Consider the following 138271-nt stretch of genomic DNA (forward strand, 5'->3'; position numbering starts at 1 on the left):
ATGTTCTGCCTTGATAATACCCCCTGAATAATAAAGTTGAAGTCAATAGAATCAAATGTGTAATGGGACATACAGTGCTGCTTGTGTCAATGCACTGTAGATATTTTTAGGACTATTTTTGCATCCATGCAGAATAATGAGGGAGGCAGAATCTAGGTGGCTTAATTTTCTTATGATTCTTTTATTTTTTCATGTTTGTTTTGTAATTGTGCATGTTTAATGCTCTCTTTTCCTGTTGTTGTGTTTCTATGTGTTGCCTGCTCAAATAAAGAAATGCCATTATTATGTGGGTTGGTGGGATGTGTGTGCGCACTTACTGTACGCTAAAACATTTACAAAACAACCAAGAAGAAAAACTGTTGAAGTAAATAGAATAAGTTACTGGACAAACAGTGTTGCGTGTGTCAGTACACAGTATATATATGATATTCATGTGTGTTTATGTTATTCATGTATGTACATTTCTCTTATTCGTTTGTTAAAAACGTTTTGCTTCAAATCTGAAAGATGCAGTAAAAATAAATTATTTATTTGCACCAAGAGCCAATTACAGAACTTTACTACAGCAACTACATTTAACAAGTGTGAGATATAATACCATAACATTATCAATAACACTTGAGCGTAACATAACAAGAGTTGAGTGTGAACTCATTTTCTCTTGTAAAGCATGTGAAGCTTCAAACAGCAGACAAAAGAGACCAGAATCCACCTGTTGTGTAGAAACACTGTTTCATAAGGATCAGAAGGAAGTTGGGCAATGACGTTTGAAATCCTTTGAATTACATTTCAGAGTCTGTGCTGCCATCTACTGGAAATGTGTAACTTATCATCCAAACTGAACTCGGATGGCTTGAATAAAGACGAAATTCCCACATTTTACTGCATCTAGTGGAAGCACAGCGGTACTGTGCGCGTGCACGCTAATGGGGGTAGACTTCAGCTGAGCAGTCGGAATTAGGCACAACACCGGAAGTAAATGCGCCCCCTGAGACAAAAGACGGAAGTGACTGTGCATAGTGTCCATTTCATTCAGTGTTTTGAAAGGTTTTGTCCAGTCTTGTGCAAAACATGCTGGGAAATGGAAATCTTCTGCCCAGTTTTATCAGTGCTACAAAAGTATTCATGTAGTCCCAACTCAGATGGATTAAGTAAACGTCCTTTTTACAAATTTAATTGGACAGAATGCAATGAAATCAAGTTATGACAAAATGTTCCAGAATTGTGTTGCTTTAGTTCATAATGAAGTAAACTGAACAGCCTGCAAAAATCCTTTTTTTCTGAGTGTGGGTCACTTACGGTGATGAAACACACTTTAAGAAAAGAGAGGTGCCGAGGGGTCTGTTAAAGGAATAGTTCACCCACAAATGAACATTTGCTGATAATTTATTCCCCCTCAGGCCATCCAAGATGCATCTTATTTCTTTCTTCATCAAAACAGAATTGAAGATTTTTAGGATTTAATTTCAGGCCTCCTCCTTTAAACAATGCAGGTGAATGTACTCCATTATTTGACGGTCCAACATGCATGTGGAGCAGGAGACAGGAAGCTAGAAACCAGCACAGAACACAGGCCAAGCGCCGTTCACAATCCAAAACAATCTAAAATAAAATAAAATATTTCCAAATAATAATAAAAAATATTACTGCAGTAAATAACCATCCTTTTTTTCGGAGCAATGCCTTTGAATTATCTACTTGTGCTTTTACTTCAGTAGAAATGTATAAGCTATATGATGTCAGGAATTCAAGCCACACAAGTTATATTCAGAGAAACCAAGTGTGAGAGTGTTTACTGAGATTCACAGATTTACAGGTTTACAGATCAACGGTACAGGTGATGTCACACAGAAGAGAAGCTTCACAAACTGAAGAAGAGGTAACGGGTGAAACAGAAGGGTAATCACTAAACACATATCAATGAAGATCAAGAGCAAATACAGACAGATAAAAACACTGCGAGTCCTTTGTGTGAGACTTCACGGTGAAGTGGTGTGAAGGTCAGTTATTTGTGCAGGCAGTGATGAGCGGGTGGATTGAGTGCAGGGGAATTAGAGATTGGGGACGAGGAGCGGAGCGGAGGGACACGTGACCCTTTGATTCTTTAGATGGTCTGAAATCCTCAGGGGTAAAATGTTCACGGCACACCCTCCAATATTTGTGAGACTGTAGGGGTGTACTGATATCCAGATCAAACTTCTTAAGCATGTTTTTCAATGTACCATTGAACCGTTCTACCAAACCATCTGTTTGAGGGTGAAATGGTGTAGTTCTGATTCCCTTAACGCCTAGTTGTTTGTACAGTAGCTTCATCAATTTAGCCATAAAATTTGTTCCCTGATCAGTGATGATTTCAGAAGGGACTCCAACCCTTGAGATCAAATCAACTAAACATCTCACAATGTGTTTAACTTGGATTGAACGCAAGGGGTACACCTCCGGATATCTAGTAGCATAATCACAGATCACCAATGCAAATTGGTGACCCGCACTACTCTTTACCAAGGGACCTATTATATTCATCCCTATACGATCAAATGGAATTCCAATAATAGGCAGAGGTTGCAGATAACTTCTATCAGCTTTTCGAACCGGTGCTACCCTTTGACATTCATGACAAGTTTTACAGTATTCTTGCAGATCTTGATACATCCTTGGCCAATAAAACTGTTGACTAACCCGTTCGTATGTTTTCTGTTGGCCTAGATGCCCTGACCAAGGGATGGTATGCCCCAGATGTAAAATCATCTGATGCAGGTCTTTGGGTAGTACCAGTCTAGGGATCTCCATGTCGTCCAGGTACAAAAGGTTGTTCTTTAAAATGTACCGGTTCCCCCCCACCGAGGTTACACCCACAGGGTTGCCATCTACCTCACATACTTTTTGAAACAGAGGTTGTAGACCAACGTCTGCTTTTTGTAATTCCCTAAAATTATCAGGGACCTGCCAACGGTCATTAATCATTTCAGATACAGGGTGGTCAATAAAACTTAAGTTCCCTTGTATCTTATCCTTCCCCCTATGCTTTTCTTGCCGTCTCTGTCCTCTACTTTTTTTTTCTTTCCTACAGCAGAAAACAAATCAGCATCAGCATTAGGAAGGGGTTGTAAACCTTTGGTCTGGGACCGTGTAACCACTGCACACATTTTGGATGCTAAACCAACCAAATCAGTTAAACAAGGAAAATCTTCCCCGATCACCACATCATATGCTAGTTTCTCAAACACCCCCACCCTTAACAGGTATGCCTGTTCTTCTATCACTACAGAGACATCAGCAGTAGGATAGATTTTTTCATCCCCATGTACACATCCCAAACATACTGTATCTTCATAGTTCAACATCTCACCATTCAACAAGTCAGATTTCACCAAAGTTTGTGTACTACCTGTATCAACCAAGGCCTGTACAGGTTGACCATTAATGGTTACAGTTATAAGGTGGCTATGTTTCTCTGTAGATTTTACTGCTTCACCAAAACACTCATTCCTGGGAACATAGCACATGTTAGTCATTTTAGGCTTTCTTAAGGGACAAAGAGAAGCCTTATGTCCCGGTTGTTGACAATAGAAACAAATAAACGTTGCATTAGAATGTTTCCCCGCCAGTCCCACAGTTTTATCAATAGGTTCCTCCACTTTTCCCTTCCCCATTGTCACAGTACCTTTGGTGGTTCGTGGTAGCTCTCGATGAGCAGCCATGTATCTTTCAGCCAGCCTTGCAGCTTCCTCACCAGTCTGTGGTTGGTTTTCTTTGACCCATACTCTCACGTCGGGACGCAACACTCGCAAATACTGTTCCAAGATGATGGTTTCTCCCACCTGTTCCTTGCGCTTCGTTTCGGGTCGCATCCACCTCTTATACAAGCCCTTGATGCGATTGTAAGTTTCCCTCACACTCTCTCCAGTTGGTATCATAAGGCTCCGGAAACGCAGGCGATATGTCTCCTCAGTCACGTTGTATTTGGACAGGATTGCAGCCTTGATGTCATCATAGGAACCAGAGCGTAGTTCGTCCATGCTTGTATAGGCATCCAAAGCTTTACCTGTCAATAAAGTTACCACCCGTATTGCCCACTCATCGGTTCGCCATCCCCACGTTCTAGCAATGCGTTCGAACCGCACAAAAAAACTCTCCACATCCTCACCCTCTACGAAATCAGGAATTCGAGGTTCATGATGGTGTCTAAAAGATGGTACCGGTGGTGGTGACACAGCTGGCACATGATCTTCAGATTGAGCTTGAGGAGGTTCTGGAAACAATGCCCTTCCTCCTGATGCCTGCGGAAGTGTTCTGGGTGTAGGTAAGGGGTAATGAGTATGTTGACTTAATTGTGCAATTGATTCCCAGCTTGTCTTAGGTTTCTGAAAAATAGCAGCCTTCAACCCAGTCAATTCATCAAACAGTATTTTTTCATTCATTTGTTGTTGCTGCATAAAGTTCCTCATTTCAAAAAAAAAATCTTGACCCACCACTATACGGTCTGCATCATCTCGGGGTGTACTGACTTTACTGGTCTTGGGTTTCACCACAGGTTCAGTCTCAGGATATTGAACATTCCCCACATGAAACAAGTCCGTCACAGCTTCCTCAGGTGCCCCAGCTACAAACTCCAAATCAGCCAGCTGAGCTTCAACAGTGTCCTCTTCCCCTTCAGAGAACATGATTGGGTGGGCTCGGGTAATCCTTTGGGGACCTCCATGTTCTCTAGTCGTCATCTTGGGGTTTTGGCACTTCCCTCTCCTACTGCCAGTTACTCCACAAAGACTTCAATCCCACTTCTGACACCATTTGTTGTAGGATGGTCAGTGTGTTGGCTAAACAAGCAGCAAATAAAAATGAAAAACTTCAAAAATGTCCATGGAAAAATTCTCATTTAATTTAGAGTGCCACAAATTCCAAAAAGTGCAACACAGTCCAAAGCAAAGTGCCCTTTGTAAATCCAAGTTTAACTCAGAAATTCAGCAGGAAAACAAACTAACAAAATAATTTGTTCAGAGTACAACTCATTACAAAAAAACAACAAAAAAAAACCAAAACAAAACAAAACACAAACTCCTGGGAAAAATTAGTTACACAGTTGGCTACTGATCCAACCAAACAGCCACACTTTTTCACCACACATTTCATCTGTTCTTTTATAGTTTTAATCTCCTCATTAATTTTCAAACTGACCAATCATAACTCTTCATCAGTTATTAACTACCCATTTCATAGCTCACAGAGTATTGTCAAGCTTACCAACTATACATTGATAATGTCTATCTTTAACAAGTTACATTACCATTTATTAAAACTTCAAACACATACACATTCATGAGTTTTAAGTATAAATACTCTTAATAGACCAACTCCTCCCCTTCAGGATGACATATAGTTGGTTTCCTGTTCGCGGCCCCTCCCATTAGGCATTTCCAGGAACCGGTAAGACAAAGAGACATACCCATTAACATTAAAATATTGTTTGTTCAACTTCACCTTGTATGTTCCACTTTGTTAACAGTCACCATGGAATGTGCACCTTTCATGTGACTGTTACTAGAGTAAAACAAACACAAAAATCTCACAAAATAGTTTAATGTGGTTCTTTAAGTTTGGCACATGTGTGCCTCATCACATTTTCTCCCCTTCACCCCCTCTGAATGGTCTAAATTAGGCAAACGTGATAAATAGTCAGCGATAAGGTTTTTCTTACCCGGACAGTGCTCAATTGAAAAGACATAAGGCTGCAGAGTCAGACACCAGCGCAGTATCCTTGAGTTACTGTTCTGCATGGTTTGCATCCATTTCAATGCTCGATGATCAGTTCTTAATGTGAATTCACGTCCAAGCAAGTAGTACCGCAGGGAGTCCACCGCCCACTTAATAGCCAGACCTTCCTTCTCAATAGTTGAGTATTTCCGCTCTCTTTCAAAGAGTTTTCTGCTCAGAAATAACACTGGTCTCTCATTACGAGTCTCTCCTTGCACTAGTACTGCTCCCAAGCCCACATCAGAAGCATCCACCTGTATAATAAATCTCTTGGAAAAATTAGGACTCTGCAAGACGGGTTCATGACATATCAAGTCTTTCAGTGATTTGAAGGCTTCTTCACACTCATTCGTCCAACAAAATTTTGCTGGACTCTTCTTGGTCAAATCAGTCAGAGGTGTAGCCAATGAGGCAAAGTGAGGAATAAATCTGCGGTACCAGCCAATTAACCCGAGAAAAGACCTCACCTGTTTTTTAGTTTGGGGCCAAGTAATGTTTTGGATAGCCTGAATCTTTTCCACTTGTGGTCTGATCTGTCCATGTCCCAGTAAATAGCCCAAATACTTCACTTCCGTCTGAGCCCATGAACATTTTGTGGTGTTAATCGTGAGACCAGCTCCCTACCTCACATCCCGCAAGTACCCGGTCCATCAATCTTTGGAACGTGGCCGGTGCTCCATGTAACCCAAAGGGCATAACCGTATATTGATATAACCCTATGGGAGATCGAAAGGCAGTATAGGGCTTGCAAGACTGACCAAGGGGCACTTGCCAATATCCTTTACACAGATCTAATGTAGTCATATAGGATGCTTTACCCAGTCTCTCGATCAACTCGTCAATACGAGGCATAGGATAGGAATCGAAACATGATACACTGTTTAGTTTTCTGAAGTCAGTGCAGAACCGGATTCCTCCATCCTTTTTAGGGACAAGTAGTATGGGACTTGACCACTCACTGTTGAATGGTTCTATAATCCCCATTTCCAACATGGCCTCGATCTCACTCTTTAACCGTTCTACCATCTTCTCCGGGACTCGATAGGGTTTTTGTCGAACAGGAGTAGTGTCTTTCAAGATGATATTGTGTGTGAGGATATCAGTACGGCCTGGCCTTTCCTGGAAAAGAGAGGGAAAATTTTGAAGTACCTCAGTTAATTGCTGTTGTTGAGGGTTGTTCAAATGAGCAGACCATCCTGGAGCCTTTTGCGGTGATCGAACTGGTTCCATATCGGTTTCATCCTCTTCTTCCACTATGGTCCTCACCATCATCGCCTGTTCTTTAACATCTGTAGGACCATGGAGATCGGACACCCTCTCCTTGAATTCCCTCAGAAGATTAACATGTAGGATCTGCTTAGGCTTCTGCCTTTCGGGACACAAGATCTCATAGGTTACTGGGCCCAGTTTTCGTGTCACGACATACGGACCCTGCCACTTGGCTAACAACTTACTGGTACCTGATGGAAGCAGTACCATAACTTTCTGTCCCGGTTCCAACTCCCTTTCCCTGGCATGTGCGTCGAACCATACCTTTTGCCTTTTCTGGGCAGCAGATAAATTCTCTTTAGCCAGAGTCCTAAAGTTCTCCAACTTGTCCCTCATCTGTAATATATATGAGGCGATACTGCACTGGGCTGGTTCCTCTGAGGTCCATCCCGCTTTGAGGACATCCAGGGGACCACGAACTTGCCTGCCAAACAGAAGTTCAAAAGGGGAGAAACCAGTTGAGCATTGAGGAACCTCTCTATAGGCAAAGAGTAGAAAAGGAAGCCATTTATCCCAATCCCTCCCCGACTCATCAACAAACTTCTTAAGCATGTTTTTCAATGTACCATTGAACCGTTCTACCAAACCATCTGTTTGAGCTATGAAATGGGTAGTTAATAACTGATGAAGAGGTATGATTGGTCAGTTTGAAAATTAATGAGGAGATTAAAACTATAAAAGAACAGAAGAAATGTCCAGACATCCAAATTCACAAACAAACAACCGGGCTTAAGTACAGAGGGATAGTGAAGATCAAGCGACAAACAGGTGAGAACAATGATTGAATGCTGGCAGTGATTAGGGCCAGGAATTGTGGGAATTGTAGTTCGTGACAACTGACTAGAGAAACATAGGGCAAACAACAAGGGATCATGATATAACCCCCCCTAAGGAGCGTATTCCAGACGCTCCTTAAAAAAAGAAAAGAAGAAATACCCAAAAAACATCGTCCAAGGTGTGAGGGGGGTGCAGGCAGACCAAGGAGGGCACAAGGGGCAAACAGGCAGTCCAAGGGGCACAGAGGGCAAGAAGGCAGTCCACGAGGGCACAAGGGGCAGACAGGCAGTCCAAGGGGGCACAGAGGGCAAGCAGGCAGTCCACGGGGACACAAGGGGCAGACAGGCAGTCCAGGGGGGCACAGAGGGCAAGGAGGCAGTCCAGGAAGGCCACAGGACAGGGACTGGGTCAGGTGGCCTGGGAGGTAGCCACAGGACAGGAACAAGTTCAGGAGGCCTGGGAGGTGGCCACAGGACAGGGACTGGGTCAGGAGGCCTGGGAAGTGGCCACAGGACAGGGACTGGGTCAGGAGGCCTGGGGAGGTGGCCACAGGACAGGGACTGGGTCAGGAGGCCTGGGAGGCGGCCACAGGACAGGGACTGGGTCAGGAGGCCTGGGAGGTGGCCACAGGACAGAGTCTGGGTCAGGAGGCCTGGGAGGTGGCCACAGGGCCACAGCCATGGAGAACTCCGAGGGCGGAGCCGTGGAAGGCAGAGCCATGGAAGTTTCAGGTGGTGGAGCAATGGAGGGCGGCGCCGTGGAAGACTCAGGTGGCAGAGCCATGGAAGGCTCAGGAGGCGGAAACATAGAAGGCTCTGGAGACGGAGCCGTGGTAGGCGGAGCCGTGGGAGACTCAGGAGGCGGAGCCGAGGACGTCTCAGGAGGCGGAGCCTTGGGAGGCTCAGGAGGCGGAGCTCTGGAAGGCTCAGGAGGTGGAGCCGTGGAAGGCTCAGGAGGCGGAGCCGTGGGAGGCTCAGGAGGTGGAGCCGTGGAAGGCAGAGCCGTGGAAGGCTCAGGAGGTGGAGCCGTGGAAGGCAGAGTCGTGGAAGGCTCAGGAGGCGGAGCCGAGGACGGCTCAGGAGGCGGAGCCATGGGAGGCTCAGGAGACGGAAACGTGCTAGGCAGAGCAGTGGAAGGCTCAGGAGGCGGAGCCGAGGGAGGCTTAGGAGGCGACATCGTAGAAGGCTCAGGAGGCGGAGCCGTGGAAGGCTCAGGAGGCGGTGCCGTGGAAGGCTGTGGAGGCGGAGCCCTGGAAGGCTCTGGAGGCAGAGCCGAGGAAGGCTCGAGAGGCGGAGCCCTGGGAGGGTCGATGTTACAGGTGCTGGCTCTGGGACGATCGAGGCTACAGGCGCTGGCTCTGGGACAGTCAAGGCTACAGGCGCTGGCTCTGGAACGGTCGAGGCTACAGGCGCTGGCTCACTGATGTTCAAGGCTACAGGCACTGACTCACTGACGTTCAAGGCTACAGGCACTGGCTCACTGACGGTCGGGGCTGCAGGCATCGGCTCACTGACGGTCGGGGCTACTGGTGCTGATTTGTTGACGTGGCATACATGAGCTCTGGTTCGCTGAACATTGAAGGCAGAGCCATGGGAGGTTCTGTGGACGGAGCCATGGAAGGGGGAGGCTGGAGAGCAGAAGCCTTCCTCTTCTCCTCCTCTGGGCAGACGAGGCTGACAACGCTGGCTCGCTGACCGTGGCAGGCGTGGAAAGCCCAGAGGCGGGAGCCGGGATCGAGAGAGGTGGTTCCCCGGCAGCAAGTTCCTTCAAGACAAGACTTGCATACTCCTGCCAGGTGTAGTCTCCGGTCTCCGGCAAATCCCACCATCGATGTTTGGGTAAACCAATCCGATACGCATCCTTCAGGGTCTTGTCATCCCAGCCGGTGTAACTGGCCACGCTGGAGAAGAAGTGGGTGAACTCACGAATTGATAAGTCCGCCTGAGTTAGCTCCTTGAAGAACACCGCTAGATCCATTTTCGGGTAGATCGTTCTGTTACGAAAGCAGGAGGAGGCAGACGAGGGGTTTTTATTGACAATGGTGAAAACAAACAAGACTGAAACAAATGAAACGTCCACAATGGGAAAAACAAAACCAAAACACGAAACACAACCATGAGTACACGGGCTGGAGAAACATCCACGGTGGGCAAAGGCAACATGGGCAAACTGGGCAAACACATCAAAACATCTACATCCAGACATCCACATTAACAAACAATCGACAGAGACTGAACAAACAACCGGGCTTAAGTACAGAGGGATAGTGAAGATAAAATGACCAACAGGTGAGAACAATGATTGAATGCTGGCAGTGATGAGGGTCGGGAATTGTGGGAATTGTAGTTCGTGACAACTGACTAGAGAAACATGGGGCAGACAACAAGGGATCGTGACAGGTAGACTGAAATATCGGTTTTACTGAGCCGATAGTTGCCGATATATTTTTCATTCCTCCGTGTTCGTCTGTGGAATACTCCGGCACTGGAGTATTCTACAGTTTAACATCGGCCTCTAGAGGTGAAATAAAAGCAATGTACTGAACATAAATCTGCCATCATTGACAATATTTATCCTCACTTCAATGCACATTTCGTTATTTTGATTATATAACCTTTTTCTAGTGAATATTTTGGCTATTTAAAATCTGCAGCTAAACAGACCCAGAGAAATGAATGACTCATAACTTACTGCAGTCATTTTGTCCAATCACATACTTTCTAGAAAGTGGATGTCCCCTCCCCCCCTTCAAGTCTTGCTTTGATTACTTGTGCCGGGTGGTGTTCAATATAATCAATGAATCGCTGTGCACAGGTGTCATTCCAGCTGCATTAAACATTGCTGCTGTTACTCCGGTTGCAAAAAAGTAAAACGTTGCCTTGGATAATCTAAATAACTTCCATCCCATCTCTAATCTCCCATTTTTGGCAAAACTTTTACAATGTGTTGTTGCCACTCAGTTGTACAATCTTCTCACTGCCAATAATCTATTTGATGCACTTCAGTCTGGTTTTCAGAAATTCCACAGAACAGAAACGGCTCTGATTAAGGTCACCAATGACATATTAATGGAAACTGATGCAGGATCTCCTTCAATCCTTATCTTTCTTGACCTTAGTGCTGCATTTGACACCATTATAATCTTTTACTCACCTGCCTTGGAACTGTCTTTGATGTTTCTGGGACAGTTTTGAATTGGTTCAAGTCTTACTTATTTTAGCATAGACACTTTGTTACTTTGGGTGAGCACAGGTCTGAGACTGGTCTAGTATACCCTGGTGTCCCTCAGGGTTCCAATCTGGGTCCCCTACATTTCAGCCTCTATTTATACCCATTAGGCCAGTTCCTAAGATCTCTTGGTCTTACCTATCAATTTTATGTGGATGATACACAAATTTATATACATTCCATGCATGGTCAAAACAAAGTTGAAACAAATATATTTCTGAGATAAAAATCTGGATGTCCAATCATTTTCTCTGTTTAAACAGTGACAAGACCAAGGTGATGTTGCTTGACACCCATCATCAGCTTCATAATGCTAGTCCGACACCATTGGTCATTGACTACTTGAGTTTCAGGGAAAACTGAATAATCTTGGTGTGATCTTTGATTCTTCTTTGACGTTTGAACCTCATGTGCAAAATACAGTCAGGGCATCATTCTTTTATATCAGAAACATTGCTTTCATGTGACGAGGGTTTGTAGATGTTGGTGAAGCATCAGGACTAAAGCTGAGAGAGGGGATTTGTTTCTTTGCTCAACTCTTGGCATTGCAGGGCTTTATAATGGTATATTTGATTGCACATTTTTTTGTGGTGATAGTCTGCACTTATATAGCGCTTTTTTGCAGCGATATAAAAAATTTTGGCCGATATGATATACATTATTTTGGACACCTACCTTAATTTGTTATAAATTTAGCTTTAAAAATTTACAAGAGGTACAAAATCTTTTTTAACTGTTCTAACAATAAAGAATTTACATTGAAAATTGGATCTGTTGAACACGACAGGGCAAAATTTTAAAGAGAGCCACAATGAAAGATAAATTGTGACAAGGTACAAAAAAAACTAAATATGATAACAGGATGACTGATATGAACAAAAAGGTTATTTTGTACTTCTAAAAAATTTTTGCACTTCTGTTTAATACAATAGAACATTATTAGTTAATAAAAAATGCATTATGTTGGGCAATTCCACAGAAATGTCATCTACATCATGGAAAAATAAAACGTTTTAGCCAAAGGAGCAATCTGTATTATAGTAGTATAATGGATAATGCCCTCCAGACCACTAGGGGGTGCCGCTTGCTCACACAGTACTGACTGGAACACTAAATGCAGAAAAGGGTGTGAAGTCATATTGCGATCTTATTTAAGTCAATCATGCAGCATTAATTAATATATTCTGATAGCTCAGAAGTCAAAGTCTTTTACATATTGTGGCTATTATTATTTCTGGATTGTGCATTTAAAATGAGTTTTAACAGCGTGTTACAAATTACTTATAAATAAACCAACAGTTCCCTGTCTGTCGCTCACTTCGACGTTGTGTCGAAGAAGCGACACTAGGGGTCTCTCTTGAGCATCGAATATGCCTCTGAACTATGAAAAAAAGCCAATGAGAAGTTGGCAGACAGTATTTGCATACCCCGCCCCCGGACATACGGGTATTTAAGCGGGCAAATACGATGAGTTCATTCAGAAATTTTATTCTGAGCCGATGGTAGTGCATGCAGTCTGCTGCGAGTTACACACCTGCTTCTTTCCTCTGATGCTTTGCATGATGTTGGATTGACGGCGCATAACAGCGGCTTTCTCCTTCCTGCACGGCTGTGCATTCTGCCCCTGGGCGCTTCGACAGCACAGAGAAAAAACTTGAAAGAGTTATGAAAAGAGTGAATTTCTTTAGAAAACAGTATTTTCCTCTAAAAGAGCAAAACACACTTTTCAAAACCACTTTTCTGGACGCGTCTTTTTAAAGATGACTTTCCGCCCGTGTTGTTCCTGGATGCGGGACTGCGAGAAAATTACCATGACAATGTTGCACTCCAGCCGCCCCCCGCATTGCTCCTTCTTCCCACGGGATTGAGGACGATGCGGCTGGCACTGGAGGCGATCTGGGGATGGCAGCGGGTGCGGCTCCACCGGGTATGCCCCCACGGAACACTCACCCCCTGACACGCTCGTTGACTCCCGTCCCTGCTCGAGGTAACAGCGGTCTGCCTATCCTCTCGAGCTCGAAGGGGATGAGCTCGCCGCTGCATTGGAGAGAGCGGCATCTGACGCTGAGGACTCCCCTGGGCTGCCGCCTTCAGGCCAGCACGCCCAGGCTGAGGCTGATGCGCAGATGACCGACATGCTTTCCCGGGCTGCCGCTAGCATGGGGTTGGATTGGAAGCTGACAGATTCACTAAAGAAGAGAGAGAAACGGTGGAGAAGATTGAGGAGCTGTTGGGACAAAACCATCTGCTGAACACCTGGATTCTCTTCACCAGAGGAGATGAACTGGAAGAAGACAAAGTGGTGATAGATGATTTCATTAAACAGACCGAACCCTTGAAGAAACAAATTCAGAAATATGAGGGGAGATACCACGTGTTCAACAACAAGAGAAAAGGACACATTGAACAAGTTAAAATGCTGCTGAATAAGGTTTATAAACCAAATAAAGACCATCAAAATATTGGTAAGTCTGCTTTTTGAAACAGTTGTTTAAAGAATATGAAATTAATGAAAGTGAAACATCACAATAGTTAAACTCAGTCCTGTTTGAATACTGATTGTGGTCTGAGTTTCATACAGTTGCATGGCTTTTAAAGAGGTTAATAACTTAAAATGAAGGCAAACTAATATTGTTTAAACTCATTGGTGAGCATTATATGTAGTGTACTTTAAAGCCTCATGCTGTATGGTTGCACAAAATCCCTTTAATGGTGTATGTATATGTATACCCAGATAGCACACGTGCATCTCGAAGATGTCAGTTTGAGAGACTTTCATCTAATGAACATCTGCTGAATGTCTTATTGACATCTGAGAGAAAATACAGATGTATTGCAGATGAGCAAACAATCTAAAAATACATCTTCGAGATATAATCGTGCATCAAATAGACGTCTGGGTGATGTTTGTGTGCTGTCTGTGAGTCGTCCATGTATTCTGTGTGATTTATATTTTCACATGTGCTCCTAAATGAGTATTTAAAGAGTTTTCTTTTTATACAGGATCAACAGGGCTTGAAAAACTGAAACCAACTCCTAGAAACGACAGAAATAATCCTGTCGAGAGTCTCCCGGACAGAAGAATTGTTCTCCTGGGGAAGAGTGGTGTTGGAAAGAGTGCAACAGAAGTGTTTAAATCTCAGATGAGCAGTAGTTCAGTGACCCGTGAATGTTCAGAGAATCAAGTCAATATTTCAGGCAGAAATGTGTCTGTAGTTGATACACCTGGATTCTTTGATACAGACATGAATCCTGAAGAGTTAATGACTGAGATCGGGAGAAGTGTTTATTTATCCAGTCCTGGACCGCACGCTTTTATCATCGTGTTTCCTGTGAATATGAGATTCACTGAACATGAACAACAGATTCTTCAGATGATTGAAACACTGTTTGGAGAGGAAGTGTTGAAATACTCCATCATTCTCTTCACTCATGGAGATCAGTTTTAAGAGTCCGTAGATAAAATCATTGAGGAGAACAGTAAATTTAGATCTGTAGTTGATCAGTGTGGAGGCGGATATCATGTGTTTAATAATAAAGAGCTGAATAACAGAGATCAGGTGACTGAACTACTGCAGAAGATTGACACAATGATACAGCAGAATGGAGGAGGACATTACACTCATCAGCATACATGCAATAAGTACATTTAAAATATTTTACAAAACTTTAATAAACAGCATGTAGAACAATAAAGTGAAATGTATAATTAATGTTAAATACACTAGGCATTAAAAACAATAATATATTCATGTTTATACCCATTGTATTATTAAAAGGATAGTTCACCCAAAAATGAAACATCTCTCATTTACTCGCCCTCATACCAGTTGTGTTTCAGCTCTGTTGGTCCAATCTGTTCAAGTAAATAGTGGCCAGAACCTTAAAAAAGCACATAAAGGCAGCTTAAAAGTAATGCATAAGATTCCAGTGGTTTAATTCATGTCTTTTATTGTTATTTAAAAAATGGGGTCATATGGATGACTTTATTGCTGCGTTTATTTGCTGTTTGGAGCTTCAAAGGTCTGGTCACCATTCACTTGCATTGTATGTATGAACCCACAGATCTGAAATATTCTTCTAAAAATCTTCATTTGTTTTCTACAGAAGAAAGAAAGTCAAACACATCTGGGATAACCCGAGGGTGAGTAAATTATGAGAGAAATTTAGTTTTTGGGTGAACTATCCCTTTAAATCTTATAATTAATCTATTACAATATATATATATATATATATATATATATATATATATATATATATATATATATGTATATATATATATATATATATATAATTAATAATGAATTAATTAAATCCATAAGGCAAATTAAATTAAAATAAGAATTAAAAATGGTTTTGCCGAGTATAGGATGTGGGGAATGAAGCCGTGACATCTCAGCCTGGAGATACACCACCATATTTGTTCCTACAAAAAGACAAAACAAAAAGCATAAATGTTAAAGACCATAATGTTAGCAATCTAACAGTCATCAGAATTCTGTAAGCGTGGTTAATAAATGTAAATGTTTCTGTGCACCAGTTTGTGATTTTTCACACAAGTGTTTGATTCACTGGTGATGATGTTTTTAAAGTACAAAGAAAAACTCAGACTTGGACGGAGCTGTGCATGACGCTTGCGTAGATCGGTGTTTTTAAGCCTGTGTTGTGAGTGATGTGAAATGGCCTTCATATCAGTGATGCAAGTATAGACAGGGTGACACAGGTTATGAACTAAATGGATCAGGTAGGTGTTATTTTGTGGATTCAAAATGGCTTTTTAGCATTACAAAAACAATCTGAAAAAGTAAATAAATCTATTCAGCGTCCAGTGCGCATTGCTGGCTAGAAAATCTCATGAAGCTAGCATATCTAATAAAAGTTGATGTCATATGAGCTGTGTAGTTCTGATTATGGAACGGTAACTTTGCATTGTCTGGGGTACAGTAATGATATTATAGATCAAATATACTGACACAAACCTTATTTCACTGAATAAATCACCCAGTGTGTCTGTACTGAGAACCGCTCACTCCTAAAGGCAATCCAAAAAGTCACCGTGTCAGGTAACTCAACTGATGGGCTGTTCTGACGTCACCACTGGGTTGCATCAGGGTGGGGACTTGAGGATGGGTGTATATTTTCAATTGTCAGTGAAAATGACAACCACTATGGTTGGGTTTCACAAAAACTACCCAACAGCGAGAAAATGACCCAGTAAAATGACCCAACAGGCTCAACCCAGCGTTTGGGAGGAAAAAATAACCCAGCATTTTTAAACTGCCCCTAGAAACTCTTGGTTATTAAGGCACATTACAAAAACATTTTCAGGCACCAAAGGTATGATTGAAAGGCTCTGGTAAAGACTAAATCTAGAACACGAGCAATTAGCAAACTTTGCTTGCTGATGGAGGCTTCTGCTTTAAAAGGGCCAACAGTAAATGTTTCGCTCTTACAGTGGGCCTAGTAACCTCTGACCCCAAAGAATTCAAAGAAAACAAATTGAGAATGAAAATGACAGAGTCACGAATGCCGGTGAAGATTCCTCAATCTCCCTCACCTGAATATTAATGGCCTACAATTCCCAGCGCCCACATTCCTGGTCTAATTACCATCGACCTGTTCCTATTTAAGCCGTGCATGTCCATTCACTCCTTGCAGTCTTGTTTGCCCTGGCTACATTTCTTAGCATTTACCATTTCCCTGTCTTGATTACCTGCGTTAACTCTGCTTTAGATTACTGTTTTATGTTTGTTTGCTGCCTGCCCTGAACCTCTGCCTGTCTGACTACGATTCTGCTCTGCCTCTGATGTTACTGTTTGCCTGGATTATCGACCTATGCCGGTCTGTACTTGAGTTTGTCATTGAATAAACCGCACATGGATCCCACTCAACCTGAGTCTGTTACAGACAGTTTATGTGAACATTGATTTATATCATGATCTATATTGTTAATAAAAATTGGATAATTATGTACTATATATGTATCAATCTAAATCTATACATAATTTGATTTGAATGTATTGAATTATATTTAGATTCAGAATTTATTAATTGGATCTATAGGACCCTTGTTTTATATACAATAATTGTGGTCCACAATTAGGGGCGGGGTATTGGAGCCATTGGGAAATATTTTCCTTTATCACATACCAATAAGAGCAAAATGCATTGATTATAGTTTATCTATCAATTTATTTTGATCATCTTGGAAAGTAACACCGCCCTCGCGGAGAGAGCACTCGCGGCTGACGCTACAGAGGTTGGTTCACTCTCCGTCTCTGTTGTGGATGTAACCTGATCCTTCCAACGGGTGAACATCCTTTGAGAGGTTAGAGATCACAAAAGATCAGAGACTCCAGTCACCCGAGTCATGGTCTGTTCTCACTGCTACCATCAGGCAGGCGGTATCGCAGCATCAGGACCCGCACCAGCCGACTACATGACAGCTTCTTCCCCCAAGCAGTCAGACTGTTGAACACTTGATCTATCAGGATCAATAATTAGCACTGCACTTTATTCAGCTATAATCTCACACTGGACTGTCAACATATTCTCCTCAATACAACTACTGTATATATATATATATATATATTTCAGATACTCTTTACTTATTGTATGTGTATTCTATATTGTGTGTATTGTTTACTGTACATTGTATATAATTATTGTGTTGTGTAAGTATGTGTATATTAGATATGTAAATTGTGTTGTGTAAGTATGTTGTTTATTGTAATTGGTATATGTCTCATCACTGTCATGACTGATATGTTTCTCAGAACTGCACACAAGAATTTCACCTACTGTTGCACTTGTGTACATGGTAGTGTGACAATAAAGTGATTTGATTTGATTTGAAAATGTATGTACTAGACTTTCATTTTCGTTTTTGTCATTGTTTAAGTTGCTGTGTTGTTGTTTTTTGTACTCCATGTTCTTTTATCATAATTAATTGTGTCTTCCAGAGAACAACTTGTGTTTGTTACTTTATTTTCTTATTAACCTACAATTTTACTCATAAGTGTTAAAAATGAGTTGTTGGTTCAGCAGAACATTTTGAGTAACGTGGTAGCCTTAAAATTTTGAATCCATTTAAACTCAAAATTGGAGTTAACACAAAGAAAGAGACTTTGTTGATCTAACTGTAAAAAACAGTTTGTTGAGAAAGAGTAGGTTGACTTTTTCTGCCTCATAAAATGGTATACAATGACGAAATCCTAAACACTGCCCCCAGTGGCCAAAGCAGTAAGTGGTTTAGGACTTGTGGGCACATGTGAGCTCCATGTATGTCAGGGAGAGGGTTGTGAAGCAAGTTGTTTTCAGCTGTACAGGATATTAATATACAGTGAAGAGGAGTGCATCTTTTATGGATTCTAACCAAAACATTAACCTAACCGTTAATGGAGTAAAAATGTCATATTAGAGGCAAAAGTGCATCCTCCACATCACACTCGTCGTTGATTATGCAAATGTGGTCACCTCATGGTTTCACTGTGGATTCAAACCATTGTCTCTCACGCTGCTGATTTAACGTGCTGTCAGTCGAAGGTAACCATAGTGAAACCGATGTAAACATGTCTGATCAGAAATGGGACAGCGTTATAGATATTGTTGGTCTAACATGTTAGGCTTATGTTGGTTAAAGTAATTCACACTTTTTTTGTATTGATGGTCTTATGACAAATGAGTTATCTGACACAGAATGTAGTTGATTCAAGTGAAAGATCATCACACACACACACAATGATGAATGCACGCTGGAATCAAAGCTAAAGGTCTAAGAAATATTAGAGTATGTGACATCATTTTTCACCAGCCAGTGTGTTGTATATTCATATCTGCTAATTAAACAGCACTATATTCTTTATATCTATTTTTACTCTAATTACTTTCCATTACATTGTTTTGAAATATGTTTTGCTATTGCAGTATAAACTTATATTGTGCAAATATTAAACAATATTGTTCAAGCACCAGAGTGAGTTAATGTCTTTGTTTGGTACAGAAACTATCGTTGAATGTACATATTCAATAAAATCTTACTGTCACTTTGTCTCTTCCATGTGCCTCATGCAAGACAGAGATGTTTGATTTTGAAAATAACACACAAATGTTTTTACTGATGGACAGGCAGATCTAATCAAATAAGATTTTGTATTATTCAGAGAATTCATACCTGGGCAACAGAAAACAATAATACAGAAATATTTACACAAGGGAAATATGTGCACATTTCCAGAAGAATTCAATTTCACAAGATGTGTCATTGTAAGAACAAGTTGAGTTTTGCAGTGAATGTTTAAGACTTCTCTTATTATCTAGAAAAGCTTGTCTTTGTGGTACATACATTATAATCATCATGAGCTGTGAACCATTAGCAGCTTCAGTGTGTTGATGTTAAAGCTCCAGCAGCTCCAGCTAATTCTGCTAACACTGTAACAGGAAACAGATCTCTCCCTACATAATAACCGATCGCTCCTCCAGTGACTGAACCACACAACACACCTGCTGTCTTCAGCATTAACTGTTTAACAGTGCTGGTATGCTCGTGAGAAGATGAACAAATAAAGCTACTCTTCAACACTGATCTCCAGAGTTTCCCTGTGAAAACTCCCACAGCTGTTGCTGAACCTCCAGTTAGAAAACCTTCAAAAATATTCCATCCATGTAAAGAACCTTTCTTCCACACAGAAACTCCTCCAATAGCTATTGAAAAAAAGAGAACTATATAGATATATTTCATGTTGAGTTGCAAAACTCCTGGACAATTCACCCTTTTCCCAGTCTGCCCTTCCTCTTCCATTTCTCTCCTCACACAAATCTCTGTCTCGCTTCTGACTCTCTCTAATTCCCCTTCACGCTCTCTCTCTTTCCTCTCCTCCTCTCTTCTCTTCTGATCTTCAGCTCTTCTCTTCTGATCTTCAGCTCTTCTCTTCTGATCTTCTTCTCTTCTCTTCTTCAGCTCTTCTCTTCTGATCTTCAGCTCTTCTCTGAGTCTTCAGCAGCATCTCTAGACTGTAACATGTGTTTGTGTTATTAGACATCATACTGTCGATCTTCTCCAGGAGTTCAGTCACCTGCCTTCTGTTAGATGGATCATTATTGTTCATTGTACAATATCCTCCACCACAACGATTAACAAGATTAGACACTTCATTATTTCCTCTGATCAGTTCTCTTACTGCTCTGTGTGTTTTATCTGCATGAGTAAAGAGGACTATAGTATATCTGAGAGCTTCAACACCAAACATCTGTTCAAACCACTCCACAAACTCCTTCTCCTGTTTAGTGAAAGTGTTTAAAGACAGAATGAGGAGGATCACATGAACACCTGGAGAAGATGATTCAAGAGCTCTCTTCAGTTCAGAGTCTGAATCAAAGTCTCTATCAGTGGAGAACTTAAAGTCTGGAGTATCAATAACTGTCAGTCTTCTGTTATTAACAGTATCAGTGTGTGTTTGACATCGTCTGGTCACTGATGAAGAACTCATTTTTGACTGAAACAAATGATTATTAAAGATGGTGTTTCCTGTTGAGCTTTTACCGATCAACAGCAGTCAACGTTCATCATCTTCATCTTCCTCTCTCATCACCTCTGTGTTCTGAAATCTCTAAAACACACAAAACAGCACAACATGTTCTCAATGGAGTACTCCTACAAATAAACATGAACCTTTTCATGAGTATGGTCTAAATTCTCCTGCAGTTCTCCTAGAGTGAGTTATTTTTGCACATGACACTGCACAGCCAGGAGGGGACAGTGTAGAGGAGTATTTTCTATTTCATTTGTGCACGTGCGCATATGCATGTGTGTGTGTGCATGTGTGTGTGCACGCGTATGTATGTGTGTGCATTACATTTACATTTATGCATTTGGCAGACGCTTTTATCCAAAGGGACTTACAGTGCACTTATTACAGGGACAATCCCCATGGAGCAACCTGGAGTTAAGTGTCTTACTCAAGGACACAATGGTGGTGACTGTGGGGTAAAACCAGCAACCTTCTGATTACCAATGTATTATACAGAGCACTTATTACAGGGACAATCCCCCCGGAGCAACCTGGAGTTAAGTGTCTTACTCAAGGACACAATGGTGGTGACTGTGGGGATCGAACCAGCAACCTTCTGATTACCAATGTATTATACAGAGCACTTATTACAGGGACAATCCCCCCGGAGCAACCTGGAGTTAAGTGTCTTACTCAAGGACACAATGGTGGTGACTGTGGGGATCGAACCAGCAACCTTCTGATTACCAATGTATTATACAGAGCACTTATTACAGGGACAATCCCCCCGGAGCAACCTGGAGTTAAGTGTCTTACTCAAGGACACAATGGTGGTGGCCGTGGGGTTAGAACCTGTGACCTTCTGATTAACAGCCCTGTGCTTTAGCCACTACGCCACCACCACTCACTTTTAAACTGTTACCGTGATGCACGGCCACCACCATTGTGTATTATATGCTTGAAAAGACTGTTTGAGTTGCTGTTTGTGTGAATGGAAACAGAATCTGCACCTAAGCAGATGAACTTGCGTGCATGGGAAGTTCATGTTTAGATGTGATGGCTGTGCAAATACAAGATGTGAACTGATATTGTGATATTTTGGAGACAATTTGTCTGTTTGTTACATAAAATAAAATATTATAAAGACTCTTTGAGTAGTTGTTGACGAATGACAACCGCTGCTAATGTAAACAAATGGCAGCACGCATCGGAGGAAGATCGTGTTTGATGTATAGACTGTGCATATCAGAGCTGTAAACTTTTTATCATGGTACTTTGGTGACGAGTTGGGTGTATGTATATAAAATAAACGTATTCTGTGGTTTAAAAGACTGTATTAGTAACTGCTTGAGTGAATATAAATAACAGATGCTTGACCAGCGCAGCCTGTTTTGAATCTGGCAGCTTGTAACATAACTGGCTGTTGCAGAAACACATATGTGTGACGGTACTTTGTGAGGCACAGTTATTGACCATCACATATGTGTGACGGTACTCTGCGAGGCACAGTTATTGACCGGTACTCTGTGAGGCACAGTTATTGACCATCACATATGTGTGACGGTACTCTGTGAGGCACAGTTATTGACCATCACATATGTGTGACGGTACTCTGCGAGGCACAGTTATTGACCGGTACTCTGTGAGGCACAGTTATTGACCGTCACATATGTGTGACACTATTCTGTGAGGCACAGTTATTGACCATCACATATGTGTGACGGTACTCTGTGAGGCACAGTTATTGACCATCACATATGTGTGACACTATTCTGTGAGGCACAGTTATTGACCATCACATATGTGTGACGGTACTCTGTGAGGCACAGTTATTGACCATCACATATGTGTGACGGTACTCTGTGAGGCACAGTTATTGACCATCACATATGTGTGACGGTACTCTGCGAGGCACAGTTATTGACCGGTACTCTGTGAGGCACAGTTATTGACCGTCACATATGTGTGACACTATTCTGTGAGGCACAGTTATTGACCATCACATATGTGTGACGGTACTCTGCGAGGCACAGTTATTGACCGGTACTCTGTGAGGCACAGTTATTGACCGTCACATATGTGTGACACTATTCTGCGAGGCACAGTTATTGACCGGTACTCTGTGAGGCACAGTTATTGACCGTCACATATGTACAACACTATTCTGTGAGGCACAGTTATTGATTATGTATGAAATGGTTTATTTTAATTACAAATGAAATCAGAGGAAATAATGAAAATCACTCACCTGATACATAATTTCAGGATCCTAATCTCTTTACTCAAACACACTTCCTCCAGGAAAATCAATGAAGCAGTCCAATCTGAAAAAGTGCAGATATACAGGGTTCAAATATGTATACTTAAATGAATCAGTGGTGGGTAGAGTAGCCAAAAACTGTATTCAAGTAAAAGTACAATTACTTCAAAAACATAATTACTCAAGTAGAAGTAAAAGTACTAACATAAATAATTACTTGAGTAAGAAAGTAATTAAAAGAGTACTCAAGTAGTGAGTAACTCGTTACTCTCACAAATGACACATTAGACGTTTACTCCCCATTACATGATATACAATTAACATGAGTTACAGAATTATTATTATTATTAATGGAAATTCAGTCATCATTCACCATCATATTGTACCAAACCCGTATGACTTTCTTTCTTCCATGCAACACAATAAGGAGATATTAGGCAGAATGTTTGCCTGAGTCACCATTTACTTTCAGTGAATGTTTTATATATATATACATTGTATGGACCTACAGATCAGAGAAATTCTTCTAAAAATCTTAATTTGTGTTCAGTAGATGAAAGAAAGTCATTCACATATGGGATTACATGAGGGTGAGTAAATAATGAGAATTGTCATTTTTGGGTGAACTATCCCTTTAAGAGCTCTTGTCAGATCTGGATGAATTTGTCAATAAGAAGAGAGATTTGGAAACACTTCTAGTAATTATTACAGTGAAAACACTCGCTGTGTCTGAAACAGCCCCTATCCACTATATAGTGCACTATTTCCAGTTTTCACTATTTTGTAGGAGTGTCTGAATTCTGAGTGAGCCACTCATTCCCTACTTTTATTCACTCATTCTTACCCACAATGCACTTCAATTTCAAGTGTACATTTCAAGTACACTCGATGATGGTTAATTTCCCACAATCCACCATGGAGAAGACGTACGAGCTGGGAGTTTACTACTGCTTTCACTCCTGCAAAGTTTTATTTCATGCTGAATGTAGTAAATTACTTTTTGACAAATCATAACTGGATTAAATTAACATAATAACTTATAGAGAGACCAAACATACAGATACACTTTAAAATGTCCTCTTTATTTGATCAAATGTGTTTACTCTTAATATTAACACACAGTATATATTAAAAATGACAAACAGAATAAAGATTTATTGTATTCATATATGATTTAATAAGAATAACAAATAACGCCCAAGTATTTTAAAATGTCATATGTGACGTTGTTTCTGCACCAGCACCAGAGCTCCGACACTCACGTCCGAATTCACTAATATCATTCACTTACTGCAGAGATATAGTGCACTAACTGCCATTCACTATATAGGAAATAGTGAATGATAGCGGACACAGACACTCTCGTCGCCACAATCGCCTCATGCCCGCGCATCTCACACACGCACGCGCCCCGAGTAACTCGCTGTGCACGCGCAGAAATGCTGTCTGTTCGCGCTCCAGTTGTTGATCACACGAATGGCAGTAATTTACACTCAACTTGAATGTTTACATGGATTTATACAGTTAATCCGCCTGAAGTATCTGCGATAGTTTCAGTACCCCCGCGAGGGCACGGAGTAAATGTATAAATACTGATCATGACTGTAGTGATAGTACAATTGTAGATGTGAGTACACAAACTAACCACTAGGTGTCAGTAGCATTACACTTACCGGGAGAGTATGCAGACCGAGAGTGAGAGATTGAAGTTGTTGTGGATGTTCCTGCTCGTGACCTGAAAGAGAATAAAAATAAGTTCTGATACAAACCTGTTTCTTCAATTAAATAAGAAACATTACATGGTACCAGGAGTGGTAATGATCACTAACGCTGATAGTCGTCATGGAAAGTGTTAAACCGCCTGACATTGTGAACTGGACTGGAAATATTGATCACGAATGGCGTACATTTAAGCAGAGATTTGCGCTGTACTTGCAGGCAGTGGGCCTGGATGAAGCGTCGGATGCACGCAAGATTGCATTGCTTCTCACCGTCGCGGGACCTCAGTCGATAGAGGTGTTTAACACACTCGTGTTTGAACAAGCTGAGGACAAAGGCAAATACGACGTGGTACTGGAGAAGTTTGATTCGCACTGCACACCGAAAAAAAATGAGACTTTTGAAAGGTATGTTTTTCGTTCTCGTCTACAACAACAAGGAGAGACTTTTGACTGTTTCTTAATGGATTTAAAGTTGAAAGCTAAAACATGCAATTTCGGTCAGGTGCAAGATTCAATGATCCGTGACCAAATTGTGTTCGGCATCAATGATAAAAAAGTGAGGGAGGGGCTCTTGAGAGACACAGAGCTAACCTTGAATGAAGCGGTGCGGATATGTCATGCCAGTGAGATAGCTCTTCAGCATGCTAAAACCTTTGGTGACACCACAAAGATGAGCGGGAGTGACAGTTCAGCTGTAGCTGCAGTAACAGAGAAGATGCAGAAAAGCAGAATGAGAAAACTGAAACAGCAAAAGGAGAAAGAACTGTTTAACTGTAAGAGATGTGGCAAAAGACACCCGCCAAAACAGTGCCCAGCCTATGGCAAAGTCTGTGCCAAGTGTAAAGGGCAGAATCATTTTGCCAAGCAATGCTTTTCAAAGGGCGGACAAAGTCAAAAGGAACGTGTGCATGCAGTGGAAGAAGCAGCCCTCAGTGACACATTCTTCGTTGGAATGGTGCAGCAGGCCGATATCAGTCAAGAAAAAACAGAAGAGACTGATGTGAATATTGTTGCACGAGATAAGTGGATGACTGCTCTGGAAATAAATGGAGTAACAGTATCGCTCAAGCTAGACACAGGAGCAAAAGTCAATCTGATTTCGGAGTATGATGTCAGAGCAATGAAAATCAAGCCACGTATAAGTCAGAAAATGGTGCAACTCAAAGCCTATAATGGGCAGAACATTCCAACAAGAGGAACATGAACTGTCAGGGTAAAAGTTAAAAACAGAGAACATCACCTCATGTTTGTGGTTGTTCCAGATGGCCATGATTCTGTGTTGGGAGACAAGGCATGTGAAGACCTGGGTCTGGTAAGAAGAATATACACCATAAATAATGGAGAAACACAGAACAGTGTGGAACATATAGTGAGATAGTTTCCAGACATATTTGAAGGGTTTGGAGAATTACCATTCACCTACAAAATACAGTTGAAAAAAGACGCGCAGCCAGTAGTCCACGCACCAAGGCGGGTTCCAGCACCACTTCGTGATAAGCTGAGGCAAGAGCTGGAAAGAATGACATCAATGAGAGTCATAGAAAAAGTGGAAGAGCCTACAGAGTGGGTTAACTCAATGGTGTGTGTGAAGAAAGCCAATGGTGATCTACGTGTGTGTATAGATCCAAAGGACTTAAACGCAAACATTCAGAGAGAACATTATCAAATTCCGACACGTGAGGAAATTATAAGTGAGATGGCAGGTGCAAAGTTCTTTACAAAGTTGGATGCATCTCAGGGCTTTTGGCAGCTGAAACTACATGATGACAGCACAAAGTATTGTACATTCAACACACCCTTTGGCCGATACTCCTTCTTGAGGATGCCGTTCGGAATTTCCTCAGCTCCTGAAGTATTCCACAGGGCTATGGAACACATCATTGAAAGCATTGAGGGTGTGCGTGTGTATGTGGATGACATTGTGTTGTGGGGATCCACAATAGAACAGCACAACAAGAGGCTCATGGACGTCCTACAGCGAGTAAGAAAGTATGGGCTGAAGTTGAATAAGGACAAATGTCAGTTTGGAGCAACTGAAATCACATTCCTAGGAGATAAGCTGTCAGAAGGGGGTGTGGAACCAGACAAGAGTAAAATTCAAGCAACTCAAAATGCCCAGACCCACAGACAGAATGGCTGTATTGAGAGTGATGGGGATGATACATTTCGTCTGAAAGTTCATACCAAACCTGTCTTCAAAAACAGTTTATATGAGAGAACTGTTACGTGATAAAGGTGAGTTCAAATGGACAGCTGATCATGAACTAGAATGGGGACGACTGAAGACTCTCCTCACTACAGAACCTGTGCTGACAAACAAAGAGGACAAAGATCTCGACAGATGCATCCAAAGATGGACTGGGTGCAGTTCTACTGCAGGCGGAGGGAGAGAATTGGAGGCCAGTCGCATATGCCTCGAGAACGATGACTCCGTCTGAATGTCGATACGCACAGATAGAGAAAGAGTGCCTGGGTTTAGTGTATGGAGTGGAGAGATTTCACAGCTATGTGTACGGCTTACCGACCTTTGTGGCAGAGACAGATCACAAGCCATTAATAGCCATAATTAAAAAGAACTTGAATCAAATGTCTCCAAGAATCCAACGACTGATGATGCGACTGCAGAGGTATGACATGGAGCTAATTTACACTCAAGGAAAGTATCTAGTTCTGGCAGATGCTCTGTCCAGAGCTGCGGAACAGAGTGGAAAATGTGAAAGTTCCACGGAGGCTGATGTGACTCAGCATGTGAACATGGTAGCTGAAGCTCTTCCAGTCACAGATGCAAAACTCAAACAAATTACACATCTGAAGGAAGGTTGGCCTAGGGGAGAATGTGCCCAGTACTACAACATCAGAACAGAGTTGAGTGTTGTCAAGGGACTTCTGCTGAGGCAGAACAGGATCATTATCCCTCAGTCACTGCGACAGGAGATGTTGAAAAAACTGCATGCGGGACACCTTGGTGCAGAAAAATGTAAAAGGAGGGCCAGGACTGCAATCTATTGGCCCGGAATAAACGCAGACATCGACAGGATGGTGTCAACCTGTGATACTTGCTTGAAGTATCATGCTAAGCAACAGAAGGAGCCAATGGTCATCACTGATGCACCAGATGAACCATGGCAGAAAGTTGGGACTGACTTATTCTTCCTGAATGGACGAAACTATTTGCTGGTGATAGACTATCTGTCAAACTATCCAGAGATTGCGTTGCTTTCCAATACATCTGCTGCTTGTGTGATAACACACATAAAATCCATCTTTGCGAGACACGGTATCCCGCAGGTGGTTTGCAGTGATAATGGACCATGCTACAGTGGCAAAGACTTCCAGAAGTTTTCTGAGGAATATGGGTTTCAACATGTGACATCAAGCCCGTTATATCCGCAGTCGAATGGAAAGGCGGAGAAAGGGGTACACATAGTGAAGCTACTACTCACGAAAGCAGTGGACAGCCAATCAGATCCTTATTTAGCCCTGCTGAATTACCGTGCTTCTCCATTAGAACACGGTGTGTCTCCTGCAGAAATCATGATGGGGCGCAAATTAAGGACAACACTTCCTTGCTTAGCGACACCAAACAAGAACAAGTACCTGAAAAGAAAACAAAGGCACCTGAAACAGAGACAGAAAGCTAATTATGACAAGGCATCAAAAAGCCTAGAACCACTCTCGAATAATGACACAGTAAGACTTGAGGATTGCAATACCTGGACTAAAAGAGCCACAGTCCTGGAGGAGGTGAACCCAAGATCTTACACAGTCAGGACAGAGGATGGTCAAATCCTGAGGAGAAATCGGAGAAGTCTGTTGAAAACAAAAGAGACAGTACCAGTGGATACATATACAGGTGACACAGACTGTGCTGAGTCAACAACAACATCTGAAACACTTCCAGTGCTGGATGACAATGAACCAGCTGAAGAAATACGTTCAGATTTGCATTCACCTGTACTGAGAAGATCGAAACGCACAGTAAAGCCTCCTAATAGACTTGACCTTTGAATATTGCTTAAACATAACATAAGCATTAAAAAAAAAAAGGGAGACAAAAGGAAATGTAATTGGTTTATTATTATTACTGTGATTGCAATGTAAATAATTCTTGAGATTGTTGTTTGATGCATTACATCTTGTATAATGTGTACAGTGCTTGCTTATTGGTTAGCTATTATATATAAGTAGTTACTTGTAATAACTTGTTCTTTACCTCTAATGGAAAGGGGATGTAGTGATAGTACAATTGTAGATGTGAGTACAGAAACTAACCACTAGGTGTCAGTAGCATTACACTTACCGGGAGAGTATTCAGACCGAGAGTGAGAGATTGAAGTTGTTGTGGATGTTCTTGCTCGTGACCTGAAAGGGAATAAAATATAAGTTCTGTTACAAACCTGTTTCTTCAATTAAATAAGAAACATTACAATGACATGCGGGACAAAACACTGATATATGGCTGCACTAATTTTAAAATGTACACTTAAAAACTGACGTAATAAGAGCCCAGTTACAGACTCACCCTGATACATTGATGTGTTTAATGAACCAGAGACAAGAACTTCTTACGCAAAAATAATAATGAACCTGAATCAAAACTTTACCATGTTATCAAACTCTGCAGTCTTTGTGAACATATCAATCTCAGCTCACAACATTGTCTTTAAGATGAAACTACTAGAATTCAACTGAAGAACTGAGGTTAAATGCAAATATTTACAGTCGCAATATGAATATAAATGATGTAATACTTACTGAAAACACACTGCAGTCGATGTAAAATGTCCTCCAATGTTGAGCTTCAACAAAATGTCTGAGAGAATTTGACTTTCGGTTTGATGAGAAGTGTTTGATGAGTTCTTCTCCAGAACTGAAGGGGCGCTGCTGCTGCTGCTGATGATGATGATGATGATGATGATGAAGAAGAAGACAAACAGCGACGAGTACATCTTATTTGAACAAATGAGATTTGTGTCAAATATGAGAATATAAAATATCCCGGCATCACTTCCCATGAGAGGATATGTTTTGTAATTTACTGTTTCAGACTTTTCTGAGAATGATGTGGAAAAGAAATACATTATTACATAGAGATGGGATGAGACATAATTCAGATTTAGATAGAAAGATCGTATGGACATTTTTATTTTATACTGAAAAATAAAAATCATGTCAAGTGCCTTTAATTACAAAAGCACCGATTGATCTGAAATTAAAAGTATTTATAAAAGTGAAATTAAACAGTTGTTCATTTCTACAGTAATGTAAATCTGTTTTCTTGTTAAAGTTCCTGCAATATTGATAATTAAGGTGAATTGATGGGAATAGTACTTTGTTAAAATTATAGTAATTAAAGATAATAATGTTGGAATAATCCTTTTTAATTCACAGTTGACAATGTGTTCTCACTTTTCTGTAAACTAATAAATATAAAAACTTCAATTATTTCTTACCATATTCCTAGAAACAGAGAAATATTTGAGTCCTTTTTCTACCGTAAATCTACACGTTCACTTTCACTTTAGTGGAAAAAGCACTTAAAGGGCACCTATTATGGCATTTAAAATGTTCCTAATATTGTTTTGGGAGTCCCCAACAACAGTTTTACATGCATGCAATGACAAAAAACACTTTTGTGTCCTTGAGTAAGGCACTTAACTCCAGGTTGCTCCGGGGGGATTGTCCCTGTAATAAGTGCACTGTAAGTCGCTTTGGATAAAAGCGTCTGCCAAATGCATAAATGTAAATGTAGTCACATTCACTTGCATTTTATGAACCTACAGAGCTCAAAAATAATCATATATTAATTTGTGTTCTGCAGATTACAGAAAGTAACACATCTGGGATGCCCGAGGGTGAGTAAATGATGAGAGAATTTACATTTAGGGTGAACTGTCCCTTTGATCTAATTATTAATTTGAAATATTGTTTTTAATTAACATGATATATTAACATGATAAAAATGAATAATTTACATAACATTTAATGTCTCCATATTATGTTTGCTACACAAACACACATCTTGATAATTTTAAGTTAAAACTCAACATAGTTAAAAGTTCTAAATTATTAAAATCTAATTGTTTAATTTATAAATCTAATTGTTCAATTTAATTGATAATTTCTAAAATAATGCAAATCAGCGCCATTGATAGTTGCGTCAATCTTTGATCTCGCCGCTACACGGTAACGTGGTTCATGAACAAGCAGCACAAAACCTCAACGGCCCTCTTCTAAGAACCCCTCTACAACCGCAGTGAAAGGGTAAACATCTCAACAAAACCCCAAGCAGCACATGGAATGGATTTTAAAGACCTCGACAAGTTGGCAAACAACATTGAAAAGTTCACACCAGATCCTGTTGAGGGTCACAAGTTCCACATTTACCTGCATGGCATAGCAGAAAACTCACCAGAACTGCTGAAGCTACTCACAGCATACTTCAAGTAGAATCCACCTAAGGCCGACCACAAAGACATTTCATACTCATCCAGTCACACTCAACGACAGGAATACAGGTGCCAGGTACAGCAGTGACTGACACGGCACCGGCTTATGGACCGAAAACTCAGCCATTAGCCTTAACCACCTCTTAATTCAAAATGGCAGAAACTCAGTCATACAACAGCTCATGACGAGTTATATACAGACATCAAGAACTGTGTGAAAGACTTCTATGAACTGTGGCTTCATCAGCACCCACAGTCACCTAGAGGACCCAGATCAGCCAAGATACAAAGTGGCAATCTTCAGATGGGTCCACCGAAACCAAGTCGACAGAAAAAAGCTCAAAGACCAGAAAAGGGGGAGCTTGAAACCATCTGACACAGGTTTAAACAGTCTGGCACAGTTTACAACAGTCTCACATTCAGCTAAAACAGTCCGACACAGTTCGAACTGTTCTTACAACACACCTTTAAAGCACCCAAATAAAATAGGCAAAATGCTACAGCTAATCCAGTTAGCCTGCTTGACTTTCTAGCTAGCAAGAAAGTCAAGGGCATTATATCAGGATTGACTCCTTATGCTTTTCGTTCACGAGCCACCATGAATTCATAGAGCATTCAGAAAGCCAAGTGCAAATAAGACATTTATCTGTGATATTCCATGATATTGTGGACAAAGAAACCATCCCAACTAAATTGAAGGAGATTACCGCATTACGCTACACAATTGAACCATGCAGATCAATTTCCAAAATAATGCAATCCTTCATGGTTATGACTTAGCCTTCGGTACATTCCAAGTGAAAAATGTTAAACGAAACTCAATCCTTCTGGTTATAAATGGGTACTCCTTCACCCATGGTTCTGAATCGCAACAGAAACAGAACGGAACTGACTCTAATCGGTTCAATTTCACAAACGATTGCTCGTATTCACGACAACTCACCCCAATCAAAATCAAATTACCGTTTAAAGGTTTCTGAACCATTAAAGATAGTTAAAGAACACAAACATTCAAAGAAGAGTCCAATAAATACCAGAACATCCCAAGAATCCACAATGCTAGAACACTTACTGAATAATTAATTATTCTGCACCAGTGCTTTAGCTTTGATGTTGTCTTGTTGTTGTGTTTGTCTTCTGCTTGTTTTCCAGCGATTACAGATGTTTGCTTCCACTCCAAACTTCTGCAATCGAAGGGGGGTATGTAGGATTATCCATGTAGAAGAATTGCAGAAATATGATTTGAATCTAGGAAAAAACCCAACCTTAATCCTGGAATTCCTCAACGTCATAAATTAAAAGACTAAGGCGTCACTAAGTCTCACATCTGGCCAATAAAACTAACAAAGAGACTTGCCTAGATGGCACATGACTTCAGAACTTATCTGCGAGAAGGCCCTAAGTGCAAGGGTCAGAAGCCATAAAAGACAGGAAAAAAACTCCCTGAAATATCCCAAGAGAGACTCGGAACAAACAAGATTCTGTCCTCCAATATAAACCAATTTGCTACACTTAGACTCATCTGATCACAAGACATCATGATTATTATTCTGCAAACAGCAGCTAAAAAGGACATTTCATCATCCAGGAACATTTTGGAGTGGTGGTGGTGTAGTGGTCTAAGCACATAACTGGTAATCTGGTAATCAGAAGGACCCTGGTTCAAACCCCACAGCCACCACCATTGTGTCCTTGAGCAAGGCACTTAACTCCAGCTCCGGGGGGATTGTCCCTGTAAGAAGGGCTCTGTAAGTCGCTTTGGATAAAAGCGTCTGCCAAATGCATAAATATAAATATAAATATAAATATTTTACACAGTCACAGTACTTTGCTGAGACAACCCTATAAAATATACAAGAATGCATTTAAACCCCCCAATGTACACCATACCTAGCCTTGCTACAAAATTCAGAAAATTGCTTTGAACTGTGGTAACTTTTATTACTGACAAATGAATGATTATAGCCTGATGTACCTTTTTAAAATATGTGTAGTGATTTGTAATCACTTGTAACAGACAAATTGATGATTATAATCTTTAACCTTGCATGGTTCATCTCATTTTACTTAGAATGGTTACTATAAGGCTTAACTTGATAATATACCCCGACAATCAGGTTTTTCATAACGTGTCATGTATTATCCATGTTATAAAACTAATGAATTAACCAGAATGATTTGTAACCAGGGATTTTCATGTTTTGTTATCTACACGTATAATATTCATGAAAGAATGTCATATTTAGTTTGCAAATGTTTGCTTGTGTACGTCCAGAATGTTTTATTACAACGAACATCATGTCTCTTGCACCGTTTTCAAGATATAAATGTTCATGCACTATGTCCAAGAATCCTTCCAACAAAGGACCATCAATCAACTTCTGAAAAGCACAGCTCAGTTGACCATGTGACTCCGGAAAGTCACTTCTGATTGGCTCAGGGCACCTTTGGGGTGCGGCCAATCTCAGTTCAAATGTTTAAAAACAGCAAGAGCTCTTCTCTCTTTGCTCTCTTGACCTCTCGATCTTCCATCTGCCTCATCTCTTCGGAACCGCATCTTGCTGCTTCCAGATTCTCCGAGCCATGCAGAATCCTAGGAAAACTCGGGACACACAAAGTCTCGAGGCAGCCTTGCACTCTCTGCTCTACGGTTCACACACCCAACGGGAGTCACGAGTCCTCCTTGCAGAAGGCCTTGCTTCATCCAGACAATAACTTTCCGCAATCATCAGAGTCCAAAACAACAACGGAATTAACTTTCGACAAAAAAAGCCAAAGAACACAAAGAATGCAAGGAAACACGCAAGTAGCACCTCTACACTTTTGCTCAAAGTTATTTGGGTAATCTGATTGCAAATCGATGTAGACTCAAAAAAGGATAAATGGTCCTTAAGGCATTGTCAACAGACTCCATAAAATTCATTTTCACTGTATTGATAATTTACATCACATTTTGTCACTGTACTCACTGTTGGTACCTGTTTAATGTTGTATGTGTTAGATTAGATTTATATATATATATATATATATACAGTATATATAAATAAAGTTTGTCTGTATTCAAGGATAATTTGACTGTGGTATATTTTGATAAATAATCCCTTTATGGGCTCCGTAAAATGGAAATTAGCTAGTAGCTAAATCTGGTGCAAAGCATCTCTTCTTTTGTGAGATTGATGTTTTTGTGCATGGTCCCTGACAAATAAATGAATAAAATAAAATAAAATAAAATAATACATATACATACATACATAATGTGAGATTGCTGGCACTTTAACTGATCCCGTCTACAATGAACAGTCTAGTCTTAATAAAGGTCATTGGAAAGTGAGGAGCAGACACAGAAATCACAGATCATACTGTTAGGTATACATAACAAATAATCAGTGTAATAACAATTACTAAAACAATCACTCCAGCAAAAGCTGCAACTGCTACAAAACACCTATTTGGTGAAAACAGTGGCCATCTACTACCTGACCTTCTTGAATTCTCATATTCTGTCCTCACACAAATCTCTGTCTCTCTTCTGACTCTCTCTAATTCCTCTTCACGCTCTCTCTCTTTCCTCTCCTCCTCTCCTCTCTTCTGATTTTCAGCTCTTCTCTGAGTCTTCAGCTCTTCTCTGAGTCTTCAGCAGCATCTCTAGACTGTAACATGTGTTTGTGTTGTCAGATATAATTCTGTCGATCTTCTCCAGGAGTTCAGTCACCTGCCTTCTGTTTGATGGATCTTTATTGTTCATTGTACAATATCCTCCACCACAACGATTAACAAGATTCGACACTTCATTATTTCCTCTGATCAGTTCTCTTACTGCTCTGTGTGTTTTATCTGCATGAGTAAAGAGGACTATAGTATATCTGAACACTTCTACACCAAACATCTGTTCAAACCACTCCACAAACTCCTTCTCCTGTTTAGTGAAAGTGTTTAAAGGAAGGAAAAGCAAGATTGCATGAACACCTGGAGAAGATGATTCAAGAGCTCTCTTCAGTTCAGAGTCTGAATCAAAGTCTCTATCAGTGGAGAACTTAAAGTCTGGAGTATCAATAACTGTCAGTCTTCTGTTATTAACAGTATCAGTGTGTGTTTGACATCGTCTGGTCACTGATGAAGAACTCATTTCTGACTGAAACAAATGATCATTAAAGATGGTGTTTCCTGTTGAGCTTTTACCAACTCCAGTTTTACCGATCAGCAGCAGTCGACGTTCATCATCTTCATCTTCCTCTCTAATGATCACTGTGTTCTGCAGACTCTACACAAGATAGTACACATACAAATGGACATTTAAACATATCTAAAATAGTCACTAGAACAGTCACAGAAAAACTAATTGTCACTCACCTGATACATGATTTCAGGATGCTTTTCTTTGTGCTCAAAGACACTTCCTCCAAGATAACTGAGGCTATTTAATCATGTAAGAGTCCAAATAGAATAAAAAAGTTCAGATACACATGATACTTACAAATGAAATGTCTATTTAATGTACATATTCATTACTTATTTATATATACATGTACTCTTACACACAATTCTTCATTTGTTACATGTTTACTTTCTATTCTTTACTGTATACCATTGTTGAAATTTAATCTAATACTTTATTTCTTTGGTTTAGGTTAGTTTTATCACAGTTCCTCCTGACACTCCCAGCACTTACACTCCACGTTCTCTCTCTCCCGAATACTAATCACCTGCTCCTGAAACCTGTTCCCACATCAATCAGCTTCACAGCATATAAGCTCTACTCTCCCGTCACTCTTTGTCTGGTCTCCCACATTGATCACAGACTCACTTACCTGTTTAATCTCATAGACGTTTCATGGTCTTCGTCCAGAGCTCCTCGCTCCTTCGTTCCAGCAACGTTCTACGTAGTTCTCCTCTCCAACGCTCCTGCGTGTTCAAGCTCCTCACTCCATTGCTCCATTGTCAAGTTCCCGTGATCTCCTCTCCATTGCACTGCGGTGTGCACTCAGGTTCACCAGCTCCCCTTAATCCCTCAATAAACTACACCTCCGGGTTTAACACTACCATTGAGTCTGAGTATCTGTTACAAGTTTACATTTAAAGAACAGAAGCTGAATTAATTATTTTTGTGTACTATGTGTATTTGACAAATAAACAAATTAAACTTTTATAAATTTGTTAGGTTGTTCACTGTACAACATTCAACATTCATACTTGCATTGTTCAATATTTATTATTTAGTAGTCATGTGATCAGATCTTTAATATTAATGCTTTAACAGATCGGAAACAAGATCTTACACACACATTATGTCTAATATCAAGCTCTGGTAATTCGTAGTTCAACATTTACTCAAACACATGCAGACTATTGAGCACAAGTCTTAGCTCATTATAGCTTAACTAATAGAATTACACTTAAGAATTGATGACGTTTAATGCACACATTTCAAGCCCCAAAGTAATTGCTAAATATATAAACAAATATAACTTTTTTCTGTTTTACAATTACGTTACTCAAGCTAAAATGTCTTCCTTCAGAAGTGAGCTTCATCAAAATGTCAGAAAAGTTATTTAAGTTTCACTTTTAATATTGTGTTCCCTGTCAAAAGCTACACTAAATTCAGCGCTTGATTCAGCGCTTTGGGAACGTCTTTAGGAGTGACCAGCTGTGAATATATGTGCAACAACATATGCGTGCTCGTCTTGCTTACTTAAAAGAGCCAGCACCCATCATTCCGTCGTGGGGCTCGAATGTGGATCTGGCTGAGGAGTGAGAGACGGGTCCGTCCCCATCACTCATTCTCTCTCCAGATCCAGCTGGTCCCTGCGTGTTCTCGAAGTGCGCCCCGGCACCTCTTCAGTTCATGAGGGGGACGATGAATCTCTTGGGTCTGCAGACTTTGAGTTGCCGACCTTTGAGTGTTACTCACGTGATGATAAAACAGTTGAGGAATTACTTGAATGGTTACTTGTGCGGTGGCCAGACTACAGCTAGACTGGCCACATGAACAAGAGACCCCCAAACAATCAAAACTAGAAGACAGATTTCTGTCTGGTGGCCAGGGGAAGGGAACACAAAATAAGTCTCTCCCCTTCTTTGAGGAACTCCATGACGAGTTAACTCGTTCATGGGGGAAACCTTATAATTCCCTGTGGCAGGGCGGAGGGCGGGGTCGGGTCGTGATCCTACACACCCGGTCCCGTATTAGGCTAATCAAGCCTCTGAGGTATAAAGGTTGACTGCAGAGGATCGTGCGGGAGAGACAGGTAAAAGAGACACTCGTGGACATCTCTCGCCTGGTTCGGCATCATCATTGAAAAGACCAACTCTCCCCACAAAGCCGTGTAGAACTACTTCAATGCTTGTGGGGAAAGCTTATCAAGCAGCAGGTAAGGGAAGAGAAAAAGAAACATCACCATTAATGCCGTTCAATGTTTTGATTAGGGAATCCACGTATTCCTCGATCACCACCTCTGTGTCACCTGTGGAGAGAAAGCTAGTGCGACCTCTGACCCACGGGGTCAGGAAAGGCCTACCCATTAGTATCTCAAAGGGAGAGTTACACTTGATGGTGTAATTCAGTTTTAGGCAGGGCCAGATGACCCTGCTTGTCTCTTAACAAATTACTCTTATCCAGTTTCACTTCATTCAAGGCCCAATGTTGAATATCAGATTCGGATGGGTTTGCCTGTAAAAGTTTTACGCCAATATCTTTTACTAAAGTTTTCTGCATCATAGAAACGGTTTCTTCAGCTTGATTTAGATCTGGTCTTATCACGACTTCCTTTGAAGCCAACTTTGCTACTATCTGTTTCCCCTCACCTCCCCTGCCATGTGGCCTGTGACCTTTATGACAGCCAATTTCGTTGGGAGTTGTGCTGCTCTGAGTAATTCTGCAACTAGGTTTTTTGGTGTGATATGGGTTTTCCTTAAGCTGTCTTGAAATCCCTCTCTGCCCACGTTTTTGCAAAATCGTGCACCACCACATATGCATATTTTGAGTCTGTGTATATGTTAATAGGTTTTACTTTTGCCAATTGGCATGCTCTAATTAATGCAAATAGTTCAGTGGCCTGTGCTGATTTTTATGGGAGGGAGTAGGCCTCAATGATTCGATTAGGAAGTTTAGTTACGTAGCCACACTGGTATACGGAATCATTTGGCTTCAAACAGGACCCATCGACGTACCAATGGTCCCCCTCCTCCAGGGCAGATGATAAAACATCTGGCCTGCAGGAAGTGCATGTGTTTATATGGTCTAGACAGTTATGAGAGTCATTAGATAAAGCACCTTTGGTAAACAATTTGTGTAAGAAGATTGTCGGACCGTGTATCATGGCGGTCGGCTTAATGGTCAGATTAGCAGTTGCCAATAAAATTGCTTCATAGCCTGAGCGACGTTGAGCGGTCATGTGTTGGGTGGTAATGTTATGCATAATGGCACCTACCTGGTGAGATGTGTGCACAATGTGAGAGAACAATACGCTCTACATCTTGCACCATCAATGCTGCAGCAGCCACGTCTCGCAGACACACAGGGAGGCCTTTGGCGACCGAATCAAGGGTCTTTGAGAGGTACGCAACTGGTCTGTAGGTGCCGCCATGGGATTGTGCAAGGATCGCTGCTGCTGTACCTGGAATGTTTCACAATAGTTGGGTAAGCCCAGAGCTGGTGGGGAGCTAATGCTGCTCCGGAGATGCTTAAAAGCCATGTCCATCTCAGCTGTCCACTTAATGGGTTTTTAGGCCCCTGAGAGTGTGGCTTCTCTCAGAATCTTGTCATATAACGAGCAGTTTGTTCGTTATGCTCGACAATAATTCACTAAACCCAAGAAGCTTTGCGTTTGAGTCTTTGTTTTAGGGTGTTGGAAGGTAGTAATCGTCTTCACTCTGTCTGTGGAGAGACGTACTGTTCCTTTCTGTAGTTTATGACCCAGATTGATATTTCAGTTTCACCCATTGCAGATTTCTTTGGATGCTTTGAAGCCAGCCTGTGTGTAACGGTTACCCTGTCTTGTTTCACTGTTACCCTGTCTTGTTTCACTGTTCCCTCTTGTTTGCCATTCTTTGTCATTTGTTGCATTCTTTAGTTTTCACTTTTGTCCCTAATGTAACGCCATAGTCTCTTTCTTAGCGTCCGTGTTTTCCGTCATTGCTTTCACCTGTCCCTCGTTTACTTGCCACTTGCCTCTGTTAATCACCTTGTTACCTTGTTTGAGTTCTGTCTGTTCATTGGTCCCCTGTTCCCGTGTTCATGTATTTATATCCTGGTTTTTGGTTCAGTCCTTGTCTTTCGTTGATTGTATGTGACGTTGTTGTTTTCTGATGTTCGCTCCCATGCCTGTGTTCCCGTGTTTCCAGTTCCCGTGTTTTCATGTTTTGTTTTCATTTTGCCCATCGTGGTAGTTTTGTTTGTTCATACCTGTTCGTTTCCATTCATGTGAATAAACCCCACATTTGGATCCTCAACCCTTGTCTGACTCCGTCCTCATTCGGGACAGAACGAAAAGACCAACAATGGATCCAGCGGTCCAACTGGCCAACTATCGCCTGCTCTGCCTCAAACAAGAGGACCGCCCTCTCGAAGACCACATTGGTGACTTCCTCGAGCTGGTGAATGCCTCTGACTACCCGGACTACATCCTGGTGAGTTTCTTCAGGGGCAACCTGAACGCCTCACTGAGGGAGTGGTTGCCACCGGCAACGCGCGGGTGGAACCTCTGCGAATTTGTGGAGGCAACCTTGCGGATCGGCGGCTCACCGTTAACCGTGGGCGTCGCTGAGGAGAATCCTATCTCGCCTCCCTCGGTGGTGACTCTCCAGTCACCCATGGCGCTTCCTGTCACGCCAGTCCCGCCTGTCTACGAGGTCACCCTCACCCCAGTCGCCTTCCATGAGCCAGCACGGCCCACTTCGTCTGCCCGGAGGAGGGAGAGAAGACGGGCTTCCGCCTCCCGGTCCACGCATGTCACGGTGAGCGAGCCAGAGCCCACACATGCCACGGTGAGCGAACCAGAGCCCACGCACGCCACGGTGAGTGAGCCAGAGCCCACGCACATCACCGTGAGCGAGCCAGAGCCCACGCACATCACCGTGAGCGAGCCAGAGCCCACGCACATCACCGTGAGCGAGCCAGAGCCCACGCACATCACCGTGAGCGAGCCTGAGTCCTTGCACATCACCGTGAGCGAGCCTGAGTCCTCGTCAGCCACGGTCAGCGAACCCAAGCCAGCGCATACCACGGTCACCCAGCCAGTACCTGTCGCCGCGACCGCCCCTGAGCCAGCGCCTGTAGCCTCGACCGCCCCTGAGCCAGCACCTGTAGCCTCGACCGCCCCTGAGCCAGCGCCTGTAGCCTCGACCGCCCCTGAGCCAGCGCCTGTAGCCTTGACCGCCCCTGAGCCAGCGCCTGTAGCCTCGACCGTCCCTGAGCCAGCGCCTGTAGCCTCGACCGTTCCTGAGCCAGCGCCAGTAGCCAGGACCGTCCGGGAGCCAACGCCCCCCGAGCTCTCCAGAGCTCCTCCTCTCGAGCTCCCCAGAGCTCCTCCTCTCGAGCTTTCCAGAGCTCCTCCTCTCAAGCCACACGAGCCTTCCAGGGCTCTGCCTCTCAAGCCACTCGAGCTGTCCAGAGCTCCGCCTCTCGAGCCTCCCAGGGCTCCGCCCCTCAAGTCACTCGAGCCTTCCAGGGCTCCACCTCCCCGAAGTCCTCTCGAGCTTTCCAGAGCTCCGCCTCTCGAGCTTTCCAGAGCTCCGCCTCTCGAGCCTCCCGCGGCTCCTCTCCCAGAGACTCTTGAGCCTCCATCGGCTCTGCCTCGAGAGCCTTCCAGGCCTCCACCTTTAAAGCCTCCTACGGCGCCACCTCCATCGGTCCCGCCTCCAGAGCCTTCCAGGCCTCCGCCTCTAGAGCCTCCTACGGCGCCACCTCCCTCGGCTCCGCCTCCTGAGCCTTCCTCAGCTCCACCTCCTGAGCCTCCCACGGCTCCGCCTCCAGAGCCTTCCAGGCCTCCACCTTCAAAGCCTCCTACGGCGCCACCTCCCTCGGCTCTGCCTCCAGAGCCTTCCAGAGCTTCGCCTTCAAAGCCTCCTACGGTGCCACCTCCCTCGGCTCTGCCTCCTGAGCCTCCCACGGCTCCGCCTCCTGAGGCCCCAGAGCCTCCCTCAGCTCTGCCTCCTGAGCCCCCAGAGCCTCCCTCAGCTCCATCTCAGAAGTCCTCCTTGGCTCCGCCAGCTCCCCTAGTGGCCACTCTTCCTCCCAGGCCTCTTGAGCCAGCCCTAGCCCTATGGCCACCTCCTAGGTCACCTAAACCTGTCCCTGTCCTGGGGCCACACCCCAGGTCCCCTGAACCGGCCCCTGCTCTGCGGCCATCTCCCAGACCTCCTAGACCTGTCCCTGTCCTGAGGCCGCCTCCCAGGTCTCCTGGACCTGTCCCTGTCCGATGGCCACCTCCCAGGCCCCCTAGACCTGTCCCTGTCTTGTGGCCGCATCCCAGGCCTCCTCGAACTGTCCCGGTCCTGTGGCCACCTCCCGGGTCCCCTGAACCGGCCCCTGTTCTGCGGCCATCTCCCAGACCCCCTAGACCTGTCCCTGTCCTGAGGCCGCCTCCCAGGCCTCCTCGAACTGTCCCGGTCCTGTGGCCACCTCCCGGGTCCCCTGAACCGGCCCTTGCCCAGTGGTCAGCTCCCAGGCCCTCTAAACCTGTCCCTACCCGGGGGACGTTCCCCAGGCCACCCGACCTGGTTCCCTACACACACCCCCAGAGAATGCTTACCTGCCCTCTCGGCCTCCCTGGTCTGCCTGTCTGCCCTTTGTGCTCCCATGGACTGTCTCATTGCCCCTTTTGCCTCCTTGGACTGCCTAATTTCCCCTTGTGCCCCCTTTGGTCTGTTTGTTTTCCCGCCCTCCTAGCCCCTCTCGCCCTGTACATCTGTTTATTCCTGTTGTTTTTTCCCTCCTGTCTCTTAGGACCGTCTGGAATCCGGTCCTTTTGAGGGGGGATTATGTAACGGTTACCCTGTCTTGTTTCACTGTTACCCTGTCTTGTTTCACTGTTCCCTCTTGTTTGCCATTCTTTGTCATTTGTTGCATTCTTTAGTTTTCACTTTTGTCCCTAATGTAACGCCATAGTCTCTTTCTTAGCGTCCGTGTTTTCCGTCATTGCTTTCACCTGTCCCTCGTTTACTTGCCACTTGCCTCTGTTAATCACCTTGTTACCTTGTTTGAGTTCTGTCTGTTCATTGGTCCCCTGTTCCCGTGTTCATGTATTTATATCCTGGTTTTTGGTTCAGTCCTTGTCTTTCGTTGATTGTATGTGACGTTGTTGTTTTCTGATGTTCGCTCCCATGCCTGTGTTCCCGTGTTTCCAGTTCCCGTGTTTTCATGTTTTGTTTTCATTTTGCCCATCATGGTAGTTTTGTTTGTTCATACCTGTTCGTTTCCATTCATATGAATAAACCCCGCATTTGGATCCTCAACCCTTGTCTGACTCCGTCCTCATTCGTGACACTGTGCCAGATCGTTGCAGACAATAGTCGCGGCAGCTGTGCAGGATCCAGCGTCATGGCCGGAAACTAGAATGTTGTCTGCATATTGTAGCAAACAAGTCTGTGGTGGAAGCTTTGTGTCTTTCAGCGAGGCGTGCACTACAGCGGAGAATACAGCAGGCGAGTCTCGGAAACCCTGTTGATGGCACCAAGTGTACTATTGGCCCCTGTATGTGAATGCGAACAGAGGCTGTGTGGCATGAGATACTGGTAGACTGAAAAAGGCAGAACACAAGTCGATTACAGTAAAATGAGTGTGATTTGCAGGTATTGAATTTATAGTTGTACACACATCAAGCACCACCGGTGAGAGTGGAATGATTAAATCATTAATCTTTATCAGATCTTAAGTTATACGCCAAATGCCATTGGCCTTCTTTACTGGCTTAATTGGAGTGTTAAATGGAGAGTTTATAATACCTTTACTCAGACATTGTTGTATTATGGGACCTATACCTTCCTCCTTTTCCTTGGATAGTGGGTATTGTTTTCCAGTATACCGACATGTCAGAGCGGAGTTTTGCAACATATGGTCTGATATCAATAAGGCCCGCCTCATCTTTGTGGGCGGCCCATAACGCTAGGTCGACGTTGAGCACTTCCTGTTTCGCAGCAGAAGTGTTGTGAGACGTTGAGCTGCAAACTTCTCCGTAATGTGCTGTATACACAGACTGACAATATACTGAGGGAAACAGCAATTGTAATGAGTAAGAATCAAAAGTTTTTTGTTTTTTGTTTTTTTTTTTGTTTTTTATGCATCGGATCACAGACCAGTAGGTAGAACGGAGAGTCAGGCAAAATCACAAAATCATGCATTTTAAACATGTTTGTGTTATCTGGAGATGTTACGGGTAATTTCGGTGTCATATGACACTTAACAGGAATGCCATTAATTCCCACAGAGTTTAGAGTGCCTCCCGTAATAGAGCCCTCATAGCAATGCGCTGTTAACTTTTAGATGTGCCTGTATCGATGATAAAGGTATGCGGTTTTTATATGGTAATTCTTTGCATATAGCCAGCGTCTCTGACAATGTTATTGAAACTATTTTATATCTGTCTGATCATTTGATACAAGTAAATACAGCTGTTGTATCTTCGCTCGTATCTTTCTTTGAATCTGAATCGAATACGTCCGCGGCTGCAGTGAATAAGTTACCTTTTAAATTGTGTTAAATCGGGATACAACAGTGCGCATGGTGTCTTTGGGGAGCTAGGTTAAAGCTTTGTTCACGACAAGAAGAATCATAAACACGGGACGTGATGGTAAACTGTCCATTGTGCCAATGGATGGTATGCACATGAGGTTTGCCTTGATGTTGAGAGTGGCGTGGGAGCTGTACCTCAGTCATGGGAAAGATGTAAATTTCGGGACACATCATCAGTAATGTACCTTTGAATCAGGGGGAGTTTCGGCCTTTCAACACTAGACACCCTCATCAAAGGTGGCCAGCTACAGGGTGATCAAACCTGAGCTTGTGTCCCATGCCTAATCATGAAAATTAGGACTATGCAAGGCAGGAGGCGTCCTCTTCCCTGAGTCAAGCATAAGGCTGACCGCATACCTTCAGCCTCCTCATGGAGGGTTGTGATCTGGGTTCTCAAGTGGGTTATAGGGTGGGGGGATTAGTGAGTGGGTCATGTTGATGCTCTTTGAGCCCAACAAGGGTCCTTACTTTTAATCCATATCCACTGGCTGCTTCGTTCGGCCGCTTCAGAGACTGATCTAATTGTTTGTCGCAGAGCCTGTCCACGGATGCCAAGGTCTTTCAGCAGTCTGATGGTAGAAAAAGCCACAAAAACTCTGCATCCCACTTCAACCGGATAGACTTTCGCTTTCCATCCTCGTTGTTGAGCATCTGCTGCCAGTTCTATATAGCGCAGTTTCTTGCGTTCATAGGCCTCATCTGTTGAATTCTCCCATGGGACTGTGAGCTCAGTGATGTAAACAGACTTCAGTGAAGGGGACCAGAGAACCAAGTCTGGCCTAAGGGTGGTGACTGCAATTTCAGGTGGAAAGATTAGTTGCTGGCCTATATCGACTAGCATCTTCCAGTCCCGGGCCATGGCTAGCTGTCCAGCCTCTGGTTTGGTAGGGGGATGGTTGGGCTTTTTATGTCCCTCTCGGATGAAGGTTGGGGCCGTGATGGACTTGATTGCTCTCAGGGGCAAGGAGTTGGTGGCATTCCTCTGGCTCTCAAGAGCTGCTGCCAGACTCTTGAGGACCTGGTTGTGTCTCCAGGTGTAACGACCTTGTGTGAGGCTGGTCTTACAACCGACCAAGATGTGCTTAAGAGTCGCTGGAGTTGGGCAGAGGGCACAGGTTGGGTCCTCGCCATGGAGGTTTTTTGGAGATGGGAGCACATCATAGGTGGCTCTGATGATGAAGCTGATGTTGCTTGCCTCTATTTCCCAGAGCTCCCTCCAGCTAAGCTTTCTCCTCTCCAGGCCTTCCCACCTCATCCATTGTCCCTGCTTGGCAAGAGAGACAGCCTTTGCACTTCTTTCCCGCCTCCTCCTGACGGCGCACCTCCTCGACCACCATGTTCCTCCTCTCTGATGTTGAGGCACTACGCCAAGTTGGCTTGCTTGTCGTAAGGCCAAGGCCTCCTCTTCCCAACTGGACGTGCCCTACAATATCGCTGTGCCTCAGGGCTGACGTAGCTTGCTGCACCGCATCGGATGGTGTCCATTTCCGTCCAGTTAACAGAGGTGGAACGGCATTGCTGATGGTCTGGTCTCTGGAGTCCTTCAAAGTCATCTGGAGTCTCACTTTAGAGCACTTGTACTCTTCGGTGAGGCTTGTGATAGGAAGTTCAAGGACCCCTTTGCCGTAGAGGCTGATGTTAGTCAGACAGCGTGGGACGCCGAGCCATTTCTTCACGTATGAAGTCATGGTTCGCTCCATCTTCTCCACAGTTGTTATTGGGAGCTCGTAAATAGTGAGTGGCCACATTACCCGAGGGAGAAGTCCAAATTGCAGACACCAGAGCTTGAGCTTCCCTGGCAGAAGGGTACTATTGATGTTTTTTAGACTGTTGGTAATGTCCTGCCTTACTTGCTGCACTTGGTCTTTGTCCCTGAGACTTGCATTGTACCATCTACCCAAGCTTTTGACAGGTTGCTCAGACACTGTTGGTATTGGGTCATCACCAATGCAGAACTTCACATCTTTAAGCTGTCCCTTAACTATTGAGATGCTTCGTGACTTGTTCGGTTTGATTTTCATCCGGGCCCACTTGATGTTCTCCTGCAGTTTTCCAAGTAGCCGCCTGGCACATGCTGCAGTAGTGGTCAGGGTGGTCATGTCATCCATGTATGCTCGGATAGGTGGAAGGCGAATCCCGTTCTTAGTTCGCTCACCCCCCACCACCCATCTTGAGGCCCTGATGATGACCTCCATGGCCATTGTGAAGGCCAGGGGTGAGATTGTACAGCCTGCCATGATGCCTACTTCTACGCGCTGCCATGATGTTGTAAAGTCAGCTGTTGTAAAGCACAGTTGCAGGTCTTCGAAGTAGGCTTTTACTAGACTAGTGACGGATGATGGAACATGGAAGAACTTGAAGGATTCCCAGAGGAGGTTATGGGGAACTGATCCAAAGGCATTGGCCAGGTCAAGGAAGATGACATGGATGTCTCTCTTGTCTTTCTTCGCCGCTTGGATCTGGTGCCAGATCATGCTGGTATGCTCCAAGCAACCAGAGAACACAGGAATGCCGGCCTTCTGTATGGATGTGTCAATGTACTTGTTCTTCTCCAGGTAGGTGGATAACCTCCGTGCTATCACGCTGAAAAAGGTTTTTCCCTCAACGTTGAGAAGGCAGATTGGCCGGAATTGACTAATGTCTGTTGCATCCTTCTCCTTGGGAATCAGCACCCCTCCAGCCCTTCGCCACACCTTAGGTATTATTCCCTTCTGCCACATTATCCTCATGAGCCTCCAAAGATAGCGTAGAACATCTGGTGCATTCTTGTAGAGCTTATACGGTACTCCATTCGGCCCGGGGGCTGATGCTGATCTTGCGCGCCGTACTGTACTCTCTACTTCCTTCCATTTTGGAGGGCCAGTCTCCAGATTGAATTCAGGAGGTTGAATAGGTGGGATGTCATGTGGGATAACTATTTGTTCATGCCTTTTTGGGTCATGGTTGACCTTTTCCAGATGTTCTTCCAGTTCCTGCTTTGGAATTTTCAGGATTCCGCTTTTTTCCCCAGCGAAGAGATCTTTAACGAACTTGAAGGGGTTTTTGTAGAACCTTGTTCTTGTGTGTTCCTTCTTCTTGCGAAGTTTCCTCAGGTTCTCTGCTCTTCGCAAGGTTGCCAACCGACACTTAATGTCCCCCTGGAGTAGCATGAGACCCTCTCTCTCTGCATCAGAGGCCTTCTTCCACTGCTTTCTCAGGTGCCTTCTCTCTCTGACCAGCATTTCTATCTCCTGCTGCCTCCTGGATTTGACTGGTGCTGGTATTGCTTTGTCACTTCTCCTTGTGTTTACTCCAAAGCGCTCTTCTCCGTAGTGGTAGATGATGTCACCCATCCTTTCCAGCTTTTTCTCTGCTGTGCCCACTTGTTGCTCCAGGATTTTTGTCAGATCGTTGTTGACTATTTCCCACTCTCTCTTTTCAACAGCTTTGGGCCACTTCACACTCGGTCTGTGCCCTTTGATCTTTTCCTCCTTGGGGGGTCTCTGTGGTTGAGTGGGTTCCTCCACCGGCATTTCTGTGCTTGTTTTATCATCCTCAGTGACAATGGTGCTGATGCTCTGTGAACTTTGGTTTTTATCCCGTCGCTGTGCTTCAATCGACTGATTTGACTGGTTGCTTTGTAAGAAGTACTGGTCAATGCGAGGCCATTGTTTCTGCTCTCTCAAGCACCCTCTCTTTCCTTGGTGGGTCCTCAACCCCAATATCATATTTAGGCGGCTTGTTTTGAAACAGAGACCGCTGCGTGCATTTGATTAGTCTCTTTTTGTTCAGGACCTATGTCCCAGAATGGTTTTATTTTCTTCCACACCTCGTATGACTCTTTTGTATTTATAATCACACTGAGGGTCCTTTCACCCTTTCTAACCATAGATTTGGATTTACTCATGAATTGATCTAATTATGTTTTTTCCTTTTTCTTCATTTTTCCTTTCTCCTTTCTATGGCTGATCAAATTTTTTTTATCCAACAAAGGCACTTTATCAATTAATATCAGTTCAGTTATTTCTGGAGAAGGTTTCGGACAGTATGAATCTATAATCACGTCCTGTCAATTGACTGTAAGTCGTAAATTTCTTTAAAACATTCACGTGCTGTAGAAGATATTTAACTGGGTCGGGTAATGTTTCCACATATTGCTAGTGCCTCTGTCATAGTTAGTGGAACAATTATTACAGTTAACATTTTCATCAGTGGTATGCAGTATTAAACATAATTACAATAGGAGTTTCATGATCGATACAATTAATATTCCTCACAGGCATCCGCATACTCTATTACCTTGACGACTGGCTCATCCTAGCACACTCTCGAGAGTTACTATGCGCCCACAGGTTGCTAGCACACCTCAGCCGTTCAGGGCTTCGGGTCAACTGGGGAAAAGCAAGCCCTCTCCGGTTCAGTGCATCTCTTTAGTCGCAATGTCAGCGCGCCTCACAACCGAGCGTTAACCGTTATATATTGTATAACTTCCTGTTAAAGTATATGTTATAACTGTGTTTCCCAACCTTTTATTCAGCCACGGCACACCTCTATCCCACTGTCCCACATAACCATCGTTGATAGTTTTCTGTCCATTTTAGTTGCGTGTTTACTCGTAATGTTTGATGATACAGTTTATAATGAGATCACAGGTGGCAAGAGTGCTAATTACAATTCTTGTAATGCCACAGCAAATACTTTTTTATTTATCTAATTATTTAAATGGCTCCAGACTAACATTTAAGAGCCCCAGAGTTAAAATCTACAAACGGTCGCACCAGCACTCTTTCACGGTTTCTTTTTATCAGGATCTTAAAATACAGTCCTCTGAAGACAAACACATCCTATTTCTACAGTTAGAGGGCATTAAAAAAGATTTTACACAGAAGGAAATTTCCATTGTAGTTTAAACTGGGGCATTTGCAGTAAGATCATAACCAAAAGTAAAACCATGATTAGCAGTAGGCTAATCATAAAACAAATTATGGCATTTTTCACAAGAAAAAACATCCAGAAATTAACTTTTATTCTCTCACCGCTATACTGATATAAATTCACTGTTTATATCTTTTTTTAATATCCGTGATGTGGATTGAAACCTTCTGTTTATTATTATTTTTTCTCAGTGTTGTTTAAAATGTTGGGACCGTTTAATTCTATATTAAACTAGTTTGATACACATTACGGGCTTTCATAGAGGTTTTAAACAAATAATCAATGTCGAATTCGTGACCCAGCCCGCGCCTCTCTCAGCTCTGTTTATGATGATCTGTGCAGCTGAGCGCTCGAGACCCGTCCATGTGTAAATGCACATCTGCACTGATCTGTCCATAGAGCAGCGCTGACTGATCCGGGTAAAGCTGTTCCCTTTCACGTTTGGGACATTTGATATTTCTCATACGGAACAAAACAATGACAAAGCACAATCAGAGAGTCGACCAGTGCGACCTCTTGCAATATTTAATCGCACTGTTAGGAAACATTGAACAATGAGTCTTAGAGCCCTGATTTATTTCGTGGAATCTGACAATCTTTCACGGCACACTCGTGTACTGCGGCACAGCGCTTAAGAAACACTGTGTTAAGAACACGACTCCTTTTCAGAAATGCATTTTAGCTCCTGATTGTTATTCAGTATTATATTACAGTGATATAATGTTCTAGTTGAGGTAAAAGTGGACCACATCATAAAGTGCACAGTCTGAATACTTCACTGAATCAGTGTTCACATCACAATGTGTCGCTTTACAGATGTACTTTTGCAATATTATTTGATTATATTAAATTCATTTAAATTAAATATTATTTCTAATATATATATATATATATATATATATATATATATATATATATATATATATATATATATATATATATATTATAATGAATAAAATATGTAAATTAATACAATATATACATATTATTAATATAATACAATGACAAATTTTTGATAGAAATAATATTTAATTATCCAAGCATCTGAGCACCCCCCTCCCACAGTACCACAGTACGTCCATTATTTCATATTGTTTAGCAAAACTTATGTAGACATGAAATGTAAAGCACAAATTCTCCAGTTGATCTTCTGCTATAATTCACTATAACGCTATAAAATCACCACAAACAGATTTAGATTTATGATTTTAAAATATTATGAAAGGTGTCTTTGTAAAAAAAAAACTCTTGCACTCTTGAAATAATGTCATACAGCTAGTGTAAATTACGTATTATTGTTATGTTTAGTTCTGCTGTCGTGATCAGTGATCCGCGCAGTTCAAGCGGGAAAAACACTATGACCGAATTATTTTAACATTCTTTCTTGATTATTCTTTTTGAAAAAACTGTTTGTTAATTTCTTACAGTATTATATTTTTCTCCTCACATTTCCATATAAAGTTCCAATTAAAATAATTAATTTCTCGTCATAATCTTTTTCTTGTCATTTTTATTATCTTTGATTAAATAAATAAATAAAAAAACGTTTGCGTTAGTGAGAATAACACGATAGTTTTCAAATAATTTTAATGAAATGTGAACATAAATTTTTCATGCATAAATTATTTTGACAGCACTTAACAGGGCGGGCTGGAATGCTGACAGGATTAGGAATCCCTAATTCCCTGGTTATGAATGTCATTAATGCAGAACTCATGGATTAATACTGTAAGAAATATCAAAAACATCAATCAAACATTGTATGATTATCTTTATAAAACACTGATTCATTCAGTTGAAATTTTCATAAGGGCAAGAACATTTTAGATTGAAGATTTAAGATTAGATTTAAATCCAGCATAAAATATGTACAGTTTTTCCCTTAAGCATGACACTTAAAGCGTGATTCACACTTGAGGGATTGACTTGAGTGTGTTGAATATAATCCCTTTGACATTTCTCTTAGGTGAGGGAAACAGTGATTTACTACAGTGAGTCAGATTTTACTGTAACATGTCCCTACCAACTTTCAGAAGAACAGAAATGTTTTTTATAATGATTTGAATGACTATTAAAGTTTCTCTTTATCAATATTCATGTGTAAATTATTGTCCAAACTCTCCTGAAGCTGCGCATTAACGCTGTTGTCACGTGGCACCAATCGCATAATTATAGAATCTTTTCAAGCCATTTTTTTTTTTTTTTGAGGATTCACGAGACTGTCCTCGCTGCGGACTGTAGCGCAATGACGTTTTGGATTTAATCCATGACGTAGTCGATTTCCGTGACGTACTGGATGTTTTTAAAATGCACGCCCACAGCTGCATATTAGATTAGATTATCTTTATAATATTATGTTATTTACTGTGGTCAGTACATGTAGTCTATCCGCAATTTAGTTTGACAGCTTATATTATCCCAGTGACTAAATAAAAGTTACTAGTTTAATTATTGCCGGTTGATCTGTGTCAGGAGTGGTGGTGGCGTAGTGGGCTAAAGCACATAACTGGTAATCAGAAGGTCGCTGGTTCGATCCCCACAGCCACCATTGTGTCCTTGAGTAAGACACTTAACTCCAGGTTGCTCCGGGGGGGATTGTCCCTGTAATAAGTGCTCTCTATAATACATTGGTACTCAGAAGGTTGCTGGTTTGATCCCCACAGTCACCACCATTGGGCCCTTGAGCAAGACACTTAACTCCAGGTTGCTCCGGGGGGGATTGTCCCTGTAATAAGTGACCTGTATAATACATTGGTACTCAGAAGGTTGTTGGTTTGATCCCCACAGTCACCACCATTGTGTCCTTGAGTAAGACACTTAACTCCAGGTTGCTCCGGGGGGATTGTCCCTGTAATAAGGGCTTTGTAAGTCGCTTTGGATAAAAGCATCTGCCAAATGCATAAATGTAAATGTAAATATATAATAAATGTTTGTTTCTCTCTGGCAGCTTGGTGTTTATTTGAAATACTGGAAATATGCATTGTTTTATAACTGTTCTACTAGGACACATAAAGATAAAATTGTTCTTCATTTCAAGTCATTTCACTTGTAACACACTTTTACTTTCGATAGAAACCTGATGAGGAGATGCAGCGTCTGGGTAAGAACCAAATTCGGTTTAAAAGTGTGTTTATTTAAGTTAAAAGTGTCTTCAGATAATCATTTTCATCAAAGCAGACGACAAAGACTGATTCTGTCTAGTTCTCTTACTTTATTACAATGTTTCATTTGTAGATCCGCACTTTTCTTTTTAATCAGGAATAAACACTCGAACACAAACAGATCAATGCCGTAACAAACAGCAAACATGTTGAATAATGATCTTTACATGATCACAGATGATCTGTTTCTGTTCATTTCTGTTGTGTTTGTTGTGGAATAAGAGATGTTTTACACGCGTGTGATCCGGATAGAGGAGAAGAAACACGAGACATGTTCATTTTTACTCGGTACAAAACGATCGTCATTATTATTATTATTATTATTATTATTATTATTATTATTATTATTATATAAACGTTCATTATGATTTTGGAAAATGTCTTTTGTTTTCCCCCCTCACAGCTGTCTATATATTTTAGGAAGGGGATCATCCATATATGGGGGCTTCAAAAAAATCTCCTGTTCTGTCGGGATTTGATTGACAGGGATTTGATTGACAGGGATTTGATTGACAGGGATTTGATTGTATCTTTAGATGTGTTCTGCAATGTCACTGTTCAATTATCCACTGGTTATTTAATCTTCTTGGATATTCAAACTTGAATTTCACTGAAAATACATGATGTCCTGGATAATACAAGACACTTGTCAACCCTGTTTTACCTGTGCAAAGAATAAGACAATTAAATGGCTTGTATAACATGAATGACTCACACAGACAAGTTTCTTCTTGTAATCATGAAGAGAAACACACACTACATACAGGCATCTCATTCCTTATTAAAACCCTCTATATCGATCTTAAGAAACAACACAAAAAGAGTTTAATAATGCTGAAAACCATCAGTTAGTTTCACATTCAACTTCTTAAAAACAAATCTGTCTGCATAAGATTGTGATGAGAAGCATGAATATTTGCAACACATTTTTCTTTTTGTATATTTTTATGCGTTTAATTTATACATATAATAATAATAATAATAATAATAATAATAATAATAAAAGGCATTTTGAATTGCAAGATGTCACAGTGTCTATATCTCAGGAACAATATATCCAAAAAGCGTTTATTAATGCATATGGGGAGTGCCTTCTTACACAACCTAGTTGAAACCTCTCTACAATATTCTAATATTGATTATTTAAGCCCCGCCTGTTTTGGCACGAAGCTGTCTGCTATAAAAACAGGTGCACAAACACCATTTCTTCAGAATTCAGAAGAAAAAATAATTAATCATATAAATCACGCACTCACAAAGCACAAATTCAAAATTAAACTCAGAAACGGATCTTATCGCATGTACACCCACACGATTGGTTTCCATCAATACATCCGAAGGATGCGTTCTTTCATATCCAAATTTTACGACATCACAGGATGTTTTTGAGATTCGCGTTTGAAGGAACAGCGTATCAATTCAAAGTCCTGCCCTTCGGACTGTCTCTGGATGCTTGCATGTTCACAAAGTGCATTAAACTGAGCGGCGTGCACAGCTTGAACTACCTCGACAATTGGCTGTTACTGGCACAATCAGAGGCTATGTTATACCAGCACAGAGACTTACTGCTTCAACATCTAAACAGCTTGAGCCTCAATGTGAACTAGTTGAAGAGCACGCTCTCCCCCAGCCAACAAATCTCACGAGTGAGTGCGTTCAGGCCATTGTACAGTGTCTGTCTCAGTTCAAACTGAGGAGAACACTTCCACTGAAGCTGTTTCAGAAAGCATTGGGGTTCTGCCATCATTCCATTAGACCTCTTCAGTGCTGGCTGAAGTGCTGTGTGCCACGACATTCTTCCAAGTGCGCACGTGCATCACTATATCATGCCGCTGTATAACTGCTTTAGCACCATGGACAGTTCCTGCATTTTACCAGCGAGGTTTCGCGCTAGAGCAGCCTGTCAGGTGGAAAGTGATGACTACGGATGCTTTCAACACAGGTTGGGGGGTGGTGTGCGATGGACACCCTACTTTCAGCACCTGGACGGGGCGAAAAAAACATGCACATGAACTGCCTAGAGCTTTCGGCTGTATTCCCTTAAAGGCTTTTCAGTCAGAAATAGCGATCTGGCAGATTTCATTCACTGTTGACACTGACGTGTCACCTCTTTCTAGGGGTGTCGCACCCGTGGGGGATGTGGGTGTTTTAACACCCACACTTTTCCCGATGAGAGGGTTCAACACCCACACTTTTTCTGCAGTTTCGCCGCAGTTTTGCACAAACGCCTTACTACAGCCGCTCCTCCGTGTCTCTGGCCGCTCTGTGTCTGCACTCGCTGTGGCTGCCTCCTCTCCCCCTCCCTCTAAAACATGACACCGGCTTTGAGTGTGACCGGCTGATGATTGGCTGTTCTACCTTAAGTCCCGCCTCTCTTGGTGTGTTTGATTTATCGGTTAGCTCGTGCTGAGGAGGCGGGAACTTATGGTTATGGTTATTTGCATCTCCCTTTTCCAGGTACTTTGAATGAGTGTTTATGCTTTCGAGGTTTTTAAATAAGCTTGATATGTGTTTGGGAAGATGTTCTGTTTATGTTTTGTTGACATGTCGAGTGTTTTCAGTATTATATTTAGTTTTTTAGACTAATGCTAATTGGGATATTGTTCAGCAGCTAGCTAAATTCGGTTATGTATGTGGCATGCAATGTATAAAGTAACTGTGATGAAGGCAGGGAATTGACGAGGAGGAGGGACAAATTGCCATTGTTAAGCAGTGTATAAGCAGTGTATAAGCAGTGTATAAGCAGTGTATAAGCAGTGTATAAGCAGTGGGTTTATTGCCAGTGTTATTGATTTTGAAATTTTGAGCATTGTTTGTTGATTAGCTGAATACTTTTGTGGATACTTACCTGTTGTGTTTGATTGTACCTGTTGAGGAGAAAAAAAGTGAGAAATGATGACATTGTTTGCATACCTTTTGAAGAACTATGAAAGAAAAGTGTATATTATTTTATGTTTAAAAACAGTAAATTGTTACATTATTTATACCACCAGAGAAAAAGCTTTGTGTGGGCGTTTTTTTTATATCTCCCCTTTTCAGGGCGCAAGTAAGCAAAATTTAGCAGTCTCAGTCACAGTCCTGTCAGACCCATGTCACTATCAAGCTTACCAGTCTTTTTGTCACGCAGAATCATTAAGATGCAGAAAAGAAAGAGGCAGGAGAAGATTGACACCTTTTTCAAGAGAAATCTTGTAAGTGAAAGTTAAAAAATGTTGACATTAAACAACAGTAGCCTATTACCATTAGATATTGTTTGCATTTATTTCATGATATTACTTTTCAATATTCACTGAGGTTTGCTAGTGCCACAGCTGTAACTGTTTGACCCTATTCCTTTACCACTGCACCCTTGTTTAGGAGAGGAAGTTGCTGGAGACATCAGTTTCAGAGAGAGCTCAGGAAAATTCACAGGTGAAATGAATGTTACCGTTTGTGAAAGAGGTCTATGAAGGAAGAGAGGCCATGTGTGTGTGTTTTAGGCATGTGCCGGTATCACATTTTCATGCTGCGGTTAATTGATTGAGCTTTTATCACGGTATACGGTATTATCACAATATTTTAATTCCACAAGAGAAACGGATGGATTGGGGGGGATGTAAAAAACAACAACTTGCATCACAATAGGTGTAATTGTGATTGTCAAAACATTTGGTAACTAAACAGAATTGTATTAAGTTTAGTGACAAAATGTTACAATGTTTACATGGTACAATGACTGGTAGGCTACTGTTTGTATTATTGCTTAGCACAATTTTCATGATTTCAGTTCAATTCTTTATTTGATTTCAATCTTGATTCAATATTGACTTATTTGGATAAATATTAGGTAGGCTACAGTAGATAGCCTACATGTTAATTTTTCTCAAGAAAAAATATATCTCACATAATGCTGTAATCATTTTCTGAGTGTGTTTTTATACTTTTATAGTATCACTCATTTAAATGGGAAGCTTTTTATATCTTGTATGTTATACCTTTTGTACCCTTCTGTCATTGTATTCATCATTTTTATTGTTAATAAAAAAACCACATCCATCCCCCGCACTTTTGAAAAGCTTGCTACGCCCCTTCCTCTCCCTGAGAGCAACATATATCCCAGGCTGCCTGAATTAAAGTGCCCCACTGACCCACTTGCGGACGACAGCCGCTTCTCCTCGGGCAGACCGGACCGGGTCCTCTGATCCCTGGTGGATGGAATGCCCGTCCGCGTTTAGGCACCCGGTAGGGAACACCCCCGCCCCTGACAGCGGCTCCACTGCTCCAGGTGGCCGGCAGAGAAACCCTCCTCCACTCGTGGATGGCAGTGGCGAGGACTCCACAACAGCGCATCCCTCCTCCCTCCCGGGCTTTGGCACTAATGTAACAAGGTTAAGGATGCGGAAAAAAGGAGGCGGGAACTATAATATTATAGTTATATAATATTTAATTTAAACAAAAAGACATACAACACAAACACACACATGGAAGCTGCATGTGGCTCTCTCTCGCACTGCCACATCTTGTTGCACTTATCCCTCTCTTCGGCTGATTAGCCCGATTGGAGGCTGGGCGTGCATAGTCATGTCCGGCCCCACCTCGCCCGGCTACAGTCCCGACATGGGACTTAACTTTAGTCCTAAAAGCTCACGTAGGGCCCCCCTTTGAGCCTTTGGAGTCATTAAGACCGCACTACTGCTGACTCTGGCCTCATTAAAATGGGTCGGTGACCTGCATGCAGTATCAATTGACAATTCATGTCTGGAGTTTGGCCCCGGTCTTTCAAAAGCCACTGTCAAACCCAGAAAAGGCTAATGGCCTAAGGGCCTAACCACACACTTCAGAGCACAGGTGATTCACCTTCAGGCATTCTTCCCTCCTCAATTTTATTTGGATGAGGTACAATCATGGCATTTGTTATGCCCTGTGCAGGCACTACACACATAGGTTGAGCATACACACCAGTTCAAACTGTCTGGTTAGCATTTTGTATGCTATGGAGGACGCACAAAAGGAATGTCCATCTCCAAGCAAAGACTTTCTCAATGCACTGTCAATGCAATTGCCCTGGATTATGAGTCGCAGGGTAAGACTTGCCCAATTGGTGTTAAAACACACTCAACTAGAGGCATGACCTCCTCACGGGCATGGATGAATGGTGTGTCCTTACAAGAGATACAATATGTTTTGCAACAGGATGGTCTTCTTAAATCACATTTGCAAGGTTTTACAGCCTAGACGTAATGTCTCTCTCTTCACAAGTCCTCTCTGTTTAGAGCGCTTGCTTCATTGGCCAAATATATACTGTATACTCATGCTCCTCCCTTTAAGGACAAGCTCCCCATCTTTTTACACAACCGCCTGCATTCAGGCCATTGTAATTTACCTTAAGTTACAAGCACTTACATTATAAATAAACTCCCTTCCCAACTGGGCTCGTGAAGGAGTTAATTCAAATTATATGATTATTAGGGCTGCCCCCTGATTGTCGACCAAACTTTAGTCGATGAGAAGAGTCTTGGTCGACCAAGTTTTGATTGGTCGGTTGGTCGCAAAAAATACAAAAAATAAAAACCTCCACAGGAAACCGACGAACGCTGGTTGGATGCAAAGTGGTACTATGTGGTAATTTTCGTTAAGCAGGGTTAGGGTTACACCTACACGCAATAAAGCAAGACACCTTGATTTCAAACTTTCAACTTATTTTAACACTAGGACTCTGATCTTTGAGAAAAGGTCAAAAACATTGGCAAGTGGAATTTGCATGCCACTCCCCTGGACATACGGGTATATAAGGAGCTGACAATGCAAGCCACATTCAGATTTCTTCTTCGGAGTCAAGCGGTTGTATTTCATGGAGCTGAACTACTCTGCCGATTCATTCATCTCTCGCTCTCACGAGCTGTTGGTATCTATGGCGCATTGCAGCGGTTCTCCTCCTCTCGTACTGGTGTTTGCGCTTCAGCAGCAAAAAAAGAGCATATTTTCCCTAAAGAGTATATTTTTTTTTAAAAGAGAAAATGATGCCTTTTCATTTGTGTATTATTCCTGGCTGCGGTCGCTATCTTTCTGCTTCTGAGGGCCACGATCACTGTCTCACGTGCTTGGGTGCTACCCACGTGGAGACGGCATTCGTGGATGGTTCATGCCCTCATTGCGAGGGTATGACCATGACTACGTTGTACGTCCTTCGTCAGAGGGAAAGCCACCCCAGCGGCCCCCCGGCTCGGTCCTTCTACCTATGGGTTTGTGGCAGAGTCGGTTAGCACCAGAGGTTAAAGTTAACCAAATATTTTCCATCATTAACCGATTTGTTTTAGCAGTGACGTAAAAATCTGAAGGCCGTCCGTCATTTTGACGGATTACACGGAGGGTGATCTATTGTAACTTGTAACTGTAATTCCCGCCCCTGTCCAGTTGGTGGTGAGTGCACATATTAATTAGCTATCTATCTAGTATTGTCTCGTCTTTGATCTCAGTGCATGACGTATTTCTCCCGTATACAGTATCTTTAGTCACATATAATTGTAAAAATGTCACGGCCTCTGAGAGTGAAAAGGCATTTCCTCCCGGTGAAGTGAGTGCTTGCAGGATGGGGAAATCCCACATTCAGGGAGTCCTGCAAACTTTTGATCACTTCCCTGGGAGAAATGTTTCATGACTTCAAAACTTTGGCTGAAGTAACTTTGGCTGAAACTTTCAGTCTCCAGTGTGGCAGCAGAGCATGGGTTCAGCCACCAGAACCAAATTAAAACTGCCACGAGAAGACGTCTGTCTGAGGCAAAGACAAAAAATCTAATGACAATCACTTTAATGATCTAATGACCACTTTAAATCGATGCGGACCAGGAGGAAGATTTGAGTTGTCGAATAAGTATTGTTCCTTTTACAAAAAGCTTCACTATGATGCTGCACTTTTGCTAAGCGCTATGGGGAACAATCCTAGTTGTGACCGAGCTGAAATAATGTGTGTAACACGTCAATGAACATTGACTGGAATTTATTGCCTCGGCTGATGTAATCATTAGATGCACCTGCGGCCAGGCTATAAATGGATACGTCACCAGGTGTCGTCAGAAACTCTTTTTTCAGAGCGATTCTGTTTCTGTGTGTTTCACACACCCTGTCAAAACTTTTTTTCCTCTGTTAGGAGTTAGAATTGGTTAGGCAGTGTGCAGTGCACCTTTCTCTTTTCTCTTCTGTTTAGAAAATATTATATATATATATATATATATATATATATATATATATATATATATATATATATATATATATATATATTTCTAAAAAAAAAAAGAGAGAGAATGACTGAAAGCCACAAGCGATGCGGCTTTCAGTCATTCTCTATAGCTGAAGAGGACACGCATCAGTTTTTGCTCTGTTTGTTTAGGGGTAAGAGCACGCTGTTCTCGTGTTGCAGGCAAAGTGCTTCGCGTTCGCCTCGCTTGCTTCCGGGAGTCAGCGCTCATGAAAAAAAAACAGTTCGTGGGGCTCTTGCATGGATTTGGCTGAGGAGCAAGAGACGGGTTGATCCCTTTCTCTCGCTCTCTCCCCAAACCCAGCTGGTCCTTCACATGATCTCGAAGCGCGTTCCGACGCTTCTTCGGATCATAAGGAGGATCGCGATTCTCTTCCTGCCTCCGCGTTTTCCGTCCGCGATAAAAAATCTACGGAGGAATTGCTCGATGTTGTTATTCGTGCGGTTGCCTGATTGGACTGGCCACGCGAAAAAGAGACCCCCAAACCCTCCAAATTAGGGGATAGATTTTATCTTCCAGTCTAAGAAAGAGTCCCTTCCCTTTTTTGATAACCTCCATGAAGAGCTTTTTCGCTCATGGAGGAACCCCTAAAAAAAAATAAAAAGATTTCTTTATACTTACATTATATTCGACTATCATGGGTGCTGAGGCACGGGGGTATTCAGTGATGCCGCCGGTCGGAGAGACGCTTGCGGGCTATCTCTCGCCAGGCTCGGCATCGTCACTTAAGAAGCCCTCTCTCCCCTCAAAGCCTTGTAGGACAACCTCCACTTTAGTGGGAAGGGCTTATCAAGCAGCAGGTCAGGCTGGTGCTGCTCTGCACACTATGCTGTTTTACAGGTGTACCAGGCTGACCTCCTGGACGACCTAAGTGTGGGTTGTGCGCTTGACGAGCAAGCCTCAGACCTGCCACGGTCCTGTTTGAAGGGAGGCTCAAAAGCAAAGCGTGGCGAGTCGTGCTTCTCCTCCCAGGGATTAGGGACAGTCTCGCCGCCCTCACCAGCCCGAAGCAAGACCTCAGGACTATAATTTCTAGTAAGAGAAAACCCTGACGGTCTTGCACCTAGATTAGGGGATAGCTCCCCTCGGGACGGGGCGAGTGCTTCCCTTCACCCCTCCCAGTACCCCCTCGAAGCCCCTCCATTCCCGCCACCTCTTGGTGTTTCGGGTTGCAGAGGCTTCCGTCAAAATTGGGTGTTTTTGCTGTTCCTGCATTTTATTCAGGACGCGAAACACTCGACAACCCCTCAACATGAAGTGTTAAAATATAATACCCATTTCAGAGATCCTGGCAGCATGGAAACTTCTGCCAGATATATTCTTTTCTGTGGGTCTTATAAGGGCTTCAGAATTTAATTCACTCGCCACTTTTCCGTGTTTCAACGGCATGTTCTCACTACCGTAAACCGGATTTGTTTATGTAAAAAAAACAAAAAAAACTCAATGTCCTGGTTAAAGGGGCCATGGTATGTGTTCCCCTTCCAGAGAGAGAGTTAGAATATTACACGAAATACTTCCCGTTTCCCATGGAGGGTGAGGGGTGGCGTCTGGCTTAGATCTTAAAGTTTGAACTGCCCGTGGGTGTTCAAGTCCAAGATGATGCCTGTCAAGACGGTCGTGTCTCAAGCCCTACAACTCGTTTGGCTGGTCACCATCGATCTTATGACGCACTTCTATACTTCATTTAGAAGTTCTGCCACAACATGGAAAGTTCCTGAGGTTCGCTTCCGGGGGCGAAGTCTTCCAGTGTCAGGTTCTTTCACTCGGCCTAGCCCTCGGGGGCTGATCGTAGTAACGCATACATAGCACAAATGCACCTGCATGTGTTTCCTTCTACTAAAGCTCATATTACAGAACCAGTTAACTGCCAGTTTGCTTCAGTTCTGGATTTTCTGTAGAAAGATCTGTCAGCGTGCACTTGCCTCGCCACTGCCAGGTTCTATGTGGCCACTGCGGTTTGCCATGGCTTGGTGGGCGGGGTGCCCTCAAAGAGGCATCATCATTATTGCCCAGGCCTACGAGGCGCGCGGTCAAGCTTCACCAGTAGGTTTTACGGCGCACTCTACCAGAGGGCTCTCCTCCTCTAAAACCTTGGCTAGAGGTCTCCCTCTGCAGCAAGTTTGTGATGCGGCAGGTTGTCCTCTCCGTACACATTCATTTTTATACTTTGGATGTTCTGCCACTCTGGGCTCTTATGCCCTTGAGTCGACATCTCAGCCCATGCCTAAACAAGTTTGTGATGCGGCAGGTTGTCCTCTCCGCACACATTCATTGGACTTTTTTAATTTGGATGTTTTGCACTCCGGGCTCTTATGCCCTTGAGTCGACATCTCAGCTCATGCCTGAACAAGTTTGTGATGCGGCAGGCTGGTCCTCTCCGCACACATTCATCAAAATGTAATGGTTTAGATGTTTATGCTACTCCGGGCTCTTATGCCCTTGAGTCGACATCTCAAGCTCATGTCTGAGACCTCTCGCATTTTTGTGAGTACACTGCACAACCGTAGGGGACCGGACAGCCCCCAGTGCGGTGGCGAGGGTATTGCGTTCCCCATAGCGCTTAGCAAAAGCGCAGCATCATAGTGAAGCTTTTTGTAAATGGAACGTCTCGGGTTACATGTGTAACCCTTGTTCCCTGAAAAAAGCGGAACGAGATGCTGCGCTTTTGCTAAGCGCTATGGGGAACAATCCTAGTTGTGACCGAGCTGAAATAATGTGTGTAACACATCAATGAACATTGACTGGAATTTATACCCTCGGCTGATGTAATCATTAGATGCACCTGCAGCCAGGCTATAAATGGATATGTCACCAGTTGTTGTTCATTTGTCGTGCTTTAGTGGTCTCCGTTGTCACTGCGGGGAAAAAACTTTCATCTGCTTCGTGTCTCTGTTGTTTATCTGTTCTCTTCATAAATAAAGAAATGCATCAACTGCTGTATGCTCGTCCTGTAAGTTCATGATTACAAAAGTAAATGTGAATGAAAATAAAAGCTATTAAATGTCTTATTATAATTAAAATATGAAAATTAAAATTACGGGTAATAATAGATTATGACAACATTTTTACGACCCTGTCCGTCAAAATGACGGACGATGAGAAAGTCTAACGCAACCTCTGGTTAGCACAGGGGGCGATCTGGGGACTTCAATGGGAGTTTCTCCACCAGGAAACCCCCCATGGACCTCCCATTCCCCAGCACGCTTGTATGCCCCGGTCGAATAAATGCATGAGACCACTGGCCCATCTCGTGAAGAGGATGAGCTGTCGATTGCAGCATCGGAGAGTGGGTTCTTATATTGCTTTCGAATACCAGTACAAGGTCCTCTCCTTCGGTCCGTCCCTGTCACCTCGCTCCTTGATGAAGGTCGCAGAGGCAGCCCTTGCCCCATTAAGGGAAGTGGGCATTCGCATTCTCAACTATCTCGACAACTGGCTGAATCTAGCTCACTCGCGGGACCTGTTGTTTGTAGTGTTGCCACGGTACCAAATTTTCAGTAGTCGGTACCAATACCAGTTACATTTTTCGGTTCTCAATACCAATTTCGATACCACAGCAAAAATATTCTAATATGATAATGTGCTATTGAACACACCAGTTTAGTTATTTTTAATGATGTTAATAAATAGTTGAATAATTATTATTTTCCAGATTTTTTTTTTCAAATTTAATGTAATTTCATCATCAAAATGGTCTAATCAATAAATTCTTAAAACTTTTAACAAGTGAACATAAAACTTTTTAACGTGTCATTGCATTTTTATTTGAACTTTTATTCAACAGATGTCTTGCTTGTGATACTTTGATTAATTATTATTATTATTATTATTACAGAGAAATAATTTTTTACTATAAAGTTGTAATATATTTTTATTACATTTCTTCAATTTCAAGCATCCAGATTTTATTTTGAAACGTGCTTTTATTATGAAGTGTTTTTTCCGTATGCTTCAACATAGAATGTTTGCGACACTGCTTTTGACTTTTAAGTCACGTATGAAATCTCATCTCTTTAAACTAGCCTTTAATACTGACGAATGAAATGTAGGACACAGTTTTGGAGTGTTAGTATTAGATTACTGGTGTTTGTGTATGTGGTCATTTTGAAATGTTCTTATGTTTTAAATTGTATTAATGTGATGCACTTTGGTTAACTGTTGTTTTAATTGCGATATAAATAAAGCTGAGCTGAGATTAGAGCGCAGATGCTGTGAAAGATGTTAAATATTTTAATTATATAAATATATATTTTACATGATTCACAATGGTTAAGTGTTCTGCTTTGTCATCTCATACAACGTGACTGATTCTCAATGTTTGTGGAGTTTCTAGCGGATGAGAGGTTGGATTTATTTAACGTACACATCTCTTCCACAGTAAGATTGCAGCCTTTATCGGTTTAATAAATCATTCTAGGGCATGTCACGATTTTAATTTGATTAATTGTCCTTTTCAGTGTACAAGAAGTAACAGAGCGCGCATTCAAAATAAGCCTGTGAGCATTTTAAAGCTGTCGTGTGTCAGTTGTAAATAACCATAAGTATATTTTGTTACAGAAAAGGTGATTGTCTTTTATTTTGAAATTTTTGTATTGAAATGGATGACTTCTGGTCTTAAGCTGCGTGCTTTTTGTTTTTCTTGTGGAAGCGCACGCGCCCTGGATAGCGCAGTTTTATAACAGATAGATTGTTATCCCAAATACGGCAATAACTTCGACACGGAGCCGTGGTTAAATGTCAAATGCATACTTGCAGCCCCTCTGAAGAGGCAAAAGGTTTGTTAAATCCGTTGATAGACGAGCATTTTGTCTGTTAATATGTTCGTTTTGCACAAATGTAAATGTGAACAATGTTAGCTGATCAGTTACATGTTTTGTATACATTTCAGCTCTTACGTTGGTAATATGGTGAACGGATTAAGGTTCATGAAGGAATTAAACATCATAAAACCATCAGTAAAAGTCTCATCCTTATTCGGGGGGCATGCTACAGTAAGAGCTTCACCTCAGTGTACTACATCGAGCGGCCCGTGAACGCGAAGGACAACAGCAACATCACAGGCAGCGAGCTACAACAACACGGAAAATGGACGGCATCGAAGAGCAAACACGTAAGCTACAAACCGAAATCAATGAAACGAGAGCTTTATTACATCAAGGAGATACAGAGAGCATGTCAAGGCAGGAGTTAAAGGACGATATTGAACGCAAAGAAAAACAATTAGCTGAACTCCATAAAATGGATGCTGCGACCGAGTTATCATTACCCAGGCATTCCGAGCGGCCTAGTGTACTAACAGAGAAAATGCTAGCCTACCAAACAGACGAACTGATTAAAAGGGATAAAAAACTGTTATGTCTCTATGAACAATGGAAAGGGGTAATCAGAACATCCAGAGAAAGCCTAAAGACTGACTTATCAGAGCACAAGTTTGTGCATTGGCCGATGATATTGAAAAGGGTTTGAACAACATGATGAAGGTGTACAGTGAAATAAGGGAGCGTACTATGCCATCCCCTGACGCAAGACGCAAAATGGACTCTTGTGAGGCAGTAACTAAGGACATTATGAAAATACTTAATGAACGTATAACAGCAATAGACGGTGATTTTGAAGAAGATAGGGAAAGGCAACGCCTTCATCAGTTACTGTCACTCCAGTACGCCCGCTCAATCTACGGTACCGCCTCTCAGTCTAGTGTCGGTAAGCAGTCTACTTCAAGCATCGCAGCCAAAAGGATTGATGCAGCTGTGGAGTTGGCTGCAAAGGAAGCAGAATCTAAAATTCTGCAGGAGGAAATTAAACAAAAGGAAAAAATGAAAGATATAGAATCTGAACTTGAGCGTTTAAAGGCAGAAAAGGAAATGCAAGCTGCTCGCGCAAAACTTGAGATCTACGACAGAGAAATGAACATGGATATGGACAATCAGCAAATACAACCGAACAATATGCCTTTCTCTGTTGGCCACCAATCTGTTCATGGAGCACCAGCTTCCTCTAGTGGCATACCTCTATTAATGCCACAAAACAATGTGTCTATCCATATGTCAAATCACACGGTGAACAATCCAAACCCTCAAATTGTCACTCAAGCACCTCCCACGGACATTTCCCAGTTGGCCCAAGCAATTCAAAACAGTATAGCCATAAACAGAATCCCAGTGCCAATGCCCACAGTGTTCAGCGGAGATCCAATTAACTACATTGAATGGAAGGCTTCATTCTCTTCTCTTGTGGACTGCTAAGGCATCTCACCTGCTGATAAACTTCACTTGCTCAAAAGGTATGTCACAGGCCCTGCACAAAAATGTCTTGAGGGCACATTCTATCGCAGTGATGAAGAGGCATACAGGGATGCATGGCAAAAGCTTGACCAACGTTATGGACAGCCCTTTGGTGTCCAAAGAGCTTTCAGAGACAAACTATCAAAATGGCCTAAAATAAGCTCAAAAGACGCAGAAGGATTAAGGACATTTTCAGACTTTCTAAATGCATGTCTCCAAGCCACACCATATGTAAAAGGCCTAGAGATACTAAGTGACTGTGAGGAAAATCAAAAGTTGCTGCAGAAAGTTCCTGATTGGCTGGCAGCCCGTTGGAATCGCCAGGTCACAGTTACACTTATGGACGGCAAGGATTTTCCATCCTTTAAGGACTTTGCACAATTTGTGGCAGTCGAGGCAGAGATTGCATGCAACCCGGTCACTTCTTCATATGCTCTTCACTCATGCAGCTCATCCTATGAGAAAAGGACCATAAAGGACTTTAAACTAAACAGATCCACACAAGTCTTCACAACGCAAACCACGGTACAAAACAACAAGGCAAGGAAAAGCAACACAAATTTAAAGGTAACCTGCTTGTTTTGCAAAGATGAAAAACACCAGTTGTCAAAGTGCCCTAACTTTTCAGATCAGCCCTTAGAAGAGAAGCGCACATATGTTAAGGACAACAAACTGTGCTATGGATGCTTAAAGGTGGGCCATAACGCCAAAGATTGTTACAATCGCCACACTTGTGACATTTGCAAAGGAAGGCATCCCACTTGTCTGCACAATGACAATCATAAGGCATATGAAAGGTCTCGAAGCTCTGACAACACCTCTCCAAGTACTCCAAATGAAACCGCGGCAGTCACAGCTCTCAACGTTACTAAGGTGGGTCAGTCAACTAGCACATCCATGATCGTTCCTGTATGGGTGTCTACGGTTCAGAGCCCGTCTAAAGAGGAATTAGTTTACGCACTATTAGACACACAAAGTGACAGCATATTTGTCTGTGAAGAATTAAGCAACCAGCTACGAGCGGACACTCATCCTGTAAAGTTAAAGCTAACTACCATGCTGGGTGTTCACTCTATTGTTAAGAGTCACAGAGTATCTGGACTGCGTGTGAGAGGTTATGACTCAGACATTCGCATCAACCTACCCCCCTCATATAACAAAGACTTTATTCCAGTTAACTATGACAACATACCCACTAGTGACACAGCAAAACAATGGCCCCACCTGACAGAAATTGCTGATAAGATACCACCTCTTTTGAGTTGTGATGTTGGACTCCTTATTGGATTTAACTGTCCCAGAACTTTAGCTCCAAGACAAGTTCTACTAGGAGAAGGTGAGGAGCCATATGCCATCCGCACAGACCTAGGGTGGAGTATCATTGGAGGCTCCACACCAGCGCTCAATGAAACTCAGCCAAGTTTGTGTCATAGAATCACAATAAAGGAATTATCCCCTGTAACTCCCATGGACGTGATTAATGTGCTATAGTCAGATTTTAAGATTTTCACAAGAGGATCTCATCTTTTTGGACAAGCTCAAGGAGGGAATAAGGAAAAATGAACAAGGACACTGTGAGATGCCTCTGCCATTCAGACAAAGGCCACACTTACCCAACAACAGAAAGCTTGCTGAAATCAGACTCGAACACTTAAAGCGAAAGTTCAACAAAGATGAAAAGTACAAAAGAGACTATATAACTTACATGAAAGACATTATTGAAAGGGGTGATGTCGAAGAAGTGCACAATGAAGGAAAACAAGGTGAACATTGGTACATTCCCCATCACGGGATTTATCACCCCAAAAAGCCCACTAAACTTCGTGTTGTGTTCGATTGTTCAGCCAAACACAATGGTACAAGTCTAAACGATCATCTTCTCCAAGGGCCAGACCTGATTAACAATCTAACAGGCATCCTCCTACGGTTCAGACAACATCCTATTGCTCTAATGTGCGATATAGAGAAGATGTTCCACCAGTTTCACGTCCAGCGGTGCGACAGAGATTACCTGAGTTTTCTGTGGTGGAAAAACGGCAACACAGAGACACAGCCACGGGTATACAGATTGACGGTACATCTTTTCGGTGCTACATCATCCCCAGGGTGTGCAAATTATGGACTAAAGTATTTAGCTAAAGAACATTATCACACACCCTGTAGGATCTGAGTTCATGGAAAAGGACTTTTATGTTGACGACGGAGTCACAAGCACAGACACAGTTGAAAAGGCAATACAGCTTGCACAAGGGGCCACAGAGATATGCAAGAAAGAGGGCTCCGTCTACACAAATTTATCTCAAATAGCCTTGCTGTTCTACAAAGCATCCTGCTGTCTGAATGTGCAGTAGAGACAAAAAAAAGGACTTAACATTCAGAGACATGCCTCAAGAAAGGGCCTTAGGCATCCAATGGAACGTTGAAAGGGACTGTTTCAGATTTGACAACACCTTAAAAGACCAACCAGGAACACGTCGAGGCATCTTATCTACTGTTGCATCCATCTACGACCCCCTTGGCTTCCTGGCGCCATATGTGCTTCACGGAAAAAGGATCCTGCAGGAAATGTGTCACCAAGGTATCAACTGGGACGACTCCCTACCAGAAGCACTCAGGCCAAGGTGGGAGAGCTGGCAACGTGACTTTGCCAACTTAGACAAGGTAAACATAACTCGCTGTTACTTTCCCACTAGTTTCGGAGAGCTTAAAGAAATAGAGTTGCACCACTTTTCGGATGCGAGCATGAGTGGTTATGGCCAATGCACCTATTTAAGAGCCAAAAACTTTAAAGAGGAGATTCACTGTTCATTGGTAATAGCAAAAGCCCGTGTTTCTCCTACCAAGCTGACTACAATCCCCAGACTCGAGCTAACTGCAGCTGTAGTTTCAGTCTCAGTTAGTAACATGTTGAGAGATGAACTCTGCTACGCTCAAGTCAAAGAGTATTTCTGGACCGATTCAAAGGTAGTTTTGGGCTACGTAAACAATGAGGCACGTCGTTTCCATACTTTTGTAGCGAATAGAGTACAAAAGATTCGCCAAAGTACAAACCCTCAGCAATGGTTTTATGTGCCATCAGAAGATAACCTCATCTAGGGGTAAATCGGTCACTGAGCTTCTCTCATCCAACTGGTTCACTGGACCCTCCTTTCTCTGGGAGAGGGACCTGCCCACAACACAAAGTGTAGAGCTGGAACCATCTCTTGGAGATCCAGAAGTCAGAAAAACACAGACAATGTTAACCAAAGTTACAGAGACATTCAGCCTTGCAGAACGTTTGTCTAAGTTCTCATCATGGTCCAAAGCAGTCAAAGCTGGAGCACGTCTCATAAGAAGGGCCAAGAAAGTCAAATCAGATGCGCCGGCTACAGTGAGTGAACAAGAAAGTGCAGTACATGTCATCATTCAGGATGTACAAAAACAAACATATGGAAAAGAGATAAAACTATTAAACAAAGGCAACCAGCTCTCACATCACAACAAACTGTTCCACTTAGACATTTTCAGGGACACAGACGGTCTCATCAAGGTCGGAGGGAGACTTTCATCTATCAAAGACTCTTTCAAACACCCTATTGTGATTCCAAAGGAACATCATGTGACCAAACTCATAATAGCTCACTGTCACGACAAAATAAAACACCAAGGAAAAGGCTTCACCATAAACGAAATCAGATCCAGTGGCTACTGGATCCCAGGGATGAGCAGAACCGTTGCTTCTTTCATCCGTCAGTGTGTCATTTGTCGCAGACTCCGCAAAGCTCCTGAGGGTCAGAGAATGAGTGACCTACCAGTAGAACGCTTAGAGCCCTCTCCGCCCTTCACATACAGTGGTATGGACTGTTTTGGCCCTTTTGTAACTACAGAAGGCCGAAAACAACATAAACGGTATGGACTTTTATTCACTTGCTTTTGCTCCCCATTCACATTCAGCTATTAGAGGACTTATCCACTGACACATTCATTAATGCATTAAGGTGTTTTATTTCTATCAGAGGTGCAATTCGCCAAATCCAATGTGATCAGGGAACAAACTTTGTTGGCGCGAAGAATGAGTTTAAAACTGCCCTAAGGGAACTTGACACCCAAAGACTGAGTACTTATCTGTCCCAAAAACAGTGCGACTTTGTGATGAATGCACCTCACTCCAGTCACGCAGGTGGAGTGTGGGAACGCCAGATAAGAACTGTCAGAAGTGTATTGAATACTACTCTGTCACTTGCGCATGGTAGACTTAATGATGCTTCATTAAGGACTTTATTCTATGAAGCTATGGCCATAGTCAATAGTCGCCCACTGACTGTAGACAACCTTAACAAACCTGACAGCCTGGAACCACTTACCCCTAACCACCTGCTCCACATGAAATCCGGCACAACACTGCCCCCACCTGGTGCCTTCCCAAAGGAGGACCTCTATGGAGCAAAGAGATGGCGTCGTGTGCAGTTTTTGACTGAGCAGTTCTGGTGCAGGTGGAGGCATGAGTATCTGCACAACATTATTGCTAGGCAGCGCTGGCACTCACCAAAAGAAATCTAAGAGTAGGTGATGTTGTGTTGGACATTGATGAACTGTCACCCAGAGGTGAATGGAGACTTGCCAGAGTCCTGGAGACTGTTAGCGGCAAGGACGGACTCGTGAGAAGAGTGAAAATCTCCTTTGGAGATAAGAGACTGAATAACAAAGGTCAACGCAGTAATAAGCTTTCTAGTGTAGAGCGTCCTGTACAAAAGTTAATTCTGATATTAGAATGTTCATAAACTAATTAAGAGAAATGTTTATTTCATGTTGAAAAATTATTCGTTGTTGTTATCCTGATATAACAAACTCTCATAATTTGGTGGGAGTGTAAATAACCATAAGTATATTTTGTTACAGAAAAGGTGATTGTCTTTTATTTTGAAATTTTTGTATTGAAATGGATGACTTCCGGTCTTAAGCTGCGCACTTTTTGTTTTTCTTGTGGAAGCGCGCGCCCTGGATAGCGCAGTTTTATAACAGATAGATTGTTATCCCAAATACGGCAATAACTTCGACACGGAGCCGTGGTTAAATGTCAAATGCATACTTGCATTCCCTCTGAAGAGGCAAAAGGTTTGTTAAATCCGTTGATAGATGAGCATTTTGTCTGTTAATATGTTCGTTTTGCACAAATGTAAATGTGAACAATGTTAGCTGATCAGTTACATGTTTTGTATACATTTCAGCTCTTACGTTGGTAATATGGTGAACGGATTAAGGTTCATGAAGGAATTAAACATCATAAAACCATCAGTAAAAGTCTCATCCTTATTCGGGGGGCATGCTACATCAGTTATACTGTGCACTGGTACCTGATAGATTCAGTGGTCGGTACTACTGGTACTGCAGAAACACTGGCATGTTACATCTTTTTTTATTTTAGGATCGACTTGGTACAGAATTAGCGGTACTTTTGACAACACTAGTTGTGTGCGCACAGGGACCTGGTGCTCACCCACCTCAGCCGGGCATCACTTTTCTGGGTATGGAGTTAGACTCAGTCTCAATAAAGGCGCGCCTTATGGACGAGCTCTGCAGTCGGTGATGAACTGCCTGGATATGTTCAGACAGAACATGTCGGCCCCACTGAAATCCTTTGAGAGGCTCCTGGGGCATATGGCGATATGGCATATCTCGAGTTGCGAGATGGGCATGGCGCCACGGCACACGCTGTGTGCTCGTCATGCAGGTCTGCTGTACAAATTTTGTACATGTTAAAAATTAAATACTTCCATCTGGTGCGCTTTGAGAGCAAAATTAAGAGGCTAGTGTTGTGCTCTTGTAAACAGTTCTGTGCTCTTAAAGCTGCAGTAGGCAACTTTGAAATAAATTATTTGTGAGAAACAGCACCCCCAATTCTTCCCCATATACATTATGCTCTTCACCCCCAGCAAGGGTTACATGACAGCTGTTCACAAACATTTCACTGAGTCTGTGGTGCTAACTAATTTCTCACAGGTCCTCATTTAACTTAGACAGCATGTTTACATAGAATTTTGTTTTCAACTAATAAATAATACGTACTGTAGCTTTAACAATTTCATTCTCTAACCATTCTAAAAAGCAGGGTACAAACTAGTGATGTCAGTTTCAGCTTTTAATCTTTTAATGTTACTCAGACTGCTAACGATAGCTAGCTAGCTAGCCATAAGCAGTGTAATGTTATGCCAATTAACCTAGTAATGCTAACTTTAAATTATGTTAATCAGCATGATTGTAACATTTTTGTTTTTGTTTTCTTTTTTTTCTTTTGTAACCCAGCCAAACTTTATAGCTATTATATTACATTATATTGTATTATATTTATTATATTATGCAATAGTAAAATATTTCTGCCTTAAATTCTTCACTTTCACACATTATTTTAAGGCTCTCTGATTAACTCACAAGCCCTTATTTCTCATGCATTTCATTGGCTCTGTACTTGTATTTTGCACAATGACAATAAAGTTGAATATAATCTAATCTAATCTAATGAAGGAAGACTTTGAGATTGTGTTTCTTACATGTTATCATCTCCACAGAAATAGAGCAGGACATCTCCTCTGACAAAATAATGTCTATAATGTCGATGAATCATCATTGTGTAATTAGATAAAATAATTGTGAATTGTGTTTAAAAATAAGTAATTAAATAATAATTGTATTAATAATCCCAGTGAGCAAACTGAAGGCGACTGTGGCAAGAAACACAAAACTCCATAAGATGTTGATTAATGGGAGAAAAATAACCTTGGGAGAAACCAGACTCACTGTGGGGGCCAGTTCCCCTCTGACTAACCTCACCCTAACCCTAAACCAGACTCACTGTGGGGGCCAGTTCCCCTCTGACTAACCCCACCCTAACCCTAAACCAGACTCACTGTGGGGGCCAGTTCCCCTCTGACTAACCCCACCCTAACCCTAAACCAGACTCACTGTGGGGGCCAGTTCCCCTCTGACTAACATCATGAATATAATGTAAATATTACTTATTTACTAACTGTAAAATGAATGACCAATGTCTTTGAAGTCCATCCTGGATTAACTGCAGAAGTTCACATAGATGCAATTGTCCTTGTTAATTGGCTGATGAAGGCTTTTGTTGGCAATTGTTAGTCTATGTACTCCATTTCAAGATAGTAGTCCATCAATAGACCGAGGTGATGCAGGCAGAGATCGTGAGGTTCGGTGTGTTCCATCCTAAATCCAAGGTTCAGACAATGGCATATGAAGTATTCCATGTCTTATGGTTGGAGATGGCATCAGTTCATCCTTTGAAGTCCATCATAATAGATTGAAGTGATGTTTGGCTGGCACCGGCTGCATTTAGTCATCATCATTCAGCGACACGTAGCAGTGGAGTCTAACATGAAGCAGGAATGGTGCTGGATCACAGCCGGTTCTGGTGACCTCAGGATAGGAGTCCCGAGGTTGAGACAGGGAAACAAATAAATTAATATAAGCATAGATGCCATTCAATTTCTATGAGTTATAAATCATGATCAATGTTTCTGGTTTCTGGTTCCTGCAGACCCAACTAAAGCAGCCTAATTGTGTGTTGGAGGATAAATTATGTGTATGCCTGGCTAAATAGATGAGTCTTTAGTCTAGACTTAAACTGAGCGACTTATTTTTAGAGGTTTTTGGTCCAATAATTAGAACCTCTGTTTTGTCAGAATTGAGTAGAAGGAAATTTCTGGCCATCCAATCTTTTATTTCATTGATACTCTGCTAATTTGGAGAATTGTGAAATCTCATCAGGTTTTGAAGAAATATAAAGTTGTGTATCATTGGCATAGCAGTGGAAACTTATTCCACGATTCCTGATAATATCTCCCAGGGGAAGCATATACATGGAGAAAAGCAGAGGCCCAAAACTGATCCCTGTGGCACTCCATGATTTACATTTGTTTGGTTTGACAATTCCTCATTTACATAGACAATGTGGTAGCGGTGTGCTAAATACGACTTAAACCATGCTAATGCAACTCCACAAATTCCAACATAATTCTCCAGCCTATTCAAGAGAATGTCGTGATCTATCGTGTCGAATGCAGCACTAAGATCTAAAAGCACTAGAAGAGAAATGCAGCCGCGATCAGATGATAAGAGTCATGTGTAACTCTGATAAGTGCAGTCTCTGTACTGTGATGAGGCCTAAATCCAGACTGAAACACTTCGTATATACTATTTCTCTGTAGAAATGAACATATTTGGGAGGATACTACCTTTTCTAGTATTTTTGACATAAACGGGAGATTTGAAATCGGTCTATAATTAGCCAGTTCTCCAGGATCACGTTGTGGCTTCTTAATAAGCGTTTTGATAACTGCCATTTTAAAGTTTCTTGGGACATGTCCTAAGCATAGCGAGGAGTTAATGATATTAAGAAGAGGTTCTGAGATTACAGGAGATACCTCTTTTAAGAGCTTAGTTGGTATAGGATCTAACAAACAAGTTGTGGCTTTTGATGTTTCGATAAGTTTTGTTAGTTCTTCATGACCTATGACAGAGAAGGATTGAAGTTGCACGTGAGGAAAATTATTAGACACTGTTTTCTGAGGTGCTATAACAGATGATTGCATAATTCCAATTTTATTTCTGATTATTTAAATTTTATCAATAAAGAAATTCATGAAGTCATTACTCTTGAGCTGTGACGTAATATCTGGTTCTGTTGAGGCTTTATTCCTAACCAATTTAGCCACAGTACTGAATAAACATCTTGGATTATTGTGGTTATTTTCTATGAGTTTACTAAAATATGCTGACCTGGCAGCTTTAGCTACAGACACTATCCTTCCATGCACCACGAAATAATTCAATTTTTTTATTTTTCCACATGCGCTCCATTTTCCGAGCTGCTCTCTTGAGAGCATGAGTGTGATCATTGTACCATGGCGCAGGGCTTATTTCTTTCATTTTATTTAATCGAAGGGGGCAACAATATCAAGAGTGCTAGAGAAGACTGCATTTATATTTTTTGTTATTTCATCAAGTCTTCTGGGCTTTGGGGTTTATTGAGTGTATGAGATAGATCTGCTCTGTTCAGGGTTTCTTTTATTTTATAAGCGGTGATTCCCTGGAGGTTTGCCATTTTGAATGATCCATGGTCAATTTTTCTCATTTGTTGTGGCAACAAACGTTCAGCTTCAGCTAATCCCACACCATACACGTGCTACAGTAGCCGGATCTTATTTTCTCTGTGTCAACACGCATGGGCGAATGATGCATGTGGGCAATTTCCCATATCTGTCCTGACAACTCTAAAATATGAAACATTATTATAGGTTTATCAAAGTGTATTTGGGGAAAGACATGGTTTGGAAGATGGATTTTTGTTGCACTCTCTCATTAATAAAATCTTTTTTTTTAACGAAGAAACGTTACATATTGTACCTTTAAGTTGGTGCTTTTAGCTTATTTTTAAAAAAAATATCCCTGGAAAACTTTTTTGTGAATCAATGACTCAACTTTTTCGACTCTTGTGAGTTTGCATCCCTATATAAACTTTAGTTATAAACTTTAGACAACGATGACAGTCGGACCAATGATTTTTTATTTTATTTGAATGCCATGGTCCAAATCACTGAGATCTGAGATTTTTTCCCCATCTGATGGTTGATGTGAACATTAACTGAAGCTCCTGACCCGTATCTGCCATGTCATATGATTTTATTCACTGCTCTGCTTCCACTTGATTGGCTGATTAGATAATCACATGGATGATTGTTGGTGTCAGATGGGCTGGTTTGAGTATTTCTGGGATTTTCACACACAACAGTCTCTAGAATTTACTCTGAATGGTGCCAAAAACAAAAAACATCCAGTGAGCGACAGTTCTGTGTATGAAACACATGTTGATGAGAGAGGTCAACAAAGAATGATCAGACTGGTTTGAACTGATAAAGTCTACGGTAACTCAGATAATCACTCTGCACAATTGTGATGAGAAGAATATAATCTCTGAGGGGGACCTACACAATATTAGGCAGGTGTTTTAATGTTGTGGCTGATTGGTGTAAATATATAATATAAACACCAACATGATTTTGTTCCTCTCTGATTCTTAAAGTCACGTTAAATGTTTGATGGTCATTTTCTCAGTGAGGTTAAAGATGTTTGTTTATATAAAGGTTATATCAGAGCTTATATCAATCTTGTGGGAGACAAACATTTGTCTGCATTTATCCCAGATAGCAGTGCCATTGCAAGTATGTTCATGTGAAAAACAAATTTAAACACCATTAATACTATAGTTTTAAAATTCAAATATTCAGCGGTGTTTATTTAACATTTTATTAACTGGACACAAATTCCCTCTTAAGATCTGTCTGAAGAAAACAAACTGGTCTTGATCGATATTACTTTGAAAATAAAACCATTATGATCATTTTAACATTTTATGGCTTCTGTTTCCAAACTATGAAAACTATGAGAGCACTAATATCTGCTAAAGCCCGTTTCTTTGACAATATTAACCCACATAAGAAAACACTGACCATCAGAGAGGAGATTGATTTGAATAGCCCTGATATATACAGTATATACAGTTGAAGTTGAAGTTTACATACACATTAGCCAAATACATTTAAACTACATTTTTCACAATTCCTGACATTTAATGGTTGAAAACATCTTGGGTTGCATGTGTAACCCTTGTTCCCTGAAAAAAGCGGAACGAGATGCTGCGCTTTGCTAAGTGCTTTTGGGAACAATCCTGCATTTTGACCAGCTGTGAATATGTGTGTAACACGTCAATGAACATTGACCGGAATTTATAGCCTCGGCTGGTGAGATCATTAGATGCACCTGTGGCCAGGCTATAAATAGACGCGTCACCAGCGTGTCATCAGATATCTTTTTCTGAAGAGCAGTCCTGGGACATCCCAGTGCAGCAAAGAAGCGCAGCATCTCGTTCCGCTTTTTTTCTGGGAACAAAGGTTACACATGTAACCCGAGACGTTCCCTTTACAAAAAGCTTCACTATGATGCTGCGCTTTGCTAAGCGCTTTTGGGAATGCAATACCCACGCCGCCGCACTGGGGCTGTCCGGACCTCTACGGTTGTGAAGTGTGCTCACAAGAACGCGAGAGGTCTCAGGCATGAGCTTGAGATGTTGACTCAAGGGCATAAGAGCCCGGAGTAGCAGAAACCTCTAACCCATGAAGTTCGATGAATGTGTGCGGAGAGGACCAGCCTGCCGCATTACAAACTTGTTCAGACGTGAGCTTGAGATGTCGACTCAAGGACGTAAGAGTCCGGAGTAGCAAAAATATCTAACCCATAAAGTTCGATGAACGTGTGTGGTGAGGACCAGCCTGCCGCATCACAAACTTGTTAAGGCATGAGCCTTCCATAAAAACTGCTGTATGTGCGCAGAGAGGACCAGCCTGCCGCGTCACAAACTTGTTCAGGCATGAGCTTGAGATGTCGACCAAGGACGTAAGAGCCCGGAGTAGCATGAACATCCAAACTATAAAATCTGATGAATGTGTATGGAGAGGACCAGCCTGCCACATCACAAACCTGCTGCAGAGGGACCCCTCTAGCCAAGGCTTTAGAGGAGGCAACCCCTCTGGTGGAGTGAGCCCTGACACCTACTGGCGAAGCTTGACGACGTGCCTCATAGGCCATGGCAATAGAATACCTCACCCAATGTGACATAGTCTGCTTGGTAGCAGCCGCCCCCCTGTTGCGGCCCCCATAGCAGACAAATAATTGCCCTGACTTACTCCACTGGCTAGTGCGGTGGACATAAGTCTGAAGGGCACGGACAGGGCAGAGTCCGTGAAGTCTTTCCTGCTCCGGCTTTAAAAACGGCGAGGAGCAGAAGGCTTCCAGAGTGACAGGATGTAGTGTCGAAAAAGGCATCTTAGGAAGGTAGTCAGGATGAGGATGCAGCTGGCCATACCTGGGGCAAATTCTAAACAGGCCGGCAAAACAGACAGAGCCTGTAGATCCCCAATCCTCTTAAGAGAGGTAATCGCCATAAGAAAGACCATCTTGAGAGTCAGAAGTCTGTTAGACGCTGACTCTAGAGGTTCAAAAGGGGGTCTCAACCAGACCCTCCAGGACTATTGCTAAGTCCCATGAAGGAGTTCTGGTCCTAACAGGAGGCCTCAGTCGCATGGCTCCATGAATGTAGCGAGCGAGTAGAGGATGCCTCCCCAAAGGCACCCCGTCCATGAAGGCGTGGCAAGCCGATATGGCAGCCACATAAACCCTGAGAGTAGCGGGGCATATGCCTGCTAACAGTTTTTCCTGCAGAAAGTTCAGAACTGAAACAATTTGGCAGTTAACTGGATCTGCACCATGTGAACTGCACCACTTTTCGAAGACACCCCATTTATTGGTGTAGATTCTTCTGGTAGAGGGAGCACTAGCACTAAGAATGGTCTCGATAACCTCAGGTGACAGCCCTGTGTCCCTCAGTTGGTACCCTTCAGGGTCAAAACATGAAGTTTCCACAATTTGGGTCGAGGATGAAATATCGTCCCCTGCACCTGAGACAGAAGGTCCCTCCTGTCCGGAATCGGCTAAGGCGAGCCGTCGAGGAGAGATATTATCTCCGAGAACTATACCCTGTTCGGCCAGCGCGGCGCTATCAGTAAGAGGCGAGACCCTTGCTGGCGAACTCTGGCCAAGACTCCCGGGAGCAGAGAAACCGGGGAAAAACGCATACAGACGCATTCAGGGCCATGTATGCGTCATCACGTCCAGACCCAGGGGGGGCTGGGTGACTCAGAGAGAAGTAGATGAGACATTGCGCTGTTCATAGAGGCGAAGAGGTCCTCTTCCCTGGGTGGGAGAGAAAACGCTCTTTGACGTTGAGTCTCAGACCTGGAGAAACCAGATGAGCTAAGACAATATCCCTGTGCTGAACTGCCAGTTCTTGGAGCTGCGCTAAGATCAGCCAGTCGTCTATGCAATTCAGAATGTGGATGCCCCGGAGTCGCGAAGGAGCCAGTGCTGCATCCATGCATTTCGTGAATGTGCGGGGTGATAGGGCTAGGCCGAATGGAAGAACCGATATTGGAAGGCTTCGTCCCCGAAAGCAAACCTCAGGAACTTCCTGTGCTGTGGCAGAATTCCAATATGGAAATATGCGTCCATGAGATCGATCGAGATCAGCCAATCGTAATGTTGGATCTGAGACACAACCGTCTTGACAGTTAGCATCTTGAACTTGAACACCCTGACCGAGCGGTCTCAAAGATCTAAAATCGGACACAACCCCCCCTCCCCCTTCTTGGGGACCAGGAAGTATCTGCTGTAGTAGCCTGACTCTTTCTCTGGAAGGGGAACACGTTCATGGCCCCTTTGACCAAGAGATTTTGCAGCTCTTTCCACAGTAGACATGACTGCTCCGGTTTCACGGTAGTGGGAACATTTCCTTTGAAACGCGGAGGGCGGCGAGCGAATTTAATTCTACTGTGTTCAGAACCCACATAGAAATGCCTGGAAGAAGTTTCCACGCTGCCAGGTTCTCTGAGATGGGTATCAATTTCGACACTTCCTGTTGAGGGGATGTCGAGTGTTCCGCGTCCTGGATAAAGGCAGGAAGCAACGGTACACCCAACTCTTTGTTGGAAGCCTCTGTCACCCGAAACACCAAAGGCAGCAGGAGTGAAGAGGATTTGTGAGGATATCGGGAGGGCCGAAATGGATGATACATGCGCCCCGTCCCGAGAGGAACCACCCCCACAAGGCTGGGTACAAGACCATCAGGGTTTCTTTCTTTTAGAAATCACGACCCTCAGGTCTTGCTTGGGCGGCTGCTGAGGGCGACGAGCCTGTCCCCAGTCTTTATGAGGGGGAGCACGACTCACCACGCTCTGCCTAGCATAGTCGGGGCGGGACTGGGTGGCCAACGGCCCCGCCCCCCTGAGTGCGGCGAGGAAAAAACTGCCCGAAGGCTTCCTCGTGGCTTTTCGCCTCCTGGAATCTGGAGATAACCATATTCATGGCGTCTCCGAAGAGAACGGAAGGCGAAACCGGGGCATCGAGTGGGAAAACTGTCCTTATCCTTGATGCCCGAAAGGTTAAGCCATAAATGCCTCTCCATGCTGACTAAAGCGGACATAGACCAACCAATGGCATGGGCGGTCTGCTTGGTCGCACGGAGAGATAAATCAGTAGCCAGATGAAGATCAGAAAAGACTCCTTCGTCGAGCGTTGCACCCGCACTCAGGTCTTTCAGTAGGTCAGCCTGGTACGCCTGTAACACGGCCATGGTGTGCAGCGCAGCACCAGCCTGACCTGCCGCTTGATAAGCCCTCCCCACTAGCATGGAGGTAGTCCTGCATGGCTTAGTAGGGAGAGCGGGTTTCTTGAGTGATGATGCCGAAGCCGGTGAGAGATAGCCCGCAAGCGTCTCTTCGACCGGCGGCATCATTTAATACCCCCGTGTCTCAGCACCCATGATAGTTGAGTATAAAGACGTCGAGGGTACGTGAACACGGGAAGTATATGGGTTCCTCCATGAGTGAGAAAGGTCGTCATGGAGGTCATCAAAGAAAGGAAGGGTCTAATATGGCGTTCCCTTTTTCTTTTTTTTATTATTATATTATATTATTTATTTAATTTTTTGGCCACCAGACAGAAATCTGTCTTATAGTTTGGAGCGTTTGGGGGGGGGGGGGGCTCTTGTTCGCGTGGCCACAGCCTGAGTAACCACCTCGAGTAATTTCTCTGCCGCTTTATTATTATGCGTGAAATGTACAGAGGTTCAGCGCCCCCCTCGTGAAATGTAGAGGCACCGAGGCGCCCTTCAGATTACAAGAGGTATCAGCTGGATCTGGGGAGAGAGTGAGCGATAGGCACGGACCCGTCTCTCACTCCTCAGCCAAATATATGCGAGAGCCCCACGATGAAAGATTGGGCGCTGACTCCCGGAATTAAGCGAGGCCAGCGCGCATTTCGCCCGAAAGTAGGTCGCAATGCGCACACTCGCCCTGCCCTAACGCGAGAGCAGCATGCTCTTCCCCCAAACAAACAAAACAAAATTGATGCGTGTCCCTGACAGTCATAGAACGTTGACAGGGAAACACACGTCGTTTGCTTTGCTTTGCTTCTCCGACATTTTTCCACCTTTTTCTTTTCTATTTTATATATATATATATATATATATATATATATATATATATATATATATATATATATATATACACTCACCTAAAGGATTATTAGGAACACCTGTTCAATTTCTCATTAATGCAATTATCTAATCAACCAATCACATGGCAGTTGCTTCAATGCATTTAGGGGTGTGGTCCTGGTCAAGACAATCTCCTGAACTCCAAACTGAATGTCAGAATGGGAAAGAAAGGTGATTTAAGTAATTTTGAGCGTGGCATGGTTGTTGGTGCCAGACGGGCCGGTCTGAGTATTTCACAATCTGCTCAGTTACTGGGATTTTCACGCACAACCATTTCTAGGGTTTACAAAGAATGGTGTGAAAGGGAAAAACATCCAGTATGCGGCAGTCCTGTGGGCGAAAATGCCTTGTTGATGCTAGAGGTCAGAGGAGAATGGGCCGACTGATTCAAGCTGATGAAAGAGCAACTTTGCCTGAAATAACCACTCGTTACAACCGAGGTATGCAGCAAAGCATTTGTGAAGCCACAACACGTACAACCTTGAGGCGGATGGGCTACAACAGCAGAAGACCCCACCGGGTACCACTCATCTCCACTACAAATAGGAAAAAGAGGCTACAATTTGCAAGAGCTCACCAAAATTGGACAGTTGAAGACTGGAAAAATGTTGCCTGGTCTGATGAGTCTCGATTTCTGTTGAGACATTCAGATGGTAGAGTCAGAATTTGGCATAAACAGAATGAGAACATGATCCATCATGCCTTGTTACCACTGTGCAGGCTGGTGGTGGTGGTGTAATGGTGTGGGGATGTTTTCTTGACACACTTTAGGCCCCTTAGTGCCAATTGGGCATCGTTTAAATGCCACGGCCTACCTGAGCATTGTTTCTGACCATGTCCATCCCTTTATGGCCACCATGTACCCATCCTCTGATGGCTACTTCCAGCAGGATAATGCACCATGTCACAAAGCTCGAATCATTTCAAATTGGTTTCTTGAACATGACAATGAGTTCACAGTACTAAAATGGCCAACACAGTCACCAGATCTCAACCCAATAGAGCATCTTTGGGATGTGGTGGAACGGGAGCTTCGTGCCCTGGATGTGCATCCCACAAATGTCCATCAACTGCAAGATGCTATCCTATCAATATGGGCCAACATTTCTAAAGAATGCTTTCAGCACCTTGTTGAATCAATGCCACGTAGAATTAAGGCAGTTCTGAAGGCGAAAGGGGGTCAAACACAGTATTAGTATGGTGTTCCTAATAATCCTTTAGGTGAGTGTATATAGAAAGAGTGAAAGGAGAAAAGGTTCACTGCGCACTGCCTAACAAATTCTAAATTTCGACATCTCAGTTTCTGACAGGCTTGTGAGACACACTGCACAGTTTGCTCTGAAGAAAACGGATCTGACGACACACTGGTGACGTGTCTATTTATAGCCTGGCCACAGGTGCATCTAATGATCACACCAGCCGAGGCTATAAATTTGGGTCAATGTTCATTGACGTGTTACACACATATTCACAGCTGGTCACAATGCTGGATTGTTCCCAAAAGCACTTAGCAAAGCGCAGCATCATAGTGAAGCTTTTTGTAAAGGGAACATTCCCTGCCTCAGGTCAGTTCGGATCACTACTTTATTTTAAGAATGTGAAATGTCAGAATAATAGTAGAGAGAATTATTTATTTCAGCTTTCATTTCTTTCATCACATTCCCAGTGGGTCAGAAGTTTACATACACTAGTTAGTATTTGGTAGCATTGCCTTTAAATTGTTTAACTTGGGTCAAATGTTTTGGGGATCCTTCCACAAGCTTCTCACAATAAGTTTCTGGAATTTTGTCCCATTCCTCCAGACAGAACTGGTGTAACTGAGTCAGGTTTGTAGGTCTCTTTGCTCGCACACGCTTTCAGTTCTGCCCACAAATTTTCTATCGGATTGAGGTCAGGACTTTGTGATGCCACTCCAATACCTTGACTTTGTTGTTCTTAACCCATTTTGCCACAAGTTTGGAGGTGTGCTTGGGGTCATTGTCCATTTGGAAGACCCATTTGCAACCAAGTTTTAACGTCCTGGCTGATAGCTTGAGATGCTGCTTCAATATATCCACGTAATAACCTTCCACATGTTGCCATCTATTTTGTGAAGTGCACCAATCCCTCCTGAAGCAAAGCACCCCACAACATGATGCTGCCACCCCCATGCTTCACGGTTGGGATGCTGTTCTTAGGCTTGCAAGCCTCACTCTTTTTCCTCCAAACATAACGATGGTCATTATGGCCAAACAGTTACATTTTTGTTTCATCAGACCAGAGGACATTTCTACAAAAAGTAAGATCTTTGTCCTCATGTGCACTTGCAAACTGTAGTCTGGCTTTTTTATGGTGGTTTTGGAGAAGTTGCTTCTTCCTTGCTGAGCAGCCTTTCAGGTTATGTCAATATAGGACTCGTTTTACTGTGGATCTAGATACTCATCTACCTGTTTCCTCCAGCATCTTCACAAGGTCCTTTGCTGTTGTTCTGGGACTGATTTGCACTTTTCACACCAAACTACGTTCATCTCTATGAGACAGAATGCATCTCCTTCCTGAGCGGTATGATGGCTGTGTGGCCTGTGGTGTTTATACTTGTGTACTATTGTTTGTACAGATGAACATGGAACCTTCAGGTGTTTGGAAATTTCTCCCAAGGATGAACCAGATTTGTGGAGGTCCACAATTGTTTTTCTGAGGTCTTGGCTGATTTCTTTTGATTTTCCCATGATGTCAAGCAAAGAGACACTGAGATTAAAGATAAGCCTTAAAATACATCCACAGGTACACCGCCGATTTAGTACACCTCCTATCAGAAGATAATTAGCTAATTGCCTAAAGGCTTGACATTGTTTTATGGAATTTAAAGGCACAGTTAACTTAGTAAACTTCTGATGAATTGTGATTATAGTCAATATGAAATCTGTGGAGTGGTTAGAAAAAGTGTATATAAACTTCTGACTTCAATTGTACATTCTTATTAAATATGACATTTACTTACTTGAAATGACAAGAATAAAAAGATGAAAACTTTTATTTATATAACTTTTAGTTAAGCACTAATATATCCTATCAAACAAAGCTGCAAGTAAGGTATATGCATAGGTGCTGATAACACTAAATAATATAATTTAACAATTTGTAACGAAAATCCAATGTAATATTCAACTGTGCATGTGCACATTAAAAACATCCAGTACGTCATGTAAATACATGACATACATGACGACTGGCTTGACATTTTTTCACAAACAACATTGGATGTAAACACACATAGAAAATATATATATATTTACATTTAAGAACATTTATGTTTGACATCAGTAAATGATTTTACTGAGCTCGGACAATACAATAAAAAAACTGATAAAATGTTATATGTTATATTTTTTCTATCAAGCAGATTTTGGCTTTCGATTTAGAAACTAAATGCAGAGATGGCGGACTATCAAGGTTAAAATAAAATAAAATAAAATACGGATATTGTTATGATAAGAAGGCGGAGGCAGACGGGGAGTTTGGATCTAATGGGGACTGGGTCAGGAGGCCTGGGAGGCGGTCACAGGACAGGGACAGGTTCAGGAGGCATGGGAGCTGGCCATAGGGCAGGGACAGGTTCAGGAGGCCTGGGAGCTGTCCACAGGGCAAGGAGAGGTTCAGGAAGCCTGGGAGTCGGCCACAGGACAGGTTGGGGAGGTCGAACCGTGGGAGGCGGAACCGAGGGAGGCTCAGGAGGCGGAGCCGTGGAAGGCCCTGGAGACAGAGCTGAAGGAGGCTCAGGAGGCGGAGCCGTGGATGGCTCTGGAGATGGAGCCGATGGAGGCGGAGTCGTGGAAGGCTTTGGAGGTGTAGCCGAGGGAGGCTCAGGAGATGGAGCCGTGGTAGGCGGAGCCGTGGAAGGCTCAGGAGGCGGAGAGGTGGAAGGCGGAGCCGTGGAAGGCTCAGGAGGTGGCGTTGAGGGAGGCTCAGGAGGCGGAGCTGAGGGAAGCTCGAGAGGCGGAGCCCTGAAAGGCTCGAGAGGCGGAGCCCTGGAAGGCTCGAGATTTCGGAGCCCTGGAAGGCTCAAGAGGCGGAGCCCTGGGAGGCTGGAGGGGCGGAGCCCTGGGAGGAGGAGCCCTGGGAGACTCGAGAGGTGGAGCACTGGGAGGCTCGAGAGGCGGAGCACTGGGAGGCTCGAGAGGCAGAGCCCTGGGAGGCTCGGGTGGCTCGAGAGGATTAGCCCTGGGAGGCTCGAGAGGCGGAGCCCTGGAAGGCTCGGGAGGCTCGAGAGGCGCTGGCTCTTGGACGGTCATGGCTACAGGCGCTGGCTCTGGGACGGTCGAGGCTACTGGCGCTGGCGCTGGGACGGTCGAGGCTACTGGCGCTGGCTCTGGGACGGTCGAGGCTACAGGTGCTGGCTCTGGGACAGTCCAGGCTACAGGCACTGGCTCTGGGACGGTCGAGGCTACAGGCGCTGGCTCTGGGACGGTCGAGGCTGGGAAGTCCGTGGCACTCGCTAGTTCCAGGAAATCGCGAACGTGGTCCTCCACCGGACGGTTTTCCTGCATCAAACTGAGCAGCTGACAGTTGGCTCATAACACCGCTAGATCCATTAGTGGGTCGTTTGTTCTGTTATGATAAGAAGGCGGAGGCAGACGGGGAGTTTGGATCTACAGGCGGGTTTATTAAACAAAAGTGTAAACAAGACAAAACGGGAACAAAGGAAACAACCATGATGGGTAAACAGAAACTAAAACACGAAAACATTCAAGGGCACACAAACTGGGAAAACACGGCAGGATGAACTCGGCAAGACAGGCATGAGAGCAAACATCAGGACACGGGCAAAACAGTCAGAACATCAAAACAGTCAGGACCTCAAAACAACGAACGACAAGGGAATGGAGGAACAGCGGGGTTTAAGTACACAGACACATGATGATAACAAACGACAGTCAGGTGCGGACAATGACACAGTGATGAAGGACGGGAATCATGGTGACGGCGACACGGAAAACACGGGGCAGACAACCAGGGATCGTAACAGATATTTTGCCAGGTTAAATATTTCTTCAAATACTTATTTTGGCTACTTTGTTTTCTTTATTATAATATATTTCACTGTAGGCTGCTTCCACATTTTAATAAAGGTATAAAAAACTGTTTTGCATGTTTTAATTCCACAGAGGAGATTTAATAAGAAGTCTGAGTGAGTCTAAAGTAACGAGATGTGAATACCGTAATTAAATCAGAAGCATTTTAACTGAGGGAGAACAGACCATTTCAAATTTCCATCATGTGAGTCTGAAGAGTATAAAAATCACATTTTCTTTTTTCTCCCAAAACACTAAAACAAAAACTACATTAGTACTTTCATTAGTACTTCCTCTGTGTACTGCAAACTATTCCTGATCCGATATATTTTGTGTAATGTCTAAAGATTGATTTTTAGGTGCTTTGATCTGAAATGATCACATTTACTGTATTTAGAGACAAAATACTTCTTTGTCATTTTCAGTTTTATTCAAGGAGATGAAATCAAGATTTTTCAATAACTCTAATATAAACACTTTGTTTTTCCTAAGTAGGACAATTGATATGCAGAAAGTATAAAATGGGCTCAAATTGACTGATCTAATCACAATGGAGATACATTTGTTCATAGAATATCTGAGATATAATGACAAATATGTGAAGATCTTGTAAACACACACATCAAAGAGATGTCTGGTGATGTACAGTACATGTGATATCAGAGATAAGTCACACCAATTTTATTTGTAACGTGGTTTTCACAATACTCAAACTCAAATACATAATATAGAGTGACTTTTTGGATGTTTGGAATTAAATAATATTGTACTGCACACCTGCAACCAAAGGTTTTTCTTAATAGTAGTATAATAACAGAAGAGTAAATACTTAATAGTAGTATAATAACAGAATAGTAAATACTTAATAGTAGTTTAATAACAGAATAGTAAATACTATATAGTAGTATAATAACAGAATTGTAGTAAATGCTTAATAGTAGTTTAATAACAGAATAGTAATTACTTAATAGTATTGTAATAACAGAATAGTATATATTTAATAGTAGCATAATAACAGAAGAGTAAATACTTAATAGTAGCATAATAACAGAATAGTGAATAGTAAATACTTAATAGTAGTTTAATAACATAATAGTGGATACTTAATAGTAGTATAATAACAGAATATTACATATTTAAGGGTAGTGTAATAACAGAATAGTAAATACTTAATAGTAGTATAATAACAGAATAGTAAATACTTCGTAGTATAATAACAGAATAGTAAATACTTAATAGTAGTATAATAACAGAATAGTGAATACTTAATAGTAGTTTAATAACAGAATTGTAAATACTTAATAGTAGTATAATAACAGAATAGTAAATACTTAATAGTAGTTTAATAACAGAATAGTAAATACTATATAGTAGTATAATAACAGAATTGTAGTAAATGCTTAATAGTAGTTTAATAACAGAATAGTATATATTTAATAGTAGCATAATAACAGAAGAGTAAATACTTAATAGTAGCATAATAACAGAATAGTGAATAGTAAATACTTAATAGTAGTTTAATAACAGAATAGTAAATACTTAACAGTAGTATAATAACAGAATGGTAAATACTTAGTATTGTAATAACAGAGTAGTAAATATTAATAGTAGTATAATAACAGAATAGTAAATACTTAATAGTAGTATAATAACAGAATAGTAAATACTTAATAGTAGTATAATAACAGAATAGTAAATACTTTGGTATTGAGCAGCTACAGTAATTAAATTAGGGGCTAATATTAAGTGGGTTTTTCAGGTAAAATATGCAAACATGATCAGCTGATTTTTGTTTCCTGTGTTTTGTCTTGGTTTGTAAAGCTGAAGTGCTCCCTGATCATTCTGTATAATTAATAATTTTAACAAACCGACAGCTGAACATGAATACATGTCAATATTTCCCCAAAAGCTGATCTGTGTTCATCAGTCAACACTATGATGTGATTTGTCACTCTAATCATGAACTTCCTCTAATCAATCAGAATCATAATGCGGTTATACTCATCAAATATTGTGTGTGTTTTATTCTTCTGTTTATAGAAATGAAGAGAAACCAAAGTCCACCTGATGATCGTCCCAACAGTAAGTCAATAAAACTGGTGTAAATAAAACAGTATATATAAAGTAAACTGGGGAGTGTTGTAACATAATATGTTTCAGCATCTGGATCTCAGTAGTGTTGAATCCAGTCGTTTTAATATAACTCTCTCTCCATCAGAAGATATCTAAATGATGAAGTGATAAAAATGAGTAGAATTAACTGAATAATGTGTGTTTCTCAATGCACAGTCTGAATTGATCCAATCAGCACAAATTAATTCTAGTTTCTCAATGTCAAGTGTTCAAAACAGATTTCAAGGTTTTTCTGTCAGTATTTTACAACTAAAAATAAGAAATAAGGTGTTCATTTGTAGCATTTGATTTCACACAACACAAAATTTTGCGTCAAATTCAAAATGTTCCAGATGTTTAGCTGATCAATAACAACTCAGACATTCAATCATTGCACATATCAAATGCAATTGTTAAATATTAATTGTTTGCAATATATTCAATGGAAACACCAAATACCATCTATAGAATGTGAATCATGATCAATACACAATAGTGTATTACAAACATATGTAGCATCAGTGCTGCCGATAAATACAATTAAGATCATTACAATAATATATGATTTGTTTATATTCTTTGATTTCATTAGAGTTATTATAATTTATAGTGTTTAAAATATAAAGTAATATTCTGAATTAATATTAGCTGGATATCTTGAATGATTTTGAAAATAAAACACAATCAATTCAATTCAAATTCAATTCAAAAATTTTATTCCGGTCCACAAATACAATTTTCCATAATACATTTTTATATACAATTCTGTTATTATACTACTCTTAAAATAAAACACAATCCATATGTAATATGTGGATGACATTATGTGAATGTGCTCATCTTTTAGTTTTTTGGGGGGGATGAGACCCCCTTAAATCCCAAAATTGCCCCTATCTATTATATCTATTACTATAATCAAGTCATTTTTATATATAAAGTGCTTTTCACAAATTTTCACAAGTGCTTCTGCAAGGCTATTTTCTTACAGTCACTTCCCATTTTGTGAAGCTCAACAACATTTAGCTGCACATCAGAACTATATTCTTTAATCTAACACACTGTGATGATTAAGAGAAGTTGCCTGTGTGTTACATCATATTTATACCCCTGTGAAACAGGAAGTCCAGAGGGACCCCCTAGTCTCACAAAATCCTGTGGGAAACACTGAAAATCTGTCTAAAAGAGATATTGCAGAATTTTTATGTTTATATCTTCTGAAAATGAATGTTGTCAACATTTATAAGTACACTAGTTAATAGAAAGCTAATAGACTTGGACTAATATCAGCAAAACTTTAATTTTTATTTTATTCATGTATGATTTGGTAAAACTAATGATTATACCATCATGTGTTATAATTCTCCCCTATAAAAGTGTAAATGTTGTACTTGAAGCTGGTGAAAAACTTATTTGCTTGATATTTTAATATCTGTGAGATACATGATGAATCTGCTGGTAAATCAGAAATCATTATCAGCATGTTAATGGTATAATTTCTGCTGCAGAACATGTTGAATGTCTGATATTCGGCATTGAGGATTATTTGTATTTTAACAGCGTGTGTGTGTGTGTGTGTGTGTGTGTGTGTGTGTGTGTGTGTGTGTGTGTGTGTGTGTGTGTGTTTGTTTCAGTGAGTGATTTGAGGATTCTTCTGCTGGGGAAAAATCTTTCAGAAAACAGAAGAGTGGCAAACTTCATCTTAGATGAAAACATGTTTGGAAAGACAAAACACCCTCTATATGTAGAGGAGCACAGTAGAAAAGTGGAGGGAAGAAATATGACAGTCATCATCCACACTGACCTGCTCAACACAACACACACAGTATTACAGATCATACAGAAAGTGTCACAACTGTCTTCTCCAGAACCTGATGTGATGATACTGGTGCTGCAGCATTATGATTTTAGTCAGGAGAATAGAGATATATTATCTTTTGTGTTGAGCCGCTTCGGTGAGCAGTTGAAGAACCGCACACTGGTGTTGACCACTGACAGAGAGACACACGGTGCTGGACTGACATCTGGGAAAGAGAATAAATGTATTCACCAAATAACTGCAGAATGTGGAGGAGGACATCTTCATCTTCAAACACACCAGCGCTCTGAAATACTTAGAAAAGTAGATGAAATAATAAAGCGTGAATATTCCAGCAGCACAAGATTTGAGGAGACACAACGGGACACTTCAGTGGATCAAGGAGACAACAGACTAACAAGATTTAAGGAGACACAACCGGGCACTTCAGTGCATCATGGAGGCAGACTAACAAGATTTGAGGAGACACGACGGGACACTTCAGTGGATCATAGAGGCAGACTAACAAGATTTAAGGAGACACAACCGGGCACTTCAGTGGATCATGGAGGCAGACTAACAAGATTTGAGGAGACACGACGGGACACTTCAGTGGATCATGGAGGCAGCATACTTATGAGAGTTTTGAAATCTGGGGGTAAGTCAGTAAAATTACCAAGAATATATTAAAATACCCACAATTACATAAAACAAAAAGTGTCTAATTTAAATTAAGAGAAAATCTGATTATCATGGACATTTCACAAGGGGTTGACTGTTTAGCGTGATCCGAAGTCGGGTCACGGGGGCAGCTGCTCCAGCAGGGGGCCCCAAACTTCCCTATCCCGAGCCACATTAACCAGCTCTGACTGGGGGACCCCGAGGAGTTCCCAGTGTGGAGATGTAATCTCTCCACCTAATCCTGGGTCTTCCCCGAGGCCTCCTCCCAGCTGGACGTGCCTGAAACACCTCCCTAGGGAGGCGGCCATGGGGCATCCTTACCAGATGCCCAAACCACCTCAACTGACTCCTTCAGATGCAAAGGAGCAGCGGCTCTACTCCGAGCTCCTCACGGATGACTGAGCTCCTCACCCTATCTCTAAGGGAGAAGCCTGCCACCCTTCTGAGGAATCCCAGGTCATACGCCTTCTCCAGATCCACAAAACACATGTAGATCGGATGGGCATACTCCCAAGCCCCATCCAGGATCCTTGCGAGAGTAAAGATCTGGTCCGTCGTTCCACGGCCAGGACGAAAACCGCATTGTTCCTCTTCAATCCGAGGTTCGACAATCGGCCGAACCCTCCTCTCCAGCACCTTGGAGTAAACTTTACCAGGGAGGCTGAGAAGTGTGATACCCCTGTAGTTGGCACACACTCTCTGATCCCCCTTTTTGAAGAGGGGAACCACCACCCCGTTCTGCCACTCCTTAGGCACTGTCCCAGATTTCCAGGCAATGTTGAAGAGGCGTGTCATCCATGACACCCCCTCCACATCCAAAGCTTTCAGCATTTCTGGTCGGATCTCATCAATTCCCGGGGCTTTGCCACTGCGGAGTTGTTTGACTACCTCAGTGACATCCCCCAGGGAAATAGAATCTGATCCCCCATCAGCCTCCGGCTCTGCCACTAGCATAGAGGGCGTGTTGGGATTTAGGAGTTCTTCAAAGTGTTCCTTCCACCGCCCAATAACCTCCTCGGTTGAGGTCAACAGCGTCCCATCTTTGCTCTATACAGCTTGGATGGTTCCCCGTTTCCCCCTCCTAAGGTGGTGGACGGTTTTCCAGAAGCACTTTGGTGCGGACCGAAAGTCCTTCTCCATGGCTTCTCCGAACTTTTCCCACACCCCACTGCTTTGGCTCTCTCACGGCCGAGGCCGCAGCCCTTCGGGCCTGTCGGTACCTTGTAGCTGCCTCCGGAGACCTCCAGGACAACAAATCCCGGAAGGCCTCTTTCTTCAGTTGGACGGCTTCCCTGACCACCAGTGTCCACCACGGTGTTCGAGGGTTACCACACCTTGCGGCACCTAAAACCTTGAGGCCGCAGCTTTCCACCGCGGCTTCGGCAATGGAAGCTTTGAACATTGCCCACTCCGGTTCAATGTCCCCAACCTCCGCAGGGATGCCTGAAAAGCTCCGCCGGAGGTGTGAGTTGAAGATCTCGCGGACAGGGACCTCCAAACGTTCCCAGTTCACCCGCACTACTCGCTTGGGCTTCCCAGGTCTGTCCAGAGTCTTTCCCCACCCCCTGACCCAACTCACCTCCAGATGGTGATCGGTTGACAGCTCTGCCCCTCTCTTCACCCGAGTGTCCAAAACATTTGGCCTCAGATCCGACGACATGATTACAAAATCGATCATCGTCCTTCGGCCTAGGGTGCTCTGGTACCACGTACACTTATGAGCATCCTTATGTTCGAACATGGTGTTTGTTATAGATAATCCATGACTAGCATAGAAGTCTAATAACAAACATCCACTTGAGTTCAGATCGGGGAGGCCGTTCCTCCCAATCACGCCTTTCCAGGTGTCCCTGTCATTTCCCACGTGTGCGTTGAAGTCACCCAGCATCACTATGGAGTCCCCTACTGGGGCCCTATTCAGGACTCCATTCAGGGTCTCCAAGAAGGCCGAATACTCTGAACTGCTGTTATACCCATATGCACAGTTTTTCCCCCCACAATCCGTAGGCATAGGGAGGTGACCCTCTCGTCCACTGGGGTAAACTCCAACGTAGTGGCGCTCAGCCGGGGGGCTCGTGAGTATCCCCACACCCGCCCGTCGCCTCACACCCTGGGAAACTCCAGAGAAGTATAGAGTCCATCCCCTATCCAGGAGTACGGATCCAGAGCCAAAACTGTGTGTCGATGTAAGCCCCACCAGATCCAACTGGTAACGCTCCACCTCCCTCAACAGTTCCGGCTCCTTCCCCCCCAGTGAGGTGACATTCCACGTCCAAAGAGCTAGCCTTTGCTGCCCGGGTCTGGTCCGTCGAGGCCCACGGCCTTCACTGCCACCCATATGGCAGTGCACCCGACTCCTGCGGTTTCTCCAATGGGTGGTGGGCCCAAAGGATTTATGTTTGTATGTTTTCTTACATAAAGAGTATTTCTAGCAGACATAAACTTTCTTAAATTTGCATAGACACAGAAATCTGCAATATTTAGACATATTAACACCTTTAGAAACATAGAAATGTTTATGTATACTGATTGAATTAATGAATACTGAATTTATGGAATTGATCTGCTGATTTTATTGTATTTATAATCAGTGAGATTATTTAAATGTTTAAATGGTGGTGAGAATAAAACCCAACTGCAGACAGTTAAAAGCTAAAAAAAAATATGAATTGGGGCAAAATAGAAAACAAGAACACAAAATACAGTCAAAACTCCCATGATAGGGAAACCAACAAAGAAAAAACTTTAAAGTAATTCTTAATAAAGAATACAAAAACATGAAGTAACCAAACCAACATGAAGCACACGATAAACCAAGTGAAACACATGAGAAAAACCCCACACAAGACACACAAGAGGAATATAAAGCAGGAGATAAACAAGTCAGGTGAGGGGAATAAACAGATGGGCGGGGCAAAGACAGGAAACAGAAACACATGGAGATACAAAACAACAGGAAAAAACATGTCAATAAAGAGTCAACAAAAACAACAGATAAACATCATTTACTAATATGACATTATGATTTATTCTGTTCTGCCATATTCAACTCGTTTCAAAAGATTGATCACTTTTACCAACACTACACTTAAAATTATAAAATGAATAAAACTTCTCTAATCTATTGAATTTGTATTGGGACATGGGACACAACAGGAGTTTTCAGAATATAAAGAGTTAAAAAAAGAAACACTATAAAAATACAGCAGAAAACCACCATAAAGAATTATAAAAGTAATCCGTTCCATTCATGTTCTATAATCCACATCTTCAGATTGCTCTGTGTGAGGAATAAACCCACATTTAAGCCTTTTATTCAACAATCTCCATCTCAATCCCCCGTAGTGCCCGCTGTAACATCAACCTGCTTTAAAATAATGGCACAAAAGACTTGTTATGACACCAGTTTACTGCAGTGATGTCGAGTGCTCAATGGCTGTTTCTCAATGTGCATTCTTAAGTATTCTTACGTTCTCCTGGACTCGTTTGACATCATCATCCACTGCAAAAGTTCAGTTCCAGTCCTCAAGAACGCAAGTACAGAGGACACATGAAATTACCCAGATGTGTTCTTGATACATCAGATCCATCCTTGAGTGCACTGAACCTGTTTGAAGTCCACAAAGTCATAGCGTGTGGCTGTATGGTAGCTGATGAAGGACATTTGTCATGTTTTTTTCCCTCAAATGTTTCCAGCGGTAAGCTTGCGAATGTCTGGTGGCTATGAGAGCGTGTTGTTTTAAAAATGCATGGGATAAATTAGGGTTAGGTTTAGGAGTTGGTGTGGGATTAGCGGCTCTAATATAAATTAATTTATATATTTTAACAACAAATTCTTGTCACTGTACATGAATCTGCCTGTGACATTAATATAATGTTGAATAGTGGTTATGTTTAGAGGTTGTTGTACGGTAAAGAGATCTAAAATATCTAGAAACCATTTTTTTATTGTAAATGTATTTGAAAAATATATATATATATATTGTATACCGTAATTTCCGGACTATTGAACGCACCTGAATATAAGCCGCACACACTGAATTAAAAAAAAATTATTATTTTGAACATAAATAAGCCGCACATGTCTATAAGCCGCAGGTGCCTACCAGTACATTGAAACAAATGAACATTATACAGGCTTTAACGAAACACGGCTTGTAACAAAAAATAAAAAATTAGCAGTAAACAGTAGCCTACCAAGAAAGTCATTGGTCACTATCTTCCTCCTCCTGTGCACTGAAACCACTGAAGTCATCTCCTTCGGTGTCGGAGTTGAATAGCCTCAGAATTGCTTCATCCGATATTGGATCGTTTTCATCCCCCGCTGAGCCCTCTTCAACACGCAGCATTCCAGCCTTTCGAAACCCGTTGATGATAGTGGATTTTTTGACAATGCTCCACGCTGTCAGGACCCACTGGCAGACTTGACCATAAGTTGCTCTTCGCATGCGGCCCGTTTTAGTAAAGGATTTCTCCCCACTTGTCATCCAAGCCTCCCACTGAACACGGAGCGCCACCTTAAATGCACGATTTACACTGATGTCGAGTGGCTGCAAATACTTTGTTGTGCCCCCAGGAATCACAGCTGGAATTGAGTTTGTCCTCTTGGTGGCTTCTTTCACCGAATCTTTTATGTGGGCCCTCATGCTGTCCAAAACGAGCAATGCCTTGTTCCTGTGAAAGAATCCTCCCAGTCGCTTGCCGTAACACTCCGTATGCCATTCATGCATTAGGCTTTCCGTCATCCATCCTTTCTTGTTGACTTTCACAACAATTCCTCTTGGGAATTTTTCTTTTGGCATCGTCGTGCGTTTAAAAATCACCATCGGTGGAAGCTTTTCTCCCGATGCTGTGCAGCTCAGAACACAGGTGAAGTGCGTTTTTTCATGCCCAGTTGTTTTCAGCGTGACGGATGATTCGCCTTTCCTGTTGACAGTCCGAGTGAGAGGCAGGTCAAACGTCAGAGGAACCTCATCCATATTTATGATGTCTTGTGGGGCAATGGAATGCTCCACTATCTTTGCATCAGTGAATTTGCGGAAGTTTGAAACTTTTTCCTCGTAGTCGGGAGGGAGCTGCTGACACGGACTCGTCCGTACCCTGATGGACAGGCCTTTACGTCTCATAAATCTGAGATACCACTATGGTCTACCTCTAAAATCCTCAAACTTCATTGTGGTTGCGATTGTTTTGGCTTTCAGTCTGATCTGCACAGTTGAAACACCTTGGCCGTCTGCTCTCTGTGTGTTGACCCAGTCTTCGAGCACATTTTCTAGTTCGGGCCATCTGCTTTTCTTCCCTCTGAAAGCTTTAGTTGTCTTTTTGCACTCACGAGTCAATTCCTCACGCTGCTGTTTCCAACGTCTTATCATTGACTCATTAAGACCAATCTCCCGTGCAACAGCCAGATCAATCGCCTTCAACTTGAAAGCTGCATCATATGCATGTCTCCGTGTCTTTGCCATGATGAGGGTGACAAAATGACTACCGCAATCAGAATGATGGGAAGTTTGAGCGCGCTCGATTTAATCTAAACAGTAAACAAAAAAGTTGTTTGACCTTAACCTGTTCGGCAATTTCATTGGTCTAATGAAAGCTTCACGCCGGCAAAAAACTGAGCACGTCACAGAATGTATTTTTTTTTTTTATAAAATTTGAAAGCGGGAAAAATCCATATATTAGCCACGTCATTGTTTAAGCCGTGAGGTTCAAAGCATGGGAAAAAAGTTACGGCTTATAGTCCGGAAATTACGGTATATATATATATATCATACCTGTCAACACTCGTTTTTCCCGGGAGTCCACACCCATCTCCCGCCCCCCTCCCGTTTTGTTATTTCTCCCGGGAAACTCCAGTAATTTGTATCGCCCAAACCTCGTTATATGAATAATAACATCAATATATTATTCAAAGGTTGTCCAGTTGCCAGATCTTGTATGAAACGCATCCTACTCATACAATCAACACATCCTACAAATATCATTTGTTACCTCAAACTGGCAACCTACAACCCATTTGTGCTGTTGATATCTGCGCAGGCAGTAGACGCGGGACGTTGAATCAAGCATCACTGGTAGAGGGGAGGAGAAGACTCAGCTGGTGCTCCGGTGAAAAAAACTAAATGTACATGTAAATATAACAACAGCTGGATGGAAGAATTTAATTTCATATCTTGAAGAAATATCGACAATACCCACGCCTTTTGCAAAGTGTGTCACACTGATTTTAATATCAGACAATATTATTCCCCCGGATTGTAATAAGGAAGATTCCTGAGAGATTCAAGTTTGTAGTACCACCTGTTTACTCCAGAGGGCAGTAAGTGAAATTTCAGCTGTATGACAACCATCCACAACACAAACATGCGTTACGTTCTTGCGTTCAAAACACCTGATCGAGCGCAAATCTGATCTAAGAGATCTCAAGATGTGTTTAAAGATTGAGTATTAAACTATATTTAACTCGACACAGTGAACTAAAAATGTATGTTTATGACTCAACTCACCCGAGACGCTACACAAGCATGTCTGACGCAGGTGTTCATTGACGGTCCTTAAACAAGCCCTCATAATAAATCTCCAACTGATTGACAAATTCACTTGTGAAATGGATTGCTGTGAACTGTATAACAATGATTGACTTATAATCAATAATAAAAAAAACGCTTTTTATATTGTCTTATCAATGATTAACTCTTCTGCCACAGGAATGTAATGCATTTTAATTATCTGAATATTTTTTATTTTATATATACAGTATATGTTACTGGAGCCAGCTGGTAGATAGTGTGTAGTGTGTATAAACCTCACTCTCCTGACCTGAAGAGGTGCACTAGCGACTGATGCTAGAGGCTGTAGCCTCCTTGTTAGCACACCCGTCTCCCCGTCGAGTCCCGTTCGGAGCAGGGGCGAGAAGGACCAGCAACATGTTTATATATACATTTTTTATATTCAAAGATAACTATGTATAATTATTTCATCATTATATATTGAATTATTGTTATATGAGGGGCTTTCTCAGCAAATATTTGTATATGCGATTAATCGCGATTAATTAATCGGGACACCATGTAATTAATTCAATTAATTTTTTTTGAGATTGACAGCCCTAATATATACACGTGTATATATATATATATATATATATATATATATATATATATATATATATATATAGTTCATGGATTTGTAAATATTTTTCATTTCTAAATCTGTAAATACATGAACATGTTTATATTTTAGTGCTGTCAATATGTCCATATTTTAGCATCTGTCCAAGTGTACACATATGAATTGTTAAACATTAAAATAGGTTTGTATAAATATGATATCAGGCTGTGGCACCAGGACATCATAGACATATAGGGGTGGACTCAATAAAGTGTACTGTGGCCATTAGTGGGACATTGTGGAGACGAGTTTTGCCACTGAAAGCACCCCTCACAATCTCTTCAGAACATTCACCCATCTAGTTATTCTTTTTATATGTTAGAGTTCACTTGACAGCCAGAGATGTATTTGCATTGTAATGAGTGTTACCAGATGAAAATAATTAATGAATGTGAATGTGTAAATCTGACCACCACTCATAACTCCCAAACTACACAGACAATGAGAATCATTTGTGCTGTGACAGAAAACAGAGAAGAGCATTCATCCACTGTGAAGACTGCAGCACATGTAAACTAAATATAGAATTAAATCATATCATGTGTGCTTTAATGATCACACTGCACCATTATCTTAATATTTATCTGGAGAAGTCACGCTTCAGTCAACAGCATGCTTTAAAAAAAGGAAAAAAATAAACTTGACGCATAAAATCAAAGAAATTGTCACAGAAATATATTTTAACTGTATAGTAAAATGCAATATTCACTGCAGTAAAAATATTTAAAAAAAACAATTAAATAATAATATAAAATTTAAGCCAAATTCCACAATGAAGAGTGCTGTTATACTGAATAAAAGGATAGAAGTAAAAATGTTGATATGACAATGGAGAAAATGAACGGGGAATATCTCGACCCTGCAGCACCTCACAAGCCCTTGAGATATGTATATCACAACTGTTGCAATATTTCCAGAAATCAATATATTGTGCATCTCTATTCAACACTTTTAAAACTAAAAATAAGCCATGTATTCAACTATTTTTATATTGTGACGGTAGTTTTTGTATTTTAACATTTTATTTGAAATATATTCTTATCTCATCTTTAGTTGCACACCTGACATATCTAATTACCTCATGAGGATGGCATCTGTGTAACGTCACTGATTTAAATGTAAGTTAGTCTGATGTGAACGCACTTTAATACAAAGAGTAAATAACAGTCTGTTACTAATAATGATATCAGTTCATTAGCTGTAGTCAGTATATCTCTGAGTGGAGTGACACAGGCTAGAGATTATTACAAGATAAATCCATGAAGAACATTTGTTCATCTAATCAAATAATTGACTTTTATCATTTTCAGTGTCGATGATTAGCTGGCCTCGAAAACACAAACTGAACCTGGTGTTGTGTGGAAGTGATGCAGATCTGAAGACCTCCGTATCAAAACTCATAAGAGGGAAAAAGACTTCAACATCAGGACAAAGGTCCAGTTCAGAGTGTGTGAGGATTGAAGGGGAGGTGTCTGGACGTCAGATCACTCTGGTGGAGCTTCCAGCACTTTCTCAGATCTCAGAAGAGGAAGTGATGCACCAATCTCTCCACTGTGTGTCTCTCTGTGATCCTGGAGTTCATGTTTTCCTAATCATTATTCCTGTTGGTCCACTCACTGATGAAGACAAAGCTGAAACATTGAAGATCCAGAAGATATTTTATTCAAGAGATCACTTCATGGTTCTTTTCACCTCTAGAATGACTGTTGATGAACCTGTGACCGATATTGCTAAATCTATCATAAAGTCTCAGAGTCTCTGTGGAGGTCGACACAAAGTGATGGGATTAAATAAACATGACAACACCAAACAGATTTCAGAACTGCTTGATTATATAGAGAACATGAAGACTGAACCCTATTCACCTCTGATGTATGTGAGAGCTCAAGATAAGAGAAGAATAGATGAAACAGAGAAATATAAAGAAGAACTGAAGAGAATGGAGACGGAAAACAAAGAACTACAAGAGAAGCTTCAGAGATACGGTGAGTAGATTTACTATATAAAATCTCATTTTTATCAAATGAATTACATGACATGGCCGATGTACATATGTTCTAGGGGGAGGATAACTGTTGTCTGCTGGGGATTGTTTTTTCACTTTTTGCTTATGCAAGCATTGTTCGTTCTGTGTGACTCATCAGCTTGAGAATACTATAGATTCTTATCAATGTACATAAATTCACCTTCACATCTGGCACAACAGTTTAAATTCATATTTTGCATGTGTGGTTTAAGTAAATGATAGTTGTCATGTACTTCAACAGCTTTAATCAAGCTTCAACATAATGTCAGATCTCTTCAGTGCAGTAATGTAATGCAACTGTGAAAAGACGGCACTTTAAAGTGATGCTTGATTGAGCAAAGACATTCCCTTTTACAGATATATATTGATTTGAATGTTCTGTGCTCATTTAATACTGAAGGAGGATTTAATAAAGGGAGGAACTATGATGGAAGGAAAAGAGGATGTGCCCTATGAGATAATTCCTCTACAGGTCAATGACCACCTGTCACACATTTTTCAATACTGTCCCGGAATTGGAAGTTTTGTCCTGCATCCCTAAAGCCATAAGCAGTGTCCTGCTGTAACGAGGACTCAGGAAAGTTGGGATCCATCTGCGGTTGTTTATTTATAAGCAAAACACAAGTCGTACAGGCAAGGTCGTGGGCAGGCAAACAGTGAATATAGCAGGCAGGCAATAGAGTAAACAGAACAGGCAGAGGTCTGGGCAGGCAGCAAACAAACGTAGTACGGAACAGGCAAGAGGTAAACAAGGCAGGCAGCAAACTGACAGGGTCTAAGTAACAGGCTGGATCGGTACACAGAATAACTAGTAAGGGAGTAAGAGAATAACTTGCTTGGTAATGTCGCCGGGGCAAACAAGACTTCGCAAAGAAGGACTAAACAGGCACGGTTAAATAGGGTAGGGTAACACAAAACAGCTGGGGATTAATCAGACCTAGGTATGCGGGCAGAAGGGAAATGAGTTTAAGTGATCAGAATTCGGGTGAAAGCGATCTCTGACGACTGAGGGAGGAGGCGCCTTCACCGGCGTTCGTGACACCTGCATTCTAATTATTTGTCTATTTTAATTATTTGTTGTAAAAATAACATTAATAGTGCATTTTTTTTTTTTTTGGAATGCCTAATTCCCAATGCGCTCTAAGTCCTCGTGGTGGTGTACTGACACGCCTCAATCCAGGTGGTGGAGGACGAATCTCAGTTGCCTCCGCGTCTGATACCATCAATACGGGCATCTTAACATGTGGCTTGTTGAGCGTGTTACCACAGACACGTAGCGCATGTGGAGGCTTCACGCTATTCTCTGCGGCATCCATGCAAAACTCACCACACGCCCCACCAAGAGCGAGAACCACATTATAGTGACCACAAGGAGGTTACCCCATGTGACTCTACCCTCCCTAGCAACCGGGCCAATTTGGTTGCTTAGGAGACCTGACTGGAGTCACTCAACACACCCTGGATTCAAACTCATGACTCCAGGGGTGATAGTCAGCATCACAACTCGCTGAGCTACCCAGGCCCCCAAAAGTGCATTTTCTTTTATCTTCCCAAAAATTACAATCCCACATTAAAAAAAATACAATAAAAATTGGAAACAGTCAAGGGTTTTTTAAATCACGAATTTATTGACAGACATTAAAAACTGAAGAAACATTCAAATAATCTCATCTAGGATAATATTATATTAGTTTCTGATCACTGAAGTGTAGTTCCCTTATCAAAAGCTGCACTTAATGCTGTGCGATTCAGTGCTTTGGGGACGTCTTTTAGGAGTGACCAGCTGTGAATATGTGTGCAACGCATCAATGAAATTGACTAGAATTTATAGCCTCTGTTGGTGACATCATCAGGATGCGCTGGTACCAGGGGCCATAAATAGATCGTCACAGCTACATCATCAGGTATTTCGTCTTCAGACCACACTGTGATGTGTTGTGCTTCTCAAGCCTCTCAAACGCTTTATTTTCCTCTGATAGGAGTTAGATTTGTCAGGCAGTGTGCAGAAATCTTTTTCTTCTTTCTTCTGTCACTTAAGTGTGAAAGACAAAGAGAAAAATGAGCAATAAACAAAGCAAACAGTGTGTGTTTCCCTGTTTATGGCTGAATCGGACACACACCAGATTTGCTTTGTTTGTTTGGGGGAAGAGCACGCTGCTCTTGCGTTGGAGCGAGGCGAGTGTGAGCATTGTGAGCTGTTCACAGTGAAGATGCTGCGCGCTCGTCTTGCTTACTTACAAGAGCCAGCACCCACCATTCCGTCATGGGGCTCACGTATGGATCTGGCTGAGAAGCGAGAGACAGATCCGTCCCTATCACTCGCTCCCTCTCCAGATCCAGCTGGTCCCTCGCGTGTTCTCGAAGCGCGCCCCGGCACCTCTTCCGTTCACAAGGGGGACGATGAATATCTTGGGTCTGCGGACTTTGAGTTGCCGATCTCTGAACGTTCCTCACATGATGATAAAACGGTTGAGGAATTACTCAAGGTGGTTACACGTGTGGTGGCCAGATTACAGTTAGACTGGCCGCATGAACAAGAGACCCCCAAACAATACAAATTAGAAGACAGATTTCTGTCTGGTGGCTGGGGAAAGGGAACTCAAAATCAGTCTCTCCCCTTCTTTGATGACCTCCATGAAGAGTTGACTCTTTCATGGGGAAACCTTATACTTCCCGTATCTTTGTGCCCTCGACATATTTGACTATCGTGAGCTTAGCTTGTGGGGAAAGCTTATCAAGCAGCAGGTCTGGCTTGTGCCGCCCTACACACCATGGCAGTGTTACAGGCGTACCAGGCTGATCTATTGAAGGACCTTAGTGCGGGGAGTACTATCGACGAGGAAGCATTCTCAGAGCTTCATCGAGCCACAGGTTTATCTCTCCGTGCGACCAAGCAGACGGCTCGCGCTATCGGCCATTCAATGGCTGCTTTGGTCAGCACAGAGAGGCATCTGTGGTTAAACCTTTTAGGCATTAAGGATAAGGACAAAGTGTTCCTTCTTGATGCCCCGATTTCACTTTCTGGCCTGTTTGGCGACTCGATGAATACAGTCATTACCAGGTTTCGGGTGCTAAAAACAAACAAGGAAGCCTTTGTGCACTCAGAGGGAGGGGCTGCCAGCCACCCAGCCTCCCCCGGTCCTTCTAGAAGGGGGCCCAAAACAGAGTATGGCGAGTCATGCTCCCCCTTGCAAAGAGTGGGGATCGGCTTGTCGCCCTCAGCAACCTCCAAATCAAGACCTCAGGACCATTATTTCTAAAAAGAGAAAGTCCTGACGGTCTTGCGCCCAGCCTTGTGGGGTAGCCCCCCTCGGGATGGGGTGCGCAAAAAATCTGCCGGCACCTTCCCGACACCCCGGCGGAACTTCTCTATTCCCGCTCAGCACAGCTGTCTCCCGCTCGAATCGAAACCATTCAGTATATCCTGAGCAAAGTCAGGCTAGGCCAAGATTTACAATTTACGCATTTTATCCAAAGCGACTTACAGTGCTCCTTATTACAGGGACAATCCCCCCGGAGCAACTTGGAGTTAAGTGCCTTGCTCAAGGACACAATGGTGGTGGCTGTGGTGATCGAACCGACAACCTTCTGCTTACCAGCTCAGTGCTTTCGCCCACTACGCCACCAACACTACACAGCACATGATTGTACTGTTCTTCAGTATCAACAGATGTTAAGTCTCATGGCATCTGCATCCTCTGTGATTCCTATGGGCCTTCTGCATATGAGACCATTTCAGTTGTGGCTCAAAGCCAGGGGATTTCACCCAATGGCCAATCCCCGAAGGCAGATAAGTGTTACGCGCCGTGGACAACATAGTGGCAGTCTCTTACATAAACCATCAAGTAGGTCTACAGTCACGCCAGCTAAACAGACTGGCACGGCAGATTCTCCTATGGGCCCAGGGCAAGCTCCTGTCACTCAGATCAATATCCCTGGATACCTGAATGTGGGAGCAGATTTACTGTCCAGACAGAAAATACCAACGGGGGAGTGGAAACTCCACCCCGAGGTGGTGAGACAAATCTGGCTAAGATTTTATGAAGCAGAGGTGGACCTCTTCGCCTCCCAACAGACAGCGCAATGTCCCCTCTACTTCTCTCTGATTCACCCAGCCCCCATAGTTCTGGACGCGATGGCATATACATGGCCCAAAATGCGCATGTGTGCGTTCCCTCCGGTTTCTCTGCTCCCAGGTTCGCCAACAAGGGTCTTGCCTCTTACTGATAGCGCCGCATTGGCAGAACAGAGTGTGGTTCTCAGAGATAATATCTCTCCTCGACGGCTCTCCTTGGGCGATTCCGGAGAGGAGGGACCTTCTGTCTTAAGCACAGGGGACAATCTTTCATCCCCGGCAAGAGTTGTGAAACCTTCATGTTTGGCCCCTGAAGTGTACCAACTGAGGGACACTGGGTTTTCACCTGAAGTTATTGAGACCATTCTGAGTGCTATGGCTCCTTCTACTAGAAGTTATGCCAATAAATGGGGTGTCTTTGGAAGGTGGTGCACTGCACGTAATGCAGATCCAGTTAACTGCCAGATTGCTTCAGTTCTGGACTTTCTGCAGGAAAATTATCAGCAGGGACATGCATCAGCTGAGATTAACAGATCATTAGTGATTTTGACCATAGCAGTTTCAGTGCTGTGATGTGAGCGGAAACCTGACTGGAACTGTTCATAAAGGTTATTAGTAAGAAGATGTGTGTGGACCTGAGAAGCAACTATCCTTTCTAAAATTTTTGAAAAAAATGGTAAATTGGAGATAGGACGGTGATTTTCAAGTATTTGTGGGTCTGAACCAGTTTTCTTCAGTATAGGACTGATCACAGCAGTTTTAAAAGATGATGGGACACACCCAGAAATAAGAGATGCATGAATAATTTTAGTTATAATGGGGAGCAGGGGAGGTAAACAAGCTTTAACCAAATATGTGGGGAGAGGATCTAGCTGAGAAGTAGATGATTTAGAATAACAAATAAAATTGGATATTTCGATATCTGTCGGAAGATCAAAACTCATAAGAGTAATTTGGGGAGGTTCATGAGAAATTGGGTAAACTGAACTACAAGCTATATTACTCATGTCATTCAATTGCTGGTGAATGCTAGAGATTTTATCCTTAAAAAAGGTTAAAAAAAAGTGTTACAATAAGCTGTAGATTGCATGTGAGCTGGAAGAGTATCAGGGGACCGAAGAAAGTTATTTACAGTAGAGAAGAGAGATCTTAGATCTTAGAAGAGAGATAAGGGAACGTCTCGGGTTACTTTGCTGTAACCCTTGTTCCCTGAAAAAGTGGAATGAGATGCTGCGCTTCATTGCCGCTCTGAGGATGACACAGGACTGCTCTTCAGACAAAAGACCCGACGATGTGGCACATCTATTTATAGCCCTGGTACTGGTGCATTCTGATGATGTCACCAACAGAGGCTATAAATTCTAGTCAATTTCATTGATGTGTTGTACACATATTCACAGCTGGTCTCTCCTAAAAGATGTTCCCAAAGTGCTGAATCAAGCGCAGCATCTCGTTCCGCTTTTTCAGGGAACAAGGGTTACAGCAAAGTAACACGAGACGTTTCATAGAGACATTGCTGCTTCTCGTCATTTAAAGTCATTAAAAACAAACTTCCAAAAACTCATGTTCTTTTCTATTATATGAGTCCAATTATTTTTAACTCAATAACATAAATAGATAATCTGGTAAGAATGCATTTAAAAAAGGAGCATAAATAACCTAGTTGATATTTTAGGAAATGTATTTGTGCATATAATATGTTTTTTAACATCTAGCCTGTTATATTCAGGTCATTATATTCCCTAGATTGAATATGTCCTGTGCTGTCAAAATGAGATCAGGGTAATTTGTGTGGTTTCAGTTATCATCAGGATTAAAAAAGAAAACACAATTATGTGATGGTAAATGGTTTAATTTTAACCCCATTAAAAATAAAAGAATGTGTTTCTCATGTTTTCTTAAAAATATGATACACATCTTACAAATTTTGCCAGGTTATGTAAACTTAAGCTCATATCTGTACATATAATTTATAAATATATAATATAAAAGAGTCTTTCAGTGTGAGTCGCAGCTGTTGCTATGGTTATAAACGGTGTCCATATGGTGCTTGGCAAGTAGGTATCACAGGATGAACATAAACTTTCATTCCACTCAAAACTACACAAAAAGTCCCAGATATAGGAATTTGATCTAACAGACTCATATCCACCAGAACAATTGGCTTTTGGGCTCAAAGCAGTTGCCTGACGGGAGATGTGCGGGAGTGAGCTGTGTTACACGACCGCTATCAGCCCATCAAAAACGTATAATGTCTGGGGAAGGGCAGTCACTGGACTTTTTATGGGCCGCCACGGGTAAGATGGTGCATCCCTAGGGAGTTGGTGCTCTACAAAGTCTGCATTCAGCATGTAGGGAGCAGCAGTACTGCTCCTTATATATCAGAACGTGTGCACAATGAGAAAGAATTATATTCTTCTCACCACAATTATACAGAGCGGTGATCTGAATAACCGTAGACTTTGTGTCATAGTTATCTGCTTATTCCTGCATGTCTGTGTGTGTTTTTTCCCTCATGGGTTTCCCTCTGCCATGTGTAGCATGTCTCCTATTCTGACGGTCATAAAAGCTGCCTCGTGTGCCTGGGTTGCGATCACACGCAGGCAGCATTTTTATCAATAGTTCATATTCTCAGTGCGAGAACATAGCCATGGCAACATTGCGGTCGCGGCTTTCTTTTCTCACGAGAGAAAGCCACTTCAGCCGCCCCCGCGGCACGCTTGCTTGACTCCGTGCCAGCTTGGGATGAGTGCGGCTCGCTTCTCGCTTCTTGGGCTATGTGCCCAAGGTTCCTATGACCCCGTTTCGGGACCAGGTCGTGAACCTGCAAACAAAGCTGCCCCAGGAGGAGGCACACCCAGCCTCTTCGTTGCTGTGTCCGGTACGTGCTTTGCGTATATTTTTGGACCGCGCGCAGGGTTTTAGATGCTCTGAGCAGCTCTTTGTCTGCTTTGGCGGACGGCGGTAAGGGAACGCCGTCTCCAAACAGGGGTTAGCCCACTGGATTGTTGACGCTATTGCACTAGCCTATCACACCCAGGCCGTGCCTGGCCCCTTGCAGGTTCGAGCACACTCTACAAGGAGTGTGGTATCCTAGTGGGCACTGGCTCACAGCACCTCCCTAGCAGACATCTGCAGAGCAGCGGGCTGGGTAACACCCAACAACTTTTCTAGGTTCTACAACCTCAGGGTTGAGTTGGCCTCGTCCCGTGTTTTGTCTGGTCCAAGCCTGAAGAATTCGGTAACACAGATCAACCGACCGGGTGTTTCCGCTTGCACTTGCGCCCTTCACCAAGATGATCCAGTGCGCCTTCTCTCCCAGGTTAGCCACTAAACTCGCTTCCTGGATATTTTTTCCTCCCCGGCTCTCTGTCCGGCGAGTTCAGCGGAGGAATTTTCCGCCAGGCCCACCACTAGTTAAGTGCTCTGTGTTGGGCTTGGGCCCCACAGGTATAGTTACCACCTTAGGCAACTCCCTGTGATGTATTTTCCGCAGTACGGTCCCCCGACTCTGTGGATCCGCGTCTCCCTTGGGCAGGCCCTCCTGCCCCACGGTCGCCGTGTCTGTAGCAACTCCTCCCTTGCTAGGCTGGATCTACCACCACACCATGTCCACGGGCGGCTTGACAACCCCTGTGTGTATTGGCCACACTCCCCAAAGTCTGGGTAGTTTGTGGTCTCCACAGAGCCTTTTCCCCCTGAAAGAATAGGAATGGAAAAGGACGCCCTCCCCAATGCATCTATAGAGTTAAGATAGCCCTAGCCGCTTTTTAACTCTATGAGAAACATAGAGAGAGAAAAGGCCATGGCTGGCTAGCTCCCATGGCTGGTCACCACCTTCCCGTGCAGGGACTGGGAACCTAAGAGTGGTTATGACACTTTTTGGGGGCATTGGGGAGGGTTATGTGTGGCTGACACAGCTGCTTCTAGCACGCAACAAGCCTGCTTGCACCTGTCTCAGCAGTCACGGTTTAGTGCATGGCGTTTTTAAACGGGACCCCTTGTGTCACTACAATCGACACAACGTCGAGTTGGGAAGGGAAATATCATGGTTACTGTCGTAACCTCTGTTCCCTGAGGGAGGGAACGAGACGTTGTGTCCCCCTTGCCATGACACTATTCCTACCACTGTAATGTGCCGTCACCTTATTCTTGGCTCCTCAGTGCAAATCCTGAATGACAGACGCTCGCCTGCTTCCCTTTATACCCGTATGTCTAGGGGCGGGGCATGCAAATTCTGTCTGCCAAATTGACATTGGCCTTTTATCAAGTTCAGAGGCACATGAGGCTCTCAAGAAAGACCCCTTGTGTCACTACAATTGACACAACATCTCGTTCCCTCCCTCAGGGAACGGAGGTTATGACAGTAACCATGACATTTATTGTTGTTTTGAGAGATGAAGGCTAAAAAATTTATAAACTGAAAAGGACCCCAACAATATCTAGGGATTGTAATAGTGAGATCCACAAAGCAACCACATAGAAACATTGTGGCAACCATCCACACCAACATGGGGTTTTGGCCCTAGCCAAATCTATCCACCAAAATATCAGAGAGATATAATGTGAGATTTACTTCAGAACATTTTTAATATAATACCTATTTTCTGTTATAGTAATCTATAAGTGTGTGTTAGCAGTTTACGATTTGAGAATAATCACATGTTGAATTATATTCATCAGGATTTTATTTCCATTAATTATAGATGTCCAGTCATGATTGTTTAAGCATATTGATCCAAGAGACCCTTCCCTTTAAACTACCTGAAACACACCCTCTGTCAAATGAGTAAAACATCATGAATATGAATCTGCAGGAATCTCAAAACCTGTTTTTAATTCTTCAGTTCAACATGTGTTTCAGGTGCTGAAGGTGAATCAAAAGATCTGAAGTGTTTGCGATTTGTGCTGATCGGGAGGACAGGAAGTGGAAAGAGTGCAACAGGAAACACTATTCTAGGGAGAGAAGAGTTTGATACTGAACTCAGCTCAGTTTCAGTGACGAGTGTTTGTCAGAAGGGAGTTGGTGAAGTTGATGGTAAATCAGTAGCTGTCGTTGATACTCCAGGACTGTTTGACACGTCACTGTCAAATGAACAAGTGATGGATGAACTAGTGAAATGTGTTTCACTGTCAGCACCTGGACCTCATGTCTTCATCATTGTGTTGAGTTTGGGAAGATTCACTAAGGAAGAGGTGGACACTTTACATCTGATAAAGAAGATGTTTGGTCCACAAGCTGCTCAGTTCAGTATTGTTCTGTTCACGAGAGGAGATGATTTGGGAAAAACATCTATACAGTCATTCATAGAGAATAGTGCAGATCTCAAGAAACTGATCAGAGACTGTGGGAACAGATACCTGGTCTTTAATAACAGACAAGAACAAGACCGAACTCAAGTCTCACATCTGTTGAACATGATAGAGCAGATGATCAGCAACAACACAAACAGATACTTCACTAATGACATGTTTGATGAGGCAGAGATGTCCATTAAAAAGAGAATGAAGGAAATATTAGAAGAGAAAGAGAGAGAAATTCAGGCTCAGAAAGAGGAATTAAAAGTCAAATATGAGATGGAAAAGAAAGACATGATGAAGAGACTGGAGGAAGAGAAACAAAAGAAAGAAGAGGAAAGACTGCAGATGGAGAACAAGTTCAGAGAAAAAGAGGAAAATGTCAGAAAACTGTTTGAAGAGAAAGAAAAATCAGAACAGAAGAAACGAGAGATGGAGGATCAGAAACGATCAGAAGAGGAAAAACAACAGAAAGATGAATATAATAAAATAATAGAAGACATGAAGAGAGAGATTGAAAATCAGAGATCACAGTATGAAAAACAGCAGAAAGAAAGAGAAGAAGAAGATAGAAAGAAAGAAGAGAAATACAAACACGATCAAGAAAAGATGAAAAATGAGCAAGAACGAATCATAACAGAATTAAAAATGAAACAAGAAGAGGAAAGAAAAAAGAGAGATTCAGAGGAACGAAAGAGGAAAATACAAGAAGAGAAAGAAAGAAAAGAATGGGAGAGAAAAATAAAAGAGGCTGAAAATGACAGAAAAGAGATTCAAGAGGAAATTAAAGGACAACAGAGAGAATGGGAGGATGAAAAGAAAAGACAGATGAGTAAACGAGAGGAAGAAGAAAGAAAGAGAAAAGAGAAATATGAGGAACAGCTGAGAGAAAAACAAGAAGAACTGGAGAACATGAGAAAGACATTTGACAGAGAGAGAGAAGAAGAAAGACAGAAGAGAGAGGACGAGAGACAACAAGAGAGAAGAGAGAGAGAACAGAAAGAGAGAGAATATGAACAGATGAAAGATGAAATGAAAAGACATTATGAGCTGCAGGAACGAAAGATGAAAGAGGAGTGGGAGAGAAGAAAACGAGAGGATGATGAGAGGAGAGAAGAAGAGAGAAAGAAATGGGAGAAAAAGATTGAAGATCTGAAACAAGAGCGAGAGACAGAGATCAAGAGAAGAGATAAAGAGGAGAGAGACAGAAGAGAAAGAGAAGAAAAACAGCGTGAAGAAATGAAACAGAAACATGAAGAAGAAATGCAGAAGATGAAGAAGAAACATGAAGATGAAGCCAGAAAACAAGCAGAAGAATTGAATGATTTCAGAGAGACTCAAGAGGAACATGTTCAAGAACTCAAAGAGAAGCTCGAAGAACATCAAAAACAACGTGAATTACTGGAAAAACTCTTTCAACACTTCAAAGATGAAAAAAGTGAAGAAGTGAAAGAGCTTAAAGAAGAAATCAATGAACTGAGAAACAAGTCCAATTGTGTCATTCTGTGAGAATTTTAAATGAAAAGATTCTCTGATTATAATTCTTCATTTGTATAAATCAAACATGACTTTTCTTTTTGATGATTTTAGTGTAATTCTTGTTTACTGGGATGTTGTTTAGTTTTAATTTTCTTGTTGTTATATCTACAGTATATACTCTATATGTGTAACTGCATTAAATCACTTCTTTATGTTCTATATAGTCAAATACATGAAATACTCACATCTTATCATTTCATAATAAACACACTTTTATAAATGATAACACTTGTGTTCACTGATACTGTCAGATTACACACACACACACTACTGTATAATCATCACATAATAAATATACTTTTAAAAATTATAACACTTGTGTTCACTGACACTGACACACACACACACACACACACACACACACACACACACACACACACACACACACTATTGTAATAATCAACAAGTCCTCGCAACTACCATCCACCCCAACGGAGCAGCCTCGGCCATCTGCCAGGGGACAGAGGAGCCTGGCTGCCTGGACGTGGAAGAATGGCCGCTGACCGCGAGAGGAGAAGTGGCTCCTAGCCGACCACCTGCAGCTGTCAGGGCCACGGCCAGTGGCTGAAGGAAACCCCTACCAGCTGCTAAACGTGGCAGTGTATAGAGAGGACCGCCGACCATGAGTGGGGAGGGGCTCCCGGCTGACCGCCTGGAGCGGGAGAATCGCTACCAGGGGCCTTCTGTTCCCCGAGACCATGGCAGGGCGTTCCGTTTGCCAGGGGCTGGAGGACTGCATCCTATCTGCCCAGTGAGGCGTGGCTGACATCCTTTAGAGGGTGGCGGAGTGGCCGAGGACCAAGCTATGGCATATCGGAGAACCGGTAAGTAATTGTTTTTTTTTCTTTCTCTCTCTCTCCTCTCTCTCCCACTGCCACTCCGCGTTGGCTTTTTCCCTCTCTTTAAAATTTTACTGTTTACTGATGACATGGCCCAGAATGCCATCTGGACCCACAGCTTTACGAATGTTCACCCGTCGGAAGGATCGGGTTACATCTGCAACAGAGACGGAGAGTGAACCAACCTCTGTAGCTTCGGCCGTAAGTGCTCTCTCCGCATAAACCTCGTAAACCTCGATGTCGTCATCAGATGCGGAACGGAACATCTCCCAGTCCGCGTGATCAAAACAGTTTTGTAGCGCAGAGTCTGATTGGTCCAATTGGATTGTTCTGAGGGTGGGTGCTTCCCGTTTCAGTTTCTGCCTGTAAGCGGGCAGAAGCAGAATGGAAGAGTTGTCCGCTTAGCCAAATGGTGGGCGGGGGAGGGATTTGTAGCCATCCCGGAAAGGAGAATAGCAAGCCGCAAAACCCGGTCCCCTTGTGTGTTGAAGCTGATGTGTTGGTGGTATTTTGGTGCAATTGTTTTAAAATTGTCTTTGTTAAGTCCCCGGTAACAATGAACGCGGCCTCAGGTTGTTTGTTTTCCTGCTCCCTTAATCTCCCATACAGTTCCTTGAGTGCCCGGTCTGTGTCGGCTTGTGGGGGGGAAGAGATGTACACAGCTGTGATGATGACCGCTGTGAATTCCCTCGGGAGCCAGAATGGTCGACACAAGCATGAGATATTCCAGATCAGGGGAGCAGAAAGACTTGATGAAATGTACGTTCCTCTGATCACACCATGATGTGTTGATCATAAAACATACACCACCACCACCTCTGCTTTTACCTGAGAGGTCTTTCGCTCTGTTCGCTCGGTGCACGGAGAAGCCCGCGGGTTCGATGGCCGAGTCTGGAATCTCCGCAGACATCTAGGTTTCTGTAAGGTAGATAACGCAGGAGTCCCTCGTCTCTCGTTGGAAAGAGATCTGCGCATTCAGCTCACAGAGCTTGTTGTCCAGAGACTGAACATTTGCCAGTAGTATACTGGGTAGTGGGGGTCGATTTGTGTGACGTCTTACTCTGATGAGAACGGCGGATCTTTTCCCCCTTTTCCTTCTGTGTTTCTGTGGCCGGGCAGCCCAGAAAAAGGGCTCCGCTGGCGTGTTTGTAAACAGCGGGTCAGCATTGAAGTCCGGTTTTCGGAGTGTAATTGCAGAACCAATGTACAAAAGCGTTTGTCTGTCATATACAATAAGGCACACGCCATCCAAGACAAAAAAACAAAAAACTGTAAACAAAACAAACAATAAACTGCAGTGTTGTGTCGGAGCTCGCAATGCAGCAGCCATACTCGTGCCATCTTGAGTCCATCTTGAGTATGTTTATTTTGTTAAATTGGTTTTTATTCAGACATCAAATAACCTTGACATAATTACAGGTTTCAGGATTAATTTTCTTATATGTACAAAAATAATAAACTTAATAAAAAAAAAAAAATAATAAAATAAAAAATAATAAATTACTATAACCAACACCCCATCCCCGCCTGTTAATATACAATCCAGTGACGTTAATACACAGCACTTAAGTTAGCCTAAAATACATTGCATTAAAGGTCCCAAATCTTGTGAAATTGTCCCATGTTGCCTTTCAAAAGGTATCTAGTTTGTTCCAGGTGCAGAGTAGACATCAGTTCCTCAAGCCATAGTTTAGCATCAGGAGGGTAAATCTTTTTCCAAAACAGTAGTAACAGTTTCTTGGCTGTTATCAGACAATATGTAAGAAATTTCTGCTGAGCATTGTTCAACGAATATATATGGTTAGAATGTCCTAATATAATGAGCACTGGGTCTGGTTCCAAGTTTACTTTAAGTACATCTGAAAGCATTTTAAAAACCTCACACCAGAATCCCTGTATTTTATGGCAGAAAATAAAACTGTGGGCTAAATCAGCATCCTCTGATTTGCACTTATCACAAAGAGGCGAGACATTGGGGAAAATCCTATGTAATTTCTTTTTTGAGAAATGTAGTCTATGTAAAACCTTAAATTGAATGAGGCATAATCTTGTATTGACCGATTGTTTATTAATATCCTCTAAACCATTCTGCCAAATCTCTTCAGAGATTCCAATCCCCATCTCTCGCTCCCATTCCTCTCTGATCAAGTTTGTAGAGGGAAAAGTAGCTGTTTGCAACTTTCCGTAAATTAAAGATAACTGTTTTTTGTTTCCTCTAAACTGAATGAGACAATCATCACTGATTGAGGGAGGGACCTCATCTAGGGCGACATTATGTATGCATAAGTAATTCCTTATCTGTAAAAATCAGAAAAAATATTTTTGGAAGGTTGTATTTCTGTTGTAGTTAAGTAAAGGAAGCTAACGCCCCATCAAAATAAAGGTCCTTGACTGCGCATATACCCAATTCCTTCCATTGATTAAAGGTCGAATCCAACCTCGAAGGGGGAAATGATGGGTTATTTGCGATCGGGATTAAGAGGGAGAGTGATTTTATATTAAGGTATTCTCTTATCTGTCTCCAAATACGTAACTGGCTCTTTATGACAAAACCATTAACTGCAGTTTGGTCTAGTATCACTGGGGAAAGCAGCACTGCTCCAAGATCATAGGGATGGCAGTAATCCCGCTCCATCTGAAGCCAGTCTGGGGCATTAGCCGACTGTTCCAACCAAAGTGCAAAAACTTGTAAGTGAGTGGCCCAGTAATAAATGCGAAAATCAGGAAGGGCCAACCCCCCCCCCCCCCATGTTTGGGTTTACAAAGGTGTATTTTTCTGATTCTGCGACCCTTATAGTTCCATAGAAAAGGAAGGACAATCGAATCTAGGTGTTTGAAGAAGGACTTGGGCAATAATATTGGAATATTACGGTAGAAATATAATTTTTATCGCATTTATTCTGCCAATTAAGGAGATCGGAAGAGTTTTCCAGTAATGTATACAGGCTTGTAACTTGGATAATAAGGGGCTGAAATTAGCTTTGAAGAGTAAATTATATTTAGAAGTAACCACTATTCCTAAATATGTAATTTATTCCATAGAAACTCTAAATGGGGAAGAGTGTATTACAGATAAATCCTTCAGACCAATGGGCATGAGTTCACTTTTTTCATAGTTTACTTTAAAGCCAGAACATTTCCCAAAGTTAGTAATAGTTTTGAGTATAACAGAAAGGCTCACCTGAGGTTGGGTAATATAAATAAAAATATCGTCCGCGTACAGTGATATTTTGTTAACAGTGTTTGAAGTATTAAAGCCATGTATGCATGGATTAGATCGAATGGTTTCTGCCAGGGACTCTACTATAAAACAAAAGGGGTGAGAGGGGACAGCCCTGTCTAGTTCCTCTTTGAAGATAGAAGGGGTCCGATAATGTTTTATTTGTTAAAACCCGTGCTGATGGATTACTGTACAAAACTTTAATCCAATTTATAAACTCATCCCCCATTTCAAATTTCTCAAGGATAGCAAACAAATAACGCCATTCCACTCGGTCGAATGCCTTTTCGGCATCCAATGAGATTACAACCAAATTGTCTCGGATTGCCTTGGGATGATAGATTATATTAAACAGGCGTCTAGTATTATGTATAGTACTTCTTCCTGGAATAAATCCATTCTAATCTGTATTAACCAGTTTATTAATTAATTTGCCAAGTCTATTAGCAAGTGTCTTGGATAATATTTTTTGATCAACATTAATAAGGGAGATAGGTCTGTATCCCTCAACTTCTTCAGGATTTTTACTTTTTTTAGGAATTACAGTGATAATAGCTTCAGAAAAAGTTGGCGGTAGTCCAGTTGTTAATGCTTGCTGATAAGTTTTAAACAAATAAGGAGTAAGGATGTCGCAGAATTTTTTATATAGTTCGGCTGGTAACCCGTCTGGACCAGGAGTTTTCATGCTCTTTAAAGAGTTTATTGTGTTCTTCAATTCCTCTAGCGAGATATCTTTATTAAGAGATGCCCGATCATCTGGAGATAGTGTGGGAAGAGAACATTTGCGTAAAAATTCATCCATTGTTTGTGGGTCCAAATCAATTTCTGAAGAGTATAACTTTGAGTAAAATTCCTTAAAACATTGGTTTATCTCTTTATTTGTGATACATTGTGTCCCATATTTTGTTTGTATTTTCTGAATTGTCCTTTCACTATTTATTTTTCGTAATTGTCTGGCTAATAATTTATGGGGCTTCTCCCCAAATTCAAAGTATTTGTGTTTAACAAAATGAAACGCTTTATTTATTTTAGTAGAGACTATTTTGTTGTATTCAAACCTTAACTGTAAAATTTTCTTATGAATATCTGGTTAGGGGTTTAGTGCGTTTTCATTGTCTAACCGATGAATTTGTTTCCCTAAATCAATTAGTTTCGTTTTGAATAGTTTATTTCGGGACCCCTGGTATGATATAACACAACCTCTTATATAAGCTTTTAAAGTTTCCCAGAGCAGTCCTGGTGATGTCCCTGGCTTATCGTTGCTATCAAAAAAAATTTCCAGTTGTGAACTCATGAAATCAATGAACTTAGGGTCTTCAATAAGTTGAGGATCCATCCTCCATAGAGGGCGGATAGAAGATGTTTGATCAAGGACAACTTCAAATGAAACTGGGGCGTGGTCTGAAATCAGTATATCGTGAATTTTAGAATTTAGGATATTAGAAGTAAGATTGTTGTCCACCAAGAAATAATCAATACGAGTATATACATTATGTACATGCGAGTGAAATGTATAATCTCTTTCGGTTGGATGCATAAGTCTCCATATGTCTACCAAATTAGAATGGTAGTCTACACAATTAAAGTCCCCGCCTATAACAAGATTTGTTTGGGACATATTGGGGATAAGAGAAAATACCTTTCTAAAAAATTCTGGTTCATCATAATTTGGACCGTATACATTTATCAACGTAATCGGGGAGCCATATAACTCACCAGATACAATAACATAACGGCCATCTCGATCGATTCTCAGGGCTTTTTGTTTAAATGGAACCCCCTTTCGTAATAAGATAGCTACCCCCCTAGATTTATGTAATAAATTAGATTGATAGATCTGTCCTATCCATCCGGATTTTAATTTGTCTTTAGAGTCCACTTTGAGATGAGTTTCCTGCAGAAAGATTATATCTGAGGAGAGAGATTTTAGATGTGATAATATTTTGCTTCTCTTAACCGGATGGTTTAATCCTTTTACATTCCACGAGGTAAACTTGAGACCTTTTCTGCTACTTTGAGTTGACGTTATTCTTTACGAGATTGAAAATCCGGCTAGTCATCATCACTGCTCGTTTCATACCTTGCACCATTTTAAACAGGCCCCCACCCCCCATTCCCCAAAACTCAAACATTAATCCCGGCATCTGACCGACTACAGAACTCGCGGCGTGGCACGGAATTAGGAAATAAATTTAACTGAATATATAATAACAAAGAATATAACCGAGAAAGTAATAAAAAATAGATAAATAAATAAATAAAAAAAAAAAAACTAACAAACCTTCAAATGGTATCAAACCTTAAACTTCCACACACACACACACAAAAACCTCGTATCAGCACAACTCCGCAATAAAGTGTTCAGGGAGAACATCTCCAAGTAACCTAACACGACATGAATTTTTATCATGTAAACAGTCAATGTGTTTTCGTCATTCACGTTATGTTGATCTTAATTGACTCAGTCCAACAGCGTCTCTTAGAGTGGTCCTGGAATTTCAAAGTTACCTTCAGCAAACTTGACCGCTTTGTCCGGATCGGTGAAGAAATACTCTTTGCCGTTGTGCGAGACTCTCAGTTTCGCTGGATATTGCAGTCCGTATTTAACTCCGGGCTTATCCTTCAACATCTCCCTCGCACGTTTGAATAGTGCGCGTCGCTTTACCACAGCAGGCGGATAGTCCGGGAAAATGTTAACTCTTTGGCCTTTAAAGAAAATCTGTTGCATCCTAGCGGCTTTTTGCGTTATTTCTTCCATCTCATGGACGTAATGCAAACGCAAGATGAAGGCCCGTGGTGGTTTATCACTTCCAGAGCGGGCACGTAGAGCTCGGTGGGCGCGGTCCACGTGTGGGGGTTTGTCTAGTGACAGGGCCTCTGCAAGGAGTTGGGCAACGAAATCTCTAGGTTTAACTCCGGATTCAGCACCCTCTTTAATGTTCAGTATGCGGATGTTTTGTCTTCTGCTGCGGCTTTCGAGGTCTGTGCATTTTTCTGTGAGATGCTCCACTGTACGCTTTAGCTTTCCCAAATCTTGTTCCATCTTAACCATCGTGTCAGAAGAAGTGGAAGCATAATTTTCCAGGCTCGTTAATTTCACAGCATGATCGTCCACCGTAACTTTAACCTCCGAAATTGCCGCGTTGGCCTCGTTTTTGAATGCCGACAATTCCCCTCGGATAGTGACAGCAAGCTGCTCGATCTTTGAGTCAATAATTTCCCCAATGTCAGACTTGATTAAAAGAACTTCCGCGCGAAGAGAGGAGATCGCATTGAGGATAGCTGAATTACCGGACTCTGGAGTGTCTTTCTCAGCCGATTCCTCCATATTGGCGCCGGCGGGTGTCAAGGCCTGGTCTGGAGCTTTTCGAGATTTGCCCGGCATATTTAGAAAACTGAACAAACTGAATCCTAAAGTCGGTTAGTAGTTTGCAGGATGCGGGACTATAGTTTTATTAGTGTTACCGGTTACTAAGGAAATGTTCTGACGAAGTTAAATAAAAATAAAATTACGGAGTCGCCGTGAAGCGCGTGTTACTCTCTCATGTCGAAACCGAAAGCCTTGAGTATGTTTCTTTCACTTGTCTTTTCTTTTTAGGAAAGTTTGCTTTGTTTGATTTTGTAACTTACGTTTTAAATCCTACATGGCAAATAAATTGTTACTTTTTGATTTATTCTGTATTCCTCTGAAATCATTTATCACCGGTAGATTTGAGGGATGCCTTTAGTTACCGCAATCTTCTATCCAGCATAACGACATTACTGGAGCTCATGAACAGGAGAAAACCACGTAAGACTACCAGTCACTACTTATCACCATCTTAGCAAGTTGTATGAAACGTGAGTAAATAAAATAATCATCTGGTTATGAGCTAGCAGTAGGTAACCAGATGATATTAGTAAACCCTGCAACCGCTAACTGTGAACAGGCTGGCTATTTTGTGTCCGTGAGATCTATGTAATTAATCGGCCGACATATGACTAAACGACAATCGGGACATGAATGAAAGGATAATGAAAGTTAGGATGATTCAGAGTAATCAATAACTTAACAGTATTCAATTAAAAGAATGATCAGAAATCAATTAGAGCTTATAAATCTAAAGTAGAGGTTCAAATTTAATTGGAGTCAGATTAATATGAAATTGGAGTCAGATAAAATCAATAACTGATTCAATTGAAAAAGTGCAAATTAATAAATGTTTTTGGTTCAGCGCTCTAAAAGACAGAACAATGCAGAAACCTTCAGGGGCCATTCTATTGGAATCCAACATCGGACCAATAGTTTTGGCTATACTTTTTTTACAGTCAAAGTATAAATATAATCTTTTCTCTCCACCAATAGTTGGTGTGTGGTGAGTGTACTTGCGCACTATGGCTGATGGTGGTTGAGGAGAGTCCCCTGTTCACTGTGTAAAGCACTTTGAGTGTAGTGTCAGGAAAGCACTATATAAATGTAACATTCATTCATTCATTTAATGACAGAAACTCAACTTAAAACAACATAAAACACATACACGCACACACACACAGTAGCCTCATGTGTCTCTCTCCCCTGAACTGGTGTCTCCGGCTCCCCTTTATCTTTCTCTCCCGCTGATTAGTTGACTCAACAGTGGTCGTGCACCCTCAAGGCCTGTCCACTTACTCCTCGTCGTCACATACCTCCCTTGTCCGATTCAGACCGAGGCGCCATCTGGAATGTCCTACTCCCCCCATCTCTGGAGGGGAGACTCTGCCCTTCCAGATGTTACGCCAGCCGACTATCCCCCCGCCTGCTGGGAACCTTTGGAGAGACGAGGGGAGGGAGAGGGGAAAGGGAAAGGGTGAGCAAGAAAGAAAGAGAGAGAGAGGAGAGAGAGAGAACAACTTGCTCCCCGGATATGGCATCGCCTGGTCCTCAGCCACTCCGCCCTCTAGTGGACGACAGCCACTCATGCCCAGTGAACAGCAGCGAGTCCTTTCTAAAAGTAATTTGCAGGTTTTTCATTATAATCAAAATCACAATGTTTTCAACCTCCCATTTTTTTCAGAGTCTTTAATTGTCCCTAATTCATTCTCTAAATGTCACAGTGATTGTTCACACATTTACATTGTTTGCGATAGTGTTACATAAAGATCAAAATAACCAATGGTTAACTGACTTAAATTAATAAATTCATGTTGTTAATTCTCCATCATATGCATTACAATCCATATTAAGCATTTGTAATGTTTTGAAACATTAGTGAAGCCTAAAACATTGTAAACAGAATTTTGTTTTCAATTGAGCACATTTCTCTCAGTGAACAGGAAGAACATTCTGGAAAAGATCAACTCAGTATTTGAATATATTGAAATGTTGCTGTCAACAGTGCTCAGACTGGAAGATTAAAACCTCAGAAGACACGCACATCTACAAAGATCAGCTAAAACAAATCATCAAATGCATTCATTTGTATTTCATATTCATGTTTCATAAAGACTGAAATATGATCCAGTGAACAACTGAAAATAATAGATTTTCCTCTCATGTGTACATTATGCACTGCACTGTCTTTTAAACATTATTATTGCTATATAAGTGAATAATAAACTCATAACTCCTCTTTAAATGATATGCTGTCCCACCCCACAAAGGATAATTTTTAAATTTCATTTGTAAAATTTCTGATTATAAATAATTGAACATTTTATTTTTATAACAGGTTTATATCAGATATTTATTCCCACTGGTGGTGAAATGTGCAACCACTGTAACAACCTCAACCTTTTAGCACGATGTCACAATGTGTTTGAGGTCATCTGACTTTCTGAACACATCATGTGATTTACAGGAAAAGAGAGGAATGGTTTAGCTGTACTATATATACACTGTATGTTCTCTTTAATATGCTTTTCCTGTCTGACAGGTTTCAGACTGTGAATAGAGTGTTTGAATGTTCAGTATGAAGAGAAATCAGTTTACACAAACAATGAGTCGTGAGTATTATCACAGGACTAAAACATTATTACATACAAAATTACAATGAATTTATGATTGTCAGATGAAACTATAAAGACACAGAGACACTGAACACAACATACACTCACACAGCAACAGTCTCAAAATAATATTTGTGATATCACAATAAATTCTGTAAGGCTCATTTTTAATGTCATTTTAGATATTTTTAGAAGCTGAATTACAAACACATGTTTTTCATAATCAAATGGATTTTTGAGTCTTCTCATTACGCACATGAGGATTATCTCAAACCTCTTTCAGAAATCTCTTACTGATGCCAGGAGTGAACAAACCTCTTTAAGGTCACCAGATGAACACAATAAGTAAAGCATCAGGGTTTTCAGAAATGTGGTCTTGTGTGCATGTGATCCATGTTACACAATCATTCATTTCAAATGTTCTGAAAATACTTTTTGTGTCCCATGACAAACAAAATAAAAGTGAAATAACAACTGAACAAAATAACGAGTCAAGAGTTGGATAATTGTAATTTATTTTAAATATTTAAAGGGGTTATGTCATGCATTTTAATTTTTTTGTAAATAATGTTATGAATGTTATGTTTGAAATTACAATTTTTGTTCCTACCCTCACCTATGGTCATGAAGGTTGGGTCATGACCGAAAGAACTAGGTCGTGAGTACAAGCAGGAGAAATGGGCTTCCTCAGAAGGGTGGCGGGCTTCTCCCTTAGAGATAGGGTGAGGAGCTCAGTCATCCGTGAGGAGCTCGGAGTAGAGCCGCTGCTCCTTTGCGTCGAAAGGAGTCAGTTGAGGTGGTTTGGGCATCTGGTAAGGATGCCCCTGGCCACCTCCCTAGGGAGGTGTTTCAGGCATGTCCAGCTGGGAGGAGGCCTCGGGAAGACCCAGGATTAGGTGGAGAGATTACATCTCCACACTGGCCTGGGAACGCCTCGGGGTCCCCCAGTCAGAGCTGGTTAATGTGGCTCGGGATAGGGAAGTTTTGGGCCCCCTGCTGCAGCAGCTGCCCCCGCGACCCGACTTCGGATAAGCGGTTGAAGATGGATGGATGTAAATAATGTGGTATTAAATCACCATTTTTCACCTTGTCTTTGTCTGTCTGTCTGTCTGAAATGCTCGGTTTGTTGGTATTTCTGCTGTAAGAAACACCAAAGTGTGCAAATATTAATTAAATAAGAGTTCATATTTTTTAATGTTCAGTGTAAATTGTTTGTTTGTTGTTTGAATATTGTTATTGAGTGCAAGCAGTATTCAGAGTAAAATAGTAATTCATGTACTAGCCTTAAGCTACTTTCTATGACGCCCGATCAGTTAGTCTGTTGGTCTAGTCTTGTTCACATGTTCCTTCAGTTACTTGCAGTTTCTGTTTGAAAGGGTTTGGTGCCTCTGATGAAAGAACAGAACACTGACGTCTTACAACAAAGATGTTTGGACGAAACTGACATTTGTCAGTCAAAAGATTTCTGACGCTGAATCATGCGTGTGAAACTTCTGGAATGAAGGTGATTGAGAGGTGTGTCAGTACAGTACACCAATAAACATCTACATTACATCATTAGTTTCTTTCCTCTTAGAACACAAGAGCTTGAGATCTGTTTTTCAGTCTCAATTAAAACACTATTTATTCATCATTTACAGTCATGACAGAAATGACTGTTCTCTGTCAGCCAGTGTCTGTTCAATCATTTACATCTTTAGTAATTCTGAAAGTCAGAACATTTCCATTCTGAGCTCTTCCTTGTTTGTAATGGATCATCAGATGAGGTGTTGGGTGGAATCATCAGATGAGGTGTTGGGTGGAATCATTTTAATTCCTTTGCAACCTAATGTTTATTTCTGTAGCACTTTTCAGAATACACACTGTATCTTTATAAAAAAAAATTGAAGATATTATCATAATCAACCATTTACATTTATTCATTTGGCAGATGCTTTTATCCAAAGCGACTTACAAAAGAGGAAAACATAAGCGAATCATTTTAAGGAGACAGTGGTACAAAAAGTGCCATATTACAAATTTTCACTATCATCAGAATAGTGTACAAAACAGATTTAAGTGCAACAAGAAATGTAAATATATATATATATATTTTTATTTTTTTATTTTTTTTTTGTGACCGGTTAAGTGCTTTTGGAAAAGATGTGTTTTTAGCCGTTTTTTGAAGATAGAGAGTGAGTTAGCTTCCCGGATTGAGTTGGGAAGGTCATTCCACCACCATGGTATGATGAAACTGAAAGACCGGGAAAGTGTTTTGGTGCCTCTTTGTTTTGGTATGACAAGGCGACGTTCCTTAGCCGACCGCAGGCTTCTGGTGGGAACGTAGCTCTGCATAAATGTTTTTAGGTGTGCTGGAGCAGACCCAGTGCTGCTGCATTCTGGATCATTTGGAGAGGTCTAATAGCACATGCAGGAAGGCCTGCAATGAGAGCGTTACAGTAGTCCAGTCTAGTTATGACAAGGGACTGAACGAGCAGTTGTGTGGCATGTACAGAGAGGAAGGATCTTATCTTCCTGATATTGTAGAGTGTAAATCTACAAGATCTTGCAGTCTTTGAAATGTGGTCAGTGAAATTTAGCTCATCATCAATGGTTACCCCTAGATTTCTGACCGTTTTGGAAGGTGAAACTGTAGTTGGACCCAGCTGCATGGTGATGTTGTGTTCAACAGCAAGGTTGGCTAGAAAGACAAGGAGTTCGGTCTTGGCTGGGTTGAGTTGAAGGTGGTGTTCCTTCATCCAGGCCGAGATGTCTGCCAGACAGGCAGCGATTCGAGCGGTCACTGTGGTGTCGTTGGGCTGGAAAGACAAGTAGAGTTGCGTGTCATCAGCGTAGCAGTGGTAAGAGAAACCATGTGACTGGATGATGGGTCCCAGTGATGTTGTGTATATGGAGAAGAGAAGTGGCCCAAGCACTAATCCCTGAGGTACCCCAGTAAGTAACTGATGTGGCTTGGATACTTCCCCTCTCCATGCTACCTCAAAGGACCTTTCTGAGAGATAAGAGTTGAACCAGTCAAGCACAGTTCCAGTGATACCCAGTTTAGAGAGGGTGGAGAGTAGGATCTGATGGTTGACTGTGTCAAAGGCAGCAGAAAGGTCCAGCAGAATGAAGAACGGATGATCTCGATTCAGCTCTCGCCTGTCTCAGCGACTCGATGACAGACAGCAGGGCAGTCTCAGTGGAGTGTCCACTTTTGAAGCCTGACTGATTGTCATCCAGCAGCTTGTTCTGTGAGAGATAGGCAGAGATCTGATTGAAAACTGCCCTTTCAAGTGTTTTTGCCATGAATGGGATGAGAGAGACTGGTCTGTAGTGTTCTATCTGTGTGGGGTTAAGTGCAGGTTTTTTCAGCAGTGGGGTTACTCGAGCCTGCTTAAATGTAGTGGGAAAAGTGCCTGCAAGAAGGGATGTGTTAATTATGTGTGTAAGTACCGGTAGGATGGACGGAGAGATGGCCTGGAGAAGGTGTGATGGAATGGGGTCAAGGGAACAGGTGGTGGGGTGGTTGGAGAGGAGGAGATAAGAGACCTCAGTGTCCGTTAAAGGAGAGAACATAGAGAATGAAGAGTTACATACAGGAGGTGGGTTTTTGACAGGGTGTGGTGCTGTGAATGTATTGCTGATGGCTGTAACCATATTAGTAAAAATTGTTGCGAAGATATCTGCAGTCAGTGATGTGTCGGGTGGTGGAGGGCAGAGAAGTGTGTTGAATATTCTAGACAAGCTATGAGTGTCTGTGGTGCTGTTGATCTTGGTCTGGTAATATGAAGTTTTTGCAGCTTTAACGTTATCTGAAAATGTTGCAAGCAGAAGCTGATATTTAACTAGATCAGCTGGATCTTTAGATTTTCGCTATCTCCTCTCAGCTGCCCTGAGATCAGTCCGATGTTCACGAAGGACGTCAGACAGCCAGGGGCTGGGTGGTGTAGTACGTGCTGGTCTAGAGAAGAGAGGACAGATGTTGTCTAGACAGGCTAGAGTTAAGTGTGTCTGTGGCAGAATTTACATCAAGCATGGAAAATACATTTATTGTGGGAAGAGAGGCAGAGACATCAGTGGAAAGGCGAGAGGGTGAGAGGGAACGGAGGTTACGGCGAAAGGAAACCAAAGGTGGAGTCGGTTTGACTATGGATGGGAGAATCATGTTGAATTGAACAAAGTAGTGATCAGAGACATGCAAAGGTGTAACAAGTAATTTTTGAGGTGGTACAGTTACGTGTAAAATCTGAACCTGACCCTGGCGGTCAGTGGTGAACCAAACGCAGAAGTCGACAGTGAACGGACCAAGAGCCTGGTGTGGCCAGCCGTGGCATCTTTGGAGCCATCATTATCCTGTTCCTTCATTTGAGATACAGATAAGATCACACGTAAACCTACTCGGGTAGTGAGAAGAACATACATACTTCAAGAAACACACACACACCAAGAACTTTCATGGACTCAAAAGGAAGCAACTTTAATTTCTTTAAATCTGTTTGGAAAAATCTCACAAAGAGACACGTTTTGTTTGGAGTTATTTATTTTGGGTCCCTTTATTGTCCACCTGTGCACTCAGGAAGCCGGCTTAGGTAGGCAGGAAATGTGAATAATTGTTTTATAGTTTTGTATAATATATTTCTTAAACGTACCTGTTTTGTGTTGTCTGTTCTCTGCTGACCGTTTACTACTTCAGGCTCCGTAGTTAACCTAGAGTTTCTGATATTAGCCCAGTTTTAATTCATAGCTAATCAAATGAGTTATCAGTTGCACTTACCTAGAATCATGGGTTACAGTGTCATAATGGTGTCCTTGCAAAATCTAATAAGAGGGGTCTGTAAGAGCCATAATTGGAATAATTAAAATGTAACACTAAAGGTATAAGCATTTGAGAAGATATTTAAATTAGTTTAGGTTTATGTTATCTATGTACATTTGTCAAGCACCCCACACTGTTTATTGTATAATGGTTTGCTCCGTTTTTGTATTGGACTGTCTTAACGCCTTTAAGATTGGCATTTCCTTGATGATTGGCACGTTTCCTTAAGAACATAAGAAAGACAGAGCACCAAAGTTTTTGACCGCAGTTTAATTTTGTTTCTGTTAATTGTGCAAGAATTTTCAGTAAACGATTGAAACTTGAATGAAGACCCGAGTCAGTTCTTTGCCCGAGAGAGAAATGAGACAGTAACGAAGGATTATTGCTACTACACCAAAAGTCAAAAACTGCTCACGAAGAACACCGAGAACACTCGCGGCAGAACGCAGATCAGACTGAAGGTACCGTGACTGTTTTAAGAAGGAAACTTCACATAAAGTGGAACTTTATTAGCCACTTCAGACAGAAGCTTTCTTCACATTGCAAGTCTTTTCACAAGTGGCGTATGTGAATATTTAGAAGACAAGAAACGATTGCTGCAGCTTAAGATAACTGCGATCGTTTTTGTGAAGGTCGGCTTTCTAATGGTATTGAATGGCCGCAAGAGGGTGCCAAAGCCTACAGCAAAGGCTGCTGAAGAGAAAATTAATCGACTAAAAAATGAAAGACAAGGGAAATTGGCACAGTTAACACGCAAATTGAATGAGATTGACAGATTAATGTACAAATAAAAAGATGCGATTACTATTGAAAGAGAGCTAAATGTCCTTTGCCAGATATTATGTCAGTTTGAAGAGTTTAATGCTGAAATGTTACTCATGTTGTCTGATGAAGATGGGAAAGAAGATCAGATTAACAGGTTTCAACCCAAGATTGAACATTTCAGGTGAAATATTCTATTTCACCATGGATTTCAACCACAAGTAAAGGAAATGAGTCTGATGAGCATGAACTCCAGGAAGATGATGATGACGGGGTTAATCCAAGTGATAGTTTGTCAGAAGTGATGGCTCGTCAGGATAGAAGGAAAAGCGGATCTGTGACAAGTAGTTCTGTGGCACAATCTTCAACCAGTTCTGCTCGTGTAAAGGCAGAGGCTAAGCATGCAACACTTTTAGCCCAGGCATCTGCATTAAAAAAGAGGCAAGAATTAGAGGTTGAAGAGTTGAGAGTGAAGGCCAAAAGAGAACAGTTTGAACTAGATACAGAAATTGCTGCATCAAATGCTGAACTCCAAGTGTTAAAAGAGTATGAAGAAGGTCAAGATGGCATGAATGATTATTACAAGTCACAGACTTTGTCACAAGCTGGTGATTCATTCAAAGACAGAAAGGAACATCAGATTAGGCCAATATCTAATCCTAGTAGAAAGTCTGAGCCAAAATCAAGCTCTACCCAGAGACCATCCCAACAAATTACAGATAGTGTTAATTCTCAACAGTCAATTGATGATGGTAGATATCTGTTCAAAGTGATGCAACGGCAAAATTAAATAACTGAACTGTTGGTCAAGCAGCAGAGCTTATCTCAATTACCTCAAAGAGATGTGCCAATGTTTTCTGGAGATCCTCTTGCCTACATTTATTTTATAAGAGCCTTTGAGCATGCAATTGAGAACAAGACTAATAGCTCGCAAGACAGGCTATATTATCTTGAACAGTTCACAAGTGGGGAACCACAAGCACTTGTTCACAGTTGTGAACATATGAGTCCTACTACGGGATACAAAGAGGCTAAACATCTCCTTCAGCACCATTATGGCAATAAACTGTAGATAGCTACAGCATACCTTGAAAAAGCTCTGAAATGGCCGCAGATCAAAGCAGAGGACAGTAAGGGAATGTAGACCTATGCTTTATTCCTTATTGGATGTAGAAATTCCATGGCTGATGTTGAATTCATGGAAGAGAGGAATAACCCAACAAATATGAGAACAGTCATTTCAAAACTTCCTTTCAGATTCAGAGAACGCTGGAGAAGCACAGCCTCTGGAAATTTTATTGACTTGAATGCTCAAGTTTTGAATGACCCGCTTTTTGGAGATATCCAGGATGTTAAAGTGGAGAGAAAAGGAAAGTTCACTTCTCCAGACGGGAAGAGCTTAAAGAAGGGTGGCTTCAAAGGTAGTATTTTTGCCACAAACATCTCGCCGGCTGACAAGGACAAAGCAGAATATTCATAACGAAAGAAACAGATCACAGAGAAATCAGATTCTGCAGTCCAAAGATCTTGTTTGTTCTGTAACAAGGAACACACACTGGATTCATGTGTTAAGCTTAAAGGGCAGGAATACAAGGAAATAATTCAGTTTCTCAGAAGTAAAGGTTTGTGCTTTGGCTGTCTAACAAAAGGACATATGAGTAAAGACTGCAAGAAGAGAATGTCATGTCCAGATTGCTCACTAAAACATACAGGTGTCCTACATATTATCAAACGAGAAGATAACCAAGGTGAAAGGTCTGAAGACCACGACTTTGCAGTTTCAAATGCTCTGCTCTCTCTGGGTCAGGAAACTTGTGTATACACTGGGGCTGGTGATGGTGAGTGCATCCTCTCCATTATTCCTGTAAAGGTGAAATCAAAGAAGAGTGAAAGATCAGTAGAGACATATGCTTTCCTAGACCCAGGAAGCACAACCACCTTTTGTACAGAACCCCTCATGCATCGACTAAACATGGAGGGCAAGAAGACTGATTTTCTGCTTTGTACAATGGGTCAACAAAGAAAGGTGCAAGGATACTTGCTGTCTGACTTAGAGGTGTGTGGTTTAGAAGAGAATATTACATAAATCTACCCAATGTCTTGACTCAGCGCCACTTTCCTGTAAAAGAAGGAAACATTCCAAAACAAAAGGATATTGAGAAATGGCCTTACCTGCATGAAGTTCGTCTTCCACACATTGAAGCTGCAGTGGGGCTACTGATTGGAGTCAATGCTCATAAGGCCATGGAACCATGGAAGGTGATAAACAGCAGATCCGATGGGCCTTATGCAGTGAAGACGGCTCTTGGCTGGATAGTGAATGGACCAAAGGAAGAGAGTATCAAGAAAATTTGGTATACACAGCTATACAGTGAATCGTATATCTGTCGAGAAGATTGAAGATTTGCTGGTGAAGCAGTTCAATCTTGATTTTGCATGCAATTGCCTCTGAAGAACGACAAGATCCAGATGCCAAACAACCGAGATGTAGCTGAACAGCGTCTCAATAGCCTTCGAAAAAGACTCGAAAGGCATCCGGAGTTCCATGAAGATTACACTGGATTTATGAACAGCATCATTGAGAAGGGATATGCTGAGAAGGTACCTGATAAAGAGTTGCACCGTGATGATGGAAGGGTGTGGTACATTCCCCACCACAGGGTTTATCATCATCAGAAGAAGAAGAAGAAAATCTGTGTTGTCTTCGACTAATGCATCTTATCATGGATTTTCTTTGAATGATCAGTTACTTCAGGGGCCCAACCTCACCAACACTCTTATCGGAGTCTTGATCAGATTCCATGAGGAGCCGATTGCAATGATGGCTGACATTGAATCTATGTTTTATCAGGTTAAAGTACCGAGTGAGGATGAAAACTTCCTGAGGTTCCTTTGGTGGCCGCAGGGACACCTAGATCAAGATGAAGGGGAGTACAGGATGTGTGTATACCTGTTTGATGCAACCTCTTCACCAAGTTGTTCTTGTTATGCTTTTCAAAGAACAGCAGAAGATGGAATCAACAACACTACTCCAGAAGCAGCTCAAACACTCTTGAAGAACTTTTATGTAGATGATTGCCTTAAATCAGTGGCAACTGAAGAACAAGCTATCACTATTGCAAGGGATATCAGAACGCTTTGTAAGTGAGGTGGGTTCCGTTTGACAAAGTGGACTAGCAATAGCAGAGCTGTACTTTTTTCCATATCTTAAGAAGAACGAGCCACTGTCGTGAAAGACCTCGATCTGGATAGTGAGTTACTTCCCATGGAAAGAGCATTGGGAATTTGCTGGTGTACAGAGAAAGACACATTTCATTTTAAGATTGAAGTGCAAAACAAACCAATCACCAGAAGAGGTATATTATCAGTTGTTGGCTCTGTTTACGATCCCCTTGGGTTCCTAGCACCATTTCAAAACTCATTCTGAGGGACATGTGTAGAGAGAAAGTAGGATGGGATGAGGAGATTATAGAGAAAAAGGATGAAAGATGGCTGTCTTGGCTGGAAGATTTGCAGAAGCTCTCGAACTTCAGTGTGAGTAGATGAATCAAACCTGCAGGGTTTGGGCATGTCAAGACTTTTCAATTGCACCACTTTGCAGATGCTAGTGAGAATGGATATGGGACTGTCACATACCTGTTGTTGACAAACGACCACGATCAAAAGAGCTGCAAATATATGATGGGGAAAGTCCAGAGTAGCACCACTCAAGCAGGTTACTATTCCAAGAATGGAGTTGACGGCAGCCACCATCGCAGTCAAAATGGATAGAATGTGTAGACAGGAATTTCAAATTGATCTTGAAGTGTCAAACTTTTGGACTGACAGCACCACGGTCCTGAAATATATTGAGAATAACTCCATGAGATTTAAGACATTTGTTGCAAACCAAATCTCATTAATTAGAGAGGCTTCTAAACCTTCTCAATGGAGATATCTAAACTCTACAGAAAATCCTGCAGACCAAGCTTCGAGAGGTCTAAATGCTGACAATTTGATCAGAAGCAAAAACTGGATCAAAGGACCTAGTTTCCTGCAGAAGCCGCAATGTGAGTGGCCGGTTCGACCAGAGCATTCAGTGTCAGTTGCGGATGATGACAGAGAGCTCAAAAAGGTTTCCACTGCCAATGCAATATGCACTCAAAACAGTAAGGAAGGTCTGGAACGTCTGGTTTGTTATTATTCAAGCTGGCATCATCTAAAAAAGGCCGTAGCATGTTTAACACATCTCAGAGAAGTCCTGCTGGATTTAAGTCGCAAGAGGAAGGAGATTCAAATGAAGATAAGTCAAGCTGAAAGAGATCCCAATATACAAAACACTCTAATACAGAAGGCAATGGCTGCCTACAAAGGAAGTTTTCAAAAAAGAACACCTACCATGGAGGATATGGTGAAAGGTGAGCTGGATCTAATTAGTTACAGCCAGAAACAAAAATTCCAGAAGAAATAAAAATGTTGCAACAAGGAAAGATTCATGTCAGGAAAGACAGCTGCATATTCCGATTGGATCCTTACCTTAAGGATGGTGTGTTAGTATGGAGTTGGAGGAAGATTGAGCAGATCGGCCATAGACCTCCATATATGCTCTCTAATTCTTCAACATATCCACCAAAATGTTGGTCATTCAGGACGAAACCATGTCCTTGCTAAGCTAAGACTGAAATACTGGCTTCCTAAGGCAAATTCTGCAGTTAGAAGAGCAATTCATGTGTGTCTTGTCTGCAGACGATTACATGCAAAGACTGGTGTGCAAAAGATGGCAGATTTGCCAGAAGATATTCTGCTGCCAGACAATTCACCATTCACTAATACTGGAGTCAATTACTTCGGACCATTTGAGGTGAGTAGAGACCATCTCTATGGTCAAGAGATATGGTGTGCTTTTTACCTGCCTCACAATTAGAGCCATTCATTTAGATGTTGCACCTTCCCTGGACACGGATGGGTGTGTCAATGCTATACGCCGATTCATTAGCAGAAGAGGTCATGTTTCAGTAATATGTTCAGAAGTTTTTTTATTTTTTTATTTTATTTAACCCTTATTTAACCAGGGAAATCCTTTGAGAACAAGTCTCTTTTACGAAGGAGCCCTGGCCAAGAAGGCCGCAATAAAAGTTTCACATAAAATACAAAATATACAATAAACATGCAAAACATAATACATTAACAATACAATTAAACAGCCACACTTAAAAAAATACAATGGCCTTACAACAGTTAGAGATACAATGTAACAAATTATAATACAATAGACTTATCCTAATTTGGGAAGCAGGGACAGGTGCCCATTGTGCCTGCTTCCCGATACTTTACTAGCCTCTTAAAGTGACCAAAGGAGACCAAGTTATCAAGTTTTAAGTCATTCTGTAATAGGTTCCACGCTGATGGAGCAGAAATTCTAAATGCTTGCTTCCCTAGCTCTGTTCGAGCCCTAGGCACAATCATGTGGAGATTATCATTAGACCGCAGAGAGCGAATGCTGGGCTTGAAGGACATAAGCCTACATAAATAAGGGGGCAATGTCCCAATAATGGATTTATATATAAACAATCGCCACCGGGTTAGCCTGCGCTGAGCAAGGGAGGGCCACTGGACCAGATCATACAGAGTGCAACAATGTGTAAAGGGTTTGCACCCTGTAATGAATCTCAGTGCGTCATGATAAACTGAATCCAGTTGGTGCAAATATTTATTCGGGGCGTGTATATATAAAATATCACTATAATCCATAAGAGACAGAAAGGTAGCCTCGATCAATTTCTTCCTTGTTACAAAATAAAAGCAGGCCCTATTCCTAAAATAGAACCCAAGCTTTAACCTTAGTTTCCGTGCTAAATTTTGGATATGAGCCTTAAAAGTCAAATGTTCATCAAGTAAAAGCCCTAAGTACTTATACTCTGCCACACACTCTATTAGATTTCCCTGCAGGGTTACAATGTTTGGAGGGATAGCTGTGGAGTTCCCATATATTGGAACAAACGTCACAGGAGTTGAAAAGGAATTGCGTGAAGCATTGCAGAACTTGAATAAGAGATGTTAAAAAGAGAAATTCAGTGGATATTTAACACTCCTGGCGCATCTCAACATGGCGGAGCCTGGGAACGTCAGATTCGCTCTGTGAGAAAGGTTCTGAATTCTGTACTAAAACAGCAAGTTTTGGACGATGATGGCTTACATACCCTATTGTGTGAGGTGGAATCAGTCATCAATGATAGACCCATTACCAAAACTTCTGATGACCTTAACGACCTCGAAGCCTTGACCCCTAACCATCTGTTGTTGATGAGGAAACAACCAGCCTTACCTCCAGGTGTGTTAAAAAAAGAGGACATCTATGAAAGACGTAGATGGAAACAAGTTCAATACCTGGTGGATATTTTCTGGCATCGGTGGACGCTGGAATACTTGCCTCTCCTGCAGGAACGTCAGCGATGGTCCAGGCTGAAAAGAAACTTTGAGACTGGAGACATAGTTCTGATTATGGATTTTAATGCACCTCTGATTTCATGGATGATAGGTCGCATCATCAAGACAATGCCATATTCTAAGGGAAATGTTTGCAGTGTGTGTGTGTTAAGATGAAAAGTAGCACACTGAATCGACCCATCTCTAAGATATGTCTTCCACAAGAAGCTGTCTTACGGTAGATTGAATGGAAGTTCAAGTTGTGACTCCAAAGACTCTAAAGGTTTATGGCTCTAGATAATCAAGTTTGTTAATTGATATAGTTTGTCTGCCTATACAATTAAGGGATGTAAGAGCCATAATTGGAATAATTAAAATGTAACACTAAAGGTATAAGCATTTGAGTAGATATTTAAATTGGTTTAGGTTTATGTTATCTATGTACATTTGTCAAGCACCCCCCACTGTTTACTGAATAATGGTTTGCGTTTTTTTAATGGACTGTCTTAACGCGTTTTAGATGGGGCATTTCCTCCTTGATTGGCACGTTTCCTTAAGAACATAAGAAAGACAGAGCAACACAGTTTTTGACCGCAGTTTAATTTTGTTTCTGTTAATTGTGCAAGAATTTTCAGTAAACGATTGAAACTTGAATGAAGACCCGAGTCAGTTCTTTGCCCGAGAGAGAAATGAGACAGTAACGAAGGATTATTGCTACTACAGGGTCATTAAAATTGCATTATTTTTATTTATTACTGTCCTGATGAAGCTGTTTTATATGAGATACTTACATTTAATTCTCAATAACCTAAATGAGACAATGTGCCTGTTCAAAACTTTGCATCCTCCTGGTTATTGTCATGCTTGGCTTTCTTAGATAATCAGTGATCCATATTTTTTTTGTGGTTTTATTTTGTATTTTTTTGTCCTGTGAAGTAAAAATGCTTATTGTTCCTAAGAAAACTCCTCCAGCTTCTTCACTTTGTTTGTTTGGATTTCCAGCATATTCTGCACAGTTTATCTGTTCCATACACTGTCTATATGATGTTGATAACAGCTTTTCACTTGTGCATAAATATTACAAACATTAATTGATGCTCAAGAAGGCAGCACAGTATTTTAATAACCAAGGGTAAATTTTATATCAGATATGATCTATTTAAACCTATTATTTTGTAGGACAGTACTAAATATAATAATTTATCTCATAGATAAATTACACAGATCATATACTGAAAAGTTTTATTTGAGCATAGTTTTAGATAATGTGTTGCCTTCTTGAGCATCAATGAATGTTTGCACCTTTTATAATAGTTGTGCATGTGTCACTTAAAGTGTGAAAGCTGCATCTCAACCTCATATAGGCACTACTTGAAAGACCCGTGCACCACTATAAATTTACATTTATTAATTCAGCAGAAACTTTTAAGCAAAGTGACTTACAAAATGAGAAACAATACATTTATCATAAGAGCTATTAACAATATCTGCAGTACAAGTTCGTGTAGCAGCAAAATAGACTAGGCTAGAGCACAATTAAAAATGCAGAAATGAGAATGAACAAGAGTGGTTTAAAAAAATCTGTTAAGTGATTGTTTAAAAGGTGTGTCTAAAAGCTGTTTTGAAAGTTGTGTTAATCACAGCAAATCAGGTGCAGATTGGAAACCATAAAGGAATAGTGAGAGTAATGTGAGATTTTGTCCCTTGTTCTAGACTAGAGGAACAACCAGGCACTGCTCGTTCACTGACCGTAGATGCTCAGAGGTTTCATACACTTATAGGAGTGTATTTGGGTAAGAGGGTGCCATTGACAGACTTGAAAGTCAGCTTAAAAGCTTTAAATTTGATGTAACTAGTGGACAGATACAAGTAGGGGTTTGACGTGTGTAACAGAAAGAAAAAACAGTCATTGATCATCAACAATCCAGCAACATATCAAAATAACAAACATTTTGAACCATTACAAAAAAAATGTATTCTTATTATGCTTGTGGAATAGATGTAGATATATGTTGTGTGAAATAGCTTTATCAGGGCAGTTCTAAATACAATTTGGTAATTTTTACTAATTATTATGATACCTCTTATTTTTAAACTCTTGTATTCTGCAGGTTGGGGACCACACAATGCACTTAACTGTAATTACAAGTTAAGATTAACTATTTTTGGAATTATAATATTGAATATTGGCATAATGTTTGCAATTTTTCAGCAAAAAATGTATTGTTAGTGTTACACATTTAAATGTTAAGTCTAGACTGTGTTAATCCATGCATTATGAATTCATGGGAGTATTTATGTTCTTTTAAGAACTAATATATAAAATCTTCTTTATATTTTCAGATTGACAAATCTGTGCTCTCTGTTATGACCGATGAGCAAATAGCAAAGTATATCAGTTCATATGGTCACCGACTGGCTGTCCTCTCCTTCTGTCAACAAACAGCAGCCTGCTCTGATAAAGAAACTCTGTTACAGAATTTGAGAGATAAAATTGAAGCAAGGAAGCTGGGATCAAAGTCAGCTGAAGCTTTGCATGGCTGTGTCTTCCCTAAGCAACAGTATTCGATGGCAAGACACAAAAATGTATTTGCAGAAAAAACCTCCAGAAGAATTGAAATTGGATGGCTTCATTTCTGCCATAATGGTACCAGCAAGTGAGGACCAGTAACGGTGGTGGCACAAGACACGTGACAGTTCAAAGAAAGACCACTGTTTTACAAATTATGGAAATGGGAAAGAACCTTTTTTTTCCCAAATGGGGAGTCATCAGAAGGTCCAGAAACAGACTGAAAGTGCTGAGATTTTACATTTGCACTAAACAAGAAGTGTGTCTCTTTATCTGATGGAGATATAGAGGAATGTAATGAACAGTCATTACTACAGGATGACACTGGAAGACCTGCTGCACAATTGTCCAGCCATGGATTTGACAGTGATGCTGAGGATTCAAGGACACAATTATTAGATGTCAGACATTCATCTATCAGAGACACCAGGAGGAAGGTTAGTAAGATCATGAAGGCTTTGACTTTAGGTTTAAACTTTTAGTTACTTGAATGCATTTTGGGATCATTTTTAAATACAGTGATAGAAGAGTTGTAAATTATAATTTAATTTATAGTTAATCATTGAAAATTTTGTTGGATATTCTTCATAAATGAGTAAGAACTAGCACCCAGAGAACAAGGAGAATGGAGGATGTTCCACAGACTGATTTGACCTCAAAGACCATGGACATGGAGACACCCAACACTTCACACAACTCTCTTTCTCCATTGAAAGATACCCAAAGAACACACACAGTCCAAAGGTTCATAAGCAGCTCAAGCAATGAGGAGACTGATGACTTGTGGAATAATAGTGTGCTGCATCCAAAGAGTCCACAGCATTCACATGAGCTCTGTGATATTCAACGAGGCAATGAGTTCATTGACTTGACTAATCAGATTCCTCCGCTTCAGAACAACATAGTTGAAACCTTTGTAGATGATGATAAGGAAGACACAGTTGAGTGGAATGAGGGTGATGACCTTGGACAAACAGAAGAAGACAGAGTAATTGTGATAACATGGAATCTGAACAACGAGAACATCATACTGGTAAAGTGTTTTTCTTGTTTGGTTATTGTCAAGTCATTTTTTTATAAAGCACTTTATACAATACAGATGTTAAAATAACAGTGTTAATGTTATATGTATAATATCAAAATTATTCAGTTATGAATTAAATTTCAACTGTAAAGCAGTTCTACATCAGACAATAGTGTAAAAATGAGCTTAAGTCAGTTCTGTGCTAATTCAGTTCAGTAAGTGATGTTACACAGTTCATCAATTATGAAGCGACTTCAAATGCCTAACCCTAACCCTACAGAAGACAATAATGTCATTATTCAGCTTAATTCAGTTCAAGTTTTGTTCTCATCCGATAGTGTCGGTAATGTGCATACATAAATGCATAATTTTGTGTAAGATTCAGCTTTTGTTTGTTTAGAGAAATAAAATGTTTATTTAAAAGAATGCACAGAAAGGAATAAAGGTGGGACAAAGATTGTATAGGTCATATATACAATATATTATACATTTATTATGCTGGGCACTAGGTGGGAATAATTGTTCTAAATTGTTTTTACCTTTTGGAATGCCTTCACCATAAGAACATTTGCCAACATTTGTATCCCTCCAAAAAACACCATGGAGGCTGCCATAAAAACAATGTATGGAAAAAAATACTATGGAAATACTATGAGCTGAGATGTCGACTCAAGGGCATAAGAGCCCGGAGTGCAGAAAATCCAAACTATAAAAGTCCAATGAATGTGTGTGGAGAGGACAACCTGCCGCATCACAAACTTGTTTAGGCATGGGCTGAGATGTCGACTCAAGGACATAAGAGTCCGGAGTAGCAAAGCATCTAACCCATAAAGTTCGATGAATGTGAGCGGAGAGGACCCTATCGCAACACAAACTTGTCATAAAAGCTGATGAATGTTAGCGGAGAGGACAAGCCTGCCGCATCACAAACTTGTCCAGACATGAGCTTGAGATGTCAACTCAAGGTATAAGAGCCTGGAGTGGCAGAACATCCAAACTATAAAAATCTAATGAATGTGTGCGGAGAGGACAACCTGCCGCATCACAAACTTGCTGCAGAGGGAGACCTCTAGCCAAGGTTTTAGAGGTGGAGAGCCCTCTGGTAGAGTGCGCCCTAAAACCTACTGGCGAAGCTTGACCGCGCGCATCATAGGCCCGGGCAATAATGAGGATGCCTCTTAGAGGGCACCCCGCCCACCAAGCCGTGGCAAACCGCAGTGGCCACATAGAACCTGGCAGTGGCGAGGCAAGTGCCAGCTGACAGTTCTTCAGAAAATCCAGAATTGAAGCAAACTGGCAGTTAGCTGGTTCTGTAATATGAACTTTAGTAGAAGGAAACGCATGCAGGCGCATTTGTGCTATGTATGCGTCACCACGATCAGCCCCCCCAAGGGGCGATTGGGCGACTCTGGGAGAAGTAGAGGAGACATTGCGCTATCAACAGAGGCGAAGAGGTCCTCTTCTGCCCTGAAAAATCTACCCAGATCAGTTCCAAGTGGAGGGAGCCCTAGCACTTGAAATGGTCTCGATAACCTCAAGATAAAACCCTGTGAACCTCATTTGGTACCCTTAGGGGCCAGACATGAAAGGTTTCACAATTCGGGCCAAGGATGAGAAGTCCTCCCTGTTCGGAATCTCCCAAGGCGAGCCGTCGAGGAGAGGTATTAACTCCGAGAAACATATCCTGTTGGGCCAGCACAGCGCCATTAAAAGGAGGCAAGACCCTTTCTGGTGAACATTGCCAAGACTCCCGGGAGCAGAGAAACCAGGGAAAGAAAAGCATACAGACACATTCTGGGTCATGTATGTGTCTTAACGTCCAGACCCAAGGGGGCTGGGTGATTTCAGGGAGAAGTAGAGGAGACATTGCGCTATTCATAGGGGTGGAGAGGTCCTCTTCTGCCCTAAGATCTCACCCAAACTTGTTCCAAGTGGAAAAAGCCCGGCATTTAAAAAGGTCTCGATAACCTCAGGAGAAAGCCCTGTGTCCCACAGTTGGTACCGTTAGGGGCCAAACATGAAAGATTCCACAATTCGGGGCAGGGATGAAATATTGCCCTGTGCCTGAGATAAAAGATCCTTCCTGTTCGGAATCGCCCAAGGCGAGCCGTCGAGGGAAGAAATTAGCTCCGAGAACCAAGCCCTGTTCGGCCAGCACGGTGTTATCAGTAAGAGGCAAAAACCCATGCTGGTGAACTCTGGGCAACTACTACCTTAGGTTGGAGTTCTTAACTCCCATTGGTATATTTCCTGTCTGGACAGTAAATTTGCTCCCACATACGGGCATCCAGGGATATAACTGACCTGAGTGACAGGAGCTTGCCCTGGGCCCTAAGGAGAATCCAACATGTCAGAAATACAGCTGACAAGAACGTGGCTCTCCATGATGATTTATGTAAGAGGCTACCGCTGTATTGTCCACCCGCACCAAGACATGGCAGCCTCAGGAGGTGGTATTTCAGGGCCAGAAATACAGCTATCAACCCAAGACAGTG

The 138271-nt window shown here is 42.0% G+C and overlaps 1 protein-coding gene, 1 long non-coding RNA gene and 3 pseudogenes across 2 annotated transcripts; 2 read left to right on the forward strand and 3 right to left on the reverse strand.

The window, feature by feature from the left end:
• Positions 1-10074: 10074 nt before the first annotated feature.
• Positions 10075-14678, forward strand: LOC127648205 (GTPase IMAP family member 9-like; annotated as a pseudogene).
• A 4407-nt stretch (positions 14679-19085) lies between these two features.
• LOC127648206 (GTPase IMAP family member 7-like) lies at positions 19086-20579 on the reverse strand (annotated as a pseudogene).
• A 5189-nt stretch (positions 20580-25768) lies between these two features.
• LOC127647617 (uncharacterized) lies at positions 25769-29366 on the reverse strand. Its single transcript, XR_007971081.1, has 5 exons — positions 29271-29366; positions 28816-28877; positions 28468-28529; positions 28229-28325; positions 25769-25824 (listed from the first exon to the last, which is right to left on the reverse strand). It is a non-coding gene; the product is annotated as an uncharacterized LOC127647617 (long non-coding RNA).
• A 4075-nt stretch (positions 29367-33441) lies between these two features.
• LOC127648207 (GTPase IMAP family member 4-like) lies at positions 33442-35323 on the reverse strand (annotated as a pseudogene).
• Positions 35324-51691: 16368 nt separating this feature from the next.
• On the forward strand, positions 51692-110214 carry LOC127648208 (E3 ubiquitin-protein ligase BRE1A-like). The gene is made up of 6 exons (XM_052132789.1): positions 51692-51705; positions 87540-87581; positions 89243-90064; positions 98568-99246; positions 102548-102561; positions 108244-110214. Exons 1-6 carry the CDS (start codon positions 51693-51695, stop codon positions 110163-110165), a joined length of 3492 nt encoding a protein of 1163 aa, XP_051988749.1. The 5' UTR covers position 51692; the 3' UTR covers positions 110166-110214.
• Positions 110215-138271: the final 28057 nt, after the last annotated feature.

The sequence above is a fragment of the Xyrauchen texanus genome, chromosome 8, assembly GCF_025860055.1.
Source record: "Xyrauchen texanus isolate HMW12.3.18 chromosome 8, RBS_HiC_50CHRs, whole genome shotgun sequence".
In the NCBI taxonomy this organism is placed as follows: domain Eukaryota; kingdom Metazoa; phylum Chordata; class Actinopteri; order Cypriniformes; family Catostomidae; genus Xyrauchen; species Xyrauchen texanus.

Coding starts and splice junctions, on each gene's coding strand:
- LOC127648208 (XM_052132789.1), top strand. Junction 87,582..89,242: donor ACCTGATGATCGTCCCAACA/GTAAGTCAATAA, acceptor TGTTTGTTTCAG/TGAGTGATTTGAGGATTCTT. Junction 90,065..98,567: donor GAGAGTTTTGAAATCTGGGG/GTAAGTCAGTAA, acceptor TATCATTTTCAG/TGTCGATGATTAGCTGGCCT.